The sequence below is a fragment of the Pseudophryne corroboree genome, chromosome 9, assembly GCF_028390025.1.
Source record: "Pseudophryne corroboree isolate aPseCor3 chromosome 9, aPseCor3.hap2, whole genome shotgun sequence".
In the NCBI taxonomy this organism is placed as follows: Eukaryota; Metazoa; Chordata; class Amphibia; order Anura; family Myobatrachidae; genus Pseudophryne; species Pseudophryne corroboree.
The window spans coordinates 448,934,916-449,079,094 of NC_086452.1; the positions used below are offsets into that span (position 1 = coordinate 448,934,916).

Here is a 144,179-nt window from a genome sequence, read left to right on the forward strand (position 1 = left end):
GAAACGCGTTGGACTTTCCCTCTGTGACCTCCTGCTAACTCAGTTAAGACTCTCTTGAGCTTTATCTTGATTTTATTATTTATTCATATTTTTTCAGCTATTTATACGTATATTTTAGGTAAAATACCTCCCCTATTTTTTTTTTTTTTTTTTGTTATACATTTTTTATATATTTTGTATGTATACATATATAACCTGTTTTGACACACAGACTCTGTATAAATAAAATATAATCTCCTATATAATAGCCCAGATCTGTGACTTTGTGACTCATTTGCTAACGCTGTACGGAGTCACAACACTGGGCGGAGTTAGTCAAATGAGTCACAGATCTGGGCAAATCTATAGGAGACTAGGAGCAGAAGCAGATGGTATGGGCATGGCACAGGCAGGGGTGCATACCTCCCAGCTTTCTTCAGGCAGAAGGAGGGACACACAGGCGGCAAAAAGGGGGCGTGGCCAACGAAAAGGGGCGTGACTTCACGGGAGGGCCCCCGCTTTCGTCAGTGAGGGGTCATGCCCAGCGCTTTGTGAGCTGCTGGCATGCCCCCAGGGGCGGATTATGAGTCCGGGGGGCCCAGGGCACTTGAAACAGGGGGGCCCTATCTCATTGCTTTGCCTGCTGTGGGTTTGGGGGCGTGACCTAATCGCGGGACGCGTGGCCACGCCCCCTTATGCAAATTCCATATATATATATTTTTTATGGGATTTTGGCCTCTCAGCTAGGGGTAAATCCAGAGGGAGTGGTCGCTCCCCCCTACACACCGGCACAGGCAGAAGAAAGCAGGGAGGCTGCTGCCTCCCTGCAACACCACAGACCTGCCAATATGCAGCAGCGTGTGCTGACTGTAGCACAATGCTGCTGCTGGCAGGACGGGGGGGGGGGGGGGAGCTTCAGAGCTGGGACAGAGCTACTCCAGCCGGGGAGGCCCCTAAAACTGTGGGGCCCACGGTACGTACCCCCTGCCCCCCCCTTAATCCAGCTCTGCTGCCGGAACCCCCCCTTAATCCGTACCCCCTGATGCCCCCTCTCCTCCTGTCTCCACTAAATAGACGCTGTGCGCATCTATTCACCGCTGCTCTGCTAAGCAGAACAGCGAGTTCAGGAGCTTCCCAACTGCCCCCCCCCCCCACCCCACCGGGGGACACTGCGGCCCACGGGTGGGACAGCGGGACAGACTCCAAAAAAATAAGAATTTACTTACCGATAATTCTATTTCTCGTAGTCCGTAGTGGATGCTGGGAACTCCGTAAGGACCATGGGGAATAGCGGCTCCGCAGGAGACAGGGCACATCTAAAGAAAGCTTTAGGATCACCTGGTGTGCACTGGCTCCTCCCCCTATGACCCTCCTCCAAGCCTCAGTTAGGATACTGTGCCCGGACGAGCGTACACAATAAGGAAGGATTTTGAATCCCGGGTAAGACTCATACCAGCCACACCAATCACACTGTACAACTTGTGATCTGAACCCAGTTAACAGCATGATAATAGAGAAACCTCTATAAAAGATGGCTCACTACAACAATAACCCGAATTTTTTGGTAACAATAATTATGTACCAGTATTGCAGACAATCCGCACTTGGGATGGGCGCCCAGCATCCACTACGGACTACGAGAAATAGAATTATCGGTAAGTAAATTCTTATTTTCTCTGACGTCCTAGTGGATGCTGGGAACTCCGTAAGGACCATGGGGATTATACCAAAGCTCCCAAACGGGCGGGAGAGTGCGGATGACTCTGCAGCACCGAATGAGAGAACTCCAGGTCCTCTCTCAGCCAGGGTATCAAATTTGTAGAAGTTTACAAACGTATTTGCTCCTGACGAAGTAACTGCTCGGCAAAGTTGTAAAGCCGAGACCCCTCGGGCAGCTGCCCAAGATGAGCCCACCTTCCTTGTGGAGTGGGCATTTTAAGATTTTTGGCTGTGGCAGGCCTGCCACAGAATGTGCAAGCTGAATTGTACTACAAATCCAACGAGCAATCGTCTGCTTAGAAGCAGGAGCACCCAGTTTGTTGGGTGCATACAGGATAAACAGCGAGTCAGATTTTCTGACTCCAGCCGTCCTGGAAACATATATTTTCAGGGCCCTGACCACGTCAAGCAACTTGGAATCCTCCAAGTCCTTAGTAGCCGCAGGTACCACAATAGGTTGCTTCATGTGGAATGCAGAAACCACCTTAGGTAGAAATTGAGGACAAGTCCTCAATTCTGCCCTGTCAGAATGAAATATTAAATAAGGGCTTTTATATGATAAAGCCGCCAGTTCTGACACACGCCTGGCTGAAGCCAGGGCTAACAGCATCGTCACCTTCCATGTGATATATTTTAAGTCCACAGTGGTGAGTGGTTCAAACCAATGTGACTTTAGGAAACTCAACACAACATTGAGATCCCAAGGTGCCACTGGAGGCACAAAAGGAGGCTGTATATGCAGTACCCCTTTTACAAATGTCTGAACTTCAGGCACTGAAGCCAGTTCCTTTTGGAAGAAAATTGACAGGGCCGAAATTTGAACCTTAATGGGCCCTAATCTTAGGCCCATAGACAGTCCTGTTTGCAGGAAATGGAGGAAACGACCCAGTTGAAATTCCTCTGTAGGGGCCTTCTTGGCCTCCCACCACGCAACATATTTTCGCCAAATGCGGTGATAATGTTTTGCGGTTACGTCCTTCCTGGCCTTGACCAGGGTAGGGATGACTTCATCTGGAATGCCTTTTTCCTTCAGGATCCGGCGTTCAACCGCCAAGCCGTCAAACGCAGCCGCGGTAAGTCTTGGAACAGACAAGGCCCCTGCTGGAGCAGGTCCTTTCTTAGAGGTAGAGGCCACGGTTCGTCCGTGAGCATCTCTTGAAGTTCCGGATACCAAGTCCTTCTTGGCCAATCCGGAACCACGAGTATAGTTCTTACTCCTCTCCTTCTTATGATTCTCAGTACTTTTGGTATGAGAGGCAGAGGAGGGAACACATACACTGACTGGTACACCCACGGTGTTACCAGAGCGTCCACCGCTATTGCCTGAGGGTCCCCTGACCTGGCGCAATATCTGTCTAGTTTTTTGTTTAGACGGGACGCCATTATGTCCACCTTTGGTTTTTCCCAACGGTTTACAATCAGGTGGAAGACTTCTGGGTGAAGTCCCCACTCTCCCGGGTGAAGGTCGTGTCTGCTGAGGAAGTCTGCTTCCCAGTTGTCCACTCCCGGAATGAACACTGCTGACAGCGCTATCACATGATTTTCCGCCCAGCGAAGAATCCTTGCAGCTTCTGCCATTGCCCCCCTGCTTCCCGTGCCGCCCTGTCTGTTTACGTGGGCGACTGACGTGATGTTGTCCGATTGGATCAATACCGCCTGACCCTGAAGCAGGGGTTTCGCTTGACTTAGGGCATTGTAAATGGCCCTTAGTTCCAGAATGTTTATATGAAGAGATGTCTCCAGGCTTGACCATAAGCCCTGGAAATTCCTTCCCTGTGTGACTGCTCCCCAGCCTCGCAGGCTGGCATCCATGGCCACCAGGACCCAGTCCCGAATGCCGAATCTGCGGCCCTCTAGAAGATGAGCCCTCTGCAACCACCACAGGAGGGATACCCTTGTCCCTGGTGACAGGGTTATCCGCTGAAGCATCTGAAGATGCGACCCGGACCATTTGTCCAGTAGGTTCCACTGGAAAGTCTTGCGTGGAATCTGCCGAATGGGATTGCTTCATAGGAAGCCACCATTTTTACCCAGAACCCTTGTGCATTGATGCACTGAGACTTGGTTCGGTTTTAGGAGGTTCCTGACTAGCTCGGATAACTCCCTGGCTTTCTCCTCCGGGAGAAACACCTTCTTTCTGGACTGTGTCCAGGATCATCCCTAGGAACAGAAGACAAGACGTCGGAACCAGCTGCGATTTTGGAATATTGAGAATCCAATCGTGCTGCCGCAACACTACCTGATATAGTGTTACACCGATCTCCAACTGTTCCCTGGATCTTACCCTTATCAGGGAATCGTCCAAGTAACGGATAACTAAAATTCCCTTCCTTCGAAGGAATATCATCATTACGGTCATTACTTCAGTAAAGACCCGGGGTGCCGTGGACCATCCCTACGGCAGCGTCCGAACTGATAGTGACAGTTCTGTACCATAACCTGAAATACCCTTGGTGAGAAGGGTAAATTTTGACCTGAAGGTAAGCATCCTTGATGTCCCGAGACATCATGTAGTCCCCTTCTTCCAGGTTTGCAATCACTGCTCTGAGTGACTCAATTTTGAATTTGAACCTCTGTATGCAAGTGTTCAAAGATTTTAGATTTTAGATTTTAAAATCGGTCTCCCCGAGCCGTCTGGCTTCGGTACCACAATAGTGTGGAATAATACCCCGTTCCCTGTTGCAGGAGGGGTACCTTGATTATCACCTGCTGGGAATACAGCTTGTGAATGGTTTCCAAAACTGCCTCCCTGTCAGCGGGAGACGTCGGTAAAACAGACCTTTGGAAACGGCGAGGGGGATACGTCTCGAATTCCAATTTGTACCCCTGAAATATTACCAGAAGGATCCAGGGGTCTACTTGCGAGTGAGCCCACTGCGCACTGAAATTCATTGAGAACGGGACCCCACCGTGCCTGAACTTGTAAAGCCCTAGCGTCATACTGAGGGCTTGGCAGAGGCGGAAAAGAGTTTCTGTTCCTTGGAACTGGCTGATCTCTGCAGCCATTTTCCTCTCCCTCTGTCACGAGCAGAAAAGAGGAACCCTTTTGTCCGCTTGCCAACCAGGCCTGCGCCTGATAATACGGCGTCTTATTTTGAGAGGCGACCTGGGGTACATCCCCTCTTTTAAGGCAATACTTCCAAATGCCGTTTGGAATCCGCATCACCTGACCACTTTACTGGTATAATTGGACAACGCACTTATACTTGATGGCAGTCGGCAAATATTCCGCTGTGCATCATGCATATATAGAAATGCATCTTTTAATTGCTCTATAGGCTATAATATACTGTCCTTATCTAGGATATCATATTTCCAGTCAGGGAATCCGACCACGCCAACCCAGCACTGCCCATCCAGGCTGAGGCGATTGCTGGTCGCAGTATAACACCAGTATGTGTGTAAATACATTTTAGGATACCCTCCTGCTTTCTATCAGCAGGATCCTTAAGGGCGGCCATCTCCAGAGAGGGTAGAGCCCTTGTACAAGCGTGTGAGCGCCTTATCCCCCCTAGGGGGTGTTTCCCAACGCACCCTAACCTCTGGCGGGAAAAGGTATACTGCCAATAACTTTTTAGAAATTATCAATTGTTATCGGGGGGAAACCCACGCATCATCACACACCTCATTTTATTTCTCAGATTCAGGAAAACTACAGGAAGTTTTTCCTCACCAAACATAATACCCCTTTTTTTTGGTGGTATTTATATTATCAGAAGAGTGTAACTTTTTCCATTGCCTCAATCATGCAATGTGTGGCCCTATTGGAAATCACGGTTGTCTCTTCACCGTCGACACAGGAGTCAGTATCCGTGTCGGCGTCTGTATCTGAGGTAACGGGCGCTTTAGAGCCCCTGTATGAGACGTCTGGACATGCACAAGCTGAGTAGCCGGCTGTCTCATGTCAACCACTGTCTTTTATACAAAGCTGACACTGTCACACAATTTCAACAGTACATCCACTCAGGTGTCGACCCCCCAGGGGGTGACAACACTATTACAGACACTCTACTCCGTCTCCTCATCATTTTTCTCCTCATACATGTCGACACAAACGTACCGACACACAGCACACACACAGGGAATGCTCTGATAGAGGACAGGACCCCACTAGCCCTTTGGGGAGACAGAGGGAGAGTTTGCCAGCACACACCAGAGCGCTATATATATACAGGGATAACCTTATATAAGTGTTTTTCCCTTTATAGCTGCTGTATCCTAAACTAAAACTTTCACAAAGAGCTCAGGAGAGCCCCTAGTGTGCACCCTTCTCGTCGGGCACAGAAAATCTAACTGAGGCTTGGAGGAGGGTCATAGGGGGAGGAGCCAGTGCACACCAGGTGATCCTAAAGATTTCTTTAGATGTGCCCTGTCTCCTGCGGAGCCGCTATTCCCCATGGTCCTTACGGAGTTCCCAGCATCCACTAGGACGTCAGAGAAATGGGACTGTCCCGCGAAAATCGGGACAGTGGGGAGGTATGGGGGTGTGTGAGGGGGTATGCTGTACAGACAGACGGGCACCGGCTCACTGTGTGCTTGACCCCCCACATCAGCATACTCAGCAGGGGCTCTCTGGCGCGGAGGAGCGTCACTTTCTGGCACACTCCACACTTCTTAGCTGCAGTTTTGTGGGGCACCGAGCCGCTGTGCAGGTTCCGTACTGCCTCTGTTATCTGCAGTCCCGGCAACCCCACCGCTAGCTGCAGCGCTGCCGCCCGCAGTCAGGTGCGCCCAGCTCCTTCACACACTTTAGCCGGCGGATAGCGCTGCAGAAGTCCGTGCTGTTTGCAGGCTCCGATCCCCTCCTCCCTCCAGCCGCAGCGTCTCCTTGGAGCTAACCAGTCACTCCCAGTCTCCCCTTTCCACAGCGCCCGGCAGCCGCGAGGTCCGCACCGCATGCATGCTCCGACCCCCTCCTCCCTCCAGCCGCAGCATCTCCTGGGAGCTAACCAGTCACTCCCAGTCTCCCCTTACCACAGTGCCCGGCAGCCGCGAGGTCCATGCCGCGTGCATGCTATGACCCCCTCCTCTCTCCAGCCGCAGCGTCTCCTGGGGGCTAACCAGTCACTCCCAGTCTCCCCTTACCACAGTGCCCGGCAGCCGCGAGGTCCATGCCGCGTGCATGCTATGACCCCCTCCTCCCTCCAGCCGCAGCGTCTCCTGGGGGCTAACCAGTCACTCCCAGTCTCCCCTTACCACAGTGCCCGGCAGCTGCGCGAGGTCCGCGTTGTGTGACTGAGGAGGGGGGGAGGGATGCGGACGGGCAGAGGAAGCAGGATTCCAGCCTGAGAGAGTCAGCCATGCCAAGTCTCCACCAGCAGCAGATCCCAACAGGTTGGAGTGGAACAGCAGCAGCCAGCAGCAGTGACTCCAGTAATACACATCTGTCTGTCACCACTGTTCTGTCCCTAATACCAATCTCTCCCGTGCCCTGTGTTCTGTCATGTCCCTGTCACCCCTGGCCTTGCCCTGTCACCCGTATCCTGGCCCTTTCACCCTTATGCTGGCCCTGTCACCCCTGTCCTGGTCCTGCCGCTCCTACCCTGGCCATGTCACCCCTATCCTGTCCCTATCATTTCTGTCCTGGCCCCGTCACCCCTGTCCTGGCCCCGTCACCCCTGTCCTGACCCCGTCACCCCTGTCCTGACCCTGTCACCCCTGTTCTGACCCTGTCACCCCTGTCCTGGCCCTGTTACTGCATACCCTCCAACTACCTTTTTGGCAGGTACAGTACCCGCAGCGCCTCCAGACCCCTCCCCAATACACCACACCTCCGTACCTTCCCCTCCCCCACACGCTGTGCCTCCAGACCTCCTACACCACCTGCGGCTTCCACTCCCCCGCCCCTCCACCACGCACAGCACCTCCAGTCCCCCTCCACCATCCACCCCCCATATATGTCTCCCCCCACACCTGCCCCCCTCCACCCGCAGCATCTGCAGACACCCTCCTCAATCCATGGTCCCCACTCTCACCCACCCCTCCCCCCCCCACAGCACCCCCACACCTGCCCCTCCACCACCTGCAGCGCCTCGAGACCCCCTTCCCCATCCGCCGCACCACCTGTACCTGCTCCTCCCACAACCATGGTGCCTCCGGACCCCCTTCCCCACCCCCCGGCACCCCCGCCCCTTCCCATCCCACAGCACCTCCGGAACCCTTCACTCATCCGCAACATCCCCGCACCTGCCCCTCTCACACCCGTGGCACCCCTGCCCCTCCCCCACCTGCAGTGCCTCCGGACCCCTCCCCCATCTGCAGCCCCCACTCCTCTGCCCCTCCCCCATCCGCAGCACCTCCCGACCCTTCCCCATCCGGGCCCCCGCTTCCGCCCCCCCTCCACCCGCAGCATCTACAGACACCCTCCCCCATCCGAAGTCCCCCCCGCACCCGCTACATTCTGTACATCATGCCCTGCAGGTGCTGTTCACGCCGTCGCAAGGGGCTATGCCTTTTTCACCATCGCACGCCCTTTCATTGTGCAATATTTAACCACTAACAAAGGAATGCAGGTAATACTCCATATAATACAAATATTGAACCCCAGAAAGGCATGCAAGGGTTAAGGGGGCGTAGCCCCTTGCGACGGTGTGAAGAGCGCCCGTAGGGCGCGATGAAGCACCTAGTTGTTAAATATGGGTGTAGTATGGTATGCCGGCGGTCGGGCTCCCGGCGACCAGCATACCGGCGCCGGGAGCCCGACCGCCGGCATACCGACAGTGTGGCGAGCGCAAATGAGCTCCTTGCGGGCTCGCTGCGCTATTTTATTCTCCCTCCAGGGGGGTCGTGGACCCCCACAAGGGAGAATAAGTATCGGTATGCCGGCTGTCGGGATTCTGGCGCCGGTATACTGTGCGCCGGGATCCCAACAGCCGGCATACTGAAGACCACCCGTTAAATATTACGGCTCTGTCCGCAGTGTCCCGCGGTGGGGGTGGCGGGCAGTTGGGAGCATGCGCACAACGTCTATTCACCGTCACAGGGTCTGTGAACATGGCCAGCAGCTCATAGAGTGCTGGTCATTCCCCCACGTTGGCATGCCCTGCGGGGGCGTGACCTGCGGGGCCGTGTCCCGCGATTATGGCACCTTCCGTGCCACGCCCCATTGCCATGAGGCCCCGCCCCTTATTTTTTGTTGCGCACCTTTAGCGCATGTGTTCTGCCTGCAAACAAAAGTTTGTATGCACTGAACCATCACAAAGCAATGGGTTACTATCTCAGCCGCGCTCAAACAATACTGGATGTCGTAATATTTTGGATATCAGATTTTCAATTGGCCAATAGGAGGATAAGGAATCCCTGTTCCCTATTGACATGTTATATCTGTTGCCCCATCTGTTTTGAAATGCCCTCCTATGTGCTATTACTAATACATGGTTTAACTATTTTCTACATGTTTATTATCAATAAATGTTTTCCTGTTATTTATCCATTTTAGCTTTTGATTGATGTTATAGGTCGCACTGTTGTATCATATATACATAATAGATAGAGCAATAGAGATAGATCGATAGAGCTGTATCGAACGATCGACATCGATAGATCGATGTAATGTGTCCTTATGGAAGCAGCGGGTAGACCACGTGACGGCCCCCAGCCTCGCTCCAGCACGTTGCCTTCTAGGCCCCGTTACTAAGGGCCCCAAAGATGCCTCTCTAGCAACACAAGCGGAAGCCGTTACCTGCTGCCAGAGTGACACGTTACTCGTCCTATCCGAAGACAGGATGCAGAGCCGCTGCCCAATCAGCAGGTCAGCGCCTGAGGTGTGGGGGCGGTGCTTCCTGGAGCCTTGGTAACCGCATGGTAACGCGCTGTGGAAGCCGGGATTTCCGCTCTGTGTCTCTGTCTCTGCTCGGACAGGAGAACCCGCACACCCGGTGACCCGCGCTGCACACCTGCCGCCTCACCGCCAGCACCATGAAGATCGAGGAGGTTAAGAGCACCACGAAGACCCAGCGCATCGCCACCCACAGTCACGTCAAAGGCCTGGGCTTGGATGACAGCGGGGTGGCCAAGCAGGCGGCGGCCGGGCTGGTGGGTCAGGAGAACGCCCGGGAGGTGAGGATGCACACTGCGTGGGGTGGCTGGGTCAGTCGCTCGGCTTGTGGGACTATAAGTCCCAGCATGCTATGACAGCCGTCCTGGTGCTTGTGGTTCCACAGCAGCTACTTGGAGCGATGGCTGCAGCCCCCTGGTAGAGCTCTGGGTCCCCATGAGGGGTATCACCTGGTGACTGGTGGGATACTGGGTTACTATGTACGTACAGTGTTACCTGACCTGCTCAGGGTGTCAGTGACCGCTGGGAGGAGAGTGACATATGTGGGGAATATTATGCTAATCATTAGATTTGTCTCATACGTTGTTGTTTTTTTTTCTTCACTGTACTACTGAATAACATGTACAATCCCATACTGGACCGGTCATTATTATTCATGTTAGTTCTATATTTCAGCACTAATAACTTAAGGAGTTATGGTTGATTCTGTTAGGGGCGATGTTGTGGATGATGCCTGCTATGTGCCGCTGTGATGGCGTTGGAACGTTGCTGGGTGATGCCTGCTATGCGCCGCTGTGATGGCATTGGAACGTTGCTGGGTGATGCCTGCTATGCGCCGCTGTGATGGCATTGGAACGTTGCGGGTGATGCCTGCTATGCGCCGCTGTGATGAAGTTGGAATGTTGCGGGTGATGCCTGCTATGTGCTACTGTGGTGGCATTGGAATGTTGTGGGTGATGCCTGCTATGTGCTACTGTGCTGGCATTGGAACACTGCAGGTGATGCCTGCTATGTGCCGCTGTGATGGCGTTGGAACGTTGCTGGGTGATGCCTGCTGTGTGCCGCTGCAATGGCGTTGGAATGTTGCTGGATGATGCCTGCTGTGTGCCGCTGTGATGGCGTTGGAGCCTTGCTGGGTGATGCCTGTTGTGTGCCGCTGTGATGGCGTTGGAGCCTTGCTGGGTGATGCCTGCTGTGTGCCGCTGTGATGGCGTTGGAGCCTTGCTGGGTGATGCCTGCTGTGTGCCGCTGTGATGGCGTTGGAGCCTTGCTGGGTGATGCCTGCTGTGTGCCGCTGTGATGGCGTTGGAGCCTTGCTGGGTGATGCCTGCCGCTGTGATGGTGTTGGAACGTTGCTGGGTGATGCCTGCCGCTGTGATGGCGTTGGAACGTTGCTGGGTGATGCCTGCTGTGTGATGGCGTTGGAACGTTGCTGGGTGATGCCTGCTGTGCGATGGCGTTGGAACGTTGCTGGGTGATGCCTGCCGCTGTGATGGCGTTGGAACGTTGCTGGGTGATGCCTGCTGTGTGATGGCGTTGGAACGTTGCTGGGTGATGCCTGCTGTGTGCCGGCGTTGGAACGTTGCTGGGTGATGCCTGCTGTGTGCCGGCGTTGGAACGTTGCTGGGTGATGCCTGCTGTGTGCCACTGTGGTTGCATTGGAATGCTGCGGGTGATGCCTGCTGTGTGCCGCTCTGATAGCATTGGAACGTTGTGGGCGGGATGATGCCTGTTATGTGCCACTGTGGTTGCATTGGAACGCTGCTGGTGATGCTTGCTGTGTGCTGCTCTGATACGTTCCAATGCTATCACAGCAGCACATAGCAGGCATCACCCGCAGCGTTCCAATACCATCACAGTGGCACATAGTAGGCATCACCCGTAATGTTCCAATGCTATGTGCCACTGTGGTGGTATTGGAACGCTGCGGGTGATGCCTGCTATGTGCTGCTGTGATAGCATTGGAACGTTGTGGGCCGGATGATGCCTGTTATGTGCCACTGTGGTTGCATTGGAACGCTGCGGGTGATGCTTGTTATGTGCCGCTGTGATGGCTTTGGAACGTTGTGGATGATGCCTGCTATGTGTCACTGTGGTGGCATTGGAACACAGTGGGTGATGCTTGCTATGTGCTGCTCTGATGTCATTGGGACGCTGCGGGTGATGCTTGTTATGTGCCACTGTGGTGGTATTGGAACGTTGCGGGTGATGCCTGCTATGTGCCACTGTGGTGGTATTGGAACGTTGCGGGTGATGCCTGCTATGTGCTGCTGTGATAGCATTGGAACGTTGTGGGCGGTATGATGCCTGTTATGTGCCGCTGTGGTGGCATTGGAACACTACTGGTGATGCCTGCTATGTGCCGCTGTGATGGCGTTGGAATGTTGTTGGGTGATGCCTGCTATGTGCCGCTGTGATGGCGTTGGAATGTTGTTGGGTGATGCCTGCTATGTGCCGCTTTGATGGCGTTGGAATGTTGTTGGGTGATGCCTGCTATGTGCCGCTGTGATGGCGTTGGAATGTTGTTGGGTGATGCCTGCTATGTGCCGCTGTGATGGCGTTGGAATGTTGCTGGGTGATGCGTGCTATGTGCTGCTCTGATGGCATTGGAACGTTGCTGGGTGATGCCTGCTATGTGCCGCTTTGATGGCGTTGGAATGTTGTTGGGTGATGCGTGCTATGTGCTGCTCTGATGGCATTGGAACGTTGCTGGGTGATGCCTGCTATGTGCTGCTTTGATGGCATTGGAACGTTGCTGGGTGATGCCTGCTATGTGCCGCAGTGATGGCGTTGGAATGTTGGCAGCGGCACCCTTAGTTGCCAGATTTTTCTTGTGCGTTTTATTTTCCAGCCCATAGGAGTGCCCGTTAAAATGTATGATGTATGCACTGCCATTGAGTTGTCATATGATTGCCAGTATGATATTAAAATGATTGTCCTATATAATGGTTCTGATGAGTGAGCATATTCCCACTGCCAAATATGCTGAATGCCAGGTCACCAATACCTGTAAAAAAAAGAAAAAAAATTGTTGTTAATTTTTTAAATTTTTATTTTTTTAATGAACAGTAATGTATTCTCAGTATATGTTTGTGTGCAGTGGGCCTAATTCAGTTTGTGCGCAGCCCAGGACTTATCCAGTGCGATTGAATCCTGCTGATTGGGGCGGAGCTGACGTCAGACCCACTCCCTGAAAATGCTCGAGTCCGCCTGCGTTTTTCCGGACACTCCCTGAAAATGGTCAGTTACCACCAACAAACGGCCTCTTCCTGTCGATCACCTTGCGAAGGCCTGTGCAAATGGATCCTTCGTACCATCTCGCCGCTGTCCGATGCGCCTGCGCATTGCGGTGCATGCGCAGTTCGGATCTGATCTCCGCACAGCAGCGATCAGATCTGAATTAGGCCCAATATTTTTCCCACACTTCATAGGACTGAATTCAATCGTTTAAGGTGTAAAATGTTACTCCGATCAGACGCCCATTAGTTGTGCCAGTCACATATCAGTTCACCCCCCGCCCTCCGAAGATGGCGAGCTGAAATGTGCGGACAGTTGGCTGTTTAGGCGCCCAAACAGCAATTTTCTGTTTTGCACCCATCAGCTTAGTTGCGTTTAGCCGCTTTATGTGGCAAAACCCTGGCTAATTAGGCGCGATTATTAAAGGGTGCCCGCAAAAAGAAAAACGGTGTCTAAATGTTGCACAGTGCTGAACCTCGAGGATATCATGTTACACATTAATAAGACAATGGGGCAGATTAAATTCATAGTGATGTACCACAATCCCCAGCTGTGCATGTATCGGCCATTTATAGTAGTGCCAGTATCGAGGTACGTGGGAAAACTTGCCGCGCTGGTGGGTGCAATGTGCCATTTGGAATGTCACAATGTGTACAGGTGAGGGGTAGATGGATGCTGTAGCTCTTCCTGCATCACCTTGTTACTGTGTCAGTCTGGAAGCAGTACCTACCAGCTGTGTTAACATCTTGGCTGCCAGAATGGGGAAGTGAAAACGCTCTCCTCCTGCAGTCCACAGCCTAGTGCTAATACACTGTGTGTGTCTTCTCCCATCCATCACAACTGCGCATGCCTCACATGAGCAGCCGACACAGGTCAGCACATACCAGTCATAATACCTGCCAATATGTGAAAAAACGATAAGCAACAGATGTGAGCTTATGGTTTTTTTTTTTTTTAAATACATCTGGGTGTCATTCTGTCACCACACAATCATATGGTGACAGTGAGATCATTAGATGTCTGTAGGTTGGATAGATTTCTCTACGTTATCTGCTTTCATACATACCAGAGAGCATTGTACTGTAAGTGTCGTATAGCGCTGGTTAGAGCGTATTGGACACTTACCACCTCTTCATACGTGTCCCCCAACTTACCCAGTTGACGTGGGTTAATGTTGTTCATGCTGTACCATTGAGTAGTAACTAGCCATTGGCCTTACAGTGCCTGGGAAAATGCACCGCACAGTGGCCCTCATTCCGAGTTGATCGCTCGCTAGTTGCTTTTAGCAGCAGTGCACACGCTAGGCCGCCGCCCACTGGGAGTGTATCTTAGCTTAGCAGAAGTGCGGACGAAAGATTAGCAGAACTGCTTGAAAATATTTTCATGCAGTTTCTGAGCAGCTCCAGACCTACTCCTACCTTGCGATCACTTCAGTCAGTTTAGTTCCTGTTTTGACGTCACAAACACGCCATGCGTTCGGCCAGCCACTCCCCCCATTTCTCCAGCCACTCCTGCGTTTTTACCTGTCACGCCTGTGTTTTTTAGCACACACCCGGAAAATGGTCAGTTACCACCCAAAAACGCCCCTTTCCTGTCAATCACTCACCGATTAGCCGTGCGACTGAAAAGCGCCGCTCGACCTTGTGTAAAACTGCATAGTTTTGTGTGAAAGCACTTTGTGCGTGCGTACTGCGGCCCGTACGCATGCGCAGAAATGCCGCTTTTTGAACTAATCGCCGCGCTGCGACCGAATGCAGCTAGCGATCAACTCGGAATGAGGGCCATTATTACATAAACACCAGAGCCCTTTGCTGGTGGAAACCAGCACTCGGGGCTGCAGCGTTCTTTATGACACTTGCACTGCACTGGAGAACAAGTTGAATCTGACCACATCACCTTCCTCCATGGCTCTGCAAGTCTGTATTACTGCTGTGAGTGTGCCATGCAGCCCGTCTCTCCTGCGCTGCGGACTGATTGTGCCATGCAGCCCGTTTCTCCTGCGCTGCTCACTGATTGTGCCATGCAGCCCGTCTCTCCTGCGCTGCTCACTGATTGTGCCATGCAGCCCGTCTCTCCTGCGCTGCTCACTGATTGTGCCATGCAGCCCGTCTCTCCTGCGCTGCTCACTGATTGTGCCATGCAGCCCGTCTCTCCTGCGCTGCTCACTGATTGTGCCATGCAGCCCGTCTCTCCTGCGCTGCTCACTGATTGTGCCATGCAGCCCGTCTCTCCTGCGCTGCTCACTGATTGTGCCATGCAGCCCGTCTCCTGCGCTGCTCACTGATTGTGCCATGCAGCCCGTCTCTCCTGCGCTGCTCACTGATTGTGCCATGCAGCCCGTCTCTCCTGCGCTGCTCACTGATTGTGCCATGCAGCCCGTCTCTCCTGCGCGGTATCCGTTCACATGGTCGACCATGTTATGGTCGACAGTAATTAGGTCGACCACTATTGGTCGACATTGACATGGTCGACATGGACATATGGTCGACACATGAAAATGGTCGCCACATGAAAAGGTCGACATGAGTTTTTTAACTTTTCTCTGACGTCCTAGTGGATGCTGGGACTTCCGTAAGGACCATGGGGAATAGCGGCTCCGCAGGAGACTGGGCACAAAAGTAAAAGCTTTAGACTAGCTGGTGTGCACTGGCTCCTCCCCCTATGACCCTCCTCCAAGCCTTAGTTAGATTTTTGTGCCCGAACGAGAAGGGTGCATGCTAGGTGGCTCTCCTGAGCTGCTTAGAAGTAAAAGTTTAAATAGGTTTTTTATTTTCAGTGAGTCCTGCTGGCAACAGGCTCACTGCATCGTGGGACTAAGGGGAGAAGAAGCGAACTCACCTGCGTGCAGAGTGGATTGGGCTTCTTGGCTACTGGACATTAGCTCCAGAGGGACGATCACAGGTTCAGCCTGGATGGGTCCCGGAGCCGCGCCGCCGGCCCCCTTACAGAGCCAGAAGAGCGAAGAGGTCCGGAGAAATCGGCGGCAGAAGACGTTCCTGTCTTCAGATAAGGTAGCGCACAGCACTGCAGCTGTGCGCCATTGCTCTCAGCACACTTCACACTCCGGTCACTGAGGGTGCAGGGCGCTGGGGGGGAGCGCCCTGAGACGCAATAAAACACTATAAAAACCTTATATGGCTAAAGAAATGCATCACATATAGCTCCTGGGCTATATGGATGCATTTAACCCCTGCCAGTTTTCCTGAAAAAAGCGGGAGAAAAGGCCGCCGTGAAGGGGGCGGAGCCTTTCTCCTCAGCACACAAGCGCCATTTTCTTTCACAGCTCCGCTGGAAGGACGGCTCCCTGACTCTCCCCTGCAGTCCTGCTACAAGAATCAGGGTAAAACAAGAGAGGGGGGGCACTATTGGCAGCTAATATAAAACAGCAGCTATAAAGGGAGAAACACTTACATAAGGTTATCCCTGTATATATATAGCGCTCTGGTGTGTGCTGGCAAACTCTCCCTCTGTCTCCCTAAAGGGCTCGTGGGGTCCTGTCCTCTTTCAGAGCATTCCCTGTGTGTGTGCTGGGTGTCGGTACGATTGTGTCGACATGTATGAGGAGGAAAATGATGTGGAAGCAGAGCAATTGCCTGTGTTAGTGATGTCGCCCCCTAGGGAGTCGACACCTGACTGGATGGTCGTATTTAAAGAATTACGTGACAATGTCAGCACTTTGCAAAAAACTGTTGACGACATGAGACAGCCGGCAAATCAATTAGTGCCTGTTCAGGCGTCTCAGACACCGTCAGGGGCGATAAAACGCCCGTTACCTCAGATGGTCGACACAGACCCAGACACGGATACTGAATCCAGTGTCGACGGTGAGGAGACAAACGTAATGTCCAGTAGGGCCACACGTTACATGATCACGGCAATGAAGGAGGCATTGAATATTTCTGACACTACAAGTACCACAAAAAAGGGTATTATGTGGGGTGTGAAAAAACTACCAGTAGTTTTTCCTGAATCAGATGAATTAAATGAGGTGTGTGATAAAGCGTGGTTTTCCCCCGATAAAAAACTGCTGATTTCTAATAAATTATTGGCACTATACCCTTTCCCGCCAGAGGTTAGGGCACGTTGGGAAACACCTCCTAGGGTAGATAAGGCGCTCACACGCTTATCAAAACAAGTGGCGTTACCGTCTCCCGATACGGCCGCCCTCAAGGAACCAGCTGATAGAAGGCTGGAAAATATCCTAAAAGGTATATACACACATACTGGTGTTATACTGCGACCAGCAATCGCCTCAGCCTGGATGTGCAGCGCTGGAGTGGCTTGGTCGGATTCCATGACTGAAAATATTGATACCCTGGATAGGGACAGTATATTATTAACTATAGAGCATTTAAAGGATGCATTTCTATATATGCGTGATGCACAGAGGGATATTTGCACCCTGGCATCTAGAGTGAGTGCGATGTCCATTTCTGCCAGAAGAGCGTTATGGACGCGACAGTGGTCAGGTGATGCGGATTCCAAACGACATATGGAAGTATTGCCGTATAAAGGGGAGGAGTTATTTGGGGTCGGTCTATCGGACCTGGTGGCCACGGCAACGGCTGGAAAATCCACCTTTTTACCCCAGGTCACCTCTCAGCAGAAAAAGACACAGTCTTTTCAAACTCAGTCCTTTCGCCCCCATAAGGGCAAGCGGGCAAAAGGCCACTCATTTCTGCCCCGGGGCAGAGGAAGGGGAAAAAGACTGCACCAGGCAGCCTCTTCCCAGGAGCAGAAGCCCTCCCCCGCTTCTGCCAAGTCTTCAGCATGATGCTGGGGCTCTACAAGCGGACTCAGGCAGGGTGGGGGGCCGTCTCAAGAATTTCAGCGCGCAGTGGGCTCACTCGCAAGTGGACCCCTGGATCCTGCAGGTAGTATCACAGGGGTACAAATTGGAATTCGAGACGTCTTCCCCCTCGCCGGTTCCTGAAGTCTGCTCTACCAAGGTCTCCCTCCGACAGGGAGGCGGTAGTGGAAGCTATTCACAAGCTGTATTCCCAGCAGGTGATAATCAAGGTACCCCTCCTACAACAGGGAAAGGGGTATTATTCCACGCTGTTTGTGGTACCGAAGCCGGACGGCTCGGTGAGACCAATTTTAAATCTAAAATCCTTGAACACTTACATAAAAAGGTTCAAATTCAAGATGGAGTCACTCAGAGCAGTGATAGCGAACCTGGAAGAAGGGGACTATATGGTATCTCTAGACATCAAAGATGCTTATCTCCATGTCCCAATCTACCCTTCTCACCAAGGGTACCTCAGGTTTGTGGTACAAAACTGTCATTATCAGTTTCAGACGCTGCCGTTTGGATTGTCCACGGCACCACGGGTCTTTACCAAGGTAATGGCCGAAATGATGATTCTTCTTCGAAGAAAAGGCGTCTTAATTATCCCTTACTTGGACGATCTCCTGATAAGGGCAAGGTCCAGGGAACAGTTAGAGGTCAGAGTAGCACTATCTCAGGTAGTGCTACGTCAGCACGGGTGGATCCTAAATATCCCAAAATCACAGCTGATTCCAACAACACGTCTACTGTTCCTGGGGATGATTCTGGACACAGTCCAGAAAAAGGTGTTTCTCCCGGAGGAGAAGGCCAGGGAGTTATCCGAGCTAGTCAGGAAACTCCTAAAACCAGGCCAAGTGTCAGTGCATCAATGCACAAGAGTCCTGGGAAAAATGGTGGCTTCTTACGAAGCGATTCCATTCGGAAGATTCCATGCAAGAACTTTTCAGTGGGATCTGCTGGACAAATGGTCCGGATCGCATCTTCAGATGCATCAGCGGATAACCCTATCTCCAAGGACAAGGGTGTCTCTCCTGTGGTGGTTACAGAGTGCTCATCTTCTAGAGGGCCGCAGATTCGGCATTCAGGATTGGATGCTGGTGACCACCGATGCCAGCCTGAGAGGCTGGGGAAGGCCTCTGCTTCAGGGTCAGTCGGTATTGATCCAATCGGACAACATCACGGCAGTCGCCCACGTCAACAGACAGGGCGGCACAAGAAGCAGGAGGGCAATGGCAGAAGCTGCAAGGATTCTTCGCTGGGCGGAAAATCATGTGGTGGCACTGTCAGCAGTGTTAATTCCGGGAGTGGACAACTGGGAAGCAGACTTCCTCAGCAGACACGACCTCCACCCGGGGGAGTGGGGACTTCACCCAGAAGTCTTTCAAGTGATTGTAAACCGTTGGGAAAAACCAAAGGTGGACATGATGGCGTCCCGTCTCAACAAAAAACTGGACAGATATTGCGCCAGGTCAAGGGACCCTCAGGCAATAGCGGTGGACGCTCTGGTAACACCGTGGGTGTACCAGTCGGTGTATGTGTTCCCTCCTCTGCCTCTCATACCAAAAGTACTGAGAATCATAAGAAGGAGAGGAGTAAAGACTATACTCGTGGCTCCGGATTGGCAAAGAAGAACTTGGTACCCGGAACTGCAAGAGATGCTCACGGAGGACCCGTGGCCTCTACCTCTAAGAAAGGACCTGCTCCAGCAGGGACCTTGTCTGTTCCAAGACTTACCGCGGCTGCGTTTGACGGCATGGCGGTTGAACGCCGGATGCTGATGGAAAAAGGCATTCCAGATGAAGTCATCCCTACCCTGATCAAAGCCAGGAAGGATGTAACCGCGAAACATTATCACCGCATTTGGCGAAAATATGTTGCGTGGTGTGAGGCCAAGAAGGCCCCCACAGAGGAATTTCAACTGGGTCGTTTCCTGCATTTCCTGCAAGCAGGACTGTCTATGGGCCTAAAATTAGGATCCATTAAGGTTCAAATTTCGGCCCTGTCGATCTTCTTCCAGAAAGAACTGGCTTCAGTGCCTGAAGTTCAGACGTTTGTCAAGGGGGTACTGCATATACAGCCTCCTTTTGTGCCACCAGTGGCACCTTGGGATCTCAATGTAGTTTTAGGGTTCCTAAAATCACATTGGTTTGAACCACTCACCACTGTGGAATTAAAATATCTCACATGGAAGGTGGTCATGCTGTTAGCTCTGGCGTCAGCCAGGCGTGTCTCAGAATTGGCGGCTTTGTCATATAAAAGCCCTTACCTAATTTTTCATTCAGACAGGGCAGAATTGAGGACTCGTCCTCAATTTCTCCCTAAGGTGGTTTCAGCGTTTCACATGAACCAACCTATTGTGGTGCCTGCGGCTACTAGGGACTTGGAGGACTCCAAGTTGTTGGACGTAGTCAGGGCCCTGAAAATATATGTTTCCAGGACGGCTGGAGTCAGAAAATCTGACTCTCTGTTTATCCTGTATGCACCCAACAAGCTGGGTGCTCCTGCTTCTAAGCAGACGATTGCTCGTTGGATTTGTAGTAGAATTCAGCTTGCACATTCTGTGGCAGGACTGCCACAGCCAAAATCTGTTAAAGCCCATTCCACAAGGAAAGTGGGCTCATCTTGGGCGGCTGCCCGAGGGGTCTCGGCTTTACAACTTTGCCGAGCAGCTACTTGGTCAGGGGCAAACACGTTTGCAAAATTTTACAAATTCGATACCCTGGCTGAGGAGGACCTGGAGTTCTCTCATTCGGTGCTGCAGAGTCATCCGCACTCTCCCGCCCGTTTGGGAGCTTTGGTATAATCCCCATGGTCCTTACGGAAGTCCCAGCATCCACTAGGACGTCGGAGAAAATAAGAATTTACTTACCGATAATTCTATTTCTCGTAGTCCGTAGTGGATGCTGGGCGCCCATCCCAAGTGCGGATTGTCTGCAATACTTGTATATAGTTATTGTTACAAAAAAAAATCGGGTTGTTTATTGTTGTGAGCCATCTTTTCAGAGGCTCCTACGTTTATCATACTGTTAACTGGGTTCAGATCACAAGTTGTACGGTGTGATTGGTGTGGCTGGTATGAGTCTTACCCGGGATTCAAAATCCTTCCTTATTGTGTACGCTCGTCCGGGCACAGTATCCTAACTGAGGCTTGGAGGAGGGTCATAGGGGGAGGAGCCAGTGCACACCAGCTAGTCTAAAGCTTTTACTTTTGTGCCCAGTCTCCTGCGGAGCCGCTATTCCCCATGGTCCTTACGGAAGTCCCAGCATCCACTAGGACGTCAGAGAAAAGTTAAAAAACTCATGTCGACCTTTTCATGTGGCGACCATTTTCATGCTCTATAGTTAATAATATACTGTCCCTATCCAGGGTATCAATATTTTCAGTCATGGAATCCGACCAAGCCACTCCAGCGCTGCACATCCAGGCTGAGGCGATTGCTGGTCGCAGTATAACACCAGTATGTGTGTATATACCTTTTAGGATATTTTCCAGCCTTCTATCAGCTGGTTCCTTGAGGGCGGCCGTATCGGGAGACGGTAACGCCACTTGTTTTGATAAGCGTGTGAGCGCCTTATCTACCCTAGGAGGTGTTTCCCAACGTGCCCTAACCTCTGGCGGGAAAGGGTATAGTGCCAATAATTTATTAGAAATCAGCAGTTTTTTATCGGGGGAAAACCACGCTTTATCACACACCTCATTTAATTCATCTGATTCAGGAAAAACTACTGGTAGTTTTTTCACACCCCACATAATACCCTTTTTTGTGGTACTTGTAGTGTCAGAAATATTCAATGCCTCCTTCATTGCCGTGATCATGTAACGTGTGGCCCTACTGGACATTACGTTTGTCTCCTCACCGTCGACACTGGATTCAGTATCCGTGTCTGGGTCTGTGTCGACCATCTGAGGTAACGGGCGTTTTATCGCCCCTGACGGTGTCTGAGACGCCTGAACAGGCACTAATTGATTTGCCGGCTGTCTCATGTCGTCAACAGTTTTTTGCAAAGTGCTGACATTGTCACGTAATTCTTTAAATACGACCATCCAGTCAGGTGTCGACTCCCTAGGGGGCGACATCACTAACACAGGCAATTGCTCTGCTTCCACATCATTTTCCTCCTCATACATGTCGACACAATCGTACCGACACCCAGCACACACACAGGGAATGCTCTGAAAGAGGACAGGACCCCACGAGCCCTTTAGGGAGACAGAGGGAGAGTTTGCCAGCACACACCAGAGCGCTATATATATATACAGGGATAACCTTATGTAAGTGTTTCTCCCTTTATAGCTGCTGTTTTATATTAGCTGCCAATAGTGCCCCCCCTCTCTTGTTTTACCCTGATTCTTGTAGCAGGACTGCAGGGGAGAGTCAGGGAGCCGTCCTTCCAGCGGAGCTGTGAAAGAAAATGGCGCTTGTGTGCTGAGGAGAAAGGCCCCGCCCCCTTCACGGCGGCCTTTTCTCCCGCTTTTTTCAGGAAAACTGGCAGGGGTTAAATGCATCCATATAGCCCAGGAGCTATATGTGATGCATTTCTTTAGCCATATAAGGTTTTTATAGTGTTTTATTGCGTCTCAGGGCGCTCCCCCCCAGCGCCCTGCACCCTCAGTGACCGGAGTGTGAAGTGTGCTGAGAGCAATGGCGCACAGCTGCAGTGCTGTGCGCTACCTTATCTGAAGACAGGAACGTCTTCTGCCGCCGATTTCTCCGGACCTCTTCGCTCTTCTGGCTCTGTAAGGGGGCCGGCGGCGCGGCTCCGGGACCCATCCAGGCTGAACCTGTGATCGTCCCTCTGGAGCTAATGTCCAGTAGCCAAGAAGCCCAATCCACTCTGCACGCAGGTGAGTTCGCTTCTTCTCCCCTTAGTCCCACGATGCAGTGAGCCTGTTGCCAGCAGGACTCACTGAAAATAAAAAACCTATTTAAACTTTTACTTCTAAGCAGCTCAGGAGAGCCACCTAGCATGCACCCTTCTCGTTCGGGCACAAAAATCTAACTAAGGCTTGGAGGAGGGTCATAGGGGGAGGAGCCAGTGCACACCAGCTAGTCTAAAGCTTTTACTTTTGTGCCCAGTCTCCTGCGGAGCCGCTATTCCCCATGGTCCTTACGGAAGTCCCAGCATCCACTACGGACTACGAGAAATAGAATTATCGGTAAGTAAATTCTTATTTTTTTTCTTTTGGGGAACTTTTCCATACCTTACGATCCACATGGACTACGATTGGAACGGTAAAGTGTGCCGAGCGGAGCGAAGGCACCATGCCAGAAGCATGGCGAGCGAAGCGAGGGGACGCGGTGCACTAATTGGGGTTCCCAGTCACTTTACGCAAAACACGACACCAAAAAAAGTAAAAAAACTCATGTCGACCTTTCATGTGTCGACCATTTTCATGTGTCGACCATGTGTCCATGTCAACCATGTCAATGTCGACCAATAGTGGTCGACCTAATGACTGTCGACCATAACATGTTCGACCATTCATACCGGAACCCTCCTGCGCTGCGGACTGAGTGATTGCAGCACAGGCTGTAATGAGCAGTCCTTTCATCAGCAGGTTCTTGCCTGTATCTTGGATGAATGCACAGATATTGTGGGCTGGGGTCCTGCTCTTCTGTCCTTTACGGCCCTTTGCTGCTGGTGTCTTTCCCTCAGACGTCCCTGCTGGTATCACTCGGACATTATGCACCCTCTGGAACTTAATGCGCAGGGGAACCCATAGGTTTCTGCATGCAGTGTGCAATCTATGGGTTAACGCGCGCTGCCTGCAGGTTTACCGTGCGGGGAAGTTGGCTAAAAATTGAATAGCTCCTGATGTTAAACCTGGCGCTTTACCCATGCGATAAACACTGCGGGTAACTGAATGTGCCCTGGTGTTCATCATTTTCCATTGTATATATTTTCCTTACATAAAACGTACAGATGTTAGTGTTTGCCGTACTTTTTTTTGTTTTTTGCAAAGCACGTTATCAAATTAAAATGTACTATTCCGTATCCAATCTTGAGTTGTATTAACCCTATCCCGATTGGCGATCTGCGTTGAGCATACCTTGCTGTGAAGCGCTGTCTCTGCCACTAGCATCCCCTGTTTCCAGTATTTGCCCAGCAGCCATATGTTTGGCTCCCGGGTACATGATCAGGGATGAACTTCTGCACGATGGGTTCTTGTGTTTGCTGCTCCCTCCCCTTGCATTGAATGACATTGTGTATGACTGTCGCATAGTGAAAGTTACCTGAAGAGGCTATATCCCCCCACAATGCGGACTGCCACTGCCAACGGTGACCTCATGATGCTATAAATACGCTGCATATATTACACAAGCGCCTGCTGTTAAAGCGGTTTTCTCGTTGCACTAATTGTGTGAATGAAACTATGGTGGCGCTTAGCCATGTCTTCCTTCTCCAATGCCCACACAATGTGAGACGCTACATGCGGAATGGGTTTGTTGGGTCGACCCTATTTAGGTCGGCACTCATTTGGTTGACCACTATTGGTCGACAGGCAGTAGGTCGACATGGAAAAAGGGCAACATGAGTTTTGTTTGTTTTTGGTGTTTTGTTTGTAAAGTGACCGGGAACCCCACTTAGTGCACCGTGTCCCCTCGCATGGCTCGCACTTCGGGCAAGGTTATTATTCCCAATCGTAGTCCGCATGGATTTTAAAGTATGAAAAAGGGAAGAAAAAAAAATTGTGAAAAACTCATGTTGACCTTTTCATGTGTCAACATAATGCCCACATCAACCTTATGTGCGACATAATGTCCACATCGTCCTTTTTACGTGTCGACAATGCCAATGGCCACCTTTTCATGTGTCGACAATGTCATCATTTTAACATGTCAACATAATGTCCGCATGCGTCGACACAGTGGCTGCGCCGGCCTGCGCATGTGTCGACACTGGCCGCGCCGGCCTGCGCATGCGTCGACCTTAATGACTGTATCCCGCTACATGCATGTGCTCCAAATCCTTATAAATACTATACAATTTGCCAGGATAGACTAAGAAAAGGAAACATCCCTGGTGAGCCCAGCACGCCACCTAAACCTGAAATAGGGCTTTCTCTGACGTCCTAGTGGATGCTGGGAACTCCGTAAGGACCATGGGGAATAGACGGGCTCCGCAGGAGACTGGGCACTCTAAAAGAAAGATTAGGTACTATCTGGTGTGCACTGGCTCCTCCCTCTATGCCCCTCCTCCAGACCTCAGTTAGATTTCTGTGCCCGGCCGAGCTGGATGCACACTAGGGGCTCTCCTGAGCTCCTAGAAAGAAAGTATATGTTAGGTTTTTTATTTTACAGTGAGACCTGCTGGCAACAGGCTCACTGCAACGAGGGACTAAGGGGAGAAGAAGCGAACCTACCTGCTTGCAGCTAGCTTGGGCTTCTTAGGCTACTGGACACCATTAGCTCCAGAGGGATCGACCGCAGGACCCGTCCTTGGTGTTCGTTCCCGGAGCCGCGCCGCCGTCCCCCTTACAGAGCCAGAAGCATGAAGATGGTCCGGAAAATCGGCGGCAGAAGACTTCAGTCTTCACCAAGGTAGCGCACAGCACTGCAGCTGTGCGCCATTGCTCCTCATACACACTTCACACTCCGGTCACTGAGGGTGCAGGGCGCAGGGGGGGGGGGCGCCCTGAGCAGCAATAAAAACACCTTGGCTGGCAAAATAATCACAATATATAGCCCCAGAGGCTATATATGTGATAATTACCCCTGCCAGAATCCATAAAAAAGCGGGAGAAAAGTCATCGAAAAAGGGGCGGAGCTATCTCCCTCGGCACACTGGCGCCATTTTCTCTTCACAGTGTAGCTGGAAGACAGCTCCCCAGGCTTTCCCCTGTAGTTTTCAGGCTCAAAGGGTTAAAAAGAGAGGGGGGGCACTAAATTTAGGCGCAATATTGTTTATACAAGCAGCTATTGGGGAAAATTCACTCAGTGATAGTGTTTATCCCTACATTATATAGCGCTCTGGTGTGTGCTGGCATACTCTCTCTCTGTCTCCCCAAAGGGCTGTGTGGGGTCCTGTCCTCAGTCAGAGCATTCCCTGTGTGTGTGCGGTGTGTCGGTACGGCTGTGTCGACATGTTTGATGAGGCTTATGTGGAGGCGGAGCAGATGCCGATAAATGGGATGTCGCCCCCTGTGGGCCGACACCAGAGTGGATGGATAGGTGGAAGGTATTAACCGACAGTGTCAACTCCTTACATAAAAGGCTGGATGACGTAACAGCTATGGGACAGCCGGCTTCTCAGCCCGCGCCTGCCCAGGCGTCTCAAAGGCCATCAGGGGCTCAAAAACGCCCGCTCCCTCAGATGGCAGACACATATGTCGACACGGAGTCTGACTCCAGTGTCGACGAGGTTGAGACATATACACAATCCACTAGGAACATCCGTTACATGATCCCGGCAATAAAAAAATGTGTTACACATTTCTGACATTAACCCAAGTACCACTAAAAAAGGGTTTTATGTTTGGGGAGAAAAAGCAGGCAGTGTTTTGTTCCCCCATCAAATGAGTGAATGAAGTGTGAAAAAGCGTGGGTTCCCCCGATAAGAAACTGGTAATTTCTAAAAAGTTACTGATGGCGTACCTTTTCCCGCCAGAGGATAAGTTACGCTGGGAGATATCCCCTAGGGTGGATAAGGCGCTCACACGTTTGTCAAAAAAGGTGGCACTGCCGTCTTAGGATACGGCCACTTTGAAGGTACCTGCTGATAAAAAGCAGGAGGCTATCCTGAAGTCTGTATTTACACACTCGGGTACTAGACTGAGACCTGCAGATAGTGCTGCTGCAGCGTGGTCTGTAACCCTGTCAAACAGGGATACTATTTTGCGAACATAAGTCGTCGTCTTATATATGAGGGATGCACAGAGGGATATTTTGCCGGCTGGCATCCAGAATTAATGCAATGGCCATTCTGTCAGGAGGGTATTAGAGACCCGACACTGGACAGGTGATGCTGACTTTAAAAGGCACATAGAGCCTTATAAGGGTGAGGAATTGTTTGGGGATGGTCTCTGGGATCTCGTATCCACAGCAACAGCTGGGAAGAAATTTTTTTTACCTCAGGTTTCCTCACAGCCTAAGAAAGCACTGTATTATCAGGTACAGTCCTTTTGGCTTCAGAAAAGCAAGCGGGTCAAAGGCGCTTCCTTTCTGCACAGAGACGAGGGAAGAGGGAAAAAGCTGCACCAGTCAGCCAGTTCCCAGAATCGAAATTCTTCCCCCGCTTCCTCTGAGTCCACCGCATGACGCGGGGGCTCCACAGGCGTAGCCAGGTACGGTGGGGGGCCGCCTCAAAAATTTCAGCGATCAGTGGGCTCGCTCACATGGATCCCTGGATCCTTCAAGTAGTATCTCAGGGGTACAGGCTGGAATTCGAGGCGTCTCCCCCCCGCCGTTTCCTCAAATCTGCCTTGCCGACAACTCCCTCAGGCAGGGAGGCTGTGCTAGAGGCAATTCACAAGCTGTATTCCCAGCAGGTGATAGTCAAGGTGCCCCTACTTCCACAAGGACGGGGTTACTATTCCACACTTTTTGTGGTACCGAAACCGGACGGTTCGGTGAGACCCATTTTAAATTTGAAGTCCTTGAACACATACATAAAAAAAATTCAAGTTCAAGATGGAATCGCTCAGGGCGGTTATTGCAAGCCTGGAGGAGGGGTATTACATGGTATCCCTGGACATCAAGGATGCTTACCTACATGTCCCCATTTACCATCCTCACCAGGAGTACCTCAGATTTGTGGTACAGGATTGCCATTACCAATTCCAAACACTGCCGTTTGGACTGTCCACGGCACCGAGGGTCTTTACCAAGGTAATGGCAGAAATGATGATACTCCCTTCGAAAAAAGGGAGTTTTTAATTATCCCGTACTTGGACGATCTCCTTATAAAGGCGAGGTCCATGGAGCAGTTGTTGGTCGGAGTAGCACTATCTCGGGAAGTGCTACAACAGCACGGATGGATTCTATACATTCCAAAGTCACAGCTGGTTCCTACCACACGCCTGCTGTTCCTGGGGATGGTTCTGGACACAGAACAAAAAAAAACAAAAAAAAAGTGTTTCTCCCGCAGGAGAAAGCCAAGGAGCTGTCATCTCTAGTCAGAGACCTCCTGAAACCAAAACAGGTATCTGTGCATCACTGCACACGAGTCCTGGGAAAAATGTTAGCTTCTTACGAAGCAAAATTCCATTCGGCAGGTTCCATGCAAGAACCTTTCAGTGGGACCTCTTGGACAAGTGGTCGGAATCGCATCTTCAGATGCATCGGCTGATACCCTGGTCCTTGGAGACAGGGTTATCTCTACTGTGGTGGCTGCAGAGTGCTCATCTTCAAGAGGGCCGCAGATTCGGCATACAGGACTGGGTCCTGGTAACCACGGATGCCAGCCTTCGAGGCTGGGGGGCAGTCACACAGGGAAGAAATTTCCAAGGACTTTGGTCAAGTCAGGAGTCGTCCCTACACATAAATATTCTGGAACTGAGGGCCATTTACAATGCCCTAAGTCTGGCAAGGCCTCTGCTTCAAAACCAGCCGGTACTGATCCAATCAGACAACATCACGGCAGTCGCCCATGTAAACCGACAGGGCGGCACAAGAAGCAGGATGGCGATGGCAGAAGCCACAAGGATTCTCCGATGGGCGGAAAATCACGTCTTAGCACTGTCAGCAGTGTTCATTCCGGGAGTGGACAACTGGGAAGCAGACTTCCTCAGCAGACACGACCGACACCCGGGAGAGTGGGGACTTCATCCAGAAGTCTTCCAACTGTTGGTAAACCGTTGGGAAAGGCCACAGGTGGACATGATGGCGTCCCGCCTAAACAAAAAACTAGATATTGCGCCAGGTCAAGGGACCCTCAGGCAATAGCTGTGGACGCTCTAGTGACACCGTGGGTGTACCAGTCGGTTTATGTATTCCCTCCTCTGCCTCTCATACCAAAGGTACTGAGAATAATAAGAAAACGAGGAGTAAGAACAATACTCGTGGTTCCGGATGGGCCAAGAAGAGCTTGGTACCCAGAACTTCAAGAAATAATATCAGAGGACCCATGGCCTCTACCGCTCAGACAGGATCTGCTACAGCAGGGGCCCTGTCTGTTCCAAGACTTACCGCGGCTGCGTTGGACGGCATGGCGGTTGAATTCCGGATCCTAAAGCAAAAGGGCATTCCGGAGGAAGTCATTCCTACGCTGATAAAAGCCAGGAAAGAAGTAACCGCAAACCATTATCTCCGTATTTGGCGAAAATATGTTGCGTGGTGTGAGGCCAGGAAGGCCCCAACAGAGGAATTTCAGCTGGGTCGTTTTCTGCACTTCCTACAGTCAGGAGTGACTATGGGCCTAAAATTGGGTTCCATTAAGGTCCAGATTTCGGCTCTGTCGATTTTCTTCCAGAAAGAACTGGCTTCACTGCCTGGAGTTCAGACATTTGTAAAGGGAGTGCTACATATTCAGCCCCTTTTTTGTGCCTTCTGTGGCACCTTGGGATCTCAACGTGGTGTTGAGTTTCTTAAAATCACATTGGTTTGAGCCACTTAAAACTGTGGATTTGAAATATCTCACGTGGAAAGTGGTCATGTTATTGGCCTTGGCTTCGGCCAGGCGTGTGTCAGAATTGGCGGCTTTGTCATGTAAAAGCCCTTATCTGATTTTCCATATGGATAGGGCAGAATTGAGGACTCGTCCCCAGTTTCTCCCTAAGGTGGTATCAGCTTTTCACTTGAACCAACCTATTGTAGTGCCTGCGGCTACTAGGGACTTGGAAGATTCCAAGTTACTGGACGTAGTCAGGGCCTTAAAAATTTATATTTCCAGGACGGCTGGAGTCAGGAAAACTGACTCGTTTTTTATCCTGTAGGCACCCAACAAAATAGGTGCTCCTGCTTCTAAGCAGACTATTGCTCGCTGAATTTGTAGCACAATTCAGCTGGAGCATTCTGCGGCTGGATTGCCGCATCCTAAATCGGTAACAGCCCATTCCACGAGGAAAGTGGGCTCATCTTGGGCGGCTGCCTGAGGGGTCTCGGCTTTACAACTTTGCCGAGCTGCAACTTGGTCAGGGGCAAACACGTTTGCTAAATTCTACAAGTTTGATACCCTGGCTGAGGAGGACCTTGAGTTCTCTCATTCGGTGCTGCAGAGTCATCCGCACTCTCCCGCCCGTTTGGGAGCTTTGGTATAATCCCCATGGTCCTTACGGAGTTCCCAGCATCCACTAGGACGTCAGAGAAAATAAGATTTTACTCACCGGTAAATCTATTTCTCGTAGTCCGTAGTGGATGCTGGGCGCCCATCCCAAGTGCGGATTGTCTGCAATACTTGTATATAGTTATTGCCTAACTAAAGGGTTATTGTTGAGCCATCTGTTGAGAGGCTCAGTTATATTTCATACTGTTAACTGGGTATAGTATCACGAGTTATACGGTGTGATTGGTGTGGCTGGTATGAGTCTTACCCGGGATTCAAAATCCTTCCTTATTGTGTCAGCTCTTCCGGGCACAGTATCCTAACTGAGGTCTGGAGGAGGGGCATAGAGGGAGGAGCCAGTGCACACCAGATAGTACCTAATCTTTCTTTTAGAGTGCCCAGTCTCCTGCGGAGCCCGTCTATTCCCCATGGTCCTTACGGAGTTCCCAGCATCCACTACGGACTACGAGAAATAGATTTACCGGTGAGTAAAATCTTATTTTTTCATTAAGATATGAGATATTGTTTGGACACAAAGGGGTTAAATGTAATGTAAGCTAAAGGTCTGGTTAAAGGAACATTAAGGAGTTGGAGGTAAATGGGAAATCCCATATGTGGAGGGTGAGATTTACTGCTGCTTAGGCCTGGTAGGCACAATCCTGGAGAGGTTATAAGCCAGTCAGACGAATCTAATAACCAGGGGAGACGCACTTCTCCCGGTGCCACATAAAGTCAGGCACCATTAGCAAATGTGCAGGGGCGGCAACTATCTGGCTCCTGATGTTAGATACGGACTGAAGAGGAAACAGTTGCCAACACAGGTGATTTAAGACAGATGGGTGAAGTGATGGGGGGGGGGGGGGAAATGATGATTTGTGAGATAAGGTGACAATAGGAAAGTGATGTGAATTATCGAAGGAAAAAGAATACAATGTCGCTGCAGAAACCGGTAGCGTCTCATGTCTACCGGGTTTGAATAGGATGCTTCATCCATGTTCCGACCGGTTGCGTCACACAGGCTCCTGCCAAACTGAGCAATGGAGAGACCGCAATTGGTTAAATGTAGAAGAGGGAACTACTTACAGTGCTTCACGTTTTCCACATTTTGTTATGTCACAGCCTTATTCCAAAATTGAATTAATTCATATTTTTCCCTTCAAAATTCTACACACTATACCCCATAATGACAACGTGAAAAAAGTTTTTTTGCAAATTGTATTCAAAATAAAATCACATGTACAGAAGTATTCACAGCTTTTGCCATGAAGCACAAAACCGAGAACAGGTGCATCCTGTTTCCACTGATCATCCTTGAGATGTTCCTACAGCTTAATTGGAGTCCACCTTTGGTAAATTCAGTTGATTGGACATGATTTGGAAAGGCACACACCTGTCTATATATGGTCCCACACTTGACAGTGCATGTCTGAGCACAAACCAAGCATGGAAGTCAAAGGAATTGTCTGGAGACCTCCGAGACAGGATTGTCTCGATGCACAAATCTAGGAGGGGTACAGAAAAATATCTGCTGCTTTGAAGGTCCCAATGAGCACAGTGGCCTCCATCATCCGTTAATAGAAGAAGTTCGGAACCACCAGGACTCTTTCTAGAGCTGGCCGTCTGTCTAAACTGAGCGATTGGGGGAGAAAAGCTGTAGTCAGAGAGGTGACCAAGAACCCGATGGTCACTCTGTCAGAGCTACAGCATTCCTCTGTGGAGAGAGGAGAACCTTCCAGAAGGACAACCATCTCTGCAGCAATCCACCAATCCGGCCTGTATGGTAGAGTGGCTAGACGGAAGCCACTCCTTAGTAAAAAGCACATGGCAGACCGTCTGGAGTTTGCCAAAATGCACCTGAAGGACTCTGACCATGAGAAACAAAATTCTCTGGTCTGATGAGACAAAGATTGAACTTTTTGGCGTGAATGCCAGGCGTCATATTTGGAGGAAACCAGGCACCTCTCATCACCAGGCCAATACCATCCCTATAGTGAAGCATGGTGGTGGCAGCATCATGCTGTGGGGATGTTTTTCAGCGGCAGGAACTGGGAGACTAGTCAGGATAGAGGGACACATGAATGCAGCAATGTACAGACACATTCTGGATGAAAACCTGCTCCAGAGCACTCTTGACCTCAGACTGGGGGGACGGTTCATCTTTCAGCAGGACAACGACCCTAAGCACACAGCCAAGATATCAAAGGAGTGGCTTCAGGACAACTCTGTGAATGTCCTTGAGTGGCCTAGCTAGTGGCCAGACTTGAATCCCATTGAACATCTCTGGAGAGATCTGAAAATGGCTGTGCACTGACGCTTCCCATCCAACCTGATGGAGCTTGAGAGGTGCTGCAAAGAGGAATGGGCGAATCTGCCCAAAGATAGGTGTGCTAAGCTTGTGGCATCATAGTCATAAAGACTTGAGGCTGTAACTGCTGCCAAAGGTGCACCAACAAAGTATTGAGCAAAGGCTGTGAATACTTATGTACATGTGATTTCTTAGTTTTTTATTTGCAAAAATCTTAAAAAAACACAACTTTTTTTTCACGTTGTCATTATGGGGTATTGTGTAGAATTTTGAGGAAAAAAATGAATTTATTCCATTTTGGAATAAGTCTGTAACATAACACAATGTGGAAAAAGTGAAGTGATGTGAATACTTTCCGGATGCACTGTATCTCAGACTGGTCCAAAATGACATGGCCACTTCTAGATACGTATACATGTATGTATTTCTGTAGTTTTATAGACAGGCTAATTATCTAATTGCACACTAATCAGATCTCCCTATTTACATGAAAGTTACCTTTTTATAGTAGCTTGAAAATCTATCTTGCCCTGACTTTGGGTCAGAGAAGGTTCAAAGAGTAAGTGGGGGGGGGGGGGGGGGGGCAGATTCATTTGGAGGTGAGGTGAAAAAAACTTGCTCTGGAGGTGCGTTCCGTGTCCCGTTTTTCTGTGCCGCAATTGAGTAGGAAAACCCAGGGCCGCAGCTGGAGTCCCTCCGTTGTGAGAGAGGGAGATCTGCCTTGCCAGGACATTATGGACAGAACTTAAAGGGCAAAGTAGCATACTTCCCAACTCTTCCAGTTTCGTCAGGAAAGTTCAGAGTGGAGGGGTCATTGGTCAGCATGTTCATCCCGGTTCCCAGGAAGTGGCCTGGTGCATGTGGCAATATAGAAATGCTAAACTGGGGGCCACATGTACTGATTCATTTTCCATAATGTTCTGGAGTATAAAGTAGAGTGGGGGCAGATGTAGTAACCTGGAGAAGGCATAAGGAAGTGATAAACCAGTGATATGTGCAAGGTGATAAACGCACCAGCCAATCGGATCCTAACTGGTAATTTCCATATTGGAGCTGATTGGCTGGTGCGTTTATCACCTTGCACATATCACTGGTTTATCACTTCCTTATGCCTTCTCCAGGTTAATACATCTGCCCCAGTGATTGGTAGGCCAGATAATAGGAGATTCAGCAGTCTAATCTGGAGATAGGGAGAGTGGATAACGTCTGCAGGGGGTAATTCAGAGTTGATCGCAGCAGCAAGTTTGTTAGCAATTGGGCAAAACCATGTGCACTGCAGGGGAGGCAGATATAACATGTGCAGAGAGAGTTTGATTTGGGCGGGTTATTTCGTTTCTGTGCAGGGTAAATACTGGCTGCTTTATTTTTACGCTGCAATTAAGATTTCAGTTTGAATACACCCCACCAAAATCTAACTCTCTCTGCACATGTTATATCTGTCCCCCCTGCAGTGCACATGGTTTTACCCAACTGCTAACAAATCTGCTGCTGCGATTAACTCAGGATTAGGACCGCAGTGAGAAGGGTATTTGTGCAGTCTTTGTAACGAGGAGGTGACAAGATAGTACAGGGGAACGGATGAGGGGAGTGACGCTGAGGGAGGAGTGAAGGATGACCCCGAGGCAGCTGTCTTGGATAACAAGGCAGAGTGTTAGGACAATGGACAGAGGTAGTGACAGGGTGGTATGTTATGGTAATAATGAACTCCGATTGGACATGTGCTTACAGTAATGTTGGGACATCCAGGTGGGGAGGCATTTGGAGATACAGGAAAGGAGCTAGAAGAGACTCCTCTTGATTCCAGCACCATGAAAGGTGACAAGTTGTTCACTGACCTCTTCGTTATGTAGTAGTGTTTCTGAAACGGAAGCATCCCCAGCACGCAGCATGTACCCATACTGACTATCCTCCCAGCATCTATAGTCATGCATTAACATTTTCAGAACTTTTTATTAATCACACATTACATTTTCCTAATCGCAAAACTGTTCTCGCTCTTTCCAGTTCCAGCTTGCAGATCTAAGCCTTCATACGCTGCGGCTTCAGCCCTTTTAGCTACAGAGAGGCCGTAAACTTTTCACCCATGGCACGAGTTAATGCTTTTGCTGAAATGCTGTATTTTTGGCCGCACTTAACAGATATACTTTCTATTTACTCATCCAGCCAGTTTTTGTGGCATGGTTTTCATTTCATGTGCCGTCTCATTATGCGATGCTATGTGTGGGAACACTGGCAGTGAAGCAGTACACAAGTTGGAAAGCCCTCTGACGAGTCTCCTGCATGTGCGCCGTGCGGAGACGTTATCTGATATCGGCAGAAAACGTGCCACGAACCGGTGATTGGTGGGTTTTATTTTTAGATGGAGAAATTGCAAGATGAAAGGTGCATGAGCGTGTCCCACCGGTGCTGGCTGTACACGGGTCAGCTGGATTCCCTGTCACATGGTGTCAGTTCTGCAGCCAGTCAAGGTGGGAGTACATGCTTCATGGTCTCAGTCCAACATTATGAAAGCTATGTACTTACCACGCACGCACACGCTTTAGATGCAAATGTGTTGATAAGTGTAAGGCAATGCCGTCTTTATAGAGTTTCTTATCTAGTGCTCCCATACCTCCTGGGACAATTCTCTTACGCATTATTGTTCTTATTCCCTCTCCTCATGGAGTTCAGCAGTCGGGCTTCTCAGGTGTGGGGAAAATAGAGAACGATTCAGGAGCGAGCCAGCAGGATGGCGAAATACAAATAAAGGAACGACTTGGATTTTATTTATGGAGTAATGGTTATTTATGTAGCGTAGATCTATTCCACGGCGCTGTACAGTCCCTTCCACAGTGGAGCTTGCAATCTATCTTCCCTATCATGTGGACACACACACTAGGGTTAATTTTTTCTCTCTAACGTCCTAGTGGATGCTGGGGACTCCGTAAGGACCATGGGGAATAGACGGGCTCCGCAGGAGACTGGGCACTCTAAGAAAGATTTAGTACTACTGGTGTGCACTGGCTCCTCCCTCTATGCCCCTCCTCCAGACCTCAGTTAGAATCTGTGCCCGGAAGGAGCTGGGTGCATTTTAGTGAGCTCTCCTGAGCTTGCTATTAAGAAAGTATTTTAGTTAGGTTTTTTATTTTCAGAGAGCTTCTGCTGGCAACAGACTCTCTGCTACGTGGGACTGAGGGGAGAGAAGCAAACCTACTAACTGCGGCTAGGTTGCGCTTCTTAGGCTACTGGACACCATTAGCTCCAGAGGGATCGAACACAGGAACTTAACCTTGGTCGTCCGTTCCCGGAGCCGCGCCGCCATCCCCCTCGCAGAGACAGAAGCCGGCGGGTTGAAGCAAGAAGACGTCAAAATCGGCGGCAGAAGACTCCTGTCTTCATATGAGGTAGCGCATAGCACTGCAGCTGTGCGCCATTGCTCCCACACTAACCCACACACTCCGGTCACTGTAGGGCGCCGGGGGGCGCGCCCTGGGCAGCAATTGAGTACCTCCTGGCAAAAAGCAGCATATATACAGCTGGGCACTGTAATATGCATCAGCCCCCGCCATTATTTTTACACAAAATCGCGGGACAGAAGCCCGCCGCTGAGGGGGCGGGGCTTCTTCCTCAGCACTCACCAGCGCCATTTTCTCTCCACAGCTCCGCTGAGAGGAAGCTCCCCAGGCTCTCCCCTGCAGACTCACGGTAGAAATAGGGTAAAAAGAGAGGGGGGGCACATAAATTTCTCTGACGTCCTAAGTGGATGCTGGGGACTCCGTAAGGACCATGGGGAATAGCGGCTCCGCAGGAGACAGGGCACAAAAGTAAAAGCTTTAGGATCAGGTGGTGTGCACTGGCTCCTCCCCCTATGACCCTCCTCCAAGCCTCAGTTAGATCTTTGTGCCCGGCCGAGAAGGGTGCAATCTAGGTGGCTCTCCTAAAGAGCTGCTTAGAGTAAAAGTTTTGTTAGGTTTTTTATTTTCAGTGAGTCCTGCTGGCAACAGGCTCACTGCATCGAGGGACTTAGGGGAGAAGAAGTGAACTCACCTGCGTGCAGGATGGATTGGCTTCTTAGGCTACTGGACACTAGCTCCAGAGGGACGATCACAGGTACAGCCTGGATGGGTCACCGGAGCCGCGCCGCCGACCCCCTTGCAGATGCTGAAGAGAGAAGAGGTCCAGAAATCGGCGGCTGAAGACTTCCCAGTCTTCTTAAGGTAGCGCACAGCACTGCAGCTGTGCGCCATTGCTCTCAGCACACTTCACACCAACGGTCACTGAGGGTGCAGGGCGCTTGGGGGGGCGCCCTGGGCAGCAATGAAAGTACCTATGCTGGCTAAAAATACATCACATATAGCCCCTGGGGCTATATGGATGTATTTAACCCCTGCCAGGTTGTCAGAAAAACGGGAGAAGAAGCCCGCCGAAAAGGGGGCGGGGCCTATTCTCCTCAGCACACAGCGCCATTTTCCCTCACAGAACTGCTGGTGGGAAGGCTCCCAGGCTCTCCCCTGCACTGCACTACAGAAACAGGGTTAAAACAGAGAGGGGGGGCATTTTTGTGGCGATATTATTACATATTAAGATGCTATAAGGGAAAACACTTATATAAGGTTGTCCCTGTATAATTATAGCGTTTTGGTGTGTGCTGGCAAACTCTCCCTCTGTCTCCCCAAAGGGCTAGTGGGGTCCTGTCCTCTATCAGAGCATTCCCTGTGTGTGTGCTGTGTGTCGGTACGTGTGTGTCGACATGTATGAGGACGATGTTGGTGAGGAGGCGGAGCAATTGCCTGTAATGGTGATGTCACTCTCTAGGGAGTCGACACCGGAATGGATGGCTTATTTAGGGAATTACGTGATAATGTCAACAAGCTGCAAGGTCGGTTGACGACATGAGACGGCCGGCAAACCAATTAGTACCTGTCCAGGCGTCTCAAACACCGTCAGGGGCTTTAAAACTCCCATTACCTCAGTCGGACACTGACTCCAGTGTCGACGGTGAAGAAACAAACGTATTTTCCATTAGGGCCACACGTTACATGTTAAGGGCAATGAAGGAGGTGTTACATATTTCTGATACTACAAGTACCACAAAAAAGGGTATTATGTGGGGTGTGAAAAAACTGCCTGTAGTTTTTCCTGAATCAGATAAATTAAATGAAGTGTGTGATGATGCGTGGGTTTCCCCCGATAGAAAATTAAAGGCGCTCACATGCTTATCAAAACAAGTGGCGTTACCGTCTCCAGATACGGCCGCCCTCAAGGAGCCAGCTAATAGGAGGCTGGGAAATATCCTAAAAAGTATATACACACATACTGGTGTTATACTGCGACCAGTGATCGCCTCAGCCTGGATGTGCAGCGCTGGCGTGGCTTGGTCGGATTCCCTGACTGAAAATATTGATACCCTTGACAGGGACAGTATTTTATTGACTATAGAGCATTTAAAGGATGCATTTCTATATATACGAGATGCACAGAGGGATATTTGCACTCTGGCATCAAGAGTAAGTGCGATGTCCATGTCTGCTAGAAGATGTTTATGGACACGACAGTGGTCAGGTGATGCAGATTCCAAACGGCACATGGAAGTATTGCCGTATAAAGGGGAGGAGTTATTTGGGGTCGGTCCATCGGACCTGGTGGCCACGGCAACAGCTGGAAAATCCACCTTTTTACCCCAAGTCACATCTCAGCAGAAAAAGACACCGTCTTTTCAGCCTCAGTCCTTTCGTCCCCATAAGGGCAAGCGGGCAAAAGGCCAGTCATATCTGCCCAGGGGTAGAGGAACGGAAGAAGACTGCAGCAGGCAGCCCCTTCCCAGGAACAGAAGCCCTCCACCGCTTCTGCCAAGTCCTCAGCATGACGCTGGGGCCGTACAAGCGGACTCAGGTGCGGTGGGGGGGGTCGTCTCAAGAATTTCAGCGCGCAGTGGGCTCACTCGCAAGTGGACCCCTGGATCCTACAAGTAGTATCCCAGGGGTACAGATTGGAAATTCGAGACGTCTCCCCCTCGCAGGTTCCTGAAATCTGCTTTACCAACGTCTCCCTCCGACAGGGAGGCATTATTGGAAACAATTCACAAGCTGTATTCCCAGCAGGTGATAATCAAAGTACCCCTCCTACAACAAGGAAAGGGGTATTATTCCACACTATTTGTGGTACTGAAGCCAGACGGCTCGGTGAGATCTATTCTAAATCTGAAATCTTTGAACACTTACATACAAAGGTTCAAATCAAGATGGAGTCACTCAGAGCAGTGATAGCGAACCAGGAAGAAGGGGACTATATGGTGTCCCTGGACATCAAGGATGCTTACCTCCATGTCCCAAATTGCCCTTCTCACCAAGGGTACCTCAGGTTCGTGGTACAGAACTGTCACTATCCGTTTCAGACGCTGCCGTTTGGATTGTCCACGGCACCCCGGGTCTTTACCAAGGTAATGGCCGAAATGATGATTCTTCTTCAAAGAAAAGGCGTCTTAATTATCCCTTACTTGGACGATCTCCTGATAAGGGCAAGGTCCAGAGAACAGTTGGAGGTCGGAGTAGCACTATCTCAAGTAGTTCTACGACAGCACGGGTGGATTCTAAATATTCCAAAATCGCAGCTGATTCCGACGACACGTCTGCTGTTACTAGGGATGATTCTGGACACAGTCCAGAAAAAGGTGTTTCTCCCGGAGGAGAAAGCCTGGGAGTTATCCGAGCTAGTTAGGAACCTCCTAGAACCAGGCCAAGTGTCAGTGCATCAATGCACAAGAGTCCTGGGAAAAATGGTGGCTTCTTACGAAGCGATTCCATTCGGCAGATTTCACGAAAGAATTTTTCAGTGGGATCTGCTGGACGAATGGTCCGGATCGCATCTTCAGATGCATCAGCGGATAATCCTGTCTCCAAGGACAAGGGTGTCTCTTCTGTGGTGGCTGCAGAGTGCTCATCTACTAGAGGGCAGCAGATTCGGCATTCAGGACTGGGTCCTGGTGACCACGGATGCCAGCCTGAGAGGCTGGGGAGCAGTCACACAGGGAAGAAATTTCCAAGGAGTGTGGTCAAGTCTGGAGACTTCTCTCCACATAAATATACTGGAGCTAAGAATTTACAATGCTCTGAGCCTAGGAAGACCTCTGCTTCAAAGTCAACCGGTGCTGATCCAGTCGGACAACATCACGGCAGTCGCCCACGTAAACAGACAGGGCGGCACAAGAAGCAGGAGGGCAATGGCAGCAAGGATTCTTCGCTGGGCGAAAAATCATGTGATAACACTGTTAGCGGTGTTCATTCCGGGAGTGGACAACTGGGAAGCAGACTTCCTCAGCAGGCACGACCTCCACCCGGGAGAGTGGAGACTTCATCTGGAAGTCTTCCACATGATTGTGAACCGTTGGGAAAGACCAAAGGTGGACATGATGGCGTCCCGTCTGAACAAAAAACTGGACAGGTATTGCGCCAGGTCAAGAGACCCTCAGGCAATAGCTGGGACGCTCTGGTAACACCGTGGGTGTACCAGTCGGTGTATGTGTTCCCTCCTCTGCCTCTCATACCCAAGGTACTGAGAATTATAAGAAGGAGAGGAGTAAGAACTATACTCGTGGCTCCGGATTGGCCAAGAAGGACTTGGTACCCGGAACTTCAAGAGATACTAAGAAGGGACTTGCTTCAGCAAGGATCATGTCTGTTCCAAGACTTACCGCGGCTGCGTTTGACGGCATGGCGGTTGAACGCCGGATCCTAAGGGAAAAAGGCATTCCGGAAGAGGTCATCCCTACCCTGGTCAGAGCCAGGAAGGAGGTGACCACACAACATTATCACCGCATTTGGCGAAAATATGTTGCATGGTGTGAGGCCAGGAAGGCCCCCACGGAGGAATTTCAACTCTGTCGATTCCTACATTTCCTGCAAACAGGAGTGTCTATGTGCCTCAAATTGGGGTCCATTAAGGTTCAAATTTCGGCCCTGTCGATTTTCTTCCAGAAAGAATTGGCTTCAGTTCCTGAAGTCCAGAAGTTTGTCAAGGGAGTACTGCATATACAACCCCCTTTTGTGCCTCCAGTGGCACTGTGGGATCTCAACGTAGTTCTGGGATTCCTCAAATCACATTGGTTTAAACCGCTCAAATCTGTGGATTTGAAATATCTCACATGGAAAGTGACCATGCTGTTGGCCCTGGCCTCGGCCAGGCGAGTGTCAGAATTGGCGGCTTTGTCTCACAAAAGCCCATATCTGATTGTCCATTCGGACAGGGCAGAGCTGCGGACTCGTCCCCAGTTTCTCCCTAAGGTGGTGTCAGCGTTTCACCTGAACCAGCTTATTGTGGTACCTGCGGATACTAGGGACTTGGAGGACTCCAAGTTGCTAGATGTTGTCAGGGCCCTGAAAATATATGTTTCCAGGACGGCTGGAGTCAGGAAAACTGACTTGCTGTTATCCTGTATGCACCCAACAAACTTGCTTCTAAGCAGACGATTGCTAGTTGGATGTGTAGTACAATTCAGCTTGCACATTCTGTGGCAGGCCTGCCACAGCCAAAATATGTAAATGCCCATTCCACAAGGAAGGTGGGCTCATCTTGGGCGGCTGCCCGAGGGGTCTCGGCTTTACAACTTGGCCGAGCTGCTACTTGGTCAGGGGCAAACACGTTTGCAAAATTCTACAAATTTGATACCCTGGCTGAGGAGGACCTGGAGTTCTCTCATTCGGTGCTGCAGAGTCATCCGCACTCTCCCGCCCGTTTGGGAGCTTTGGTATAATCCCCATGGTCCTTACGGAGTCCCCAGCATCCACTTAGGACGTCAGAGAAAATAAGAATTTACTTACCGATAATTCTATTTCTCGTAGTCCGTAGTGGATGCTGGGCGCCCATCCCAAGTGCGGATTGTCTGCAATACTCGTACATAGTTATTGTTAAACAAAAATCGGGTTATTATTGTTGTGAGCCATCTTTTCAGAGGCTCCTCTGTTATCATGCTGTTAACTGGGTTCAGATCACAGGTTATACAGTGTGATTGGTGTGGCTGGTATGAGTCTTACCCGGGATTCAAAATCCTTCCTTATTGTGTACGCTCGTCCGGGCACAGTATCCTAACTGAGGCTTGGAGGAGGGTCATAGGGGGAGGAGCCAGTGCACACCACCTGATCCTAAAGCTTTTACTTTTGTGCCCTGTCTCCTGCGGAGCCGCTATTCCCCATGGTCCTTACGGAGTCCCCAGCATCCACTACGGACTACGAGAAATAGAATTATCGGTAAGTAAATTCTTATTTTAGCGCATTAATCATATATACAGCAGCTACTGGGTAAACACTAAGTTACTGTGTAATTCCTGTAATATAGCGCTGGGGTGTGTGCTGGCATACTCTCTCTCTGTCTCTCCAAAAGGCCTTGTGGGGGTCCTGTCCTCATATAGAGCATCCCCTGTGTGTGTGGTGTGTCGGTACGCTTGTGTCGACATGTTTGACGAGGAGGGCTATGTGGAGGCAGAGCAGGTGCAGATGAATGACGTGTCTCCGCCGACGGCGCCGACACCTGATTGGATGGATATGTGGAAGGTGTTAAATGATAATGTAAACTCCTTGCATAAAAGGTTGGATAAAGCTGATGCCTTAGGACAGTCGGGGTCTCAGCCCATGCCTGATCCTACAGCGCAGAGGCCGTCAGGGTCTCAGAAGCGCCCACTATCCCAAATTGTTGACACAGATATCGACACGGATTCTGACTCCAGTGGCGATGATGCAAAATTGCAGCCTAAAATGGCTAAAGCCATCCGCTACATGATTATAGCAATGAAGGATGTAGTGCACATATCGGAGGTAAACCCTGTCCCTGACAAGAGGGTTAATATATTTGGGGAGAAAAAGCAAGAGGTGACTTTTCCCCCTTCACATGAGTTAAATGAGTTATGTGAAAAAGCGTGGGATTCCCCTGATAGGAAAGTGCTGATTTCCAAAAGGTTACTTATGGCGTACCCTTTCCCGCCAACGGACAGGATGCGCTGGGAATCCTCCCCTAGGGTAGACAAAGCTCTGACACGCTTAAATAAGAAGGTGGCCCTGCCGTCACAGGATACGGCCTCCCTAAAGGATCCTGCGGATAGGAAGCAGGAAAGTATCCTGAAGTCTGTTTATACACATTCAGGTACTCTACTGAGGCCGGCAATTGCGTCGGCCTGGATGTGTAGTGCTGTAGCAGCATGGACAGATAATCTGTCCGAGGAACTGGATACCTTGGACAAGGATACTATTTTACTGACCCTGGGGCATATAAAAGACGCTGTCCTATATATAAGGGATGCCCAGAGGGACATTTGCCTACTGGGCTCTAGAATAAATGCAATGTCAATTTCTGCCAGAAGGGTCCTGTGGACTCTGCAATGGACAGGTGACGCAGACTCCAAAAAGCACATGGAGGTTTTACCTTACAAGGGTGAGGAATTGTTTGGGGACGGTCTCTCGGACCTGGTTTCCACAGCTACGGCTGGGAAGTCAAATTTTTTGACATATATTCCCTCACAGCCTAAGAAAGCACCGTATTACCAAATGCAGTCCTTTCGATCACAAAAAAGCAAGAAAGTCAGAGGTGCATCCTTTCTTGCCAGAGGCAGGGGTAGAGGAAAGAAGCTGCACCATACAGCTAGTTCCCAGGAACAGAAGTCCTCCCCGGCTTCCGCTAAATCCACTGCATGACGCTGGGGCTCCACAGGTGGAGCCAGGAGCTGTGGGGGCGCGTCTCCGAAATTTCAGCCGCCAGTGGGTTCACTCACAGGTGGATCCCTGGGCTATACAGATTGTGTCTCAGGGATACAAGCTGGAATTCGAAGTGATGCCCCCTCACCGTTACCTCTAATCGGCCCTGCAGCTTCCCCCATGGAAAAGGAAGTAGTGTTAGCGGCAATTCACAAGTTATATCTCCAGCAGATGGTGGTAAAGGTTCCCCTCCTTCAACAGGGAAGGGCATACTATTCCACAATGTTTGTGGTACCGAAACCTGACGGTTCGGTCAGACCCATATTGAATTTAAAGTCCCTGAACATTTATCTGAAAAGATTCAAGTTCAAAATGGAATCGCTCAGAGCGGTCATTGCAAGCCTGGAAGAGGGGGATTTTATGGTGTCTCTGGACATCAAGGATGCTTACTTGCATGTCCCCATTTATCCACCTCATCAGGAGTACCTCAGATTTGTGGTACAGGACTGTCATTACCAATTCCAGACGTTGCCGTTTGGGCTCTCCACGGCACCGAGAATATTTACCAAGGTAATGGCGGAAATGATGGTGCTCCTTCGAAAGCAAGGAGTCACAATTATCCCATACTTGGACGATCTCCTCATAAAGGCGAGGTCCAGAGAGCAGTTGCTGATCAGCGTAGCACACTCTCAGGAAGTGTTGCAACAGCACGGCTGGATTCTGAATATCCCAAAGTCGCAGCCGATTCCTACGACACGCCTGCCTTTTCTGGGCATGATTCTGGACACAGACCAGAAGAAGGTGTTTCTCCCGGCGGAGAAGCTCATGAGCTTGTGACTCTAGTCGGAGACCTCTTAAAACCGAAACAGGTGTCGGTGCATCACTGCACGCGAGTCCTGGGAAAGATGGTGGCATCATATGAAGCCATTCCCTTCGGCAGGTTCCATGCGAGGATCTTTCAGTGGGATCTGTTGGACAAGTGGTCCGGATCGCATCTTCAGATGCATCGGCTGATCACCCTATCCCCCAGGGCCAGGGTGTCTCTTCTGTGGTGGCTGCAGAGTGCTCACCTTCTCGAGGGCCGCAGGTTCGGCATACAGGACTGGGTCCTGGTGACCACGGATGCGAGCCTCCGAGGATGGGGGGCAGTCACTCAGGGAAGAAACTTCCAAGGGTTGTGGTCAAGCCAGGAGGCTTGTCTGCACATAAATATCCTGGAACTAAGGGCCATATACAACGCCCTGAGTCAAGCGGAGCCTCTGCTTCGCAACCAACCGGTGCTGATTCAGTCAGACAACATCACCGCAGTGGCTCATGTAAACCGCCAGGGCGGCACAAGAAGCAGGGTGGCGATGGCGGAAGCCACCAGGATTCTTCGTTGGGCGGAGAATCACGTGCAAGCTCTGTCAGCAGTGTTCATTCCGGGAGTGGACAACTGGGAAGCAGACTTCCTCAGCAGGCACGACCTCCACCCGGGAGAGTGGGGACTTCATCAAGAAGTCTTCACGCAGATTACAAATCGATGGGAACTGCCACAGGTGGACATGATGGCATCCCGCCTCATCAAAAAGCTAAAAAGGTATTGCGCCAGGTCAAGGGACCCTCAGGCGATAGCTGTGGACGCACTAGTGACACTGTGGGTGTTCCAGTCGGTCTATGTATTTCCTCCTCTTCCTCTCATACCCAAGGTGCTGAGAATAGTAAGAAAAAGAGGAGTGAGAACAATACTCATTGTTCCGGATTGGCCAAGAAGGACTTGGTACCCGGACCTGCAAGAAATGCTCACAGAGGACCCATGGCCTCTGCCTCTCAGACAGCACCTGTTGCAACAGGGCCCTGTCTGTTCCAAGACTTACCGCGGCTGCGTTTGACGGCATGGCGGTTGAACGCCGGATCCTAGCAGAAAAAGGCATTCCGGATGAAGTTATTCCTACGCTAATAAAGGCTAGGAAGGACGTGACAGCAAAACACTATCACCGTATATGGCGAAAATATGTTGCTTGGTGTGAGGCCAGGAAGGCCCCTACAGAGGAATTCCAGCTGGGCCGGTTCCTGCACTTCCTGCAGTCTGGAGTGACTATGGGCTTGAAGTTGGGGTCCATAAAGGTCCAGATTTCAGCCCTATCCATTTTCTTTCAAAAAGAACTGGCTTCTCTTCCTGAGGTTCAGACGTTTGTTAAGGGAGTGCTGCATATTCAGCCCCCTTTTGTGCCACCAGTGGCACCTTGGGATCTCAACGTGGTGTTGGGTTTTCTGAAATCCCACTGGTTTGAGCCACTTAAGACCGTGGAGCTAAAGTATCTCACGTGGAAGGTGGTCATGCTATTGGCCTTAGCTTCGGCTAGGCGTGTGTCAGAATTGGCGGCTTTGTCATGTAAAAGCCCCTATCTGGTTTTCCATGTGGACAGGGCAGAATTACGGACTCGTCCACAATTTCTGCCGAAGGTGGTGTCATCTTTTCATTTGAACCAACCTATTGTGGTGCCTACGGCTACTCGTGACTTGGAGGATTCCAAGTTGCTTGATGTAGTCAGGGCTTTGAAGATTTATGTGGCCAGAACGGCTGGAGTCAGGAAAACTGACTCGCTGTTTATCCTGTATGCATCCAACAAGCTGGGTGCTCCTGCTTCAAAGCAAACTATTGCTCGCTGGATCTGTAACACGATTCAGCAGGCTCATTCTGCGGTGGGATTGCCGCATCCAAAATCGATAAAAGCCCATTCCACAAGGAAAGTGGGCTCTTCTTGGGCGGCTGCCCGAGGGGTCTCGGTATTACAGCTTTGCCGAGCAGCTACTTGGTCGGGTTCAAACGCCTTTGCAAAATTCTACAAGTTTGATATTCTGGCTGAGGAGGACCTTGTGTTTGCCCATTCGGTGCTGCAGAGTCATCCGCACTCTCCCGCCCGTTTGGGAGCTTTGGTATAATCCCCATGGTCCTTACGGAGTCCCCAGCATCCACTAGGACGTTAGAGAAAATAAGATTTTACTCACCGGTAAATCTATTTCTCGTAGTCCGTAGTGGATGCTGGGCGCCCGTCCCAAGTGCGGACTTTCTGCAATACGTGTATATAGTTATTGCTTAATAAAGGGTTATGTTATGTTGGCATCTGTGGTTGATGCTTTGTTATTGTTCATACTGTTAACTGGGTATGTTATCACAAGTTATACGGTGTGATTGGTGTGGCTGGTATGAGTCTTACCCTGGATTCCAAAATCCTTTCCTAGTAATGTCTGCTCTTCCGGGCACAGTTTCCTTAACTGATGTCTGGAGGAGGGGCATAGAGGGAGGAGCCAGTGCACACCAGTAGTACTAAATCTTTCTTAGAGTGCCCAGTCTCCTGCGGAGCCCGTCTATTCCCCATGGTCCTTACGGAGTCCCCAGCATCCACTACGGACTACGAGAAATAGATTTACCGGTGAGTAAAATCTTATTTTTTTTTTTTGTCTGAATCCAATTGACCTACCAGTATGATTTTTTGGAGTGTGGGAGGAAACGGGCGTACCTGGAGGAAACCCATGCAAACAAGGGGATAACATACAAACTTCACACATATATGACCTCATCGCTGTGAGGCAGTAATGATAACCACTGTGCTCTATCTATTAATATTGTGTATTACTGATTAACTGCAATGTTTGCACTTGACTGAATAGCCCATTCCTGCTTTCTCTGCTTAGCAGGAGCAATATAAGGAGGGAGGAACATCTGTAGCTAAACAGGCAGAGGATGACTGACAGCGTGGCTTCAACGCTCTGTGCAGTCAGTGTATCCATAGATCAGAGACAGTTGTGTCACAGTAACTCCGTATCTGCTTGCTGACCTGTAAAGCCATACACTCCGGACACTGTCTTAAAGATACTTTATTTTTGTTTTTCCTTCCCCACGTGAGCGCTGTACTGAGATGCTTACAGGGACAACGCAGGTTTGGAGATGCTTACTCTCTACGGTGCAATATGATACCTGCTTATGGGGGTCATTCCGAGTTGATCGCTCGCTAGCAGTTTTTAGCAGCCGTGCAAACGCTATGCCGCCTCCCACTGGGAGTGTATTTTAGCTTAGCAGAAGTGCGAACGAAAGGATCACAGAGCGGCAGGCAAATTTTTTTTTTTTTTTTTTTGTGTGTGTGCAGTTTTAGAGTAGCTCAAAACCTACTCAGCTCTTGCGATCACTTTAGACTGTTCAGTTCCTGTTTTGACGTCACAAACCCGCCCTGCGTTCGCCCAGCCACGCCTGTGTTTTTCCTGGCACGCCTGCGTTTTTTTCAACACTCCCAGAAAACGGTCTGTTGACACCCAGAAACGCCCACTTCATGTCAATCACTCTGCGGCCAGCAGTGCGACTGAAAAGCTTCGCTAGAACTTGTGTGAAAATACATCGTTCATTGTAATAGTATTTCGCGCGTGCGCATTGTGCCGCATACGCATGTGCAGAATGGGCGTTTTTTTTTTTTTTTTTTGCCTCATTGCTGCACAACGAACGAATGCAGCTAGCGATCAACTCTGAATGACCACCCATGACTCCAAGACCCCCCTGTTTCTATGACTGTGGCTTACTTTGCCTACTTACCTATGTCATCACTTGGTGACCCGGTCCTATGGAGGCGAAGCTGTAATTAAATCAACCTGGGGATTAGTGTTGCCTATTGCGTTACTCTTGTAAATTACCATGGGTGTCACTTGAACATTGCTGCTTTGGTGATGATTTGAATACAACCCGAAGAATTTTGCACGGACCTTTCAAGAAAGGACTTTCCTAAGATCTGACTTCAGAAGTAGAATATATATACTTGTTTCTAGAACGCTCCCTCCTCCTGTCAGTAACAGTTTGCTCTTTTTCTTTTTAAAATTGTAGGCATGTGGCGTAATCGTAGAGCTAATTAAAAGCAAGAAAATGGCTGGAAGAGCCGTGCTGCTCGCAGGACCTCCTGGAACTGGCAAGGTAACCGGTCTCACCTGCTTCCTATTTAGCCGTGGAAAATGGAGAGCATGAAAGTCAGTCTGTTCCTTGTAATTTCCACTTGATGTCACCTCCCCCCCCCCCCCCCATTCCCCCTCAGCGTGCTGAAATGTTTCTTCTTCCGCTTCATCATGTTAATAAGTTCAGTATTTCTGAAAATAAGTCTACAGTGAAATACTTATGTAGTACAGTTACTTGTAGTCTCACCCATACATGCATATTGTCACTGCTGTGTGTCCACTAGGTGGCACTGTCCTGTTGCTTGCAGTAAGATTGTTACTGAAGTTCATGTCTTCCAGTCCTGTTAATGTTTCTTTAACGTTCTTTACAGACCGCCTTGGCTCTAGCCATCGCTCAGGAGTTGGGCAGCAAAGTCCCATTTTGCCCCATGGTTGGCAGTGAAGTCTATTCCACAGAGATTAAGAAAACCGAGGTATTAATGGAGAATTTCCGAAGAGCTATTGGTAAGTGGTGTACGCAGCCAACAAATTTGCAGCTTTATTTTTTTTTTTTTTTTTTATTATTAAGCACCAGTTGCATGTAGAGCCGACCATACTGTTGACATTTGGTGTTTAAATGAGGTTTCCTGTGCCAGGCAGCTATGCTGTCCACTCATACCATTACTGAGGCATGAGGCGTTACTTTGTGTGTCTGTGAGTACGTTAGCTCCTAGTGTGTGCTTTATTGTGAAGTAGTTGTCACCTCTGTGTAAGCGATAGGTACGCTAAAGGGTCCTCTCAGTTATCTTTCATGTGCCATTGCCCGGTTGCGCACAGATTTGCCATACAGATGGAGCCATCTTTATCTTGGTCTTTTAATAGGATTAAATGAGCCAGGGCAGTCGGACTTAATCCCCTGCTGTAATGTCTTAATCCCCTGATGTATTGTTCTCTCTGTATTGCATTGCAGCTGAGAACAATAGATGAAAGGCTTATGCTAATAAACCATGGTGCGCATAGGCGCAGCAGAGAGGCCAAGATAAATGTGGCTCCATCTGTATATAAATAATACACCTTTGTGGGTGCGAGGCAGAAATGATCCATGTAGGGGGATGTGTGATGTCCCATTACGTAATGCAGTGTATGGCACATCACATTTTATTGAACTGACCCCATAAAATAGGTTATACCATTTCTGTATTTGCTTTAATAAGAACACAATCTAGACGTATTTACATTTCCAGGAAGAACCAACCGCCATAAAGTAAGCGGTTGTCAAGGCAACAAACGCAACTGTTACATTTCTGTGTAACAAAATCAGCGGCTGGGAACCTAAACTTTGTAGCATTACAGCAGGAGAGATTGCAGCACAGTTTACAATGGATTGCATAGTCTTGCGCAAAATTAAATTTTATTTCATATTTAGACGTATGGCGCTACGTTTATATCATCAGAGCAGCGTTGTAATCTCGTTACGTAGGTCTCATCCTTAAGCTCACACACAAAAGTTTGCCGAATCCTAACTAGTCTAACCAGTTTAAGCATGCCTTAATAGCAAAACTGTGACAGGGCATGCTGGGATGTGTAGTTCAACAGCAGCTGAAGGGCCGTATGTTTCATGCTACTGCTCTAATCTGCATATAAAAATTAAGCAGAAGGGAGCAAACATAACGTGCGCAATTTTAGGTTGTGGACCTGTGCGCTAATATTCTGATCTTAATGGTTGGAAATGTGGGCAGACACCGTCATTCTGAGTACACTTTAAAACGTGGATTGTGCAGCTGTAAAATATATATATATATACCGTATATACTCGAGTATAAGCCGAGTTTTTCAGCACATTTTTTGGCTGAAAAAGCTCCCCCTCGGCTTATACTCGAGTGATGCTCACGGAGTCCTGTGCAGGAGCAGAGCGCAGGGAGCAGCCATGACGGAAGGAGGGGGACTCGGGAGCCGCAGCAGCGCACTGTAATTGGTGCATCAACCAGTGACGCTGCTGCAGCCATCCTTCTCCCTCTCCATGCTCGCTGAAGCACCGCCGCGCCGCCCGCCTCCTCAGCCGCTGCGTTCTGTCCCAAGGCCGGCCACCGCTGCCCGCACCGCCTGCCGCTGCCTACACTCCCGTGCCCCGTCATTGATGGTGAGTAGAGACAGGCTACGGGGGGGGAGCGCGGGTGTGTCTGGGGTGGGGGGGGGGGTAGTTGGGGGCTGAGCATATCTGGCACTATGAGGGCATACGGTATCTGGCACTGTGGGAGCATATGTAGCACTGTGAGGGCATATGTGGCAGTATGAGGGCATATCTGGCACTATGAGGGCATATGTGGCACTGTGGGGGATTATCTGGCAGTATGAGGGCATATGTGGCACTGTGGGGGATTATCTGGCAGTATGAGGGCATATGTGGCACTGTGGGGGATTATCTGGCAGTATGAGGGCATATGTGGCACTGTGGGGGCATGTCTGGCACTATTAGGGCATATCTGGCACCGTGGGGGAATATGTGTATCTGGCAATGTGGGGGCATATCTGGCAATGTGGGGGCATATCTGGCACTATGAGGGCATATCTGGCACTGTGGGAGCATATCTGGCACCGTGGGGGAATATGTGTATCTGGCAATGTGGGGGCATATCTGGCACTATGAGGGCAAATATCTGGCACCATGGGGGCATATTTAGCACTGTGGGGGCATATCTGGCACTGGGGGGCATATCTGGCAGTATGAGGGCTGTGTACGGCTAGAGCTGCATTTCCCACCCTAGGCTTATACTCGAGTCAATAAGTTTTCCCAGTTTTTTGGGGGAAAATTAGGTGCCTCGGCTTATATTCGGGTCGACTTATACTCGAGTATATACGGGTAATATATATATATATATATATATATATATATATATAAACAGCGTACTGACCGGCACTCAATACCTCATAACTTCTATTGCCCCGGTGCCTTCCTGTACCCAAAGGTATAGACAGTCCATCTCACAGCGGCAGCACTCAGCGGGACTTGTTCAGCGTAGAAAGAAAGGAAGAGACTAAACTCAAGTCCTTATGTTAACGTTTCAGTTTATAACTTTCGTCAGAACACCAAATACAGTAAACATGACATACCTTTATACCCTCACCATTCTTGTGAACACTGCCCGTGGCTCGGTCACGCCGACGGGGGGACGGATGACGTCATCAAACTGCACCTCATGCAGCGCGCTCCTCCCCGTCGTCGCTCCGGTTACCATAGAGACTGAAATAAACAAACACACCCGCTATTTTACAATTACAATATCCTGGGAAACAGAGAGGACAGACACATCTAGATCAATGTAAAGCTCTAATGCATGCCTATTTGTCAGTATCTAACAATTTCAACACTGCACACATTTAACTGTAGACCAAGAACACTAGATTACTAAGGGTCCATAGCTACTCAATGAAGCAATTTAAACTGAAGTGCTCATTAAGGCCACCCGGGGTCATAGTATTGAGGCGGTGTATCCACCTAGCCTCTCTCTGAAGTAAAAGTTGGTTTCTATTACCCCCTCTGATTTTTTGGGGTTCTTGGTCTATGATCTTATACTTTAATGTCGCCAGACCATGTCTCTGTTGTGCGAAATGGCTTGCCACTGGCTGTGCTTGGCTATCACCTTCCAGTGCAGCCCGTATGGCGGACCTATGCATCGCCATTCTCTCTTTAAATTGACGTGTGGTTTTACCCACATAAAAAAGCCCACAAGGGCATCTAATAAAATATACTACGTGGGTGCTGGTGCACGTCAAGATCTTATTTATCTTGACATATTTGCCAGTGTGTGAGTGTGAAAACCCTGCTCCTGTCTCCATATAACTGCAGGTGGTGTAGCCCACACACCTATAGCACCCAGGCTTTTTGCTGAGAAATGTCTGTTTACTGACTGACTTGTAAGATGATATATCGTTGTGCACTAGGAGGTCCTTTAGATTCTTGTTCCTGGTGTAACTGGGTAAAAGAGTTACTCCATTAAACATCCCCAAATCCTTATCTGAAGTTATAATGGACCAGTTATCCCTGGCCTGTTTGGATATCTCTTTACTGACAGGGGAAAATTTTTGAACAAAGGGGATTTTAGACTAAGGCAGGGGTGGGCAATTATTTCAGCTGGGGAGCCGCTTAACACTTCCAGCGAATATTCGAGGGCCACATACAAAATATCTTGTATATACAATATCTATCACAAAAATGCTGTTAGATTTTGATAAAAAAATATTTTATTATACGAAGCAAACAGAATAAGAAAATGAACACTGATACAATATAGAACACAGTAAATGTCTAGGTAGGAGTAAAAGGAACAGAAATGGAGGAAGAGGAGGAGAAGACAGAAAGAAGACAGAAAACAAGAGAGAGAAAAAATAACAAACACTCAAGCATTCGTACAATCAAATGGAGTGTCCGTTTAAAAAAAAAAAAAAGACTAACAATCAAAGGTGGAATTAACAATTACATAAAAGAGTCAGTGAGATGATTGAAACCTCTGATGCGCATTAACCAGAGAAGCGAAGTCAGGCATCATCTCTTTTGTCGCAATCCGAAGCACAGCTGCAAGGTGCTCATCATTCATGGAAGATCTGTGTTTTGACTTGTTAAATTTTATCACAGAAAATGCCTGCTCGCATATGTAGGTTGAACCAAATAGCACAAGCATCTTCCGCGCATGAGCCTTGATCTTTGGAAAGTTTTGACCATTGAGAGAGGCATAAAACCGTGGAAGAGGTTCTGATTTGAATTGCTCTTTAAGCAAAGCATCACACTGCAGGTCAATAAGCTCAAGTTGAAGATCACAAGGAGCATTGTCGACATCAAATGTGAAAGGTGAGGAGACCAAAGATAAATCTTTTTCTATTGTTTTGAAATCATTGAATCTCCGTGAAAACTCCCCATGTAAATCGAGTACTGATGATGCATATTTTTCCAGATTTTCATCTGAAACAGCAACTTGATGCAAAGTGCAGAAATGAGTGAACTGCTTGTTCCTTAAATGACGAGAGAAAAGCAGCAATTTGGTCATAAATGACTTCACGCTGAAATGCAGATCATGAGCAAAAAGCCCCTTCCCTTGCAATCTTAGATTTAATTCATTCATGTGGCCCATAACATCAACAGCAAATGCGAAATCAGATAGCCAATCCTTATTTTTCAGCTGAAGAAAATCGGGTTCTTTTCCTTTCATGTTTAGAAACACCCCAATCTGCTCTCTCAGCTCCCACACTCTTTTCAAAACATTCCCCAAGCTAAGCCATCTCACATTGGTATGATACAGGATATCTGTGTGCTCAGCTTCAGTCTCCTCTAGCAGAGCTACAAATTGTCTGTGATTTAATCCTCTTGCGCGAATGTAGTTGACCACTTTTGTAACTGTGTCCACAACGTTGCTTAATTTTAAAACACTTTTACAAAGGACCTCTTGATGTATGATGCAATGTAGAAAGACAATTTTGAGTTCTGGATTCTTTTCACTGACTTGGTCTTGAATTCTTTTTAGCAATCCAATATTTTTTCCTGTTAGATTGGGGCTTCCGTCAGTTGTCACACCAGCCAATTTTTCCCACTCCACTCAAAGTTTGGATACACACTGATTTACAGCCTCCAATAAATCCTTTCCAGTTGTTGTATCTTTCATGGACTGCATTGATGCCAGTTCTTCTGTAATATCAAAATTTTCATTGATACCTCGAATGAAAATCATCAACTGGGCTGTGTCTTTGACATCACAACTTTCATCCAGTGCTAACGCAAAATATGACATATTGTTGACTTTCTTTTTTAATTGCAGTTCCATATTCTCAGATATGTCCTCGATGCGCCTCACAACAGTTCGCCGTGACAAGCTAATATTTTCAAACATTTTTTTCTTGTCTGGGCACAATATTGCAGCAGAGTCAACCATACATTCCTTTATAAATTCTCCTTCGGTGAACGGCTTACTGTTCTTGGCGATTTTGTGTGCTATTAAATAGCTCACCTTTGTAATTCCATCCTGTGCAGATGACAATTTTGTAAAAAATGTTTGCTCTTTTTGGATTCGAGCAACCATCTCATTGGCTTTCTCCAATTTGTCTTCAGCAGATAAATTTTTATACTTCAAAGCATGCTTTGTCTCGAAATGGCGATTTCAATTATATTCTTTGAATACTGCCACGGATTCCTTACAAACTAAGCACACTGCTTTTTCACCAACAAGGAAAAAAAAATATTTAGGAGTCCATTCTTTGTTGAATTTTCTGCATTCACCGTCTATCTTTCTTTTCTTTGTGAAACTCATTTCTTAGTCTGTTGATTTTAAATCAAAATCAAAATTTAGGCAATAAATATAAACAAGACTCACACAGTGGTGCGCATTACTGACATCTGTATGATGTTTTTATGTTCTCCGATGTTTGTATGGCTTTCCTCCCACACCACAAAATTATACTGGGAGGTGTTGCGGAATTCATACTGTAAGCGTCAAAAGGGAGGGGACTGATATGAATGACAAAAATTTGTAGGAGTAAGTCCTGGGCTGCGTAGAGACTGCACAAAGTAGATTTTTGCAGCTCTTCGTACACATACGATCGCACACTTGCATAGGCGAATTTACACTCCCCCTGGGGGCGGCGACTACCCGAACGCAGGACAGCAAAATTAGCAGCACAGTGATCAAGTCTGCATCAGCCCTTTAATCAGCAGTTGCAGCAAAATGCATATGCAACCAACTCAAAATAAGACCCGTTATAGGGCCCAAGTCAGACACGATCACTGCTGTGCATTTTCGCACAGCAGACGATCGGGTTTGAACTGTGCATACACTGCAATGTGCAGGCACGTCAGTCTGCAGCGCCGGGATGGTGCGAACAAAGCGATCGCACAGGCGATCGCAAGCCGATTGACAGGAAGAGGACGTTTGTGGATGGCAATTGACCGTTTAGAGGAGTGTCCGGAAAAACGCAGGAGGCACCAGGCATTTCGAGGGAGGGTTATCTGACGTCAGCTCCGGCCCCGATCATCGCAGCGGCTGACTAAGTCCTGGGCTGCGCAGAGACTGCACAAATTTCTGTTTGTGCAGCTCTCTTGCACATGCGATCGCAACCCCGGCACAGCGATTACCCCCTCCCCCTGTAGGCGGCGACTACCTGATCGCAGCAGTGCAAAAATCGCCTGCTAGCGATCAGGTCTGAATAAGGCCCATAGTTATGTATATAACTATAAAAACATAGTACATATAACTATAAAAACACACACCACAATACAATATACATACATACATACATACATACATACATACATACATACATACATACATACATACATAGTAGAATACATCGTTTTTTTTACAGGCACAATACATATGTCCAATAAACACAGTAATCCAGTAATAAAACAAAACAAAACACGGGGCTGAAAACAAACAGCACCCTGTGTAATGCTGCAGCCTCTACCCCCCCCCCCCCCCCCCCCCCTGGACCCATATAGCAGTCTATCTTCCCCTCTCTCCTAAACCTATATGGCAGTCCCTACCCCCCTTTCCCCACCCTCCCCTAAACCTATATAGCAGTCCTTACCCTCCCCCCCCCCCCCACTCCCCTAAACCCATACAACCGTTTTTAACTCCCCTCCCCATAACTTATAGGGCAGCTTTAGCTTTATCCAGGGGGTTTACCTATTTGTCAGTGACGATCCCCACTGTCAGTGATGATCCGCGCTGCTGCTGCTGATTCTCCCCGCTGGCCGCCGTTTCTTCTCCCCACTGGCCTCCACTTGTGCTCCCCACTGGCCGCTTCGTTCTGCTCCGAGTCCCACTCTGCAGTGCCCGCCCAGCGCCGCTCCCCGTGACGCCCAGCGCCGCTCCCCGTGACGCCCAGCGCATGAGATAGAGGAAATCCCGGTCAGCTGACCATGTGACGTGACCGGGATTTCCTCAGCGGCGCCGCGTCTGCGAGCAGTGCAATGACAAGCGGCCTGTCGGGCCTCTTGTCATTGCACTCTGGTGGGGCACAGCGGGCCAGGCAGGATCGGTCCGCGGGCCGCATCCGGCCCGCGGGCCGCATGTTGCCCACCCCTACTGTAAGGTCTTAGTTTTTAACCTTGAATTAGCCAGGAGTGTCGCCCGATCCAGACTCAGGACTTTGTCCTTCGTCTTCATGAGCTCCCCCCAATCATACCCTCTGGCATTAAAATTAAGGGCCATTTTGTTGATTTCAATCTCTGTATTTACCTGATCATCTGATATTCTATGTGCCCTCAAGAATTGCGAGTAGGGTACACTATATTTGGTAGGGGCCGGGTGGAAACTAGCCGCATGGAGTATAGTATTTTTATCTGTTGGTTTTTTAAACACATTTGTGTGTATTTGTCCTCCCTCAAGGGATATAGCAACATCAAGATAATTAACACTTTCTCCACTCATTGTAGCAGTGAGTTTGATGTTGACATCACGTAAATTAATATCTGTGATTAGCTGTTTTAAAGAGGCCTCGGTGCCTGTCCAAATCAGGAACAGGTCGTCTATGTACCTGACAAAAAATATTAATTTCTCAGCACAAACAGGATCAGAAAAAAAGATCTTTCTCAATTTCATACATAAAGCAGTTTGCAAATGCTGGCGAAACGCAACTCCCCATTGCGCATCCCTGCAGTTGTTCAAATCACTTGTTATCAAATAGGAAATTATTCCTTTTTAACATAAGTCGCAACAAATCCAAAAATAATAGCAAATCGGGACCCTTATACAGTGGACTACTTGATAATAGACGTCTGGCCGCCTCCACACCTCTATCATGTGGGATGTTGGTGTAGAGGCTGACCACGACAAGTGTACACAATATACAATCGGGTGGAAGATTAGTAAGTTGTTGTAACTTAATGATTAAGGAAGTCGTGTCTTTCAAATAGGTGAACTGCGCCTGGATCACTGGTTGGAAATAGTGATCCAGGTATTGCGAGACTTTGTAAAACACAGAGTTGCGGGCAGCTATGATGGGACGCCCCGGTGGCTTCCTCAAATACTTAAGGATTTTCGGTATGGTGTAAAAAACCGGGGCCACCGGGAACTCCTGCAACAAAGCGTGACGCGGATATTAGATCGTCAGCTACTGCTGTTTACAACACCTGCCTGAGTTCACAATTGTACTTCTCAGTAGGGTCTGACAGTAGTTGTCTATACACTGAGCTATCCAACAACTGGTTATATGTCTCTGCTTTGTATTGACACAAGCTTTGTATGACAATACCCCCCCCCCCCCTCCCCTCCCCCCTTTGGGGCGGATGACAATACTTTGATCCTTACTGAGAGCATACAGTGCATCGCTTTCACCTTTGGACAGATTGACCTTACTCGTTTTTTGTGTTTTAACAATCTCCCCCACCTTTGAGTCTAAAACTCTCGAAAAACATTTTAGAGAAGAGTTAACAGTTACTGGGTCGAACTTAGATTGAGTCCTTAATTTAATGGGAACGTCTGATCTAGTTACTGATTGTGGGAGTCCCCCAAAATGTTATTTCAGGCGTAGTCTCCTATTTACGTTATAACAGTCTACTTTCCACTGAAAGTCATCAAATTCAGCAGTGGGTATAAAGGATAGACCACGATTCAGTACTGAAAGTTCATCTGTAGATAAATGACGCTCCGATAAGTTAAAGATCACGTTGCTTTCTTGGACTTTGTTGATTTTTTTGTTGATTCTTTGATTTTACTTACTGCGCCTGGTCCCGTGCCTGGTTTGGCTCCTATCATGGCACGGGTATTGACCCGTAAAGGGGGCTTTTTCCCTTTAGATGTTCCAGAGGTCTCATTCTCACTAAAAGTAGACTGCTCCCCACTGGAAGTGTCCGTTGCATGGATATTACGAGATCTTTGTCGATACTGTCGTCTCGGCTGTCTCCTCCCATCGGGATTATTGACCCAACTGTAGACTGCCCCTTCCTGGTAGTCCTTCTGTACAGTTAGTAATTTGCGTCTTTTTAAATTGTACCAATTCCTGTCTGTATGATTCCACTTGTTCAGTGAGTTTCTCTATCCATTTGGGCTCTATGTCCGCTTTAAGTGTGGTCAGATGTGTTTCTTCAAAGGTAGCAATCATCTCCTTAATGAATTTCATTTCTCTAGCTGATTCTTCTATCACTAGAAGAATGAGATCTATGCTGCACTTGTTTAAAATGCCGACCCACTTGCGACAAAACTCAGCATTATATTTGCCAATGGTCGGGATGTTCCGAACCCTAAACCCCCGAGGGATTTGGCGGTTTCTGTGGTAATCTGAAAGTTTCACGCCATGCATGAAAAAATCAACTTGTTTTTTATGTAGTCGTAACAACCTCTGGAACAATATTTGATTACTTTCAACGCCTCCTGATGTGGCCAAATCTTCCTTAAATCTGATGTTGTCTGCATCAGAAAAAGACCATATCTCACAGGTGGCGACATCAATGTGTCGATATCCTCCGGGTTCACCTGGATCTAACCCATGTGCCATGGTGACTCAAAAATTGTGATCCCTCTGTGTGAAAACCCCAGCAATTCTGAATGAAGATATAAATAAAAAAAAAGCACACTTCCCCCCCCCCCCCCCCCTTCCTTTTTTTTTCATTTCTTTTTTTTTTTTTCTCTTTTTTCTCTAACGTCCTAGTGGATGCTGGGGACTCCATCAGGACCATGGGGAATAGCGGCTCCGCAGGAGACAGGGCACAAAAGCAAGCTTTTAGGATCACATGGTGTGTACTGGCTCCTCCCCCTATGACCCTCCTCCAAGCCTCAGTTAGGTTTTTGTGCCCGGCCGAGAAGGGTGCAATCTAGGTGGCTCTCTTAAAGAGTTACTTAGAAAAAGTTTTTAGGTTCTTTATTTTCAGTGAGTCCTGCTGGCAACAGGCTCACTGCATCGAGGGACTTAGGGGAGAGATTTTCAACTCACCTGCGTGCAGGATGGATTGGATTCTTAGGCTACTGGACATAGCTCCAGAGGGAGTCGGAACACAGGGCTCGCCCTGGGGTTCGTCCCGGAGCCGCGCCGCCGACCCCCCTTGCAGACGCTGAAGATGAAGAGGTCCGGAACCAGGCGGCAGAAGACTCTCAGTCTTCATCAGGTAGCGCACAGCACTGCAGCTGTGCGCCATTGTTGTCAGCACACTTCACACAGCGGTCACGGAGGGTGCAGGGCGCTGGGGGGGGGCGCCCTGGGCAGCAATGTATAATACCTGTATGGCGAAAAATACATCACACATAGCCCTTGAGGCTATATGGATGTATTTAACCCCTGCCAGATATCTAAAACTCCGGAGAAGAAGCCTGCCGAAAAGGGGGCGGGGCCTATTCTCCTCAGCACACAGCGCCATTTTCCCTCACAGAAAGGCTGGTGGGAAGGCTCTCATGCTCTCCCCTGCACTGCACTACAGAAACAGGGTTAAAACAGAGAGGGGGGGCACTGATTTGGCGATATGTATATATATTAAAATGCTATAAGGGAGGAACACTTATATAAAGGTTGTCCCTGGATAATTATAGCGTTTTGGTGTGTGCTGGCAAACTCTCCCTCTGTCTCCCCAAAGGGCTAGTGGGTCCTGTCCTCTATCAGAGCATTCCCTATGTGTGTGCTGTATGTCGGTACGTGTGTGTCGACATGTATGAGGAAAATATTGGTGAGGAGGCGGAGCAAATTGCCTGTAATGGTGATGTCACTCTCTAGGGAGTCGACACCGGAATGGATGGCTTATTTATGGAAATTACGTGACAATGTCAACACGCTGCAAGCCGGTTGACGACATGAGAGGGCCGGCGAACAAATTAGTATCTGTCCAGGCGTCTCAAACACCGTCAGGGGCTGTAAAATGCCCATTTACCTCAGTCGGTCGACACAGACCCAGACACGGACACTGATTTCAGTGTCGACGGTGAAGAAACAAACGTATTTTCTTTTAGGGCCACACGTTAAGGGCAATGAAGGAGGTGTTACATATTTCTGATACTCCAAGTACCACAAAAAAGGGTATTATATGTAAGGTGAAAAAACTACCTGTAGTTTTTCCTGAATCAGATAAATTAAATGAAGTGTGTGATGATGCGTGGGTTTCCCCCGATAGAAAATTATTGGCGGTATACCCTTTCCCGCCAGAAGTTAAGGCGCGGTGGGAAACACCCCTCAGGGTGGATAAGGCGCTCACACGCTTATCAGAACAAGTGGCGGTACCATCTACGGATAGGGCCGTACTTAAGGAGCCAGCTGATAGGAGGCTGAAAAATATCCTAAAAAGTATACACACACATGCTGGTGTTATACTGCGACCAGCGATCGCCTCAGCCTGGATGTGCAGAGCTGAGGTGGCTTGGTCGGATTCCCTGACTAAAAATATTGATACCTTTGACAGGGACAGTATTTTATTGACTATAGAGCATTTAAAGGATGCATTTCTATATATGCGAGATGCGCAGAGGGATATTTGCACTCTGGCATCAAGAGTAAATGCGATGTCCATATCTGCAAGAAGATGTTTATGGACACGACAGTGGTCAGGTGATGCAGTTTCCAAACGGCACAAAGATGTATTGCCGTATAAAGGGGAGGAGTTATTTGGGGTCGGTCCATGGGACCTGGTGGCCAGGGCAACTGCTGGAAAATCCACCGTTTTTTACCCTAAGTCACATCTCTGCAGAAAAAGACACCGTCTTTTCAGCCTCAGTCCTTTCGTCCCTATAAGAGTCATATCTGCCCAGGGATAGAGGAAAGGGAAGAAGACTGCAGCAGGCAGCCCATTCCCAGGAACAGAAGCCCTCCACCGCTTCTACCAAGTTCTCAGCATGACGCTGGGACCGTACAGGACCCCTGGATCCTACAAGTAGTATCCAAGGGGTACAGATTGGAATGTCGAGAGGTTTCCCCCCTCGCAGGTTCCTGTAGTCTGCTGTACCAATGTCTCCCTCCGACAGGGAGGCAGTATTGAAAACAATTCACAAGCTGTATTCCCAGCAGGTGATAATAAAATTACCCCTCCGACAACAAGGAAAGGGGTATTACTCCACACTATATGGTGGTACTGAAGGCTAGGTGAGACCTATTCTAAATCTGAAAAATTTGAACACTTACAAGGGTTCAAATCCAGATGGAGTCACTCAGAGCAGTGATAGCAAAGAACAAGGGGACTATATGGTGTCCCGGGACATCAGGGATGCTTACCTCCATGTCCCAAAATTTGCCTTTTCTCACCAAGGGTACCTCAGGTTCGTGGTACAGAACTGTCACTATCAGTTTCAAGACGATGCCGTTGGATTGTCCAAGGCACCCCGGGTCCTTACCAAGGTAATGACCGAAAGGAGGATTCGTCTTCAAAGAAAATGGACGACCTCCTGATAAGAACAAGGTCCAGAGAACAGTTGGAGGTCGGAGTAGCACTATCTCAAGTAGTTCTACGACAGCACGGGTGGATTCTAAATATTCCAAAACCGCAGTTGTTCCGACGACACGTCTGCTGGTCCTAGGGATGATTTTGGACACAGTCCAGGAAAAGGTGTTTCTCCCAGAGGAGAAAGCCAGGGAGTTATCCGAGCTAATCGGGATCCTCCTAAAACCAGGAAAAGTGTCAGTGCATCATTGCACAAGAGTCCTGGTAAAAATGGTGGCTTATTACGAAGCGCTTCCATTCGGCAGATTTCACGCAAGAACTCTTCAGTGGGATCTGCTGGACAAATGGTCCGGATCGCATCTTCAGATGCATCAGCGGATAACCCTATATCCAAGGACAAGGGTGTCTCTCCTGTGGTGATTACAGAGTGCTCATCTTCTAGAGGGCCGCAGATTCGGCATTCAGGATTGGATGCTCGTGACCACGGAGGCCAGCCTGAGAGGCTGGGGAGCAGTCACACAAGGAGTGTGATCAAGTCTGGAGAATTCTCTCCACATAAATATACTGGAGCTAAGAGCAAATTTATAATGCTCTAAGCTTAGCAAGACCTCTGCTTCAAGGTCAGCCGGTATTGATCCAGTGGGATAACATCACGGCAGTCGCCCACGTAAACAGAAAGGGCGGCACAAGAAGCAGGAGGGCAGTGGCAAAACTGCAAGGATTTTTCGCTAGGCGGAAAATCATGTGATAGCACTGTCAGCAGTGTTCATTCCGGGAGTGGACGACTGGGAAGCAGACTTCCTCAGCAGGCACGACCTCCACCCGGGAGAGTGGGAACTTCATCGGGAAGTTTTCCGCATGATTGTGAACCGTTGGGAAAGACCAAAGGTGGACATGATGGCGTCCCGCCCGAACAAAAAATGGGACAGGTATTGCGCCAGGTCACGAGACCTTCAGGCGATAGCTGTGGACGTCCTGGTAACACCGTGGGTGTAACAGTCGGTGTATGTGTTCCCTCCTCTGCTTCTCATAACCAAGGTATTGAGAATTATAAGACATAGAGGAGTAAGAACTATACTCGTGGCTCCGGATTGGCCAAGAGGGACTTGGTAACCGGAACTTCAAGAGATGCTCACAGAGGACTAATGGCCTCGGGAGCTAAGAAGGGATTTGCTTTCAGCAAGTACCATGTCTGTTCCAAGAGGAACCGTGGCATCGGCCTTTAAGAAAGGACCTGCTCCAGCAGGGACCTTGTCTGTTCCAAGACTTACCGCGACTGCGTTTGACGGCATGGCGGTTTGAACGCCGGATCCTAAGGGAAAAGGCATTCCGGAAGAGGTCATACCTACCCTGGTCAAAGCCAGGAAGGAGGTGACCGCACAACGTTATCACCACATGTGGTAAAAATATGTTGCGTGGGTGAGGCCAGGAAGGCCCCACGAAAAAATTTCAACTAGGTCGATTTCTGCACTTCCTGCAAACAGGAGTGTCTATGAGCCTCAAATTGGGGTCCATTAAGGTTCAAGTTTCGGCCCTATAGTTTTTCTTCCAGAAAGAATTGGCTTCAGTTCCTGAAGTCCAGACGTTTGTCAAGGGAGTATTGCATATACAGCCCTTGTGTGCCTCCAGTGGCACCGTGGGATCTCAACGTAGTGTTGGGATTCCTCAAATCATATTGGTTTGAACCACTCAAATCTGTGGATTTGAAATATCTCACATGGAAAGTGACCATGCTGTTGGCCCTGGCCTCGGCCAGGCGATTGTCAAAATTGGCGGCTTTGTCTTACAAAAGCCCATATTTGATTTTCCATTCGGACAGGGCAGAACTGCGGACTCGTCCCCAGTTTCTTCCTAAGGTGGTGTCAGCGTTTCACCTGAAACAACCTATTGTGGTGCCTGCGGCTACTAGGGACTTGGAGGACTCCAAGTTGCTAGACGTTGTCAGGGCCCTGAAAATATATATATATATATATATATATAATTCCAGGACGGCTGGAGTCAGAAAGTCTGACTTGCTGTTTATATTGTAGGCACCCAAAAAGCTGGGTGCTCCTGCTTCTAAGCAGACTATTGCTCGTTGGATTTGTAGTACAATTCAGCTTGCACATTCTGTGGCAGGCCTGCCACAGCCAAAATCTGTAAATGCCCATTCCACAAGGAAGGTGGGCTCATCTTGGGCGGCTGCCCGAGGGGTCTCGGCTTTACAACTTTGCCGAGCAGCTACTTGGTCAGGGGCAAACACGTTTGCTAAATTCTACAAATTTGATACCCTGGCTGAGGAGGACCTGGAGTTCTCTCATTCGGTGCTGCAGAGTCATCCGCACTCTCCCGCCCGTTTGGGAGCTTTGGTATAATCCCCATGGTCCTGACGGAGTCCCCAGCATCCACTAGGACGTTAGAGAAAATAAGATTTTACTCACCGGTAAATCTATTTCTCATAGTCCGTAGTGGATGCTGGGCGCCCATCCCAAGTGCGGATTGTCTGCATTACTTGTACATAGTTATTGTTACAAAAAAATCGGGTTATTATTGTTGTGAGCCATCTTTTTTAGAGGCTACTTCATTGTTATCATACTGTTAACTGGGTTCAAATCACAAGTTGTACGGTGTGATTGGTGTGGCTGGTATGAGTCTTACCCGGGATTCAAGATCCTTCCTTATTGTGTACGCTCGTCCGGGCACAGTACCTAACTGAGGCTTGGAGGAGGGTCATAGGGGGAGGAGCCAGTACACACCATGTGATCCTAAAAGCTTGCTTTTGTGCCCTGTCTCCTGCGGAGCCGCTATTCCCCATGGTCCTGACGGAGTCCCCAGCATCCACTACGGACTATGAGAAATAGATTTATCGGTAAGTAAAATCTTATTTTTTTTCTCTTACGTCCTAGAGGATGCTGAGGACTCCTTAAGGACCATGGGGTATAGAAGGGCTCCGCAGGAGGCATGGGCACTCTAAAGACTTTAGAATGGGTGTGCACTGGCTCCTCCCTCTATGCCTCTCCTCCAGACCTCAGTTAGAGAAACTGTGCCCAGAGGAGACTGGGTGTACTGTAGGGGAGCTCTCCTGAGTTTCTCTGAAAAATACTTTTTGTTAGGTTTTTTTATTTTCAGGGAGCACTGCTGGCAACAGGCTCCCTGCATCGTGGGACTGAGGGGAGAGAAGCAGACCTACTTGAATGATAGGCTCTGCTTCTTAGGCTACTGGACACCATTAGCTCCAGAGGGTCGGAACGCAGGTCTCACTCTCGCCGTTCGTCCCGGAGCCGCGCCGCTGTCCTCACAGAGCCGGAAGATAGAAGCCAGGTGAGTATTAAGAATAAAAGAAGACTTCACAGGCGGCAGAAGACTTTAGATCTTCACTGAGGTAACGCGCAGCCATTGCTCCCACACAGACACACACAGCGGGCACTGTAAGGGTGCAGGGCGCAGGGGGGGCGCCCTGGGCAGCAATAAAAACCTCTAGGGACACTGGCATATAAAGTAGATACTGCGGAGGCAGTATATTAATAAACCCCCGCCAGTATAAATAATTTGAGCGGGACCGAAGCCCGCCGGTGAGGGGGCGGGGCTTGGTCCTCCAGCACTAACCAGCACCATTTTCTCCACGGCACACTGCAGAGAAGCTGATTCTCCCCTGCTGAACAAAGTTACAGAGGGCAAAAAAGAGGGAGGGGGGGGCACATTTCATTGGTGCAGTGTGTATGTGTGTATATATATATATATATATATATATATATATATATATATATATATATATATATATATATATATATATATATATATATATATATATATATATATATATATATATATATATATATATATATATATAAAAAATTTTTTTTTTTTTTTTTATATAAAAGCGTTGTACTAACTAGGATTTTATTCCAGTGTCAGGTGGCGCTGGGTGTGTGCTGGCATACTCTCTCTCTGTCTCTCCAAAGGGCCTTATTGGGGAACTGTCTCCATATAGATATTTCCCTGAGTGTGTGGGGGTGTCGGTACGTGTGTGTCGGCATGTCTGAAGCGGAAGGCTCATCTAAGGAGGAGGTGGAGCAGATGATTGTGGTGTCTCCGTCGGCAACGCCGACACCTGATTGGTTAGATATGTGGAATGTTTTAAATGCAAATGTGGCTTTATTACATAAGAGATTGGACAAAGCAGAGTCCAGGGATGAAACAGGGAGTCAATCAATGGCTTTGACTGTGTCACAGGGCCCTTCAGGGTCTCAAAAACGTCCCCTGTCCCAAGTAGCAGACACTGATACCGACACAGATTCTGACTCCAGTGTCGACTACGATGATGCGAGGTTACACCCAAGGGTGACCAAAAGTATTCATTATATGATTATTGCAATAAAAGATGTTTTACATATCACAGATAACCCCTCTGTCCCTGACACGAGGGTGCACATGTTTAAGGAAAGGAAACCTGAGGTAACCTTTCCCCCATCTCATGAGCTGAACGCGTTATTTGAAAAAGCTTGGGAAACTCCAGACAAGAAACTGCAGATTCCCAAAAGGATTCTTATGGCGTATCCTTTCCCTGCACAGGACAGGGTACGGTGGGAATCCTCGCCCATGGTGGACAAGGCTTTAACGCGCTTGTCCAAGAAGGTGGCGCTACCATCTCCAGACACGGCGGCCGTCAAGGATCCTGCTGATTGCAGACAGGAAACTACCTTAAAATCAATTTATTCACATACGGGTGCTTTGCTCAGACCGGCAATAGCATCGGCTTGGGTTTGTAGTGTGGTAGCAGCTTGGACAGATACCTTGTCAGCTGACATTGATACCCTAGATAGGGATACCATTTTATTGACCTCCGGTCACATTAAAGACGCAGTCTTATATAAGAGAGACGTTGGGCTACTAGGTTCAAGAGCCAACGCCATGGCGATTTCTGCTAGGCGAGCCCTGTGGACCCGCCAGTGGACGGGTGATGCCGACTCAAAGAGGCATATGGAATTTTTGCCTTACAAGGGTGAGGTGTTATTTGGGGAAGGTCTCGCGGACCTGGTTTCCACAGCTACCGCTGGTAAATCTACTTTTTTGCCTTATGTTCCCCCACAGCAAAAGAAAACACCACAATATCAGATACAGTCCTTTCGGTCGCATAAATCCAGAAGAGGTCGGGGCTCTTCCTTCCTCGCCAGAGGTAAGGGTAAAGCGAAAAGAATGCCTGCCACGGCTAATTCCCAGGAGCAGAAGTCCTCCCCGGCTTCTACTAAATCCACCGCATGACGCTGGAGCTCCTCTGAGGGAGTCCGCGCTGGTGGGGGCACGTCTTCGACTCTTCAGCCACGTCTGGGTGCAGTCAGACGTGGATCCTTGGGCGATGGAAATTGTATCCCAGGGCTACAAGCTGGAATTCGAAGAGGTGCCTCCGCGCCAATTTTTCAAATCTACTTTACCAGCTTCTCCCCCAGAAAGGGAGATAGTTTTAGCTGCAATTCAAAAGCTGTGTCAACAGCAAGTGATTGTCAAGGTTCCCCTAGTTCAACGGGGGAAGGGGTACTATTCAACCCTGTTTGTGGTTCCGAAACCGGGTGGCTGGGTCAGACCCATTCTAAATCTAAAATCCCTAAACCTGTACTTGCAAAAGTTCAAATTCAAGATGGAATCGCTCCGGGCAGTTATCTCCAGCCTGGAAGGGGGGTATTTTATGGTGTCACTGGACATAAAGGATGCATACCTTCATGTCCCCATATATCCCCCTCATCAGGCGTACCTGAGTTTCGCTGTACAGGGCTGTCATTACCAGTTTCAGACGTTGCCGTTTGGGCTTTCCACGGCCCCGAGGATTTTCACCAAGATAATGGCGGAAATGATGGTGATCCTGCGCAAGCAGGGAGTCACAATTATCCCATATTTGGACGATCTCCTGATAAAAGCGAGATAGAGAACAGTTGCTGAAAAGCGTGTCGCTCTCCCTGAGAGTGCTCCAGCTGCATGGCTGGATTCTAAATCTACCAAAGTCACAGTTGGTTCCAACGACTCGGCTATCGTTCTTAGGAATGATTCTGGACACAGAACAAAAGAGGGTTTTTCTCCCGATGGCAAAAGCCCAGGAACTCCAGAATATTGTCCGAGACCTGTTAAACCCGAACAGAGAGTGTCAGTTCATCAATGCACTCGAGTAATGGGAAAAATGGTGGCGACCTACGAGGCGATCCCCTTCGGCAGGTTTCATGCGAGGACGTTTCAATTGGACCTTCTGGACAAGTGGTCCGGGTCCCATCTTCAAATTCATCAGAAAAGAAGCCTGTCCCCCAGGGCCAGGGTGTCTCTCCTGTGGTGGCTGCAGAGTGCTCACCTTATAGAGGGTCGCTGGTTCGGCATTCAAGACTGGGTTCTGGTGACCACGGACGCGAGCCTCCGAGGATGGGGAGCAGTCACACAAGGAAGAAATTTTCAGGGACTATGGTCGAGCCAGGAGGCTTGTCTACACATCAACATTCTGGAATTAAGAGCCATATACAATGGCCTACGACAAGCGGAGAATCTTCTTCGCGACCTACCTGTTCTGATTCAGTCAGACAACGTCACAGGCTTATGTAAACCGCCAAGGCGGGACAAGGAGCAGAGTGGCAATGGCGGAAGCCACCAGGATTCTTCGCTGGGCGGAAAATCACGTAAGCACTCTGTCAGCAGTCTTCATTCCGGGAGTGGACAACTGGGAAGCAGATTTCCTCAGCAGGCACGATCTCCATCCAGGAGAGTGGGGACTTCATCAAGAAGTTTTTGCAGAGATAACAAGTCTTTGGGGACTTCCTCAAATAGACATGATGGCGTCATGCCTCAACAAGAAGATTCGGAGGTATTGTGCCAGGTCAAGGGACCCTCAGGCAATAGCGGTAGACGCCCTGGTGACACCGTGGGTGTTTCAGTCGATCTATGTGTTCCCTCCTCTTCCTCTCATCTCAAATATATTGAGAATCATAAGACGAAAAAGAGTTCGGACAATACTCATTGTTCCAGATTGGCCTCGAAGGGCCCGGTATTCAGATCTTCAGGAGATGCTCACAGAAGATCCATGGCCTCTTCCTCTCAGGGAGGACCTGTTGCAGCAGGGGCCCTGCGTATTCCAAGACTTAGCGCGGTTACGTTTGACGGCATGGCGGTTGAACACCGAATCCTAGCTGGGAAAGGTATTCCGGAGGAAGTCATCCCTACTCTGATAAAGGCTAGGAAGGAGGTGACGGCAAAACATTATCACCGTATCTGGAGGAAGTATGTATCTTGGTGTGAAGCCAAGAATGCTCCTACGGAAGATTTCCACTTGGGCCGTTTTCTCCACTTTCTACAGACAGGAGTGGATATGGGCCTGAAGTTAGGCTCCATTAAGGTACAGATTTCGGCCCTATCTATATTCTTTCAGAAGGAATCGACTTCTCTCCAAGAAGTCAAGAATTTTGTAAAGGGAGTGCTGCACATCCAGCCACCTTTTGTGCCCCCAGTGGCACCTTGGGACCTTAACGTGGTGTTACAGTTCCTAAAATCTCACTGGTTTGAACCTCTTCAAACAGTGTAATTAAAATTTCTCACTTGGAAGGTGGTCATGTTGTTGGCCTTGGCATCTGCAAGGCGGGTGTCCGAATTGGCGGCTTTGTCTCACAAAAGCCCCTATCTGATTTTCCATGTGGACAGAGCAGAGTTGAGGACTCGTCCTCAATTTTTGCCTAAGGTGGTTTCATATGAACCAACCTATTGTGGTGCCGGTGGCTACGGGAGACTTGGAGGATTCCAAGTCCCTGGATGTAGTCAGGGCCTTAAAAATTTATGTAGCCAGGACGGCTCGGATTAGGAAAACAGAGGCACTGTTTGTCCTGTATGCGGCCAACAAGGTTGGCGCTCCTGCTTCTAAGCAGACTATTGCTCGCTGGATCTGTAACACGATTCAGCAGGCTCATTCTACGGCTGGATTGCCGTTACCAAATTCGGTAAAAGCCCATTCCACTAGGAAGGTGGGCTCTTCTTGGGCGGCTGCCCGAGGCGTCTCGGCGTTACAGCTTTGCCGAGCAGCTACTTGGTCGGGTTCAAACACCTTTGCAAAATTCTGCAAGTTTGATACCCTGGCTGATGAGGACCTCATGTTTGCTCAATCGGTGCTGCAGAGTCATCCGCGCACTCCGCTATGGTATAATTCCCATGGTCCTTACGGAGTCCCCAGCATCCTCTAGGACGTAAGAGAAAATAAGATTTTAAACCTACCGGTAAATCTTTTTCTCCTAGTCCGTAGAGGATGCTGGGCGCCGTCCCAGTGCGGACATATTTCTGCAAGGCTTGTATATAGTTGTTTCTTACATAAGGGTTATGTTACAGTTAAGATCAGTCTTTGGCTGATGCTGTTTTGTTCATACTGTTAACTGGTTGCGTGTATTGCAGGTTATACGGTGTGGATGGTGTGGGCTGGTATGAATCTTGCCCTTAGATTAACAAAAATCCTTTCCTCGTACTGTCCATCTCCTCTGGGCACAGCTCTCTAACTGAGGTCTGGAATAGGGGCATAGAGGGAGGAGCCAGTGCACACCCATTCTAAAGTCTTTAGAGTGCCCATGTCTCCTGCGGAGCCCTTCTATACCCCATGGTCCTTACGGAGTCCCCAGCATCCTCTACGGACTAGGAGAAAGATTTACTGGTAGGTTTAAAATCTTATTTTTCTGCTGCGGGGTACACTGGGCTCCACAAGTCTGGACAATGGGGTGTAGAGTAGGATCTTGATCCGAGGCACCACAGGCTCAAAGCTTTGACCTTCTTCCCAAGATGCATAGCGCCGCCTCCTATATCACCCCGCCTCCCAGCACAGGAGCTCAGTTTGTCAGTTGGTGCTGCAGTAAGCAGGCACATAACAGAGGGGCTGCTCCAAGCAGCCCTGAGAAAAGCTTTTTATGAGGTAAAAAGTGAAGACTTCAAGGGCAGCAGCGGTGGTAAATGTCTTGTGACATTCTCTGCTGCAGCTCCAGCTCTCCCCAGCGGCGCTGTACACTCCCGAGCCCTGGTTGCCGGGTACCTACAGCGGAGGCTCCGGTCAGTGGGAAGCCGGCCGTGCGCGCTGGCGGTGGACACTGTGGATACAGGCGATCCCACTAGATCACCAGGGCGATTTTAATATCGCCCACCGTACACGGTGGTTTTGCCAGCAAGGGGGATAAGGCTTAGACCTGAAGCCCCTCCCCCAGGGCGCCATTTCTAGCAAGTGTTCCCGCCCTGGAGCTGCATCTCTGCCTTTCCTCACTCCCTGTCAGTGTCTGCGGCGCCATTACTCCTCAGCTCACTGTTCCTGGGACTGCTTGGGCAAATCCTCCTATGTAAAGCCGCCTGGTTGTCAGTGCTGTGCCTTTACATGACACTTAAGTATTCTACCTGCCTTTTTAGTCAGTGTTAGTAAGAAAGAGTGCATTTAGTCAGGGGTTTATAGTACAATTACCCTGTGATATACATCCAGTTCTTACTGTGTATTGTTATATCTATTGTTATATAGCTGTGTAAGCTAGTCCAGTGCAGTATTATTGTCAGCAATAACCTCTGCATTGTACAGACTGTGACTATCTGTGTGTGCATTGATAGCTGAGTGGTGTCCCTCTCGTGTCTTTCACTCAACTTGCTATCCCTATATTCTATAACCTGAGGGGGCTTGTGGCGTCAGGTGTTATTTAATATAGGATTTTCACAAAGATATACTGTATTACGTATTTTTCTCTGTGATTTAGTCACAATATCTCTCCTTTATCTCTGCTGGTGCTGACTACACTGCGCAGGGGTTTGGGTTTAGGGATATAGTGCTGCTAATAATTGTTCTGTGTTACCTCATACTGCAAGTTATATCATGTCTGCTTCTGAGGGTAACGGTTCTGGGGCGGAACACACTGCTGGTGTTGCTGAAGCCACAGGCACATATGAGGAGAATATAGCAGCTGTAGGCTCTGGTTCTGGGGGCTCCTTGCCCCCCAGTGGGACTGTGGCAACGGAGGCACATACTGACCCTCCGTGGGCCGCTTTTTCCACGCTTCTGCATACGCTAGTTCATAAACTAACACCCCCTATGGGACCCCCAATGCCGGTACAACCGTAGTGGTCCCTTCAGCTAACCCGCCGTGGGCGGACGATTTATCTGCTCAATTAAAGAAGTTGAACCAGTCCCTGACTACTAAAAAGTCTGACCAACGCTCGCTTAAGTCCAAGAGGTCCTCTAAGCGAGCGCTCGTCTCCTCACAATCCACTGCTGTCACTGACATCTCGTCTGATGAAGACAGCACATACACTGACCCCACAGGTTCTGACTCAGATACGGCTGTGGATGTTCCTGATCTTGTGTAGGCTATTAAGTTAATTCTGCAGATTACGGATGATCCCGAGCCATCCGTTCCTCCTAAGAAGCCAGATAGGTTCAAGCGTCAAAAGATGATTAAACAAGTTTTACCTCACTCTGACCACCTAGTGGATATACGTCAGGAACCCTGGCAAAGCCCGGGTACGAAGTTTGTGCCTCAAAAGAAGATGCTGGCTCGCTATCCCCTCGCGCCAGAGCTGTCTAAGAATTGGGAAACGCCTCCTCCAGTAGACTTGCATGTGGCTAGGATGGTGGTTTCCTCAGCTCTACCTGTCACTACCGTCACGTCTCTAAAAGAGCCTACGGATAAACGTGTCGAGGGTTGTCTAAAAGCGATTTTACACCCTCACGGGTGCTGCACAAAGGCCCACTATTGCAGCTACATGTGCGGCAGAGGCTATTGAAGCATGGGCCTTGGAGTTAGAAGCTGAAATCTCCTCTGACCATGCTAGACAATGCTTGTCATATAATGTCACAGCTTCTCGCTATATTAAAGAGGCGGCTTCTGATGCTGGTATCCTAGCAGCCAAGGCCTCTACTACGTCAATCCTGGCTCGCAGGATATTGTGGCTGAGATCCTGGTCTGTGGATCTGGACTCTAGAAAAACCCTGGAGGTACTCCCTTTCAAGGGGGATATTCTGTTTGGGGAGGACTTAAATAAGATAGTGGCTGACTTGGCTACTGCCAAAACTGCCTGTCTACCTAATACCGCTCCTTCTGTGTCGAAGGCCAAAGGCACGTCCTTTCGCCCCTTTCGTCCTTCAGGTAAAGCAAAAGGTCAGGCGTACCATAAGCCGGCCCGCACTTCAAAACCTGGTAAGCCGAAGCCCAAAAGAGCCTGGGCTGCCCGTCAGCCAGCAGCCAAGATTGATAAGCCTGCCGCATGACGGGGCGGGCCTCCCCCTGGGGGATCCCAGGGTGGGGGGGCGGCTTCTAGGGTATACCCAGGAATGGTTAAAGACCACTTCAGATGCCTGGGTACGGGAAGTAGTCACTCGAGTTTACACCATAGCCTTCAAAAACCGACCCCCTCATCGATTTTTCCAGGCAGACGTCCCGTCGGACCAGACAAAGGCAAACACTCTGCATTCGGTGGTACAGACCCTCCTGGATACAGGAGTCGTAGTACAGGTGCCTCTTGCTCAGAGGGGCCGGGGGTACTATTCTCCGCTGTTTCTAGTCCCGAAACGGAATGGGTCCTCCCGGCCTATTCTCAACCTCAAGGCACTGAAGAAGTTTGTGAAGGTTTCCAAGTTCCGTATGGAAACCCTTCACTCTATAGTTCTGGCCTTGGAACCTGGGGACTACATGGTCTCCCTGGACATACAGGATGCTTACCTGCATATTCCTATAGCAGTGTCACATCAACAATACCTGAGGTTCGCTATTGGCAACCTCCATTACCAGTTTCGGGCGTTACCCTTTGGTTTAACAAAGGCTCCGCGAGTCTTCACCAAAGTTATGGCAGTGATGACGGTGGTACTCTGCCGTCAAGGGGTCAGGATACTGCCGTATCTGGACGACTTGTTAATCCTGGCAAATTCCCCAGATCTTCTCCTGCATCATCTAGCTATGACTGTCCGGTTTCTACAAGCCCACGGGTGGCTCATCAACTGGAAGAAATCCTCCCTGGTCCCTGCTCAGAGCATGGTGCATCTGGGAGCACTGTTGGAAACTCACAACCAGAGGTTGTTCTTGTGTCAGGAGAAAGTCCTGAAACTTCAGGACAGGATTCGTTGCTTCCTTTCTCGTCCGCAAGTGTCGATACATTCGGCAATGCAGGTGCTGGGCCTCATGGTATCAGCATTCGACATGGTGGAGTATGCTCAATTCCATTCTCGCCCCCTCCAGAAGCTGATTCTAGCCAAGTGGGACAGCCTGCCTCACCGGATCAGGTCTCAAATGATCTCTTTGACTCTGGAGGTCCGTCTGTCACTGCTCTGGTGGCTCCAGGACCGACAATTATGCAGAGGCCGTCCCTTCTGGATATCCAACTGGGTCCTGTTGACGACAGATGCCAGTCTAAGAGGTTGGGGCGCGGTGCTGGAGCAGCACTCCTTGCAGGGTCGGTGGACCAAGGAGGAATCTCTCCTCTCGATCAACATTCTGGAATTGCGGGCGGTCTTCAATGCGTTGAACCTAGCCCAGCATTTGATTCAGAACCGTCCTGTTCAAGTACAGTCTGACAACGCCACCGCAGTGGCTTACATAAATCATCAAGGCGGCACTCGAAGCCGTTTGGCAATGAAGGAAGCCTCACGGATTTTACGTTGGGCAGAACGCCATCTACCGGCAATATTCATTCCGGGAGTCCTGAATTGGGAAGCAAACTTTCTCAGTCGTCAGGACATGCATGCCGGCGAGTGGGGCCTCCATCCAGAAGTGTTTCAACTCCTCGTGGAAAGGTGGGGTCTTCCAGATGTGGATCTGGTGGCGTCTCGACACAATCACAAGTTTCCGGTCTTCGGAGCAAGAACAAGGGATCCTCAAGCAGCATTCGTGGATGCGCTGGCAGTGCCGTGGAGGTTTTGGCTGCCGTACGTGTTCCCTCCGGTGTCACTCCTGCTCAGGGTAATTCGGAAGTTCAAGCAAGAAAAAGGAATTCTGCTTCTCATAGCTCCAGCGTGGCCCAGACTGCACTGGTTCTCAGACCTGCAAGGCCTATCGTCAGATCGTCCACTTCTACTTCTACAACGCCCAGACCTCCTCGTTCAGGGCCCCTGTGTCTACCAGGACCTAGCCCGGCTGTCTTTGACGGCGTGGCTCTTGAAGCTTCCGTCTTAAGAGCTAAGGGTTTTTCTGAAGAGATCATTAAAACTATGTTGCGGGCCCGGAAACCGGCCTCTGCTTGGATTTACCATCGGGTCTGGCATTCCTACTTTGTTTGGTGCGCATCTAACCATTATGACGCTTCCAAGTTTAGTACAGCCAAACTTTTGGCTTTTCTGCAGCAGGGCCTAGATTTAGGCCTGCGTCTGGCCTCCCTCAAGGTTCATATTTCTGCCTTATCGGTGTGGTTTCAGAGAAAAATTGCGACTTTGCCTGATGTTCATACTTTCACTCAGGGTGTGTTGCGTATCCAACCTCCCTATGTTCCGCCTGTGGCTCCTTGGGACTTGTTGGTGGTTTTGGAGGCGTTACAAGAGTCTCCGTTTGAACCTCTTGGTTCAGCTGACCTTAAGTGGCTTTCCCTTAAGGTGGTGTTTCTGTTGGTTATTGCCTCTGCTAGAAGAGTGTCGGATTTGGGTGCCTTGTCCTGTAGTTCCCCATATCTGATTTTTCACCGTGACCGGGTGGTTCTTAGGACTCGTCCCGGATATTTGCCTAAGGTGGTTTCTTCGTTCCACCTTAATCAGGAGATTGTGGTTCCAGCTTTTGTCTCTCCTGATTTGTCTCCCAAAGAGCGGTCTTTGGATGTGGTACGGGCTCTCCGTATATATGTGAAGAGAACTGCTTCTATTCGAAAGTCTGATTCTCTTTGTTTTGTTTGGATTTCACAAACGTGGCTGGCCTGCTCACAAGCAGACCCTGGCCAGGTGGATCAGAATGGTGATTGCGCATGCTTATGTGAAGGCTGGTCTGTCAGCTCCTGTTCACATTACGGCCCATTCTACTCGGTCTGTTGGACCTTCTTGGGCGGCCCAACGTGGTGCGACCCTTGATCAATTGTGCAAGGCGGCTACATGGTGCTCCAGGAACACGTTCATAAGGTTCTATGCCTTCGATACTGCCGCTTCCCAGGATGCTTCCTTTGGACGCTGGGTTCTTGTGCCCGCTACAGTGCGTCCCCTCCCATAAGGAACTGCTTTAGGACATCCCCAATGTCTATCCTTGTGGAGCCCAGTGTACCCCGCAGCAGAAAACGAGTTTTATGGTAAGAATTTACCCTTGTTAAAACTCTTTCTGCGAGGTACACTGGGCTCCACAAGGCGCCCACCCTGACGCACTTAGCTTCTTTGGGTTGATATGGCATTAGCCGCTGACACTTCTCTTGTCGTGAGAGTGTGGTGTATGTGGCTACTAACCGTTGTCGTCTCTCTTCCTGCTACTGCATTGGACTGGTTAACTAAACTGAGCTCCTGTGCTGGCAGGCGGGGTGATAAAGGAGGCGGCGCTATGCATCTTGGGAAGAAGGTCAAAGCTTTGAGCCTGTTGGTGCCTCGGATCAAGATCCTACTCTACACCCCATTGTCCAGACTTGTGGAGCCCAGTGTACCTCGCAGAAAGAGTTTTAACAAGGGTAAGTTCTTACCATAAAACTCGTTTTTTCTCTGCTGTGATGTTTGATTACAGGGGGAAAAAAATTCTACGTATTGGAACATGACCAAATACCTTGTACTGTAAGGGAGCCAATGCGGCTTAGTAGTAGTAAAAGATTAAGGGAAATGAGCTGTGAAAAAGGCGGCGTAGCGACACAGCGATCGATGGAGATCACCAAGCGCCCTTTATTATTGAAATCACGGCCGATCGTTTTCTGGGTCCAGCAGCATGAGCCAGCATGGAAGACAAATCGCATATTTTTTAAATGCTAGAGCCAAATAAAGCCTGACCCCTGTATTGATTTTTATTTTATTTTTTTGCAAAAGGAACAGGCGACATTATCTAGTCTTTAAATTCCTGTCAAGTCAGGGGCAAAGAGGGGAGGGTACGGAGAAGAGAAAAACCTCTCCAGGAGAAATGAAAAGAGAAGCGTCTGCAATATTTCCTTGATGTGATGAAGTTGCCTGTCAGGGATTTGGAAATTTGAACCAACAGATGAAACCTGTGTCGTCCCTGTTGTCATTCCCGGAGATAAGAGTATGAGAGTTAAATCATCACTAACAGGCGCTGCTTTTGTTACCAGGGAACATTCTCTAAATGTCAGCACGCGGAAAAGGTTCTAAACAAATATTGGATTCCGTGAAAAGACGGGGGGATTCTTTTGTGGAATTTTCAATTTCTTACACGGATCGACCTTAAGTGTGAGATCCTAGTAGGATTCTTTCACCCTGCATAAAATAAACATCTGACTCTAACGGCACCTTCAGAATCGGTGACACATTTAATTGCAGAAATATCAAATCCATCTAAGCCTCAGACTTGTTGCTTTACTGGCGAGAAGCGTTGTTGTTCTGTATGTAAAATAATCCGGGGAGGGGGAATTAAAAATGTTGCTCTACACAAATCTCAAACATGATCCCCATTTTTATATATACAGTTACTGTGTCTCCATTCATCATATCGACGTGTACACGATAGCGTGTCGACATTAACGTCCCTGGTGGCCCAGCGGTCACTTGTGTTAAGCGGCTACCAAGTCACTGCAGTCATGTCGCGTCACTACTTGTACAAACCTCTGACAGACGATTTGTGCCTATCCCTGATTCTGCACCTAATGCCGAACACTAACTTTCCCAGCGGAGTTTAACTCAAACCGTCGGCTTTCTGCGAATGTCGACATCTCGGCTGTCGTCACTAGAAGGATGACATTATGGAAGTCAGCATGAGGACAATGCGATTTTGCTGTGACTTTCATCTAACCCTAAAATTGTCTGTCAACAGTCACAATGTTGACGTTCCGCTGAATGTCAACAGTCTATCCATGTTGACAATCTGTGTGTATGGGTTTATGTATATATAATATTTTTTGTGCTTGGTTTTATATAAGCTTCTCTGTGTAATATGCTCTAAAGGTTCTGATCAGCATAAAATAAGACTTGTTGCCTGTTGGAATACGATTTTATATTTTAGTTGACCTCTGACATTGTAACACCAGTCTGAGACCTTTAAGAATGTTGGCGCTCAGGCGATTGACGCTAACCCATAGTAAGCATGTTTGCCTCCATCTTGATTGTACTAGTAAAGTAGTAGTTGAGATCTGGTTGCCTCGCATTGCTGCATATTTTCCTTTGCACCAATGTTGCCTAAATGTCCCTGCTTAGAATTTCTGCGCTACCTTGTCTGCAAGATGCATTGCACAAAAGCTGTTTGGTGAAGGCAGAATAGAATGTTCCTTTTATATGATACGGCCACCTGGGGGCACTGATGAGTCTCATGGGACAGCTGACACTCATAATGCAGATGTTGCTGCAGGGTGATCTATGTTATAGTGGAGAGCTGTATGACAATTGATCCTGCTTTCATTTCAGTGAAATCATTCTAAGCCTGTAATGAGCTGATTGGCTGTTTTCTAATGAATATTGGTTTAGCTCTCAGAATGGGCTGGGTATTATAACCAGGTATTGGGGATGTCTGCAGTCACATGACCAACACTGGCATCCCGACATTGACGATACTTACGACCGAGGGACTATTTCTACCCCCATTCCCCTACCCTAGCCCTCAGGAGGGGGTGACTGCTAGGGCTAACCTCCAGCAGGTCTGGGACTCGGGGTCGACATCAGTTGGTGGACATACCTTAGGTCGACACCTGAAAAAAGTCGACACTGAAATAAGGGTTTTTTAGTGTTCACTCTAGGAGTGAAAAGGGGCAGGGCGCCGGACTCAGGGGGGCACATGTGCGCGCGCATCCGAAATGGGGGCGTGGCCACGCAAATTAGGGGGCGTGGCCACGCAAATTAGGGGGCGTGGCCACGCCTCCGTCATTTTAGGGGGCGGTGCGGCCCACAGACGCTACTATAGAGAGCGTCTGTGGCCGCCGACGTCACTGTTGGGGGCTTGCCCAGCACCTCCGTCTGTGCTGGGCTTCCCCCAGCCCTCTCCCAATGCGTGAATGGATGCCGCGCGCTTGCGCACGGCATCTATACACGCCGGGAGGGCAGGGAGCGGGCGGCTGTTCTAGCAGGGCGCCGCAAAAGGGGCAGGGCGGGTTTTGCCTGTTAAAAAACGGGCAGGGCGCGGCGCCCTGCTAAAACAGCCTAGAGTGAACACTAGTTTTTTTTGTGTCCCCCCTCCGTTTTCTCCGTAATGTTACCGGGAACCCCAATTAGTGCATTGTGTCCGCTTGACATGCTTTGGGCAAGGTTACCATCCCCAATTGTAGTCCACGTGGATTGTAAAGTATGAAAAAGTTAAAAAAATGAAGAAGAAAAATGTGAAAAACTCGTGTCGACCTTTTTCCATGTCGGCCTATTGCCCGTGTCGACCTGGAGTCCGGATACCGTCCAGCAGTGCCTAACCTTAACTCTCCCTTGTGCCTAACCCTAACATACTCCCCAATACCTTCGGGATGTTGGCTGTCTGTCTTCCGGTGCCCCGAGTGACGTCACGATTCCAGCTGTCGGCACATCGGGATGCTGACCACATCCCCTCTAAATAGCTGTTTTCCATGTGAGTCATAGGTACGGTGTAAGACTTGTGCTGCTGCTGTATAGCACCTGTATGTTTATTGCTATATGTGCAGTATTTCTAGAAAATAACCATATGCCGCTAATCTATAGCTCTTGATATAGCCTTAAATTTGCGGTTTTCATTACGGCTCTTTATTCTTGAAACTCCCTCTGTTTCCAGGCCTTGCCTCCATCTGTTACCCTTTATGTCCCTCCATTAATGCTCATATTCGTTATTGGGGATCTTTCCTAATCTGATCTAGCTCTGCCGTGTGCTCACAGGACTGTGCCCTGGAGGGTGCATAATAAAACCGAAAAACTCAATTGCTCTTGTGCTGTTTGAGCAATGTAGGGGGGATTCGCGTGTCATCTTAATGTTGAACAAATCTACATTTTTATACTTCATGCATGGATTATTCTTTTAGCTGAAGGAGTTGTTGTTGTTGTTGTTTTTTTTTGGGGGGGGGGTTCTCCTCCGCAAGGGCAACAGAAAATTGTTTTTGCCAATGATTTAAACCACTTTCAAGTACTCGTAATGAATTGTGTAAAGGAGGCCAGCCCGCGATCTTCTGTTGCTTGAGAAATTTTACAGCAGTCGTAACTCAGGCGGGCCCGCGTTATCGCATTTGTCTAAGCATGTTGAACAAGACAGAGTTCTGAATACTGCATAAAAATAGGCATATAATCTCCAAGTATGCCTCTAGTATAAACTCCGTCTCTGAAGGATAAAGGGATGGAAACTCTGAAATGTAGTCTTTATTAGTATAATTGTGAGCCAGAAATGATGCATCAGTATCTGTGTTACTTGTTCTTGTTATCAGACCTCACTCATACTGCAATCCTAGTGTTCACTCTAGGATTTTTTTAGGGCAGGGTGCTGATCACGGGGAGGGCACATTTTTCATTCGGGAGGGCACATTTTTCATTCGGGAGGGCACATTTTTCAGTTAGAAGGGCAAAATTAGGTACATACTAAAATGCTTGGTCCTCCCATTCCCACATGCTAAAGAATGGACAGTGCAAAAATGTAGGGGAGTTGTTTTTCGTGGGGAAGGGGCATGGCCACATAATAGTGGCACTTCCCATTACACCACACAGTAGTGCAGCTAATACACACTGCACCGGGTAGAACCTCCTATACACACTGCGACAGGTAGAGCACGTTATACACATTGCGCCAGGTACAGCATGTTATACACTTTGCGCCAGGTACAGCACGTTATACACTTTGCGCCAGGTACAGCACGTTATACACTTTGCGCCAGGTACAGCACGTTATACACTTTGTGCCAGGTACAGCACGTTATACACATTGCGCCAGGCAGAGCACGTTATACACATTGCGCCAGGCAGAGCACGTTATACACATTGCACTAGGTACAGCACGTTATACACTTTGCGCCAGGTAGAGCACGTTATACACATTGCACCAGGTAGAGCACGTTATACACATTGCGCCAGGCAGAGCACGTTATACACATTGCACTAGGTACAGCACGTTATACACTTTGCGCCAGGTAGAGCACGTTATACACATTGCACCAGGCAGAGCGCGTTATACACATTGCGCCAGGCAGAGCGCGTTATACACATTGCGCCAGGCAGAGCGCGTTATACACATTGCGCCAGGCAGAGCGCGTTATACACAATGCACCCGGTAGAGCACACTGCACCAGGTAAGAGCACTGAGGCACACTTCACCAGGTAAGAGCACTGAGGCACACTGCACCAGGTAAGAGCACTGAGGCACACTGTACCAGGTAAGAGCACTGAGGCACACTGCACCAGGTAAGAGCACTGAGGCACACTGCACCAGGTAAGAGCACTGAGGCACACTGCACCAGGTAAGAGCACTGAGGCACACTGCACCAGGTAAGAGCACTGAGGCACACTGCACCAGGTAACAGCACTGAGGCACACTGCACCAGGTAACAGCACTGAGGCACACTGCACCAGGTAACAGCACTGAGGCACACTGCACCAGGTAACAGCACTGAGGCACACTGCACCAGGTAACAGCACTGAGGCACACTGCACCAGGTAACAGCACTGAGGCACACTGCAGCAGGTAAGAGCACTGAGGCACACTGCAGCAGGTAAGAGCACTGAGGCACACTGCAGCAGGTAAGAGCACTGAGGCACACTGCACCAGGTAAGAGCACTGAGGCACATTGCAGTAACCACCTTGTCCCCCTCCCCCCCCCAGGGCCGTAGCGGACACCTCAAAGCAAGAGCGACAGCGCGGCCACCGCCTCAGACGGCACCGCGGGAAGCCCCAGTCACAAAGCCCAGCTTTACCTACAAGATCATGGAGGACACCGATCCCTGCAAATCGCCAGAACCCCCCAGAAACGCTGTGGCAACCCATCCATCACCCGCACTCTGCAGCCTTCACTCACCTGCCGCAAGCAGCCAGGCGCCAAGAGGAAAGGAAATTGGCTCCACCTCCTCTTTACATCATTCAGCCCGGGACCAGCATCAGGCAAACATACAAAAATCCCCCTTAGGGATTGGCCTAATGAGGAGCGCGTCACCGGGTCTCGCGTCACCGGGTCTTTGCAATCACTGGGGACAGTGTGCTTAATGTGTCCGGCGGCGTGGTGGGGTCCGGCGGGCAGCAAAGTGCGGGGCGGGAGGGCGCACGCAAACGGGCAGGGCGGCATTTAGGTGTCTAAAAAAGGGGCAGGGCGCAGCGCCCTGTGAAAGACACCTAGAGTGAACACTAAATCCTGCAGTTCCAGAACCAGTAAACATTGTGTATAGGGATGCTTGAACCACAACACGGAACCCCAGCCTTCACCGAAACAGGAAGACTTTACAGTAGCAGACAACAGAGATACGAGGGTAACATAGCCGTTACTTCCCTTGCAGCTACTATAACCCAGACTGCAGCCTGGTGAACCTGATGTTAGTGTGACCGGTGTTACCCCTGTTTAGGGTTCTAGCTGGATGGCTGTAGCACACAAGCCATGGCATTCGGAACATCTTGGTTTGTTTCCCATCTGCTCCCTGCTGTCATTCCTCTGTCTAAAGCACCAAAGTTAGATGACAATGTTTAAGGGTTCTGCAATTGTGTTAAAGAAAACAAAAATGGATATGTTCTAAGTTTTATGTCTCTCCGCAGGTCTGAGAATTCGGGAAACCAAGGAGGTGTATGAAGGGGAGGTGACGGAGTTAACCCCTTGTGAGACCGAGAATCCGATGGGAGGTTACGGCAAGACAATTAGCCATGTTATCATTGGTCTGAAAACCGCCAAAGGAACCAAACAGTTAAAGGTGTGTTTACTCCATTTGTACAACGCAAGACGTTTCATTTTTATATTCACGCAAATCAAGTGAATTATATAACTTGGAAAAGATGCAGCTGTACAATATACAACTGCCAGGAATCTAGGGGCACTTCCTATAGGATCTGTTGGTACCAGGCCCAAAATATTACTATGATTGTCCTTTGGAAAACTATTTTTACAAAGTTATTTTAGAAACCTACATCTTATTATCGTTTCTTTGAACAAGTATCTAATTTCTAAATCTCTGAATTGTTTGTTACCACAACCTACTTGTCGGCAGTAAATTATAGCAAATTGAAATGATCCAAAGCTGAACCGTGACCCAGGAGTCTGGCTTACCAGAAGCTCCGATGTATGTGATGATCTGACAGTAATTGGGTTTCTGCTGCGACGGCATGCTCCATGTGCCTATTTGGCAAGGCTTGCTGAGACTTGTAATTCCCCAACAGCTGCCCTGCTGCCTACCTTCGCTGTAATCCTGAGCGCTGGTCACAGGTACTACGGACGGCTTACCGTACTCTTGTCTTTCAGCTGGATCCCAGCATCTATGAGAGCTTACAGAAGGAGCGAGTGGAGGTCGGTGATGTCATTTACATTGAGGCGAACAGCGGTGCAGTAAAGGTACGGTGTATATTATTGCATATGTCCGTTTATAGACTTCAGAGGCATTTTTTATTGTCACTTTATTGTAATTACACTCGTCGGTGGTGTGCTTTGTTAAATCCTTGGGCCTTCCTTCCATCTAATTTCTAGTCCTCCGCATTATGGGCTCTGGTTATGGCCTGAGATTGGTCCGTAGTGAGGACGTGCATAGAGAAGGGGACCAGAAGGGAAGTTCCCGTGTTCTCAAAGCTTTCAGCAAGGCTGTAATTTGTGAGCAGGTTCCCTTTGCTTGTTATCAGCAGCCTGTCAATCAGGGCTTTGGCAGTCTTGCTCAAAACGCACCTGTGCCTTTCCATTAACCCTGGTTCTCTCCTCACCAAACAGAGGCAGGGCAGGTGCGACACCTATGCCACAGAGTTTGACCTTGAAGCCGAGGAGTACGTTCCGCTGCCAAAGGGAGATGTTCACAAGAAGAAAGAAGTGATTCAGGATGTAACGCTGCATGACCTGGATGTGGCCAACGCGAGACCTCAGGTACGGAGAGAGGAAAACAGGTGGCCATGTTGACAGGGAAAGCATTTTGACTATTCTGGATACCAGAGAAATCACATGGATTTATATTAAAAGCTCCTGGTTTCTGAGACGCCCGGAAAAGTTCAATTTATTTGTTTTTATTGTTCACGCATCACCCTAAGTTAAATTGTAGAAATAGTCGATCCTTTGCACACATGTACTGCAAGTGTTGTTGCAGGTGGAACATATTTGTGGTATTGGAATCGCCAGTAGAGGGCCCCAAAGAGCCCTAACCTGTAACTAATTCTACTGCAACTTTCCCATATGAACTTATCGGAGGAGTTTCCATTATATATCCCTAATATACTGCTGAGCTGAACGGTTAGAGAGTGAGTGGGAGTGGGCTCATTTATACATGGAGTACAAGGGGGAAGATGTATTAAGCCTGTAATTATATGTAAATGTCCACTTATCACCGCTTTATCACTTCTCCAGGCTTAATACATCTGCCCCAATATCTCTGGAGCATGCCATGATAGTTGTGAGGACCCTGCTTCCTATCACTTACCGTCTACTATGGTTTTCTTTTCTCCAGGGAGGCCAAGATATTCTGTCTATGATGGGTCAGCTGATGAAGCCGAAGAAAACTGAAATTACAGGTAATTGTGGCAGGAGTTATTACATGGGTGTCTGCCTACAACGGGGTGGTATTCATGTGACCGGCAGTCAGGAGGCTGACGGTCACATGACCTCCTCCACCATCCCACCCCCTCACTATCCCGACGGTCAGCATGCCGACCAGCAGGGACTATTTCCACTTGTGGGTGTCCACAACACCCATAGAGTTGGGAATAGAACCCGTGAGCCCGCAAGGGGCTTGCTGCACTCGCCACCCCCCGCGTCGGTATGCTAACCTCAGCCATGCCACACCCCTACAACGCTTAACAATGGTTGTTTCCTATTTGACGAGTTCCAGGATGATTTGGTTGTACGCTCCAGTGAATGATTAAACGTTCTCCAGAGCTGTGTACTATGCCGGCGTTCTATTAGGAAACGTTAATAAATGCTGCAGTATCTTTGGCGCACTGTGAGGTCATCTCGGGTGTATAGCATAAAGGTATAATGTATTTCTCTCATTCTAATCTAGACAAGCTGAGAGCTGAAATAAACAAAGTGGTGAATAAATACATTGACCAAGGCATCGCAGAGCTGGTTCCGGGGGTGCTGTTTATCGACGAGGTCCATATGCTGGACATAGAATGTTTCACCTATCTCCACCGCGCCCTGGAGTCCTCCCTGGCCCCCATCGTCATCTTTGCCACCAATCGGGGTAATTGCGTCATCAGGTACTGAATGGTTACCCCCGTTCATATTACAGCATGTAGAGAATATAATGGACTGTTATATATATATATATTTTTTTTTGTTTATTATTGACGTTGAGCAACTTATGAAATGCTGTATATTCTATTTGTTAGTATTGATTAGACAATGATTATATAATTACATCGATCATTTTAGGGGCACTGAAGACGTGTTTTCCCCTCACGGCATACCCCTGGATCTGCTGGACAGAGTGATGATCATCCGCACCATGCTGTACACGCCGCAGGAAATGAAGCAGGTTAGACGCGTTCTGTACTGTAAAATAATCCAAGACAGTCGCGTGTTCCCCCGTGCCCAATTATTTTATTTGTTATTTCTTCTTCTGCCACTGGCAGGGGGTTACAGGGCTAACATTTGGGCTCATTAAGGAGGTGGTTGAGGTGCTTGTCCAACTCCTGACCAAAGAGGATATCCTCTGACTATGGGAGCACCTCTAACAACTTCGCATTATCCGTGTCAGCACTCCAGGAGCGCTACCAAATGGCGCTCCTGGCCACTACACGTGACGCGGACCCCTGTATCATTGGCTGCCTCACCTAGGTCAGAACCCACCTCTTTAATGAGCCCCTGTGTTCTCAACAAGGTAGGAACATAAATCTCCATGTGATCTCCCTGCTCACTAAGGTATTCATGTTGGAGACATATTACGTTCAAGGACATTAATGTGTACCCTCCACGTATGCACATTCACGTGTAACCACCACATGTATGCACATGTAGGCACACTCGCGTGTGACCAGCACATGTAGGCACACTCTCGTGTGACCACCACGCAGGCACGAGATTTTCCAGGTATTTACTAGGGTGGCCAATCCAGGGATCGGCGGGATACCGGCCTGAAATTGGTCTGGATTCAATCCCCTGATTGGAGCTTCCAAACACTGGGATTTCGGGTTTGGCCAGCAACTTCGTTTTTTTTATATGCCGGGCAATGTTGAGCGTCCTCAGGAGGCTCCAGACGCTACCTGGCTCCCCCTGCTCACCTCTCTCTGGCTCCGGCTGGGCGTACTGCGGAACGTGAAGTCAGAGGTCACGCTGCACAGCCAGCCGCCCACCCGCCAGACCTCACCGCCGCCCTGCACTTCCCACCCGCCGGATCTCGCAGGTAGTGTCCTACCCTCCCTCCCCGTCCAGATTGTGGTGAGTTGTCTGGGCTGGTCAGGGCAGGGTGGGTGGGACGCATTCAAAAGCAGCTCGGGATTGGGAATCCCGGGATTGATCTTTTTTTTTTTTTTTCTTTAGGGGAACACTGGCACAACTTCAAGACTGTAGGGGGTGATGGTGGTGGCTTACAGGGAGCTGGCACTTCAAATAATCTAAGAAGTGAAACAGGCTCCTCCCCCTCTATCCCCCATCATCCCTGTTTTGAAGGTTGCACTCAAGCAAGGAACAGCACTGATCAGAGAAGCGCTGTCTCTCCTGTGTAAGCCGCATCCTGCGGCATTGCGGTTTGGCGAGTTAGCTACTTCCTGGAGCACAGCGGCACCCTCCCTCACACTGCCCGCATGTGATCCCTTCTACACTTCTCCGCTGACAGTACTCGGCGCGGCAGCGGGGAGGAGAATTGGGCAGTGTGCAAGCGTCCTTCTCCCGCTATATGTTTAAGAGCGCGAGGCGGTCTTCTGGCCGGGGCGGTCTCCCTTCACTGCCGCACTGATAGTTTTTAGCGTGACAGCCTGAGAGGGGGAATAGTGGCACACAATACAAGCACAGCGCCGATGCCCCACCCTCCTCTCTCCGTTCCTGCGCTGACAGGTCATAGCAGTCAGCGCTGCAGCAAAGCATAACAGCACTGTGATATATCGTTTATTTTTTCTTAGGCACACTGAAAATGGCGCTTGGGGCTCTGATGTGAGGGGGTGCCTCTGCATAGGAGGGGGGGCGGAGTTGGCGGGTTAAGGTTCTATTGAACGGCCGATATGTCGCGGGTCCGTCGGCCAGTGTGTACTGCCAATATGTCTGTGAACTCCGTCATTCACAGACATATCGCGTCGGACCCGTAGCACAGCCGACGGCCAATATATCTACCGATATATTGGCGCGTCGCTGTGTGCGTACGGGTGACCAGCCGGCCACCCGTACACATGCTGCGGCAGCCGGCGGTGATTGACAGCTGAACTGGGCAGTTCATGACGTCAGTCCCCGACGGATCGGGCAGTGTGTATGCTCAACACACTGCCCGATCCGTTCATAGATATATCTGCCGATCAATCGATCGTCCGATATATCTACCAGTGTGTACCCACCTTTAGCGCTTTTCTCAGCTAGAGCATTCCATGTTTCTTTTCTCCTCAGGAATCTGCACTGTAAAACAGACAGGTGCACATTGCTACAGACTGCCAGAAACAAAGGAGCCTACACAAAATACAGGCTGGTGGCTGAGGGGATTTAGAATAGGGGAGTCATTCTAATTTCTCTGACGTCCTAGTGGATGCTGGGAACTCCGTAAGGACCATGGGGAATAGCGGCTCCGCAGGAGACTGGGCACAACTAAAGAAAGCTTTAGGTCACCTGGTGTGCACTGGCTCCTCCCACTATGACCCTCCTCCAAGCCTCAGTTAGATTTTGTGCCCGGCCGAGGTTGGATGCACACTAGGGGCTCTCCTGAGCTTCTAGAAAGAAAGTATAGAATTAGGTTTTTTATTTTCAGTGAGACCTGCTGGCAACAGGCTCACTGCAGCGAGGGACTAAGGGGAGAAGAAGCGAACCTGCCTGCTTGCAGCCAGCTTGGGCTTCTTAGGCTACTGGACACCATTAGCTCCAGAGGGATCGACCGCAGGCCCAGCCTTGGTGTTCGGTCCCGGAGCCGCGCCGCCGTCCCCCTTACAGAGCCAGAAGCAAGAAGAGGTCCGGAAAATCGGCGGCAGAAGACATCAGTCTTCACCAAGGTAGCGCACAGCACTGCAGCTGTGCGCCATTGCTCCTCATACACACTTCACACTCCGGTCACTGAGGGTGCAGGGCGCTTGGGGGGGGCGCCCTGAGCAGCAATAAAAACACCTTGGCTGGCAAAAATACCACAATATATAGCCCCAGAGGCTATATATGTGGTAAATACCCCTGCCAGAATCAAGAAAAAAGCGGGAGAAAAGTCCGCGAAAAAGGGGCGGAGCTATCTCCCTCAGACACACTGGCGCCATTTTCTCTTCACAGTGCAGCTGGAAGAAAGCTCCCCAGGCTCTCCCCTGTAGTTTTCAGGCTCAAAGGGTTAAAAAGAGAGGGGGGGCACTAAATTTAGGCGCAATATTATATATACAAGCAGCTATTGGGGAAATTTCACTCAGTTATAGTGTTAATCCCCACATTATATAGCGTTCTGGTGTGTGCTGGCATACTCTCTCTCTGTCTCCCCAAAGGACTTTGTGGGGTCCTGTCCTCAGTCAGAGCATTCCCTGTGTGTGTGCGGTGTGTCGGTACGGCTGTGTCGACATGTTTAATGAGGAGGCTTATATGGTGACGGAGCAGATGCCGATAAATGTGATGTCGCCCCCTGTGGGGCCGACACCAGAGTGGATGGTTAGGTGAAAGGTATAAACCGACAGTGTCAACTCCTTACATAAAAGGGTGGATGACGTAACAGCTGTGGGACAGCCGGCTTCCCAGTCCGCGCCTGCCCAGGCGTCTCAAAGGCCATCAGGGGCTCAAAAACGCCCGCTCACTCAGATGGCAGATACAGATGTCGACACGGAGTCTGACTCCAGTGTCGACGAGGTTGAGACATATACACAATCCACTAGGAACATCCGTGACTTGATCCCGGCAATAAAAAATAAAAAAGTGTTACACATTTCTGACATTAACCCTCTAAAAATGGGTTTTTATGTTGGGGAGAAAAAGCAGGCAGTGTTTTGTTCCCCCATCAGATGAATGAATGAAGTGTGTGAAAAGCGTGGGTTCCCCCCGATAAGAAACTGGTAATTTCTAAAAAGTTACTGATGGCGTACCCTTTCCCGCCAGAGGATAAGTTACGCTGGGAGATATCCCCTAGGGTGGATAAGGCGCTCACACGGTTGTCAAAAAAGGTGGCACTGCCGTTTTAGGAACGGCCACTTTGAAGGTACCTGTTGATAAAAAGCAGGAGGCTATCCTGAAGTCTGTATTTACACACTCAGGTACTAGACTGAGACCTGCAGATCGTGCTGCTGCAGCGTGGTCGGTGACCCTGTCAAACATAAGAACATATTAAAGACGTCGTCTTATATATGAGGGATGCACAGAGGGATATTTTGCCGGCTGGCATCCAAAATGAATGTAATGTCCATTCTGTCAGGAGGGTATTAGAGACCTGTCACTGGACAGGTGATGCTGACTTTAAAAGGCGCATAGAGATTCTGCCTTATAAGGGTGAGGAATTATTTGGGGATGGTCTCTGGGACCTCGTATCCACAGCAACAGCTGGGAAGAAATATTTTTACCTCAGGTTTCCTCACAGACTAAGAAAGTACTGTATTATCAGGTACAGTCCTTTCGGCTTCAGAAAAGCAAGCGGGTCAAAGGCGCTTCCTTTCTGTACAGAGACATGGGAAGAGGGAAAAAGCTGCACCAGTCAGCCTGTTCCCAGAATCAAAATTCTTCTCTCGCTTCCTCTGAGTCCACAGCATGACGCGGGGGCTCCACAGGTGTAGCCAGGTACGGTGGGGGGCCGTCTCAAAAATTTCAGCGATCAGTGGGCTCGCTCACAGGTGGATCCCTGGATCCTTCAAGTAGTATTTCAGGGGTACAAGCTGGAATTCGAGATGTCTCCCCCCCGCCGTTTCCTCAAATATGCCTTGTTGACAACTCCCTCAGGCAGGGAGGCTGCGCTAGAGGCAATTAATAAGCTGTATTCCCAGCAGGTAATACTCAAGGTGCCCCTACTTCAACAAGGATGGGGTTACTATTCCACACGGTTTGGGGTACCGAAACCACATGGTTCGGTGTGACCCATTTTATATTTAAAATCCTTGAACACATACATAAAAAAATTCAAGTTCAAGATGGAATCGCTCAGGGCGGTTATTGCAAGCCTGGATGAGGGGGATTACATGGGATCCCGGGACATCAAGGATGCTTACCTGCATGTCCCCATTTACCATCCTCGCCAGGAGTACCTCAGATTTGTGGTACAGGATTACCATTACCAAGTCCAGACACTGCCGTTTGGACTGTACATGGCACCGAGGGTGTTTACCAAGGTAATGGCCAAAATGATGATACTCCTTCGAAAAAAGGGAGTTTTAATTATCCCGTACTTGGACAATCTCCTTATAAGGGCAAGGTCCAAGGAGCAGTTGCTAGTCGGGGTAGCACTATTTTGGAAAGTGCTACAACAGCACGGTTGGATTCTAAACAGTCCAAAGTCACAGCTGGTTCCTACGACACGTCTACTGTTCCGGGAGATGGTTCTGGACACAGAACAGAAATAAGTATTTCTCCCGGAGGAGAAAGCCAAGGAGCTGTCATCTCTAGTCAGAGACCTCCTGAAGCCAAAACAGGTATCGGTGCATCATTGCACGCGAGTCCTGGGAAAAATGGTAGCTTCCTACGAAGCAATCCCATTCGGTAGGTTCCATGCAAGAACTTTTCAGTGGGACCTGTTGGACAAGTGGTCCGGATCACATCTTCAGATGCATCGGCTGATAACCCTGTCTTCAAGGACCAGGGTATCTCTACTGTGGTGGCTGCAGAGTGCCCATCTTCAAGAGGGCCGCAGGTTCGGCATACAGGACTAGGTCCTAGTGACCATGGATGCCAGCCTTTGAGGCTGGGGGGCAGTCACACAGGGAAGAAACTTCCAGGGACTTTGGTCAAGTCAGGTGACTTCCCTACACATAAATATTCTGGAACTGAGGGCCATTTACAATGCCCTGAGTCAGGCAAGGCCTCTGCTTCAAAACCAGCCGGTACTGATCCAATCAGACAACATCACGGCAGTCGCCCATGTAAACCAACGGGGCGGCACAAGAAGCAGGATGGCGATGACAGAAGCCACAAGGATTCTCCGATGGGCGGAAAATAATGTGTTAACACTGTCAGCAGTGTTCATTCCCGGAGTGGACGACTGGGAAGAAGATCATCTCAGCAGACACGACCTCCACCCGGGAGAGTGAGGATTTCATCCAGAAGTCTTCCAAAGGATTGTACACCATTGGGAAAGGCCACAGGTGGACATGATGGCGTCCCGCCTCAACAAAAAGCTATAAAAGATATTGCGCCAGGTCAAGGGACCATCAGGCGATAGCTGTGGACGCTCTGGTAACACCGTGGGTGTACCAGTCGGTTTATGTGTTCCCCCCTCTGCCTCTCATACAAAAGGTACTGAGAATAATAGGAAGGTGAGGAGTAAGAACGATACTCGTGGTTCCGGATTGGCCAAGAAGAGCTTGGTACCCAGAACTTCAAGAAATTATATCAGAGGACCCATGGCCTCTGCCGCTCAGACAGGACCTGCGGCAGCAGGGGCCCTGTCTGTTCCAAGACTTACCGCGGCTACGTTTTGACGGCATGGCGGTTGAACGCCGGATCCTAAAGGAAAAGGGCATTCCGGAGGAAGTCATTCCTACGCTGATTCAAGCCAGGAAAGATGTAACTGCAAAACATTATCACCGCATATGGCGAAAATATGTTGCTTGGTGTGAGGCCAAAAAAGGCCCCAACAGAGGAATTTCAACTAGGTCGATTTCTGCATTTCCTACAAGCAGGAGTGTCTATGGGCCTCAACGCGGTGTTGAGTTTCTTAAAATCACATTGGTGTGAGCCACTAAAAACCGTGGATCTAAAATATCTCACGCGGAAAGTGGTCATGTTATTGGCCTTGGCTTTGGCCAGGCGTGTATCAGAATTGGCGGCTTTGTCATATAAAAGTCCTTATCTGATTTTCCATATGGATAGGGCAGAATTGAGGACTCGTCCCCAGTTTCTCCCTAAGGTGGTATCAGCTTTTCACTTGAACCAACCTATTGTAGTGCCTGCGGCTACTAGGAACTTGGAGGATTCCAGGTTACTGGACGTAGTCAGGGCCTTGAAAAATTGTTTCTCTGACGTCCTAGTGGATGCTGGGACTCTGTCAGGACCATGGGGATTAGCGGCTCCGCAGGAGACAGGGCACAAAAATAAAAGCTTTAGGACTAGGTGGTGTGCACTGGCTCCTCCCCCTATGACCCTCCTCCAAGCCTCAGTTAGGTTTTTGTGCCCGTCCGAGCAGGGTGCAATCTAGGTGGCTCTCCTAAAGAGCTGCTTAGAAAAAGTTATTAGGTTTTTTATTTTCAGTGAGTCCTGCTGGCAACAGGCTCACTGCAATGAGGGACTTAGGGGAGAAGAAGTGAACTCACCTGCGTGCAGGATGGATTGGCTTCTTAGGCTACTGGACACCATTAGCTCCAGAGGGATCGAACACAGGCCCAGCCATGGAGTCCGGTCCCGGAGCCGCGCCGCCGACCCCCTTGCAGATGCCGAAAAGTGAAGAGGTCCAGAAACCGGCGGCAGAAGACTTTCCAGTCTTCATGAGGTAGCGCACAGCACTGCAGCTGTGCGCCATTGTTGTCAGCACACTTCACACCAGCGGTCACTGAGGGTGCAGGGCGCTGGGGGGGGGGGGCGCCCTGGGCAGCAATGATAATACCTTGTTCTGGCTAAAAATACATCACATATAGCCCCTGGGGCTATATGGATGTATTTAACCCCTGCCAGGTCTCACAAACACCGGGAGAAGAGCCCGCCGAAATAGGGGGCGGGGCCTATCTCCTCAGCACACAGCGCCATTTTCCTGCACAGCTCCGCTGCGAGGAAGGCTCCCAGGACTCTCCCCTGCACTGCACTACAGAAACAGGGTAAAAAAACAGAGAGGGGGGGCACTTTTTTGGCGATATTGATATATTAAGCTGCTATAAAGGAAACAACACTTCTGTAGGGTTGTTCCTATATATTTATAGCGCTTGGGTGTGTGCTGGCAAACTCTCCCTCTGTCTCCCCAAAGGGCTAGTGGGGTCCTGTCTTCGATAAGAGCATTCCCTGTGTGTCTGCTGTGTGTCGGTACGTGTGTGTCGACATGTATGAGGACGATGTTGGTGTGGAGGCGGAGCAATTGCCGGTAATGGTGATGTCACCCCCTAGGGAGTCGACACCGGAATGGATGGCTTTGTTTATGGAATTACGTGATAATGTCAGCACGTTACAAAAATCAGTTGACGACATGAGACGGCCGGCAAACCAGTTAGTACCTGTCCAGGCGTCTCAGACACCGTCAGGGGCTGTAAAACGCCCTTTACCTCAGTCGGTCGACACAGACCCAGACACGGACACCGAATCTAGTGTCGACGGTGAAGAAACAAACGTATTTTCCAGTAGGGCCACACGTTATATGATCACGGCAATGAAGGAGGCTTTGCATATCTCTGATACTGCAAGTACCACAAAAAGGGGTATTATGTGGGGTCTGAAAAAACTACCTGTAGTTTTTCCTGAATCAGAGGAATTGAATGAAGTGTGTGATGAAGCGTGGGTTAACCCCGATAGAAAACTGCTAATTTCAAAGAAGTTATTGGCATTATATCCTTTCCCGCCAGAGGTTAGGGCGCGCTGGGAAACACCCCCTAGGGTGGATAAGGCACTCACACGCTTATCAAAACAAGTGGCGTTACCGTCTCCTGAAACGGCCGCCCTCAAGGATCCAGCTGATAGGAGGCTGGAAACTACCCTGAAAAGTATATACACTCATACTGGTGTTATACTGCGACCAGCCATCGCCTCTGCATGGATGTGCAGTGCTGGGGTGGTTTGGTCGGATTCCCTGACTGAAAATATTGATACCCTGGATAGGGACAGTATTTTATTGACTATAGAGCAATTAAAGGATGCTTTTCTTTATATGCGAGATGCTCAGAGGGATATTTGCACTCTGGCATCGAGAGTAAGTGCGATGTCCATATCTGCCAGAAGAAGTTTATGGACGCGACAGTGGTCAGGTGATGCGGATTCCAAACGGCATATGGAAGTATTGCCGTATAAAGGGGAGGAATTATTTGGGGTCGGTCTATCGGATTTGGTGGCCACGGCAACAGCCGGGAAATCCACCTTTTTACCTCAGGTCCCCTCCCAACAGAAAAAGACACCGTCTTTTCAGCCGCAGTCCTTTCGTTCCTATAAGAACAAGCGGGCAAAAGGACAGTCATATCTGCCCGAGGCAAAGGAAAGGGTAAGAGAGTGCACCAAGCAGCTCCCTCCCAAGAGCAGAAGCCCTCCCCGGCTTCTGCAAAGCCCTCAGCATGACGTTGGGGCTTTACAAGCGGACTCAGGGGCGGTGGGGGGTCGACTCAAGAATTTCAGCGCACAGTGGGCTCACTCACAGGTGGACCCCTGGATCCTGCAGGTAGTATCTCAGGGTTACAGGTTGGAATTCGAGAAGTCTCCCCCTCGCCGGTTCCTAAAGTCTGCTCTGCCAACGTCTCCCTCAGACAGGGCGACGGTATTGGAAGCCATTCACAAGCTGTATTCTCAGCAGGTGATAGTCAAGGTACCCCTCCTACAACAGGGAAAGGGGTATTATTCCACACTATTTGTGGTACCGAAGCCGGACGGTTCGGTAAGACCTATTCTAAATCTGAAATCTTTGAACCTGTACATACAAAAATTCAAGTTCAAGATGGAGTCACTCAGAGCAGTGATAGCGAATCTGGAAGAAGGGGACTTTATGGTGTCCCTGGACATCAAGGATGCTTACCTGCATGTCCCAATTTGCCCTTCACATCAAGGGTACCTCAGGTTCGTGGTGCAAAACTGTCATTATCAGTTTCAGACGCTGCCGTTTGGATTGTCCACGGCACCTCGGGTCTTTTCCAAGGTAATGGCCGAAATGATGTTTCTTCTGCGAAGAAAAGGCGTATTAATTATCCCTTACTTGGACGATCTCCTGATAAGGGCAAGGTCCAGAGAACAGCTGGGGGACGTAGTAGCACTAACCCAAGTAGTGCTGCAACAGCACGGGTGGATTCTGAATTTTCCAAAATCTCAATTGACCCCGACGACACGTCTGCTGTTCCTGGGAATGATTCTGGACACGGTTCAGAAAAAGGTGTTTCTTCCGGAGGAGAAAGCCAGGGAGTTATCCGAACTTGTCAGGAACCTCCTAAAACCAGGAAAAGTGTCTGTGCATCAATGCACAAGAGTCCTGGGAAAAATGGTGGCTTCTTACGAAGCGATTCCATTCGGCAGATTCCACGCACGAACTTTTCAGTGGGATCTGCTGGACAAATGGTCCGGATCGCATCTGCAGATGCATCAGCGGATAACTTTGTCTCCACGGACAAGGGTGTCTCTTCTGTGGTGGTTGCAGAGTGCTCATCTGTTAGAGGGCCGCAGATTCGGCATACAGGACTGGGTCCTGGTGACCACGGATGCCAGTCTGAGAGGCTGGGGAGCGGTCACACAGGGAAGAAACTTCCAGGGAGTGTGGTCAAGCCTGGAGATGTCTCTTCACATAAATATACTGGAGCTAAGAGCGATTTACAATGCTCTAAGCCTGGCAAAACCCCTGCTTCAGGGTCAGCCGGTGTTGATCCAGTCGGACAACATCACGGCAGTCGCCCACGTAAACAGACAGGGCGGCACAAGAAGCAGGAGGGCAATGGCAGAAGCTGCAAGGATTCTTCGCTGGGCGGAAGATCATGTGATAGCACTGTCAGCAGTGTTCATTCCGGGAGTGGACAACTGGGAAGCGGACTTCCTCAGCAGACACGATCTACACCCGGGAGAGTGGGGACTTCATCCAGAAGTCTTCCACATGATTGTGAACCGTTGGGAAAAACCAAAGGTGGATATGATGGCGTCCCGCCTCAACAAAAAACTGGACAGGTATTGCGCCAGGTCAAGAGACCCTCAGGCAATAGCTGTGGACGCTCTGGTAACACCGTGGGTGTTCCAGTCAGTGTATGTGTTTCCTCCTCTGCCTCTCATACCAAAAGTACTGAGAATTATACGGCAAAGGGGAGTAAGAACGATACTCGTGGCTCCGGATTGGCCAAGAAGAACTTGGTACCCGGAATTTCAGGAGATGCTCACGGAAGATCCGTGGCCTCTACCTCTAAGACTGGACCTGCTTCAGCAGGGACCGTGTCTATTCCAAGACTTACCGCGGCTGCGTTTGACGGCATGGCGGTTGAACGCCGAATTCTAAGGGAAAAAGGCATTCCGGAAGAGGTCATCCCTACCCTGGTAAAAGCCAGGAAGGAGGTGACTGCACAACATTATCACCGCATTTGGAGAAAATATGTTGCGTGGTGTGAGGCCAGGAAGGCCCCGACGGAGGAATTTCAACTGGGTCGATTCCTACATTTCCTGCAAACAGGATTGTCTATGGGCCTCAAATTAGGGTCCATTAAGGTTCAAATTTCGGCCCTGTCGATTTTCTTCCAGAAAGAATTGGCTTCAGTTCCTGAAGTCCAGACTTTTGTAAAAGGAGTACTACATATACAGCCCCCGGTTGTGCCCCCAGTGGCTCCGTGGGATCTTAATGTAGTTTTGGATTTTCTCAAATCCCATTGGTTTGAGCCACTCAAATCGGTGGATTTGAAATATCTTACATGGAAAGTAACCATGCTACTGGCCCTGGCTTCAGCCAGGAAAGTGTCAGAATTGGCGGCTTTATCGTATAAAAGCCCATATCTGATTTTCCATTCGGACAGGGCAGAACTGCGGACGCGTCCTCAGTTTCTGCCTAAGGTGGTTTCAGCGTTTCACCTGAACCAGCCTATTGTGGTGCCTGCGGCTACTAGCGATTTGGAGGATTCCAAGTTGCTGGACGTTGTCAGGGCATTGAAAATATATATTTCAAGGACGGCTGGAGTCAGAAAATCTGACTCGCTGTTTATACTGTATGCACCCAACAAGCTGGGTGCTCCTGCTTCTAAGCAGACGATTGCTCGTTGGATTTGTAGCACAATTCAACTTGCACATTCTGTGGCAGGCCTGCCACAGCCTAAATCTATCAAGGCCCATTCCACAAGGAAGGTGGGCTCATCTTGGGCGGCTGCCCGAGGGGTCTCGGCATTACAACTCTGCCGAGCAGCTACGTGGTCGGGGGAGAACACGTTTGTAAAATTCTACAAATTTGATACCCTGGCTAAAGAGGACCTGGAGTTCTCTCATTCGGTGCTGCAGAGTCATCCGCACTCTCCCGCCCGTTTGGGAGCTTTGGTATAATCCCCATGGTCCTGACGGAGTCCCAGCATCCACTAGGACGTCAGAGAAAATAAGATTTTACTTACCGATAAATCTATTTCTCGTAGTCCGTAGTGGATGCTGGGCGCCCATCCCAAGTGCGGATTGTCTGCAATACTTGTACATAGTTATTGTTACAAAAAAATCGGGTTGTTATTGTTGTGAGCCGTCTGTTCAGAGGCTCCTACGTTTGTCATACTGTTAACTGGGTTCAGATCACAAGTTGTACGGTGTGATTGGTGTGGCTGGTATGAGTCTTACCCGGGATTCAAAATCCTTCCTTATTGTGTACGCTCGTCCGGGCACAGTATCCTAACTGAGGCTTGGAGGAGGGTCATAGGGGGAGGAGCCAGTGCACACCACCTAGTCCTAAAGCTTTTATTTTTGTGCCCTGTCTCCTGCGGAGCCGCTAATCCCCATGGTCCTGACTGAGTCCCAGCATCCACTACGGACTACGAGAAATAGATTTATCGGTAAGTAAAATCTTATTTTCCAGGACGGCTAGAGTCAGGAGAACTGACTCGCTGGTTTATCCTGTATGCACCCAGCAAACTGGGTGCTCCTGCTTCTAAGCAGACTATTGCTCGCTGGATTTGTAGCACAATTCAGCTGGCGCATTCTGCGGCTGGACTACCGCAGCCAAAATCTGTAAAAGCCCATTCCACAAGGAAGGTGGGCTCATCTTGGGCAGCTGCCCGAGGGGTCTCGGCTTTCCAACTTTGCCGAGCTGCAACTTGGTCAGGGGCAAACACGTTTGCTAAATTCTACAAAATTGATACCCTGGCTGAGGAGGACCTGGAGTTCTCTCATTCGGTGCTGCAGAGTCATCCGCACTCTCCCGCCCGTTTGGGAGCTTTGGTATAATCCCCATGGTCCTTACGGAGTTCCCAGCATCCACTAGGACGTCAGAGAAAATAAGATTTTACTCACCGGTAAATCTATTTCTCGTAGTCCGTAGTGGATGCTGGGCGCCCATCCCAAGTGCGGATTGTCTGCAATACTTGTATATAGTTATTGCCTAACTAAAGGGTTATTGTTGAGCCATCTGTTGAGAGGCTCAGTTATATTCATACTGTTAACTGGGTATAGTATCACGAGTTATACGGTGTGATTGGTGTGGCTGGTATGAGTCTTACCCGGGATTCAAAATCCTTCCTTATTATGTCAGCTCGTCCGGGCACAGTGTCCTAACTGAGGCTTGGAGGAGGGTCATAGTGGGAGGAGCCAGTGCACACCAGGTGACCTAAAGCTTTCTTTAGTTGTGCCCAGTCTCCTGCGGAGCCGCTATTCCCCATGGTCCTTACGGAGTTCCCAGCATCCACTACGGACTACGAGAAATAGATTTACCGGTGAGTAAAATCTTATTATTATACCTCCCTCTATCCTTCTGATATCCATCTCTCCCTTTCTCTCTGTGTATATTATTAAGAGTGTTGGTGTCAATTGTCTGTGTCTCCACCATGTCCGTTACAATGGGGACCAGCGAATAAAGCGTCACCAAAATTATTTGTCTCTGTGCAAAGCGTAACAAAAAAAGCCCCCCCTCCCCTCTGCGGGCGGTAGCGCTCACAGGAACCATCTCACAATTACATACTGAGTTGGCTGCCTTACGGAAGACTCATGAGACGGTTAGGGAAATACCTCAAAATTAAGTACTTTATATTTCTACAGAACCACCCTGGGTAGCAGGACTAGCCAAGTCAGTAGAAGGTCTGACAAAACGCTTGGACACGTCCAGTAAACAGCAGCAGCCGGTGTCTAAGGCTAAGAAACTCCCTGTACCATTAATTCTTCAGTCCAGTAAATCCGGGGAAGAACTTCTCTCTCAGGATGAAGCCGAAGAAGACTATCGTGAGTTGGGCGAAATTACTGACGCAGATGACGGTTACACTGGAATCTTCTCAAGAGGTAGAACCTCTTATTTTGGACAGGTTTTGAACATTTCCGAGACGACGACGCCGGATTCGCCGAATACAGCGTTATTTGGTAGAAAACAGCGTTCAGCGGTCACTTATCCCTTTTCAAAGAAACTGGATGATCAGCTGATAGATGCTTGGAAAAACCCGGACAAGCGGTTTCAAATGCCCAAAAGATTCCTAAGTATTTATCCGTTTCCAGCGACCTATGATGGATAAATGGGAAAAGTCGCCTCGAGTGGACTCCCCTCTATCCAGGTTGTCCAAGAAAACGGCATTACCTGTTCTGGGAGCAACTTCGTTGAAAGACTTGTCTGACTGGAAGCTGGACACCATGTTGAAGTCCATCTATTCAGCCGCAGGTGTCTCACTTAGACCAACCTTGGTAAGTTCCTGGGTGAACAAGGCAGTGGAGCATTGGGCCACTAAATGAATAAAGGACTTACAAGAGGGAGTTCCGTTTGAAGAAGTAGTGATCTTAGCAGATTAAGGAATTGGCTATATACCTAGGAGAAGCGGCTAGAGATATCAGACAAATTAACTCGAGGATCTCAGCAGCAACAATTGCAGCCAGAAGAGTTCTTTGGCTTCGGTCATGGCAAGTAGACGCTGAGTCAAAAAGAGTTGCGTAAGCACTTCCATTTACAGGTGACATTCTTTTTGGAAAAGAACTAGACTCGTTAATTTCTCAGGCTACGGGTGGTAAATTTACCTTCTTACCAACCCTTCCGCCAGCACCTAAGCGCTCTTATACTGGAACTTCCTTTCGCTCCACTCAGCCTTTTAGGGGACACTGTAAAACTACACCCTTGCGAGGTAGAGGTCGGGGCAAGCAACCAGTCGTTGCTCGTCGTCAAGACCCAAAGCCTGCAGAAAAGGCAGCGGCATGATGGTCTCCTCCCCTCCCACCGGGGCGCAAGTATGGTGTGAGCGTGGCTTGAAAACTTTCAGGGTTGCGTTAATGCTGGTACCACTGCTTCAAAGAAAAATGGGTTACTATTCCAATCTTTTCGTAGTACCAAAACTAGATGGTACTGTATGACCAATTCTGAATCTGAAATTGTTAAATCCGTTTCTGAATTCATGATATGCATCCTTGATGTCTAGGAGATATCTCCATATTCCAATATGGAACCGCACCAAGCATTTTCTCAGGTTCGCGATTCAACAGGATCATTTTCAGTTCAGAGCATTACCATTCGGTCTGTCCACAGCCCCCAGGGTGTTTACCAAGGTCATATCGGTGATTGCTCACCTCAGATCATTGGAAATCACAATAATACCATACCTAGTTGACCTTCTCCTCAAAGCTCCATCAGATCTCATTCTCCAGGAGCATGTTCTCTAAACATACAATGTGTTAGTGGAACATGGATGTATAATCAATTTTCGGAAATCCAACCTTCAGCCGCCACAGCGTATCCAGTTTCTCTGTGTTATCCTGGACACCAACGTACAGAAAGTTTTCCTTCCTCAAGACCAAGATCTGGGTATACAGAAACTAGTCCAAGCTGTTCTCAAGCCAAGACTGGTATCAGTCCATTTATGCATTCGTTTGTTTGGAAAAACGGTAGCGGCCTTCGAATCTCTGGAGTTCATCCATTTTCATTCACGTCCTTTCCAGCTGGATCTGTTACATCAATGGTCGGGGTTGCATCTACACCTTCAACAGTTAGTTCGGCTGACTCCAGAGACTCGACTATCGCTTCTTTGGTGGCTCCAACTGCACACACTGCAGGCAGGCGGTTCGGTGTATGGGATTGGACGCTCCTAACGACTGATGCCAGCCTCTGGATGGGGCGGGATTGTGTTGGATTTCCAGCTTCAGGGCCATTGGTCTCCACAAGAATCACTGTTGCCAATAAATGTGTTGGACAATGCGACTGCTGTAGCGTACGTAAACAAGCAGGGAGCAACTCGCAGTCGCCAAGCGTTGCCAGAGGTGCCACGCGTTCTCCAGTGGGCAGAACGCAATGCTGTAGTCCTCTCAGCAGTATTCATTTCAGGAGTAGACAATTGGGAAGCAGACTACCTCAACAGTCAGGATCTACATCCGGGAGAATGGGCACTTGACCCAGAGCTGTTCGACGCTCTGACACAGCGCTGGTGGTGTCCAGAGGTGGATCTCATGGCGTCCCGTCTCAATCATCAGCTTCCTCGATACATCTCCAGAACACGGTATCCTCAAGCGGAAGCTGTAGACACTCTGGCCGTGCCTTGGCCGTACGACCTAGTATACGTGTTTCCTCCATTCCCTCTATTGTCTCGAGTTCTCAAGAGAATCAAACAGGAATAAATCACGGTAATCTTGGTGGCACCGGATTGGCCTCGGAGAGCTTGGTTTTCAGACCTGCGCCTTCTGCTAGTGGACGATCCTTGGCCTCTACCTCTGCGTACGGATCTACTCCAACAAGGGCCCTTCGTGCATCCAGATTTACCACGACTACGTTTAACGGCATGGCTCTTGAGGCAGACATCCTAAAACGCAAAAGGGGGTCCGGAATGTGTGATTCCCACGATGTTGCGGGCAGGAAAGCCCGTTACGGCAGCCCATTACCATCGCATCTGGCGATCTTATATCTCTTGGTGTGACCGGAAAGGGTTTCAATCAGATTCTTTTCGCGTCTCACGGTTCTTGCTTTTTCTTCAGGTAGGTTTAGATTCCGGACTTCGTCTAGGATCCCGGAAAATTTAAGGTATCTGGCTTTATCGATTTTCTTTAAAAAATGCCTGGCGCTCCTACTGGATGTGGGGTCCTTTGGGTACAGCCTCCGTTTGTTCCCCCTACAGCTCCTTGGTACTTGAATCTGGTGCTGGATTATCTACAGTCATCCTGTTTTGAACCATTGGAAGAAGCAGATCTTAACTATCTTACTTACATTTTGTCTTTTATGTTCCATAAAGGAATATTTGGACATATATGTAGAATTCAGAGGTATATGCATTAACCATCGTTAGCTGAGAAAATGGTAAATGCGCACGTTGCGTGCGACAGTTACCATTTCTTTTTAGGCATCATAGTCTGTAATATGGCTAAGTTGGGGCACGCATAGCGGTGCTACTAGGTAGATGTATGAACGGTCACTTCACCTGACCGGTGCATTCACACTTCACTTCACCTGACCGGTGCATTTTTTACCTGCATCGATTTTTGGCAGGTGTGACTGGTGTTGCGATATTCCTCTGGCCTCCATGCTCTGTCGGCATTCATGTTTTGATTTGTTACATTTATAATAAAGTTGTATTTGAATCAGATAACGTGTGTACCCAGCTATGTCGGCGTCGGCGGGGCAGGCATCAGCAATTGCATACACACTTGCCGATGCCGCCAGGGACGAACGAGGGGGATACAGCAGCATGACCCTCGCTGGTGATATTGTGTGTCGGACATGCATACTAGACGATATCGTGGTCGATGTGTCTGTAATCGGGCACATCATCCGCTGTGTACCCAGCTTCAGAGCTGAAAATGTGGCACACAACTTCAGTAAGTTTGGTCATGGACCTAGATATGTAGTTATCATAGGCTTTCTGTTGTACTAATTCTGCAGTGGAAACAGTTGCAGGTCAGAGTTCCTTTAACCGAACAATGCTAGCTTCAGTGTGTTCTTGTTAGATCGGGTTGGGTATGGAGTCCCGGCGGTCAGAATGCAGACGCTGGGATCCTGGCCGCCAGAATGCCGTCAGCGGGGCGATTGATAGAAAGCTCCTTGCAGGTTCTAGTTCCACTCTATGGGGCAGATGTATTAACCTGGAGAAGGCATAAGGAAGTGATAAGTGCAAGGTGATAAACGCACCAGCCAATCAACTCCAATATGCAAATTGACAGAAGCTGACTGGTTGGTGCACTTATCACTGGCTTATCTCTTCCTTATGCCTTCTACAGGTTAATACATCTGCCCCTACTATGGGTGTTAGTAGACACCCACAATTGGGAACAGCCCTGGTGCAGCTGACGGCATTCTCGGCAGGTTGGGATCCCGGTGTCTGTATTCTGACCGCCAGGATAGTAACTACATCCCGTTAGATCTTGTGTATAAAATTGTGCTGTGGTTACTAAGGAGCATGGTTGGCTTATTATGGAGTGAGGAGGTATGAACAGTGGGGGTAATTCCAAGTTGATCGCAGCAGGAAATTTTTTAGCAGTTGGGCAAAACCATGTGCACTGCAGGGGAGGCAGATGTAACATGTGCAGAGAGAGAGAGATTTGGGTGTGGTGAGTTCAATCTGCAATCTAAATTGCAGTGTAAAAATAAAGCAGCCAGTATTTACCCTGCACAGAAACAAAATAACCCACCCAAATCTCTCTCTGCAAATGTTTTATCTGCCCCCCCTGCAGTGCACATGGTTTTGCCCAACTGCTAACAAAATTCCTGCTGCGATCAACTTGGAATTACCCCCAGTGTGCAGAAAGATCGGATTGCTTCACTAGTATAATGAAGTATATTTTGGGGCAATGTGCTTCCTATTAGTATATCTGAAGAGGCTTATTCTTGTCCACACAAATACGGTTTCTCTGCTTGAATCTTTTCTGGCATTTGACGATGACCACACAAATGGATTTATTTTAATTTTTTAACAGTTTCTTATATAGCGCAGAATATTCCTTTTGTGCTTTTACAATTGGAACATCAGTAATAGAACAGAACTGGGTAATAACAGTCAGAGGTAGGAAGGCCCTGCTTACAATCTATAGGATTGGGCTGTTACCTCCTGGCCACGTTTTTTGTCATGCCTTATAATGAACATTTTGTATTTCACCTTCTATGCGTAAATCTTAAATTCCAAACGTTACAAATTATAGGGCGATATTCAATTGTTTATCGCTCCCGATCTCTCGTCTAAAGTGACAGGAGATCAGGAAAAGATTGGGGGGGGGGGGGGGGGCAATAAATTATTCCTTTTTATCACGAGTCTGGGCGCGATGAAAAAAAGTCCTGTTTGAGCTCCCAGTTACTTTTTGCTTATTTCAGCTCACCGCCCCCAGGGAGTGTGAGCTGAAATCCCGGCGCCAGCAGACGATCGCGCCCGAACGGAGCAACAGTTGAATAGCTCCATGGGTGCCATCTACTGGCTGCCGGCAAGAGAAGAAATTGATTATTGCCCATAGATGTCATACGCGTAAGCCTTTCATTTAAAATGACGTCTGCATTTGCAGTAATATGCCTTCCTTCTTTTTTTTCCTTTTTTTTTTTTATTCCTACTCCATCTGTCTTGAAGCGTTCACAATATCAGGTTATGAAGACACTGTAAGATTTTATAACTGTTTGTTCAGAGATCAGTTCATGAGAAATCCTCACGGCAGCTGTGGCGGATTCAGCGCCCAGTCAGTCATTGGGTAAAGAGAACATGGAGTCCTGCGCTGTGGATTTCGGGGGAACACATGCTATAAACGCGTAGCCTTTATCCATTCCTCACACAGCTGTCTGAAGTTTCAGGAGGGCTCACACACCGTCTACTTGTTGTGCATTCCCAGTTTTAATTTAAGCAGGCGCCTCCTGCTATCTTGTTTACAGAGCTGCCAAAGTGAAAAATACCTGTATTATATGAGACTTGCTATCTCAGCAGTACAACACACAACACCATTATCCAGACTGTCCGTTATCACTCACGCGGAGAGCTGGCTTCTTGGCTCACGGTGCCAGCTCCATACTTAGAACGCGCCGCACCTTGTCACGCTTGCTGGATATCCTCCATCATCAGCGTGCCACAAGCCACAACATCTTTTTATTGGATCCTTCTACAAATGATTAACAATGGTTAATGTAACAAGTGTTACTGGTTTAGTTCCATCTGCAGGGTGGACCTGAAACTGTACATCTATAGCTGTATTTCTGAACTTAGCCCTGGAAGAATGGAATTGTACCCTTCAGGTACCCGCTGTGGCACAGGGATTATCAGTGGCGGCTTTTGATACTGGATCCTTGGCTTTTATTCCAGCCTAGCGTGCTATGTGGAATTTGTGTTGTCTTGTGTTTTTTTTCCCACATGCCGTAACGTCTTTCCCCACAGACCATAATATACCGGAAGGTTAATTGGAGTACTGGTGCCGCGTAATATGTTCACTCATTAATGATGCAACTGAGGTACTGATTAAAACGCCTCAGTGCTGGTGCTTTACAAAGAAATTTTGTTGTCACTGGTAACTTAATAAAGTTGCATTCTCTTGAACTCCATTATATCATAACAAAGGTTAACATCACAAACGTGTTTGCAGGTTCTTTCATCTTCATTGTTTTAGTTTGGGCTATTGTCATTAATATTCTATTAATAGGATATATACGTTTTACTGAAGCTTGGGATTTTTGAAATCTGCTGATTCTCAGCGTCTTGGAGGGCTGAATTAACAGGGCAAATAGTAATAGCGCAACAGAAGTCTGGTTATAAACTCATCCCTTGTTCAAGATGTGCCCCTTCAGAATGCGCTGAATGCATACTAACAATGCGCTGAATGCATAATAGTACAGTCCTGTGTACAAGTACTAAAGGCTTTCTCTGCTTTGCAAGCTATCACAAATAGCCAACACACAATAGATAATGTATGCCTATGTGGAACCTACTCAGGTCTGGTACATACACAGATGCATTTTAAAAAACCTTGCTTTGTTGTCTTTCGCTTGGTGTTTGAGACGTATTTGTAACGCGATAAAAAGGCACATATCAGGGCTAGCCTGCGGTAGTGGGGTGGTCAGACCAGGTGATGCACATGGGTGTGGTTCATTAGGTCAGCATGAGTTAGGTTTACATACCTTGGATCGACCACGTTTGGTCGACATGGAAAAAAGGTCGACGCGAGTTGTTAACTTTTTTTGGTGTCGTTTTCTTTGTAAAGTGACCGGGAACCCCAATTAGTGCACAGTGACCCCTCGCATGGCTCGCTTCGCTCGCCATGCTTCCGGCAAGGTGCCTCACTCTGCTACCAATGCGCTTGGCACAGGTTACCATTCTCAATTGTAGTCCACGTGGATCGTAAAGTATGAAAAAGTTCAAAAAATGAAAGAAAATTGTGATAAACTCATATCGACCCTTTTCCACGTCGACCTAATGACAATGCCGACCTAATGACCGCCATCTGACACACATCTAAGCGCGGAGTGTCATTACTTCTATGTCAGCCTTGTGTCTAACTTCTATTTTGTCCACTTTCTCGATCCAGATTATAAAGATCCGGGCCCAGACGGAGGGGATCACCATTAGCGAGGAAGCGTTAAATCACTTGGGAGATATTGGCACAAAGACTACGCTGAGGTAAGTGACGCATCAGCCCTGCCCATTATTCTGATGTCCGCTGTCTGGTCTCTCGGCATCATAGGGGCATTATGCTGCCCATCTGATGGTATTGTGGCCGCCGAGCCATTCTTTTCCCCACAGGATTGGATTAGCAAGAGCTCTGCTTTCTGCCTCACTTACCAGCTAATCCTAATACATCTCCTCCCATCCTCACCTTGTCTTCATCTACTCGATGGAAACATTTCCGTTTCTTGTAAAGAAAGTTCTACACGAATACGTAACATAATCTATAATCCGTGAACTACTAATTGTTAAACCTTTTGTAGGGGGGCGTTACTGATCACATCCCCTTATTCTTCTCTCATGTCCTGGCAGATACTCCGTACAGCTGCTGACCCCAGCTAACCTCCTGGCCAAAATAAATGGCAAAGACAGCATCGAAAAAGAGCACGTGGAAGAAATCAACGAACTCTTCTACGATGCCAAATCCTCTGCCAAAATCCTGGCCGAACAGCAGGAAAAGTACATGAAATGACCGACCGAGAGGAATGTTGCTAGACGTCCCACACTGAACTTTGTTTTTCACCATGAACTTGAAGAGCGTTTTAAGTCCGGTCTGTCACGAGCAGATAGTACATCAGTGTGCCGGAACATCGCCTGCGTTGCAAATGTGAACTGGTTACAAAATATTTAATGTACTTTTTTTTTTTTTTTTCTGATTTAGATTTTTATTGAAACTAACTTTTTTTTTTTTAATTCCCCCTCCCCCCCCCCCCCCCCCACCACCACCACCACGTATAATTTATCCACCATATTTTGATGATTTCTCCTCCACACTTACAAACAAATAGTACTGAAATCCATTCCATCAGCTGCACAGTGATTAAAAGGTAAATGGTTGCACAGATGCCTTTGGCAGCGGCCCTCTTAAGCCATACAAAGTAGATCGTGGTGCGAATGTGAATGAAACGGATGAGAGGCGGCCATTGAGCGAGCCTTCACCACGTTTGTTATTCTCCTGCACCTCCGCAATTATCAAATCCATCTTCACAGTTGAAGTTTTTACAACCAAATTGCCAAGATGGGTAGGAAGCTTTCCCGATTCATTATGTGCAGGAAGCTGGGCCCTGCCGAAAAGGGACATATTAGTTACATCTTATCAGCCTGACACCTAATCTAGCAACAATTACAACAGACCCATATATCCTGAAATTTCAATTTCAGTGAAGCAAAAAAAAAAAAATTGTAATGTTAAGATGGTGGCAGAGAGGGGGAGGGATGAGGAGGGTCTGTGAATTTTGCATATGGTAAATGAGACTGAACTTGCGATGGCTAAGGCTGAAACAAATAGTGTTAAACACTGCTCATTTTGTTGTCAGTGATGTGTGTCATTGACTTTTCCGTGGCTGTAAATGGGTTAAAGGGCACCAATCTCGTATTGTCTGACGGCTTGTGCGGACAGGAGGAAGGATCCATTATCCTCCTAGTCCATTTGCCTGCCGCCTGTGTTTCCCCCTTATAGAAACATTGCTGATATTTCCTTTAGATCGCTCTCATTTTTGGAATTGATGTTACAGATTAAGACCACCTATATACAGTACAGAGTATACTGCTGGATACTTGGGTAATATAGCTCTCTATAGGTAAATTTATCAAGACTGTGGGGTAAATTTACTATGCAGCACTGTTCAAAACCCGAATTAGTGTTTTGTCGACATTGACCATGTCAACATTCATCTGATGAAATGTTGGTAGAAGAATGTTGACAAAACATCCCAGGTGTTCTAGAGGTGACTTACCTGCTACGACAGCTCCAGCGCCATATTCTGGCGGATCAGGCTGATGTGAATACTAACCTCCCCTCCTGTAGCCTAACCCGCCCCCTGGTGACACACTGCAGAATGTCGGCATTTCACGTCAACATTGTATAAATATCAACATTCTGCCCATGCAGACTTGGTCAGTGTTGGCACTTTAACTATGTCAACACGATTGCTGACATTTTAGTGTCCACATAATCAATACATACCTCAAAACCACCGCTTCTTCGGCTTGTGGATTTAAAGGGAAATTAATATTTCCCGTTTAAATTCAGTGGCTGTGGGAAGTAAAAGTATCCCATTGTGTTTTGTTTCTCTGGAGAACAAATTCCATTGACGCAGGCACCGACACATAAACTTGTGCCCCTCTACGTTCAGGAAGGTTCCGTGCTCTCTGTGTACGAAGTGTAGATGCATCTGAAACACAACCTGCAGTGTTTCCGGTCTATCCTGAGCTTAGTGAGTGCACAGAACGACAAGGAGTTCTGCGAGAGGCCCTAACAAAGTAACCAGGGTGGTCCCACTATTATACACAAGGACCATACCTATAGGAGACAATACAGCCATTATTCTCATACAAGGGGAAACTAGACCTTGCTCCTAAAGCCACTGTGGATATTGAAGTGGATGGAACAAGCCTTTAGGTGGCACTGATGCCGTAGTGCTGGACAGTGGAGTATGCCTCATTGTGTAAGACTTATCCTAATACTTGCAATAAACAAACTGGTGTATATTAAGAATAACTATCTAATTTTGGAGTTTTTATTAAAATGTGTTTAGTTTATACCCGATGATAGGATATATGCCACAGACTGAGAGTTATATAGTGGGAGGAGCAGGGTCCCCAGCAGCACAGAGTATATCAGGAGATGAGTGATGTGTCAGTGAGGACAGGGCTGCATGTGACAGGGGCAGTGACATGATGTGAGGAGGGGAATGGAGGCAGCAGGAAGTCACAGACTGAGAGTTATATAGTGGGAGGAGCAGGGTCCCCAGCAGCACAGAGTATATCAGGAGATGAGTGATGTGTCAGTGAGGACAGGGCTGCATGTGACAGGGGCAGTGACATGATGTGAGGAGGGGAATGGAGGCAGCAGGAGGTCACAGACTGAGAGTTATATAGTGGGAGGAGCAGTGTCCCTAGCAGCACAGAGTATATTGGGAGATGAGTGATGTGTCAGTGAGGACAGGGCTGCATGTGACAGGGTCAGTGACATGATGTGAGGAGGGGAATGGAGGTAGCAGGAAGCCACAGACTGAGAGTTATATAGTGGTAGGAGCAGGAGCCCCAGCAGCACAGAGTATATCAGGAGATGAGTGATGTGTCAGTGAGGACAGGGCTGCATGTGACAGGGGCAGTGACATGATGTGAGGAGGAGAATGGAGGCAGCAGAAGCCACAGACTGAGAGTTATATAGTGGGAGGAGCAGGGTCCCCAGCAGCACAGAGTATATCAGGAGATGAGTGATGTGTCAGTGAGGACAGGGCTGCATGTGACAGGGGCAGTGACATGATGTGAGGAGGGGAATAGAGGCAGCAGGAAGTCACAGACTGAGAGTTATATAGTGGGAGGAGCAGGGTCTCCAGCAGCACAGAGTATATCAGGAGATGAGTGATGTGTTAGTGAGGACAGGGCTGCATGTGACAGGGGCAGTGACATGATGTGAGGAGGGGAATGGAGGCAGCAGGAGGTCACAGACTGAGAGTTATATAGTGGGAGGAGCAGGGTCCCCAGCAGCACAGAGTATATCAGGAGATGAGTGATGTGTCAGTGAGGACAGGGCTGCATGTGACAGGGGCAGTGACATGATGTGGAGGGGAATAGAGGCAGCAGGAAGTCACAGACTGAGAGTTATATAGTGGGAGGAGCAGGGTCTCCAGCAGCACAGAGTATATCAGGAGATGAGTGATGTGTTAGTGAGGACAGGGCTGCATGTGACAGGGGCAGTGACATGATGTGAGGAGGGGAATGGAGGCAGCAGGAAGCCACAGATCGGGAGTTATATAGTGGGAGGAGCAAGGTCCCTAGCAGCACAGAGTAGATCAGGAGATGAGTGATGTGTTAGGACAGGGCTGCATGCGACAGGGGGCAGTGACATGATGTGAGGAGGGGAATGGAGGCAGCAGGAAGCCACAGATTGAGAGTTATATAGTGGGAGGAGCAGGGTCTCCAGCAGCACAGAGTATATCAGGAGGTGAGTGATGTCACTGAGGACAGGGCTGCATGTGACAGGGTCAGTGACATGATGTGAGGAGGGGAATGGAGGCAGCAGGAAGCCACAGACTGAGAGTTATATAGTGGTAGGAGCAGGAGCCCCAGCAGCACAGAGTATATCAGGAGATGAGTGATGTGTCAGTGAGGACAGGGCTGCATGTGACAGGGGCAGTGACATGATGTGAGGGGAATGGATGTAGCAGGAAGCCACAGACAGTTATATAGTGGCAGGAGCCCCAGCAGCACAGAGTATATCAGGAGATGAGTGATGTGTCAGTGAGGACAGGACTGCATGTGACAGGGGCAGTGACCTGATGTGAGGAGGGAAATGGAGGTAGCAGTAAGCCACAGACTGAGAGTTATATAGTGGGAGGAGCAGGGTCTCCAGCAGCACAGAGTATATCAGGAGATGAGTGATGTCAGTGAGGACACGGTTGCATGTGACAGGGGCAGTGACATGATGTGAGGAGGGGAATGGAGGCAGCAGGAAGCCCAGACTGAGCGTTAAATAGTGGAAGGAGCAGGGTCTCCAGCAACACAGAGTATATCAGGAGATGAGTGATGTGTCAGTGAGGACAGGGCTGCGTGTGACAGGGGCAGTGACATGATGTGAGGAGGGGAATGGAGGTAGCAGGAAGCCACAGACTGAGAGTTATATAGTGGGAGGAGCAGTGTACCCAGCAGCACAGAGTATATCAGGAGATGAGTGATGTGTCAGTGAGGACAGAGCTGCATGTGACAGGGTCAGTGACATGATGTGAGGAGGGGAATGGAGGTAGCAGGAAGCCACAGACTGAGAGTTATATAGTGGTAGGAGCAGGAGCCCCAGCAGCACAGAGTATATCAGGAGATGAGTGATATGTCAGTGAGGACAGGGCTGCATGTGACAGGGGCAGTGACATGATGTGAGGAGGGAAATGGAGGCAGCAGGAAGCCACAGACTGAGCGTTATATAGTGGGAGGAGCAAGGTCCCTAGCAGCACAGAGTAGATCAGGAGATGTGTGATGTGTTAGGACAGGGCTGCATGTGGCAGGGGTAGTGACATGATGTGAGGAGAAGAATTGAGGCAGCATGAAATCACAGACTGAGAGTTACATAGCATAAGGAGCAGGGTCCTTTGAGATATCACACTCAGTGACTTCTAATCAATAATAGGATTTTAATTACCTACCGATAAATCCTTTCTCGTAGTCCGTAGACGATACTGGGGTCCATATTAGTACCATGGGGTATAGACTGGTCCACTAGGAGCTATGGGCACTTTAAGAATTTGATAGTGTGGGCTGGCTCCTCCCTCTATGCCCCTCCTACCAGACGGACATACTTTGAGAGAATAGAAAAAGGTAGGTACTGGTGCCGGCTGGAATTCAAAATGAGATGAACGACTCAATAAATAAAATTTAAAAAGTTACATTTAATAAACATCATGGAGAGGTTATCCTACCCCTCAGAAGTAAAACACAAGCAATTGCTAAACGATAAGGAGAACACTTTGTAGGATCCCACAGGATTGACCCTTTCAAGTATAATGTTCATAATTCCTGGCTAGAACGCTATTCCACATTTGCCCACAAGTTCAATTGGGTATAAGGTAATTTACCAGACTGGATTCCAAATAAGTCCCCTAGGTCTCTCTTGCAGTTAGGAACCAAATGGCAGATGGGGGTGAGTCCGGATCATATGAAGAACTTGTGTCGGAATTTCATCCAGTGGAAGCTGATAAGTCCGAAGTTTACCAGGATGGTGGATATGGGTGCTGATACTTGTGGTCCTACAAGCTTAAGCCCAACGCGTTTCGCTGGTCTGATGGGTGCCAGCTTCCTCAGGAGCATAAATCCAATGCCCAGCCAGTGGGCTTTATATACCCTTGATAATTAGGGATTAGTTGGAAACACCTGTTAGCTCTGCTAACACATATTCATGTGTATTTCATAAACCAAATAATTATTTACAACAGAAGGTAATCATTTCAAAAACACATACTAAAACTGTTTTTATTTTTAATTTTTAAAAACGAGTCCTGTAAACGCTTTAAAAACATAAGAATATGTAACTCAAATGTTATGTCACGTGATCGTAGCCGGTCACGTGGGATAGGGCAACCAATGAACCCCGGATCTCAGAGTTTGTAAGATCCCGCCCGAGACCACATGACCGAGCCCGATCACGTGATCCCGGAAGTACGTAGTGCGGTTCACAGACCCGGATATGTCATAGCGCTCAATGGAGCGCATACGTCAGAATCGGGAAGTAAGTGCTGCGTTCCAAAGGTTGTGGGACGCTGCACTGATGTTACTAGCTCATATTAAACACATTATTAGACAGCGCAAATGGAAGAACCGCTTAATAAACCATTGGAAAACAACATTTTTGTATGTCTTATATTTAAAATGTTCATATACAAAAATGAAAATAATAATCATCCATACTTGTATGGAAATACTCCTCTGAAGGGAACTCCCATACAGTAAATGGTGGATGCTTATATACTGAGTATATAGTGCATAAACCACATTTTCATTTTTATTTTTATTTCATTGCTGGCTTTAATTACACAATACTCCAGAACAGTCATACATCTGAGGATTTGTGTATACATTTGTGTATTTATACTTTGAGAGAAGGATGTAAAGCAGGGATGGGGAACCTTCGGTCCTCCAGCTGTTGTTGAACTGCACATACCAGCATGCCTTGCTACAGTTTTGCTACTTGGCCATGCTAAAACTGTTGTGGGGCATGCTGGGATGTGTAGTTCAATAACAGCTGGAGGGCCGAAGGTTCCCCATCCCTGATATAAAGGATAGTGGTGAGATTCCGAACCAGCACACACAAACTAGAGGAAAGCCAAGCTAACCAACCTTTAAACCAGGAACAGCAACCGCTGAACCAACAATACTTAACCAAGTAACAGTGCAGGAAGAAACGAAGCGCTGGGCGGGCGCCCAGTATCCTCTACGGACCACGAGAAAAGGATTTACCGGTAGGTAATTCAAATCATATTTTCTCTTACATCCTAGAGGATACTGGGGTCCATATTAGTACCATGGGGATGTACCACTCTCAAACCGGGTGGGAGAGTGCTGAGGTTCCTACAGAACTGATTGACCAAACTGAAGGTCCTCAGAGGCCAGAGTATCGAACTTGTAGAACCTAGCAAATGTGTTTGAACCTGACCAAGTAGCTTCTCAGCAGAGCTGTAAACCCGAGGCACCCCGGGCAGCCGCCCAGGAAGAACCCACCGACCTAATAGAGTGGGCTTCTACAGATTTTGGACACGGCAAACTTGCCGTGGAATAAGCATGCTGGATAGTAAGCCTGATCCAGCGTGCAATTGTCTGCTATGAAGCAGGACTCTTAATTTTATTGGGATCATAGAGAACAAACAGCGAGTCAGATTTCCTGTGACGAGCTGTCCGCTTCCGATTGCAAGAACTGAAACACCACGTTGAGATCCCAAGACGCCGTAGGAGGCACAAAGGGCGGTTGGATGTGCAGAACCTCCTTCAAAAATGTCTGAACCTCAGGGAGAGGAGCCAATTGTTTCTGGAAGAAAATGGATAAGGCTGAAATCTGGACTTTTATGGAACCCACACCTGACTGCAGAAAAAGGAGAAAGCGTCCCAGTTGAAATTCCATTGCAGGAAATTTCCTGTTCTCACACCAAGAGAAGTATTTTTTCCAAATACGGTGGTAACGTTTAGACGTTACCCCCTGTCTGACTTGTATCAGGGTTGGAATAACCCTATCCGGGATCCCTTTTCGGGCTAGAATTTGACGCTCAACCTCCATGCCGTCAAACATAGCCGCGGTAAGTCTTGATAGACGAACGGACCCTGTTGGAGAAGGTCCTCGCGAAGAGGTAGAGGCCACGGGTCCTCTAGGATCATCTCCAGTAGATCCGCATACCAGGCCCTTCTTGGCCAGTCCGGAGCAATGAGAATGGTTTGAACCTTTTCCTTTTTTATTCTTTTGAGAATCTTTGGGATCAATAGGAGTGGTGGAAACCTGTACACCATCTGGTAGACCCATGGAGTCATCAGAGTGTCTACTGCCACTGCTTGTGAATCCCCCGACCTGGAACAATACCGCTTGAGCTTCTCGTTGAGATGAGAGGCCATCATGTCGATTCATGGAATTCCCCACCGATGTGCCAAGACTGGGTGAAAACCCCACTCTCCTGGGTGGAGGTCATGTCTGCTGAGGAAGTCTGCTTCCCAGTTGTCTACTCCCGGAATGATGATTGCGGACAGCGCCAGAGCGTGCCTTTCTGCCCAGAGGAGAATACTTGTTACCTCTGACATTGCTGCTCTGCTCTTCGTTCCGCCCTGTCTGTTTTATGTACGTTACTGCCGTCACATTGTCTGAACCTGAATGACTTGATCTTGAAATTGTGATGCCTGTAGAAGGGCGTAGTATATGGCCCTTAGTTCCAGAATGTTGACCGGAAGAATGGCTTCCTGACTTGACCATCTTCCTTGGAACTGTTCTCTCTGGGTGACTGCTCCCCAACCTATCAGGCTTGCGTCTGTGGTTAGCAGAATCCAATTTTGAATCCAGAACTTCCAGCCTTCGGTCAGGTGAGAAGTCTGAAGCCACCACAGAAGAGAAATCCTGGCTTTTGGTGACAGACTGATCCTCTGGTGCATGTGAAGATGCGATCCGGACCATTTGTCCAACAGATCTAGCTGGAAGGGCCTTGCGTGAAACCTTCCGTACTGCAGCGCCTTGTAAGCTGCCACCATCTTCCCCCGAAGGCGAATGCATAGATGCACCGATATCCGGGATTGTCTTAGAACATCCCGCACCATCGACTGGATCACCAATGCCTTTTCCAACGGAAGGAACACCTTCTGTGCCTCTGTATCCAGTATCATCCCCAGGAACGGAAGCCTCCGTGTAGGTTCAGATTCCACCCGTGATCCCGGAGCAGTCGGGTTGAGAGGGCAATGTTGTCTAACAACCTCTCCCTGGATGGTGCTTTTATCAGCAGATCGTCCAGGTATGGTATTATGTTCACTCCCTGTTTACCTTGGTGAACACCCTCGGTGAGAGGCCAAATGGCAGGGCCTGGAACTGGTAATGGCAGTCCTGTAAGGCAAACCTTAGATAAGCTGATGAGGCGCCCAAATTGGAATATGAAGGTACGCATCCTTGATAGCCAGAGACACCAAGAAGTCCCCTTCCTCTAGACCTGAGATCACTGCTCTCAGAGACTCCATCTTGAACTTGGATACCCGTAAATACGGGTTCAACGACTTGAGATTTAAAATGGGCCTTACCGAACCGTCCAGTTTCGGAACTACAAAACAGTTTGGAATAATAACCCTGTAGCTGAAGTGGAACTAGAACAATGACCTGAGTCCGTACCAGTTTCAGAATTGCTTCCTGTAAAGACATACTTGCTTCTTGAGAAGCTGGTAAGCCTGATTTGAAGAATCTGTGAGGTGGGAGTCCCCGAAACTCCAGTCTGTATCCCTAGGCTATAAGATCTTTGACCCAGGGATCCTGGCATGACGTTGCCCATATGTGACTGAAGAGTCTCAAACAGGCTCCCACCTGCCTGTCTTCCAGGCAGTGCGGTCTACCGTCGTGCTGAAGGCTTAGAGGAAGCAGAACTGGACTTCTGTTCCTGTGATCCTGCAGTTGCTGCTTTTCTGGGTTTACCTCTATTGCCTTTAAAGGCCGTAGAAGAACCATTGGTTTTGTTTTTAAACTTCGCTGTCCGAAAGAACTGCATAGTTGGAGCAGTGTAGGATTTTCTAGCCGGGGGAGCTGCATAAGGAAGGTATGTAAGCTTTTCCGCCGTAGCCTTGGATATTCACGTATCCAGTTCATCTCCAAAAAGGGCTTCACCTGTGAATGGTAGGCTTTCCATGCTTTTCCTGGAATGCGCATCCGTAGTCCACTGGCATAGCCACAATCCCCTGCGTGCTGACACTGCCATGGCAGTAATGCGTGCATTGAGTAAACCAATTTCCTTTATGGCCTCCACCATAAAGTTAGCAGAATCCTGTGTATGTTGTAGGAGTAAAATTATCTCCCCCCTGGGTAAGATCTCTAATCTGTCAATTAGATTACCTGACCATTTTGCAATGGCCCTAGAGATCCATGCACAAGCTATAGTGGGTCTCTGGGCCACCCCCGCAGCTATGTACAGAGATTTGAGAGTGCTCTCAATCTTGCGGTCTGCAGCATCCTTCAAGGAAGCTGCCCCAGGAACAGGTAAAATTATCTTATGAGACAGCCTAGAAACCGATGCGTCAACTATTGGTGGGTTTTCCCATTTTTTCATATCATCCTAAGGAAATGGGAAGAATGTAACTGTTTTGGAACCTGAAACTTCTTGTCAGGATTTACCCAAGTTGCTTCAAATGGGGAATTTAATTCCTTAGATGCAGGGAAAGTAGCTGAGGATTTCTTTTTCACATTAAAATAAGATTCCTCCTCGTCCTCTGATACTTTATCAGGAATGTGCAGGACATCTCTAATAGCTTCTATCAGGGCCTGTGTTCCCTGTGACAAAGCTGCATCACCCCCTCCCGAGTCCACCTCACCACCCTCTGGGTCTGATACATCATCATCATTGGTATCAGCCTGCATGATTTGGGCCAGAGTACGCTTCTGTGGACAAATGGCAGTAGTCTGAGATACTGGAATGACCACTGAATCTTTATTCATCAGGTCATCTACAGATTGCCTTAAGTATTGCGTCTCCTCATACTGGTTCAGATCCACTAGCCTGAGAATGTGAACAATCCTGAGTACACTGCAGTGATCCCCCAGATTGAGAAAAGCACTGTGCTGTGAATGATACACACTCTTTTGACATGACAAATGTTAAAGAACACCCACCCACACAGTGAGGAATAGGTTAAAAGCACAGTTAACCCACACAGAGCCCTTCTAGGGTGACACAGAGTATCGGAGCCAGCAACACAGCGCCCCTATAGCTAAAGTATAGACTTAGCTGGGTTGCAAACTAAGTACCCTTAATAGAGCTTAGTATACCAAATTATTGCTCCCCCTTTTCCTATGACCCCCTGTTACTGCTGAGGTGCTCTGGAGTCCGTGTGGAGAGGCTGCGCTTTCCTGTCAGGCTGCCTGTGTAAGCGGCAGAAGGGAAATGGCGCTGGTGAGTTGTTTGGATCTGCTCCTAGTGAAGGCCCCGTCCCCGTAATGGTGCACAGTCTTCCCGCTTTCTATACTGGCTGAGGTATGTTTGTTGCTTAATAGTGTTAGAACCCCTGTCAGCTAGTTTGCCAGTGTGGGTATTTCATTAGTGGCTCAGCACGCCCCTCACAGTGGGACACACGCACCACATGTAATTCTGAGCCCTGGAGCACAGCCTGCATGTCCGTGCTGCGTTCCATACCCTTATGCCGCCATTGAAGCCGGTGACCCGCTAACTGGGACACCGGCCGTCTACACACCACTCTTCTGGCTCTGTTAGGGGTGGCGGTGTGCTGCGGGTCTGTACGCTCGCCGTGGTGGAGCTGGCGCATAGGATCCTCAGGAGTTCAGTGTCCTGTCAGCAGGGAACGGGACCATTAGCCCTGGAGGGGGTTGGGTCCCCCCCCCCCCCCCCCCCTAAGTTCCGCGAAGCAGACAGGCTGGTGCCAAACAGCGCTGTCTGAAAACAACAAACAGCAAAATAAATGCAGAAAACTCTTCAAGAGCTCCCCTGGCTGTGACCGGCTCCTCCGGGCACATTTTCTAAACTGAGTCTGGTAGGAGGGGCATAGAGGGAGGAGCCAGCCCACACTATCAAATTCTTAAAGCGCCCATGGCTCCTAGTGGACCCATCTATACCCCGTGGTACTAATATGGACCCCAGTATCCTCTAGGATGTAAGAGAAAGTATGATTGAATTACTGTGGCCATTTGGGGGCAGTGACTGTGAGTGTTTTACAAAACAGGGGAGAGGGGGGGGGGGGTGTATCTGATATCCTATACAGCACCACAAGACTCCATTTCTCGAACGTCCTAGAGGATGCTGGGGACTCCGTAAGGACCATGGGGATAGACTGGCTCCGCAGGAGACATGGGAACTTTAAGAAAGACTTTAGTTCTGGGTGTGCATTGGCTCCTCCCTCTATGCCCCTCCTCCAGACCTCAGTTAGTTTGATACTGTGCCCAGTGGAGACTGGCTGCTTTTCAGGAGCTCTCCTGAGCTTTCTGACAAAGTATTTTGTTAGGTTTTTTATTTTCAGGGAGCTCTGCTGGCAACAGACTCCCTGTATCGAGGGACTGAGGGGAGAGAAGCAGCCCTACTCTCTGAGTTGCAAGGTCCTGCTTCTTAGGTTACTGGACACCATTAGCTCCAGAGGGATTGGTACGCAGGATCTCACCCTCGCCGTCCGTCCCAGAGCCGCGCCGCCATCCCCCTTGCAGAGCCGGAAGATAGAAGCCGGGTGAGTATGAGAAGAAAAGAAGACTTCAGAGGCGGCAGAAGACTTCATGATCTTCACTGAGGTAACGCACAGCACTGCAGCTGTGCGCCATTGCTCCCATACACCTCACATACTCCGGTCACTGTAAGGGTGCAGGGCGCAGGGGGGGCGCTCTGGGCAGCAATATAAACCTCTTTTTGGCATAAATGTATATACAGCTGGGCACTGTATATATGTATGAGCCCCCGCCAATTTTACATTTTAAGCGGGACAGAAGCCCACCGCCGAGGGGGCGGGGCTTCTCCCTCATCAGCACTCACCAGCGCCATTTTTTCTCCACAGCACTGCTGAGAGGAAGCTCCCCGGACTCTCCCCTGCTTATACCACGGTAGACAAGAGGGTTGAAAAGAGAGGGGGGGCACATAATTCGGCGCAAATTGCAGCGCTACTGGGCAGACATTAAGTTACTGTGCTATTCCTGGGTTATATAGCGCTGGGGTGTGTGCTGCCATACTCTCTCTCTCTGTCTCTCCAAAAGGCCTTGTGGGGGAACTGTCTTCAGAAAGAGCATTCCCTGTGTGTGTGTAGTGTGTTGGTACGCGTGTGTCAACATGTCTGAGGAAGAAGGCTATGTTAGTGAGGAGCGGGAGCAAATGAATGTGGTGTCTCCGCCGACACCTGACTGGATGGATATGTGGAATGTTTTAAATGCTAGTGTAAACTCATTCCACAAAAGATTAGACAAGGCTGAAGCTTTGGGACAGTCAGGGTCTCAACCCATGTCTGATCCTATGTCGCAGGTCGCAGGTCAGGGTCTCATAAGCGCCCACTATCCCAAATTGTTGACACAGATACCGACACGGATTCTGACTCCAGTGTCGATTACGATGATGCAAAGTTACAGCCAAAATTGGCAAAATCCATTCGATATATGATTATGGCAATAAAATATGTTTTGCACATCACAGAGGACCCCCCTGTCCCTGACAAGAGGGCACATATGTACAAGGGAAAGAAGCCTGAGGTAACCTTTCCCCCCTCACACGAGCTGAACGAGTTATGTGAAAAAGCTTGGGAATCTCCAGATAAAAGACTGCAGATTTCCAAAAGGATTCTTATGGCGTATCCTTTCCCGTCAATGGATAGGTTACGATGGGAATCCTCCCCTAGGGTGGACAAAGCATTAACACGCTTGTCCAAGAAGGTAGCCCTTCCGTCCCAGGATACGGCTACCCTCAAAGATTCTGCTGACCGCAAGCAGGAGATTACCCTGAAGTCCATTTATACGCATTCAGGTACCTTACTCAGACCGGCAATTGCGTCGGCCTCGGTGTGTAGTGCTGTAGCGGCATGGACGGATACCCTATCTGAGGAGATGGATACCCTAGATAAAGATACTATTTTATTGACCCTGGGGCATATAAAAGATGTTGTCCTTTATATGAGAGATGCTCAAAGAGACATTAGTCTACTGGGTTCTAGAATAAACGCTATGTCGATTTCTGCCAGAAGAGTCCTATGGACACGGCAATGGACAGGTGATGCCGACTCAAAAAGGCATATGGAGGTTTTACCTTATAGGGGTGAGGAATTGTTTGGGGAAGGTCTCTCGGACCTGGTCTCCACAGCTACAGCTGGAAAATCAAATTTTTTGCCATTTATTCCCTCAGAGCATAAGAGAGCACCGCATTATCAAATGCAGTCCTTTCGGTCACAAAGAAACAAGAAAGTGCGAGGTGCGTCCTTTCTTGCCAGAGGTAGGGGCAGAGGAAAAAAGCTGCACAACACAGCTAGTTCCCAGGAACAGAAGTCCTCCCTGGCCTCTACAAAGTCCACCGCATGACGCTGGGGCTCTTCTGGCGGAGTCCGGCCCAGTGGGGGCACGTCTTCGGAATTTCAGCCACATCTGGGTTCACTCCCAAGTGGATCCCTGGGCAATAGAAATTGTTTCTCAGGGTTACAAGCTGGAATTCGAAGAGGTGCCTCCTCGCCGATTTTTCAAATCGGCCCTTCCAGCTTCTCCCCAGGAAAGGGAGATAGTGTTATATGCAATACAAAAATTGTATCTTCAACAGGTGGTGGTCAAGGTTCCCCTTCTCCAACAAGGAAAGGGATATTACTCGACCATGTTTGTAGTCCCGAAACCGGACGGTACGGTCAGACCCATATTAAATTTAAAATCCCTGAACCTATACTTGAAAAGGTCCAAGTTCAAGATGGAGTCGCTAAGAGCGGTCATCACAAGCCTGGAAGGGGGGGGGATTTTATGGTGTCTCTGGACATAAAGGATGCACACCTTCATGTTCCCATTTTTCCACCTCATCAGGCGTACCTCAGATTTGCGGTACAGGACTGTCATTACCAATTTCAGACGTTGCCGTTTGGTCTCTCCAAGGCCCCGAGAATTTTCACCAAGGTAATGGCGGAAATGATGGTGCTCCTGCGCAAGCAAGGTGTCACAATTATCCCGTACTTGGACGATCTCCTAATAAAAGCGAGATCAAGAGAGCAGTTGCTGAACAGCGTATCACTTTCACTGAAAGTGTTACAGCAACACGGCTGGATTCTCAATATCCCGAAGTCACAGTTGGTTCCTACGACTCGTCTGTCTTTCTTGGGCATGATTCTGGACACGGACCAGAAGAGGGTTTATCTCCCAATAGAAAAGGCCCAGGAACTCATGACTCTTGTCAGGAACGTATTGAAACCAAAACAGGTGTCAGTGAATCACTGCACTCGTGTCCTGGGAAAGATGGTGGCATCATACGAGGCCATTCCATTCGGCAGGTTCCATGCGAGGACTTTCCAATGGGACCTAAGTGGTCCGGGTCACATTTACAGATTCATCGGTTGATCACCTTGTCCCCCAGGGCCAGGGTATCACTCCTGTGGTGGCTGCAGAGTGCTCACCTTCTCGAGGGCTGCAGATTCGGCATTCGGGGATGGATCCTGGTGACCACAGACACAAGCCTCCGAGGTTGGGGAGCAGTCACACAGGGAAGAAATTTCCAAGGTCTTTGGTCAAGTCAAGAGACTTGTCTTCACATCAACATCCTGGAACTAAGGGCCATATACAACGCCCTACGTCAAGCGGAGACCTTACTTCGCGACCAACCGGTTCTGATCCAGTCAGACAACGTCACAGCAGTGTCTCATGTAAACCGCCAAGGTGGCACAAGGAGTAGAGTGGCGATGGCAGAAGCCACCAGAATTCTTTGCTGGGCGGAGAATCACGTAAGCGCACTGTCAGCAGTGTTCATTCCGGGAGTGGACAACTGGGAAGCAGACTTCCTCAGCAGACACGACCTACATCCGGGAGAGTGGGGACTTCATCAGGAAGTCTTTGCGCAGATTACAAGTCGGTGGGAACTGCCACAGATAGACATGATGGCGTCCCGTCTCAATAAAAAGCGACAGAGTTATTGCGCCAGGTCAAGAGACCCTCAGGCAGTAGCTGTAGACGCCCTAGTGACACCGTGGGTGTTCCGATCGGTCTATGTATTTCCTCCTCTTCTGCTCATACCCAAGGTGTTGAGGATAATAAGACAAGGAAGAGTGAGAACAATCCTCATTGTTCCAGATTGGCCACAGAGGAACCTGGTATCCGGATCTGCAGGAAATGCTCACAGAAGATCCGTGGCCTCTTCCTCTAAGACCGGACCTATTGCAGCAGGGGCTCTGTCTGTTCCAAGACTTACCGCGGCTGCGTTTGACGGCATGGCGGTTGAACGCCGGATCCTAGCAGAGAAAGGCATTCCGGTTGAGGTCATCCCTACACTGATAAAGGCTAGGTAGGATGTAACGTCAAAACATTATCACCGTATATGGCGAAAATATGTTGCTTGGTGTGAGGCCAGGAATGCTCCTACGGAAGAATTCCATCTGGGCCGTTTCCTTCATTTCCTACAAACTGGAGTGAATTTGGGCCTAAAATTAGGCTCCATTAAGGTCCAGATTTCGGCCTTATCCATTTTCTTTCAAAAAGAATTGGCTTCTCTTCCAGAAGTTCATACTTTTGTAAAAGGAGTGCTGCATATTCAACCTCCTTTTGTGCCCCCGGTGGCACCTTGGGACCTTAACGTGGTGTTAAGTTTTCTAAAATCACACTGGTTTGAACCACTTAAAACGGTGGAGTTGAAATATCTCACGTGGTGGTCATGTTATTAGCCTTGGCTTCGGCTAGGCGAGTGTCGGAATCAGTGGCTTTGTCACATAAAAGCCCATATTTGGTATTCCATGTGGATAGAGCGGAATTGTGGACTTGTCCTCAATTCCTACCAAAAGTGGTCTCATCTTTTCATATGAACCAACCTATTGTGGTGCCTGTGGCTATGCGTGACTTGGAGGATTCCAAGTTACTTGATGTGGTCAGGGCTTTGAAAATTTACGTGGCCAGGACGGCTAGAGTCAGGAAAACTGAAGCGCTGTTTGTCCTGTATGCAACCAACAAGATGGGTGCCCCTGTTTCAAAGCAGACTATTGCTCGCTGGATCTGTAACACGATTCAGCAAGCGCATTCTACGGCTGGATTGTCGTTACCGAAATCGGTCAAGGCCCATTCCACGAGGAAAGTGGGCTCTTCTTGGGAGGCTGCCCGAGGGGTCTCGGCACTACAGCTGTGTCGAGCTGCTACTTGGTCAGGTTCAAACACTTTTGCAAAGTTCTATAAGTTTGATATCCTGGCTGAGGAGGACCTCATGTTTGCTCAATCGGTGCTGCAGAGTCATCCGCACTCTCCCGCCCATTTGGGAGCTTTGGTATAATCCCCATGGTCCTTACGGAGTCCCCAGCATCCTCTAGGACGTTAGAGAAAATAAGATTTTAAACCTACAGGTAAATCTTTTTCTCATAGTCCGTAGAGGATGCTGGGCGCCCGTCCCAAGTGCGGACTATTTCTGCAATACTTGTATATAGTTATTGCTTCAATAAGGGTTATGTTATGGTTGCATCGGTCATGTACTGATGCTATGTTGTTTTTTCATACTGTTAACTGGGTAGTTTATACGGTGTGATTGGTGTGGGCTGGTATGAATCTTACCCTGGATTAACAAAATCTTTTTCTCATACTGTCCGTCTCCTCTGGGCACAGTTTCTCTAACTGAGGTCTGGAGGAGGGGCATAGTGGGAGGAGCCAGTGACACCCAGAACTAAAGTCTTTCTTAAAGTGCCCATGTCTCCTGCGGAGCCCGTCTATCCCCATGGTCCTTACGGAGTCCCCAGCATCCTCTACGGACTACGAGAAAAAGATTTACCGGTAGGTTTAAAATCTTGTTATTACCAAGACAGAGACCTTTTCGAAGTATTATAGAATGAGCGGTATAAAATATAGCAATCACCGCTCTGGTGTATTATTACCCATTTCACATGAATCATTTATGAAAATAACATAAAATGTGATCACCAGAGCAGTAAAACCAATGTTGCACGCAGCGTCCTACAGTGTTCTGATTCCTCCTGACTGACTATCGTCCGGTAACCCGATTCATATCCAGCATGAAGACCACGTTGCGGGCACCGGTGCTTTCTGTCAGGGTGTGTGTCATGTACATTAGTTATGTTTTGTATCAGGGCGTGCATGGAGCGGAGATCATGAATATGGCTTGGAAAGTGAGAGTTAGGTGTGCCTGTCATCCCTAGGACTTGTATCATGTCCAGCGGTCATATTGGGAAGGTGTGATGCTCTGCATCGTCACACAGTGACATCATGACCTGCGCTTGTGACGTGTGACTGGGCTGTAGAGTTCTGTGTAGGCCAGTGACCATACACTGGATCTGCTGTGTGTGACCTCACGTGGATCTCATGACCTTCCTTTCACAAACCTTCTGTAAACTACAATGAATTGGAGCAGTGCTGCGTAGTGATAGCCGGCTGCTTCTGATTGGCTGATTGTGTGTTTACTCCTCAGTCACTTTGATTATACCATCTGTGCACAAACAGGGATATCCCTAAAACCTGGACTGTTGAGGCGCCCCGAGGAGCACGTTTGGGAACCACTGGACTACACAGCAGATGCTGAGATCATCTGTAATGCATTTTATATTGTAAGCGCAACTCTCGTTTCTTGTGAATATGGGGGTTATTCAGAGATGGTCGCAGATGGCGGCATACGCAGCCGGATCTGCGTCCATCTCCGCACATGCTGGAGGCCGCCCAGCATGTGTGAGATCACCTTCCGATGCGTCCGCAGTTAGATTGCCGACGCATCTGAACTAAAGTTGACCCCTTCCTGCGCTGTCAGGCGTTTGGACAGCATTTTTTTACATAGGAGTGGCTGCGTGTGATGTCACGCCGCCACCCTGAAAACAGCCCTGGCCCACTCCCCCCCCCCCTTCCCCCAATGCCGCATCGCCACCCTGCGAATATCCGTCGCTGTCAATCACATTGGAGATGCGACTGCAATGCGTGTGGCCACGATGCAGCCGCTGTGCATGCGCAATTTGCCTCCATCAACAAACTGCGTTGCGGGCCGCATTAGCGGTCTGGTCTGAATGACCCCCATGATGCTTATTTAAGTGTCATTACACTATATGGGCCAGTTGTACTAAGACTTGAAAAGTGATAAAGTACCGGCCAATCAGCTCCGAACTGCCATGTTACAGGCTGTATGAAATATGACAGGAGATGGTTGGTTGGTAGTTTATCACTCCACTTTATCACTTTTCAAGGCTTAGTACATCTGGCCCTATGTTAATTTGTTTCATTGGGCATAAGATAAGGCAGGTTCAGCAATAGACCAGGGGGTAAATTTACTAAGATGGGAGTTCTATTTAAGATAGGATGTTGCCCATAGCAACCAATGAGATTCCAGGTATTATCTTCTAGAAGGTGCTAGATAAACGAGAAGTAGAATCTGATTGGTCGCTATGGGCTACATCTCATCTTAAATAGAACTCCCATCTTAGTAAATTTACCCCCAGGTGCCCAGTAATACACCGATACCAATAACAAACCCTTTAATTATCATTTATTTTCTACATATTGAAAGATGTCCAGGAGAATAAATCTGCAGCGCTGGCAGAACGGCCTCCAGCTTCTCTCTCCTGATCCCCCTTCCCTCCTCCCGCGCTCAGGTTCCTCCTCGCACTCCCTGTGCATCCTGCCCGGTGCTCTTTAAGAATGAACACATAAATATAAGTCTAATAAAGCGCCTCTCCGCAGCCGTCACACTCAGCCAGCGTGGGCTTCTGCGCTATTGATGGTGCTGTCACTTGGCCGGCCTCAACTTTTTGATTAATGTTCTTCAAAAACTTTTCCCCAGCTCCGGTTCCCATCGGCCTCCCTTATTACCTATGTATCTTTCCTATCAGCAGCAGGGGAGAGGGAGAGGGAGAGGAAAAAGAGAGAGAGAGAGAAAAAGGTTTATGAGAGGAAGGCGGGTGGTGGGGTGTTCCTTTTCTGGTTGACAGACCTGGATTAGGAAAGGTAATAACTACAGGTGCACGAGATTGCTTTGGTATAAACACTTTATTTTTATTTTTTTATAATATCTTCCTTTAACATATTGGTTGCCAGCTGCTGCAGTGCATCGGAGTAACTGTTCTAGGCGTTGAGGCCTCCTCCTGCCTCCATTCTCTCCTTAGTCCTCCATCCCTGAGAGGGTTAATCATATCTGCCTTGAGTTGAACTTGAAGCCCTGAGTGGGTACAATTTCTCACGGCTAGACAGCACGATTAATTCCTGTTGCCCTCCACGGGTCCTGCTGGAGCACAACTCGTCCAGCTGGTCCATAGCTGATAAGATGTACCTTTTGATTCAGGCCTCCTTTGATTGGTCTTACTGTCACCAACAATAGCTCTCTCCGTTTGGGACCTCTCCGCCTGACTGACTGATCTATCTATCTGCAGTCTCCTGTTCTCCATTACCAACCCTCCCCATCCTAGTCTCCTGGTCTTGGCCGTTCCCCCTGTTCACCACCTTCCGCTCTCCCAGGCGCACCTTGTCCGTATAAAAATTGACTCTCTCCTCGGCACCCGCCGTCCGCCCTACCCCCTCCTCCTGCTCCCTCAGCACCCACATCTAATAGAAATCCACTGAATCCTCGTCTGTAATAAAATACATCTGCCAGCGCTCCTCTCCGGCAGATAAAGGCCTGTCAGTGTTACTTTGCAATCCTTGGGCAGTTTGATTAATGGTGAAAAGCTAAAGCAAGATCGACTACTGTTTTTTTATACAAGGGCTGTCAGCGTTGGCCGGGCCTTCACAAAACGCCACAGCTACACAACAATAGCGCGTGAGGGAAAGGTTGGTGGGGGGCAAGACAGAGAGAGGGGGCTTTTCGGAGCACCCAAATCATATTAGCCTCATGACTAAATATAAACGACGCCAGGGCTATCAAGCCCCCTGTCAGAGGTTCTGGGGGTGGAGGCAGGCGAGAGGAGCTGTAATAACTAAATGCAAATAATAAATCATTGTTGAAGGGACAGGGCTGATAATATTTTTGTCGCTCTGGTCTCCTGCCACCACGCTTCTCGGAGAAGGGTGCACGGTTTTGGGGAGGGGAGTGCTGTTTTTTTTTTTTTATAGTAAGAAATGCAGTTGGAGCAAGTTATTAATCTGTCAGTCACCTCCTCTAGTTTGTCTCTTTCCCATAACACCCCTTCCTGCAAGACGCGCTCACCGACGCTGCATCGAAACCAGCTGCGATGTGGATCCCTTTTTCCCGGCGCAGTAGTGGTATTAGGATGCTGGTATTGCTGGTTCTTAACATACAGTGTTGTGATATACTCATAAGATAAATATGCTACCTAGTGTCATTTATATGGATATTAGATGTCACCAATGGTTTGTATACCAATGTAAAGTTACAGTGTTGCAGGATATTATGTGTATATATATATATATTATTATTATTTTTTTTTTTTTTTTTTTACAGTACAGAACTTTCAGATGACTTAAAGTATCCAGATTAACAGTACAGTTTAGTTTATTTATTATAATAGACTAAAGAGTCCAAATATTGGGGCTCAGTAGGGCACATTTTATTTTGTTCCTTCTAAGACGTGTATTTATATACTGCCTGCATGCAGAAGGAAAGGCATAAGGTGTGTACACACGGTGAGATAAATCCATCTGTAATAAACCTGGGTAGCTTGCCGGGTTGAACACGTGTTCAACCCGGTAAGCTGTGTAGTGTGAACGGAAGTCGTGTCAATGTGACATGGCTCCCGTTCACAGTGTATGGAAGGGCGGTGCTGGGAAATCATGTGATCTCCCAGTGCCGCCCCTGCCGCATCACTAGCAGCGTCACCAACCCGGCAATATTTCGGGCTGGTGAGCGCTGTGAGAAAGGGGGCTGTAGCACGAGTCGCAGCCGTGTCAGGCTCCCGGCTGCAACCCGTGCTACAGGTGGAAAAGGGGTATCAATCTTGACTATCTAGTGTACTATCTAGTTCTAGTACAAAGTATATTCAAAATTGGCACTTAGTCAAAATCGTACATAGACAAAATCTCAAGCACAGATAGTCAAAATCTGTACTATCTGTGCTATCTATGCTCTGGGGGAGTTCAAGGGAAATCGCATAGTCAAAATCGGACATAGCAAGGATCTCACCGTGTGTACACTACACACCTATACGCACAAATATAGGGGTTTATTTACGAAGCGTCTGGTTGTAAAACCTGGTGCTTCTGATTGCGTTTTTGCCCAATATTGAAAAGGGCAATGCTTTTACTAGCAGGATATGGCTAACAAAAGCATTGCCCTTTTACATATCGGGCATAAAAACAATCAGAAGCACCAGGTTTTACAACCTGAGACATACGGCTACCATACATCAGCAAACACCCAAAAAAATCTTTAGTTTCTGAGATTTTTTGCCCCAGATTTAAAGATTCTCCAATCCACCAATCTGCGCCCGTACATCACAGATATTTTTCAGTGATTTGCAGATCATTTTCAGTAAATACAGATCTGACAATCTTGAAAGACTCATCAGATTACTAGAAACGGTCTGCAGATCTGCTGACTGTTACCAATACACTAACAATCTACAGCCCCAATTCATCTGTGAAATCCAACATGTTGGAAAACCTGATTTAACAATCCCAATTTGATTTTAAGTCTGAATCCACGATCTGTGAACCCCATACCGTAGATTGCAGATTTGTTTGCACAATCTGCTGCAAATTGCCCCAATCGATTGCGGATGTATGGGGGCCTTTAGTTAATAATCCCCATAGAATCTTACGTTGACTTGCGATTCCTTTATCCTGGAGAGGCGGGAATGCGGAAGCCGGGAACAGTAAGGGCGTGTTTATAGAAATGTGACGATGCATTAGTAGAAATGCCAGTTCGATGGCCTATCTCTTGTGAGTGCAGGAGGGCTGGCGCAAATATACACCATGATTGCTATCAGAAGTATCTAACTGCCTCTGAGTGGCTGGCTGCACTTTATTTATTGACGTCACGGGTTACAACATCTTTTTACATTACTTAACTGAAATTTCTGTTTGGTCTACTGCAGAATAGAGTGTTGCTATTGGAATGCAACATATATGTTATTTGCATTTCATGTGTGATTGTCTTTAGTTGCTTTCTTTTTATATGTAAGTACAACTTTTATCAATAACTGTCAATCCACTTTTCTCTCTTAGGTACCAATAGGCAGGAGAGTGAGAGGGGGTAGAGATTACCTGGGCCTCTATAACCACAGTTCCCACTGCACAAAGTGGCGGTATCCACCATACTTATGCACAGGGACGTAGCCAGAAATGTGTGGGCCCCATAGCAACATTTTGAAGGGGCCACCATCCCAATGCTTCTAGAGAGACACTTCTCTGCCGCAGTTGTTCCTTTTATGCTCTATAATAGTGCCACAGTTCATTTTCTGACCCATAGTAGAGCCTTATTTAATGTCATGCCCCATAATAGTGGCCTAGAGTCGTAGCAGTGCTTAAGTTCACCCTATGTCACATTTCAGAGCTGCCAGTACACATTATGCCGCACAGTACCCCCAATTCACATAATTATATATAGTGCTCCCCGTTCATATTGTGCCTCATTACAGTGCCCCGGTTCATATTATATAACATTATAATGCCCTCCAGTTCATTTTATACCACACTACAATTAGCAGGTCTAGATATATTGCAGGCCCCAAGGAAAAAGTTTAAAAGTACACCTATGTACCACCCAATGGTGAAAAATGTATTTAACACATGTAACTGTGCCAGGGAAGGTGGCCCCTCTCAGCTCTGGGCCCCATAGCAGCTGCATTCCCTGCACCTATGGTAGCTGCACCCTGTATATAACACATGTAACTGTGACAGGGAAGGTGGACCCTCTCAGCTCTGGGCCCCATAGCAGTTGCACTCCCTGCATCTATGGTAGCTACACCCTGTATATAACACATATAACTGTGACAGGGAAGGTGGCCCCTCTCAGCTCCTGTCCCCATAGCAGCTGCACTCCCTGCACCTATGGTAGCTGCACCCTGTATATAACACATGTAACTGTGACAGGGAAGGTGGACCCTCTCAGCTCTGGGCCCCATAGCAGTTGCACTCCCTGCATCTATGGTAGCTACACCCTGTATATAACACATATAACTGTGACAGGGAAGGTGGCCCCTCTCAGCTCCTGTCCCCATAGCAGCTGCACTCCCTGCACCTATGGTAGCTGCACCCTGTATATAACACATGTAACTGTGACAGGGAAGGTGGACCCTCTCAGCTCTGGGCCCCATAGCAGCTGCCCTTCCTGCACATATGGTAGCTACACCCTGTATATAACACATGTAACTGTGACAGGGAAGGTGGCCCCTCTCAGCTCTGGCCCCATAGCAGCTGCACTACCTGCACCTATGGTAGCTACACCCCTGTATATAACACATGTAACTGTGACAGGGAAGGTGGCCCCTCTCAGCTCTGGGCCCCATAGCAGCTGCCCTCCCTGCACCTATGGTAGCTACACCCTGTATATAACACATGTAACTGTGACAGGGAAGGTGGCCCCTCTCAGCTCTGGGCCCCATAGCAGCTGCACTCCCTGCACCTATGGTAGCTACACCCTGTATATAACACATGTTACTGTGACAGGGAAGGTGGCCCCTCTCAGCTCTGGGCCCCATAGCAGTTGCACTCCCTGCATCTATGGTAGCTACACCCTGTATATAACACATATAACTGTGACAGGGAAGGTGGCCCCTCTCAGCTCCTGTCCCCATAGCAGCTGCACTCCCTGCACCTATGGTAGCTGCACCCTGTATATAACACATGTAACTGTGACAGGGAAGGTGGACCCTCTCAGCTCTGGGCCCCATAGCAGTTGCACTCCCTGCATCTATGGTAGCTACACCCTGTATATAACACATATAACTGTGACAGGGAAGGTGGCCCCTCTCAGCTCCTGTCCCCATAGCAGCTGCACTCCCTGCACCTATGGTAGCTGCACCCTGTATATAACACATGTAACTGTGACAGGGAAGGTGGACCCTCTCAGCTCTGGGCCCCATAGCAGCTGCCCTTCCTGCACATATGGTAGCTACACCCTGTATATAACACATGTAACTGTGACAGGGAAGGTGGCCCCTCTCAGCTCTGGCCCCATAGCAGCTGCACTACCTGCACCTATGGTAGCTACACCCCTGTATATAACACATGTAACTGTGACAGGGAAGGTGGCCCCTCTCAGCTCTGGGCCCCATAGCAGCTGCCCTCCCTGCACCTATGGTAGCTACACCCTGTATATAACACATGTAACTGTGACAGGGAAGGTGGCCCCTCTCAGCTCTGGGCCCCATAGCAGCTGCACTCCCTGCACCTATGGTAGCTACACCCTGTATATAACACATGTTACTGTGACAGGGAAGGTGGCCCCTCTCAGCTCTGGGCCCCATAGCAGCTGCACTCCCTGCACCTATGGTAGCTACAACCTGTATATAACACATGTTACTGTGACAGGGAAGGTGGCCCCTCTCAGCTCTGGGCCCCATAGCAGCTGCCCTTCCTGCACATATGGTAGCTACACCCTGTATATAACACATGTTACTGTGACAGGGAAGGTGGCCCCTCTCAGCTCTGGGCCCCATAGCAGCTGCCCTTTCTGCACATATGGTAGCTACACCCTGTATATAACACATGTAACTGTGACAGGGAAGGTGGCCCCTCTCAGCTCTGGGCCCCATAGCAGCTGCCCTCCCTGCACCTATGGTAGCTACACCCCTGTATATAACACATGTAACTGTGACAGGGAAGGTGGCCCCTCTCAGCTCTGGGCCCCATAGCAGCTGCCCTCCCTGCACCTATGGTAGCTACACCCCTGTATATAACACATGTAACTGTGACAGGGAAGGTGGCCCCTCTCAGCTCTGGGCCCCATAGCAGCTGCCCTCCCTGCACCTATGGTAGCTACACCCTGTATATAACACATGTAACTGTGACAGGGAAGGTGGCCCCTCTCAGCTCCTGTCCCCATAGCAGCTGCACTCCCTGCACCTATGGTAGCTGCACCCTGTATATAACACATGTAACTGTGACAGGGAAGGTGGACCCTCTCAGCTCTGGGCCCCATAGCAGCTGCCCTTCCTGCACATATGGTAGCTACACCCTGTATATAACACATGTAACTGTGACAGGGAAGGTGGCCCCTCTCAGCTCTGGCCCCATAGCAGCTGCACTACCTGCACCTATGGTAGCTACACCCCTGTATATAACACATGTAACTGTGACAGGGAAGGTGGCCCCTCTCAGCTCTGGGCCCCATAGCAGCTGCCCTCCCTGCACCTATGGTAGCTACACCCTGTATATAACACATGTAACTGTGACAGGGAAGGTGGCCCCTCTCAGCTCTGGGCCCCATAGCAGCTGCACTCCCTGCACCTATGGTAGCTACACCCTGTATATAACACATGTTACTGTGACAGGGAAGGTGGCCCCTCTCAGCTCTGGGCCCCATAGCAGCTGCACTCCCTGCACCTATGGTAGCTACAACCTGTATATAACACATGTTACTGTGACAGGGAAGGTGGCCCCTCTCAGCTCTGGGCCCCATAGCAGCTGCCCTTCCTGCACATATGGTAGCTACACCCTGTATATAACACATGTTACTGTGACAGGGAAGGTGGCCCCTCTCAGCTCTGGGCCCCATAGCAGCTGCCCTTTCTGCACATATGGTAGCTACACCCTGTATATAACACATGTAACTGTGACAGGGAAGGTGGCCCCTCTCAGCTCTGGGCCCCATAGCAGCTGCCCTCCCTGCACCTATGGTAGCTACACCCCTGTATATAACACATGTAACTGTGACAGGGAAGGTGGCCCCTCTCAGCTCTGGGCCCCATAGCAGCTGCCCTCCCTGCACCTATGGTAGCTACACCCTGTATATAACACATGTAACTGTGACAGGGAAGGTGGACCCTCTCAGCTCTGGGCCCCATAGCAGCTGCACTCCCTGCACCTATGGTAGCTACACCCTGTATATAACACATGTTACTGTGACAGGGAAGGTGGCCCCTCTCAGCTCTGGGCCCCATAGCAGCTGCACTCCCTGCACCTATGGTAGCTACACCCTGTATATAACACATGTTACTGTGACAAGGAAGGTGGCCCCTCTCAGCTCTGGGCCCCATAGCAGCTGCCCTTCCTGCACATATGGTAGCTACACCCTGTATATAACACATGTTACTGTGACAGTGAAGGTGGCCCCTCTCAGCTCTGGGCCCCATAGCAGCTGCCCTCCCTGCACATATGGTAGCTACACCCTTGTCTAACAGAACATAGAAAGTTATGGCCCAGATTTATCAAGCCTTGGAGTACCAACCAATCAGCTCATAACTGTCATTTTTCAAACACAGCCTGTAACATGACAGTTAGGAGCTGGTTGGTTGGTACTTTATCACCGTGTAATTTATCACTGTCCAAGGCTTGATAAATTTGGGGCTATATATGAAAAATTATTGAAAAAAGAAAAACATCCCTTCCCCACATAGGACACATGACAATGAACTCACTGGTATGATGTACATGTGTTGTCACAACCCTGGGGTATTGAAGATTCGGATCAGGACCTGCGGGGTTGAAATACATCTAAAATATCCCGGAGCCTGGGGCGTCGGCTGTCAATATACCGACAGCTGCATCCCGGAGGTGAAAATCCTGACAGTCCTCCAAAACCTAAGCTAACCCTGATCCCACCTTTCCTGCAGCTTGACCCTAACCATCCCCCACACCACAGCCTAACCCACTCTCCGCAGCATAAACACTCCCTCCCCCACAGCCTAACTGTAACCCTCCCCCGCAGCTTAACCCTCCCCCCACAGCCTAAACTGGCTTACCAGTAGTGAAGTCTGGTGCCGGCTCGACCGGGATTCTGGCGTTTGGCATCCCATCGGCATTTCAATTGATGTTGGGATGCCAGCGTCGGCATTCCAATCAGTGTCTGGATTCTGGTGTCGGCATTCCGACTGCCGGGATGCTGAACGCCAGTATCTTAACCACATCCCATTGGGTTAGCTCTATTAGGAGAACGGATAAAGCTTTGGGCCTTGATAATGCTTTTACTCACGAAGCCAGACTACCATGTATGGATAGAAAGACTGAGGCTGGGTATACACACTAGTGTACCCGGCGATATTGGCTGCGTCGAGGACCCGGTGGGGTGCCGGCATCGGCAAGTGCATACACACTTGCTGATGCCTGCGTGAAGGGAGTGACGGCGGGGGGAGCGGGGGACATGCTGCAGCATGGCCCTCGTTAACATGGTCCTCCCTTGCCTGTACTGTTCAGACGAGGGAGGGGGTCATTAACGATGTCGAGTGTATACTAGACGAGATTGTAAAAGATATCGCTCAGAATGGCCCTTTTGAGCGATATCTTTTACTTTCTCGATTACTGTGTGCTTTAAGGGGGTATTCAATTAGTGCCATTTTTTGACCAGTCGAAAAAATGACACTTTTCGTCCATTTTTAGGACGAATTTACATTCGACCTATTCAATGCCTGTGTTGTATTTTTGACTGGTCGAAAAATCCGGCACTGGCAAAAACCACGTGTATCGTCGAATTTGCCCATGCCGATTCGACCCCCCCCAAAAAAAGTGAAACGGAATCAGCGTATATGGATTAAAAAAAAGGCAAACATGCCCGCAGTTGAATACCCCCCTAACACTTATATACTGCATATCTGTGCGTATTTAGCAAAGAATTTAGAGGGGATTTTGTCATGTTTTAATCAAAACATTTAAGCTTGCAGCCCACGTCAAGGGACCCCAATTTTCTGCAAGTCCCTACACTAGCCTATATGCTCTGCGTACTATATATTGCAGTTACATGTACGCACCTCCCAGCTAGATATGGGGGCATCTATACAGGGCTGACCTGTGAGCCGCAACCAATTAGGCTTTTTGTAATCAGAATGGAAGGCTGCCATGGATATTGGGCCTTGCCTAGCTACCAGTGATATATTGTGTCTGTCACTGTTGCCTGGCGCTTCCACGTCTGGCCTAGATCTTGTGATATCCGCCTGGCAGCCTCCATTCTATCTGTAGGGGCATGTGCTCTGTTGATGGCCTCACTGTTGTCCAGCTGTCACCAGAAGTGATGGCCTGATGTTATATTGCACATAGCAGTACTGGCTTAAGGAGATGTTTTCTTGCCAGCTTACAATAAATAGCTTGTACGTATCTGATGTCCTGCCACTCGCTGCCCTCTTCCAGCACCATGGCCTGGCAGCCCAGGTGAGGAAGGCTTTGGTTAATACTGACCACTGCAGCAGATACAATACGCTTGTCCTGGCTATGGAGTTTTCTCATCATTAGTGGTAGGCCCTGTTCTGCAATCAGCCTCCTGATAGGACTGCACGGGAACACACGGTATCTCTCAACTATCTCTCCAAATAGTACAGTAGAATACAATTGTATTTCACGGTGGCCCATGTCCATGTATTGTATGATGTGATGGAGGACTTCATTATACTTCCGACATGTTTTATGATGACGCATCCGTATTACCGCCAGTAATGTCTTTAGCAGCGTGGGGAGCAGAGCCAGGTTTATCATTTCCATTTTTCGGAGAATGGTTGTTATAAACACATTTCTGTATCTTAGGGCCCGGTCTGGAGATCCCCTGATGGAATTGGTGATGCCTTCAAGCACTTTCTTGCAAACGTTGGTATCGATGTCATCCAACCTGAGTAGCATCTCCTTCATGACGACATCATAGATGTGTCCAGTGCCACCATCCGGATAGGCTAGGAGGGCAACACAAATCCTGGCGATGGTCATTTTGTTGCGGATGTCTTCGGATTCGGGTTCCCACAGAGGCATAAGATGACCCAGAACCTCCTTCACGTACCCGGTCTGGACAAGACAGGAAGCACAGTCTTCAGCAGATAGACAATGAATGTCAGTTTGAGTTGGCTGATAGATTTTGCCTGTTCCGATGGGAAGACGTGGTGTTCCGGCACCCCGCATAGATCTTCGGCATGGATTATCCAGCAAAGACCGTACTTGTATTATGGCGGGCAGTATTACATCCGCATTCTCAGGATTAGTACAGCCGTGGAATTCCCAAAATTTCAGCAGGGCACAGGCTTTGGTGAAACAGCCTTTCATTCCCGGTTCTAGCTTAGCGGAACATTCCACTGCCAGCGCAGCATTGTGAATCAGTATCGCCAGAATTCGGTGGGTGCTGGGATAAGTTGCACATTCCATAAAGGAGCATATTCCAGGCAACATATAACCCATGCTTGTGTTACATACGTCCTTCCTTATTTCCAGTACCTTGCAGAAAAAATCCAGGATCATGTGGGCCTCGTAAAGGGACAGCGGCTTGTAGAGCAGGACATCAGTCAGATGATGGATGGTAGTGGTCAATTTCTCAGATGCCACCTTGTCAATGATCTCAGGCAACATTTTCTTTAGCAGCGGGGAATAGAGGAGCTTAAGCAGCTGAAGCTCATACTCAATGCGGATAAATTCCCCGGAGGGCGGCATCATGGGTAATTTCTTCTTGTCTGCAGAGTCACCTCCCATGTTATACGGACTCTATGCAGTGTTAAAATAAATAAAAAAAAGGTAAGATAGACTTACCAGTCGTAATCCAACTATTAAATAGTCAAATAATACTCAAAGAGTAGCGCTGTGGGACAGACTATCACCACAAATGGCCTGCCACTGGCTGGCCAGCCTTTACATAGGGCTGTGTGACTATGACATCATAGGGCTGTGTGACATCACTGTGAGCTCACAGAAGCCTGCTCTGCATCACTGGACTGAGCTGAGACCTCAGCTCCCTATAGTCTGCTGTGTAATAAATGGTGTTTGGTGGAACATGCTGATGGAGCAGCTGTTTTATCAGCACTGGATAGAACACGTTTGGGCCTCTGTATCACAAACTAACAGAGCACCTTTAGGTAATGTAAGAAACCGCTCCCGTGTAATAGGAGTGCCTTATTGCAGTGATGGCAGGTTGCCCTGAAGGTGCATACACACTGCCATATTTTAGTCAATATCGCTCATTTTCCCCCTTCTGAGCGTTATTGACTAAAATATTGCACAGTGTGTGCTGCAAACGACGGGCGATGTGCGTTCCCGGGGGTCGTTAATGACCCGCTCTGTTTGTCGTGCATGCAGCTCTATTTTGGCAATGTCAGCCAAAACTGCATGTATTGGCCGGTCGCGGTGTGACATCACTGAGCGATATCATTTGCGGTATCGTTCAGTGTGTACACACTATATTGGGCGGCCGATATCGAACAGTTTGTATCCACTCTTAAAGGGGTCTATTTACTAAGCCTTATATGGAGATAAAGTGCATGGAGATAAAGTACCAGCCAACCATCCAGGGCGTGTGCTCCTGGAAAGGGGGCGTGACCTCACTAAAATGGGTGTGGTCTCATTAAAAATGGGCGTGACCTAGTCTGAAAAGACTACCTTACAAGAGTCCCGTTTTTACACATTACGGCAGGCAAGAGTCCCCATTTTACACATTACGTCAGGCAAGAGTCTCCATTTTATACATTACGTCAGGCAAGAGTCACCATTTTATACATTACGGCAGGCAGGAGTCCCCATTTTACACATTACGGCAGGCAAATGTCCCATTTTGCACGTTATGGCAGGCAAGAGTCCCCATTTTACATACAGCAGGCAAGAGTCTCCATTTTACATACAGCAGGCAAGAGTCCCCATTTTACACATTACAGCAGGCAAGAGTCCCCATTTTACACATTACTGCAGGTGTCCCTGTTTTACACATTACGGCAAGCAAGAGTCCCCATTTTACACATTATAGCAGGCAAGAGTCCCCATTTTACACATTACGGCAGGCAAGAGTCCCCATTTTACACATTATAGCAGGCAAGAGTCCCCATTTTACACATTATAGCAAGCAAGAGTCCCCATTTTACACATTACGGCAGGCAAGAGTCCCCATTTTACACATTACGGCAGGCAAGAGTCCCCATTTTACACATTATAGCAGGCAGAGTCCCCTTCTACAAAATGAGAGAGAGAGAGAGTTATATTTATGGCCAGAGGTCCTCTCCCATCCCGCTTCCTGCTCTTTGGCCCGCGCCAGCCTATCTCTCCCTCCGCTCCGTGTCCTGGGTGGCTCCCCCTCCTCCCCGTCATCAGTACTCCGCTTGGGGGCAGAGTTTTGTGTAATGACGCATTTGCATCGTGACGTTACGACGCAGACGCGTCATTGTGCGAAACTCTGCCCCTGAGCGGAGTAGTAACGACAGGGAGGAGGGGGAGCACAAACAGAGCCATCAAGAGCCGCGGCAGGCGTCCCGTGTGAATGCACGCCTTGCCCGCCGCAAGAAACGGCTCTGCAACCAGCCCCTAACTGTCATTTTTCAAACCCATGGGTCTATTTACTAAGCCTTGGATGGAGATAAAGTACCAGCCAATCAGCTCCTAACTACTATGTCACTGGCTGGGTTTGAAAAATGGCAGCTAGGAACTGACTGGCTGGTACTTTATCTCCATCCAAGGCTTAGTAAATAGAACCCCAGCCTGTGACATGGTAGCTAGGAGCTGATTGGCTGGTACCTCATCTCTGTACACTTTATCTCCATCCAAGGCTTAATAAATAGACTCCTTAATCTCCGTAACAAATAAAAACATAATATTTAATTAAAGACGGATTCCATCTGTAATAACATATGCAGGCGCTTTATACAAATGTACTCTATAAGAACCGGACAACACAATAAGGCTTTCCATATTACACTACAGTTCAGCATGAAAACCACACTTATGTCATGTAGATATTAGACCGCTATTCTACACATCCCATTCTATGTAGACCCAATTGTTAGAATTAGGAACTGAACAATATCATCGTACATAAGTACACAGGAATAATAAGTACGATCCCTCGCCCTGTCTCCTGCGGAGCCGCTACTCCCCATGGTCCTGACGGAGTCCCCAGCATCCACTTAGGACGTCAGAGAAAAGTACGATCCCTCAGCTGCAGCAGGTGGCCAGTGCTGTAACATACAGATATTCAGGGGCAGACGCAGGACTGTCGCCAGCCCATAGGATGCATAATTAGCATGTAACCAGCTATAGTCTTCCCCCACAGAGTGCAGTGTATGTAATACAGTACGTCAGACATATGTCGTCCCAATGATCACAGTACATGTCAGTCTGCGGTCCCCCATTTCTTCTTGGTGACACCCAGTTTCAATGTAAACTCTCAGACTCGTGTATGGGAAACTCTGTCCTTCTTTTTTCCTTTTAGTACATTTAAGGGGGACATTTACTAAGTAGTGATAAGAGCGGAGAAGTGAGCCAATGGAGAAGTTGCCCATGACAACCAATCAGCACTAAAGTAACAGCTATAATTTGCATACTATAAAATGATACAGAGCTGCTGATTGGTTGATGGGGCAACTTGTCCACTGGCTCACTTCTCCACTCTTATCACTGCTTAGTAAATGTCCCCTTTAGTCATCTCAAATGTTCTGTCCCAGTTTATCTGTCATACAGTACCAGCCAGATGCACAAGCTTCACAGGAGACACAGGAATGGATGACGCAAGCTCGTCCCGACTTTACTCTTGTTAACAACTAGGCAATACAAGCTCTGACCCGCATCTATTAACAGGCGCACAGCAAAAGTTTCACCTCTTATAGCAGCCTGCAAGTCCTCAGACATACACCCTGACAGCAGGTAGCACAGTGGTCAGCACAGGCTACAGCTCACATCTGATAATAGGCAGCCCAGGCTTTGCCTTACTTCAGCCTGAGCTAGTGGCACAAGCTTTACCCCATGACTTATATTAGCAATTATACAACATAAGCTTAATATCCATTAGGACAACCTCCTCCCGGGATGCGGTCAATTTACCTACAATTAAAATCCTGACGGTCAAAATACAGACAACCATTGACCGACTGTCAAAATACCAACAAGGTCAAAATCCCGACATGGTCAAAATACCGACATTTAAAATACCGACAAGGTCAAAATACCGACATTCAAAATGTTGACAGGTCAGAAACTCGACATCAGTTTTTCATGATTTTTTCATTGAAACCGACTTGCTCATAAGTTAACATCCCAGTGGACCTGGAGTGGGAATATAATAGTGTGCCAAGCGCAGTGAGGCACCGTGCCCGAAGCAAGGCGAGCGCAGTGGGCCATGCGATGGGGACGCGGTACACTTACTGTATACGGTGTCCATGTAGACCTATGTCGACATACACACCCAAAAAACTGAAAAACTTGTGTTGACTTTTTGACCTGTTGAAATTTGAAATGTCTATATTTTGGCCTTGTCGTATTTTGACCTTGTCGGGATTTTGACAGTCAGTCAATTGTTGTTGGGATTTTGACCGTTGGGATTTTGATTGTAGGTATTTCATACTAACCTCCTCCTCCCCTTCTACTTCTAATAACAAGCAGTCACCATAGGCTTCATCTTCAATAGCATAACCTCCACCTCCCTCTTCTTCTAATAACAAGCAGTCACCATAAGCTTCACCTCTGATAGGACATCCTCCGCCCCCTCTACTTCTAATACCAGGCAGCCACCATAGACTTCATCTCTGATAGAACAGCCCTTCTCCACTCCTTCTAATGCCAAGCAGTCGCCATAGGCTTCATCTCCATTAGGACAACCTCCTCCTCCTCTACTACTAATAACAAGCAGCCACCATAGGCTTCATCTCTGATAGGACATCCTCCTCCCCCTCTACTTCTAATACCAAGCAGCCACCATAGGCTTCATCTCTGATAGGACATCCTCCTCCCCCTCTACTTCTAATACCAAGCAGCCACCATAGGCTTCATCTCTGATAGGACATCGTCCTCCCCCTCTACTTCTAATACCAAGCAGCCATCATAGGCTTCATCTCTGATAGGACATCCTCCTCCCCCTCTAATTCTAATAACAAGCAGCCACCATAGGCTTCATCTCTGATAGGACATCCTCCTCCCCCTCTACTTCTAATAACAAGCAGTCACCATAGGCTTCATCTCTGATAGGACATCCTTCTCCCCCTCTACTTCTAATACCAAGCAGCCACCATAGGCTTCATCTCTGATAGGACATCCTCCTCCCCCTCTACTTCTAATACCAAGCACCCACCATAGGCTTCATCTCTGATAGGATATCCTCCTCCCCCTCTACTTCTAATACCAAGCAGCCACTATAGGCTTCATCTCTGATAGGACATCCTCCTCCCCCTCTACTTTTAATACCAAGCAGCCATCATAGGCTTCATCTCAGATAGGACATCCTCCTCCCCCTCTACTTCTAATAACAAGCAGCCACCATAGGCTTCATCTCTGATAGGACATCCTCCTCCCCCTCTACTTCTAATAACAAGCAGCCACCATAGGCTTCATCTCTGATAGGACATCCTCCTCCCCCTCTACTTCTAATAACAAGCAGCCACCATAGGCTTCATCTCTGATAGGACATCCTCCTCCCCCTCTACTACTAATACCAAGCAGTCACCATAGGCTTCATCTCTGATAGGACATCCTCCTCCCCCTCTACTTCTAATACCAAGCAGCCATCATAGGCTTCATCTCTGATAGGATATCCTCCTCCCCCTCTACTTCTAATACCAAGCAGCCACCATAGGCTTCATCTCTGATAGGACATCCTCCTCCCCCTCTACTTCTAATACCAAGCACTCACCATAGGCTTCATCTCTGATAGGACATCCTCCTCCCCCTCTACTTCTAATAACAAGCAGTCACCATAGGCTTCATCTCTGATAGGACATCCTCCTCCCCCTTTACTACTAATAACAAGCAGTCACTATAGGCTTCATCTCTGATAGGACATCCCCCTCCCTCTCTACTTCTAATAACAAGCAGCCACCATAGGCTTCATCTCTGATAGGACATCCTCCTCCCCCTCTACTTCTAATAACAAGCAGTCACCATAAGCTTCATCTCTGATAGGACATCCTCCGCCCCCTCTACTTCTAATACCAGGCAGCCACCATAGACTTCATCTCTGATAGAACAGCCCTTCTCCACTCCTTCTAATGCCAAGCAGTCGCCATAGGCTTCATCTCCATTAGGACAACCTCCTCCTCCTCTACTACTAATAACAAGCAGCCACCATAGGCTTCATCTCTGATAGGACATCCTCCTCCCCCTCTACTTCTAATACCAAGCAGCCACTATAGGCTTCATCTCTGATAGGACATCGTCCTCCCCCTCTACTTCTAATAACAAGCAGTCACTATAGGCTTCATCTCTGATAGGACATCCTCCTCCCCCTCTACTTCTAATACCAAGCAGCCACCATAGGCTTCATCTCTGATAGGACATCCTCCTCCCCCTCTACTTCTAATACCAAGCAGCCACCATGGGCTTCATCTCTGATAGGACATCCTCCTCCCCCTCTACTTCTAATAACAAGCAGTCACCATAGGCTTCATCTCTGATAGGACATCCTCCTCCCCCTCTACTTCTAATAACAAGCAGCCACCATAGGCTTCATCTCTGATAGGACATCCTCCTCCCCCTCTACTTCTAATACCAAGCAGCCACCATAGGCTTCATCTCTGATAGGACATCCTCCTCCCCCTCTACTTCTAATACCAAGCAGTCACTATAGGCTTCATCTCTGATAGGACATCCTCCTCCCCCTCTACTACTAATACCAAGCAGTCACCATAGGCTTCATCTCTGATAGGACATCCCTCTCCCCCTCTACTTCTAATAACAAGCAGTCACTATAGGCTTCATCTCTGATAGGACATCCTCCTCCCCCTCTACTTCTAATACCAAGCAGCCACCATAGGCTTCATCTCTGATAGGATATCCTCCTCCCCCTCTACTTCTAATACCAAGCAGCCACCATAGGCTTCATCTCTGATAGGACATCCTCCTCCCCCTCTACTTCTAATACCAAGCAGCCATCATAGGCTTCATCTCTGATAGGACATCCTCCTCCCCCTCTACTTCTAATAACAAGCAGCCACCATAGGCTTCATCTCTGATAGGACATCCTCCTCCCCCTCTACTTCTAATAACAAGCAGCCACCATAGGCTTCATCTCTGATAGGACATCCTCCTCCCCCTCTACTTCTAATAACAAGCAGCCACCATAGGCTTCATCTCTGATAGGACATCCTCCTCCCCCTCTACTTCTAATAACAAGCAGTTACTATAGGCTTCATCTCTGATAGGACATCCTCCCCCCCCCTCTACTTCTTTTTTTTTTTAAATCAAGTACTTTTTTATTTGTTTTTTTGACATTTATACATAACTCAAAACAAACATCAGCATTCTATTAACTAACAATTGCCATCAATAAAATTATATATGTTAAAATTCAACATGCAGTGTGTGCGTCAATTATATTCACTTAAGGTTTCTTATCAAACGATATCTGTGTAAAGAGGGACTAGGTGTCCAGTATCGGTCTGCCCAGCCTTGTGCTGCACCAGCGGTCCCACTTCTCTGTAAATTGAGAGGAGGAACCCCTTATCTTATACATATATCTCTCGTGTCGTATTACTGAATTTACCAACGCCCTCCATTGCTCCACCCTAGGCATGTCAGCTGAGAACCAAACCCTGGCAATGACAACCCTCGCCAGCGTAGTGAGACACAGGACATATTTGTACAGTACCACAGAGTGTGTTTCCTCAAGATCTAATCCAAACAGACATAGGCCGGGGTCTAGTACGGGGAGGGATGGGGCAGTCATGGTTATATCACCCCATACCTTACGCCAGAAAAGGGAAATTGCAGGGCAGTCCCATAACAAATGCCAGAATCCGGCATCGGTCTCCCGGCATCTGGGGCAGCAAGAGTTATCTCTAAGACCAGCCCTCTGCATAGTGACAGGAGTTCGATACACCCTGTGCAGAATGTAAAAAAAGACTTGTTTATATCGTATACATGGCGTAGTATATTTAATGGAGCCCAGGATCTGGATCCACTGCTCCTGGGATAGAGGTCCCAAATCAGTCTCCCATTTGATGCGAAGTGTATTCAAATGATCATGACCATATTTATTATTCAAAGCAGTATATATGACAGATATTTTTCCCCTTCGACTAAGAGAAGTGAGCAACGACTTAACGGGTGAATCTGCAATTGGAGGTGGGCCATGAGGAAACTGGGTCTGCACAGCATGTCTAAGTTGAAAGTACCGAAACAAGGCAGTGTTAGGTATATCAAATTCGAGTTTCAATTGCTGAAAAGACTTGAGCACTCCATCTTGGTAGAGTTGTTTTAGAGATATTACACCCTTAGTTACAGGGCCGGCAACAGAAATCTTGGGGCCCATTACACTGATATCTCTGTGGGGCCCCCCTCTTGCCCCCTGACCCATACACAACCCTCCCTGCATGTGCCAATAAATATGCATGCAGATACATCCATATGTGCCTGCCCGCAGCCCGCCCCAAACCCAAAAGCCCAAACCAAACCCAAATACACAAACATGCTGGAGTTGGAGAGATCCTTACCAGCAGCACACAACCGCTGGTGTCGCTAATTAACCAGCTCCTCCGAGTGACAATCTGCCAGCAGTCCCAGTCCTGCAGTACTGTCCGAGTCTGTCCTGTGCCGCTCCTGCTTGGCGCTCCGGCTCCTCACACACAGCAGAGACACAGGGCGGAGTGCGGTGAGGACTTGAAGAGGAGAGGGCGGTCTGGACCAGCGCCCTGCTGTGTGACTAGTGGTGCAACGTCAGT

The 144,179-nt window shown here is 48.8% G+C and overlaps 1 protein-coding gene across 1 annotated transcript; it reads left to right on the forward strand.

Annotated features, from left to right (window-relative positions):
• Nucleotides 1–9,471: 9,471 nt before the first annotated feature.
• On the forward strand, nucleotides 9,472–108,198 carry RUVBL1 (RuvB like AAA ATPase 1). Its single transcript, XM_063941173.1, has 11 exons — nucleotides 9,472–9,756; nucleotides 47,524–47,610; nucleotides 47,960–48,092; nucleotides 81,630–81,781; nucleotides 82,327–82,416; nucleotides 82,783–82,932; nucleotides 83,507–83,570; nucleotides 84,059–84,257; nucleotides 84,433–84,535; nucleotides 105,562–105,653; nucleotides 106,011–108,198. The coding sequence occupies exons 1-11, from the start codon at nucleotides 9,616–9,618 to the stop codon at nucleotides 106,168–106,170; spliced, it is 1,371 nt and encodes a 456-aa protein (XP_063797243.1). The 5' UTR covers nucleotides 9,472–9,615; the 3' UTR covers nucleotides 106,171–108,198.
• Nucleotides 108,199–144,179: the final 35,981 nt, after the last annotated feature.

What these genes read in the sequence shown, in the direction of transcription:
- RUVBL1 (XM_063941173.1), top strand. Translation starts at nt 9,616, where the DNA reads ATGAAGATCGAGGAGGTTAAGAGCACCACGAAGACCCAGCGCATCGCC. An exon ending in AAGGAACCAAACAGTTAAAG is followed by an intron (nt 81,782 to 82,326) that starts GTGTGTTTACTC and finishes CTTGTCTTTCAG; the next exon opens with CTGGATCCCAGCATCTATGA. An exon ending in GGCACAAAGACTACGCTGAG is followed by an intron (nt 105,654 to 106,010) that starts GTAAGTGACGCA and finishes ATGTCCTGGCAG; the next exon opens with ATACTCCGTACAGCTGCTGA.